At 53.9% G+C, this 123122-nt stretch overlaps 3 protein-coding genes across 5 annotated transcripts; 1 reads left to right on the top strand and 2 right to left on the bottom strand.

Moving 5' to 3' along the window:
- The first annotated feature begins 9879 nt into the window (after window positions 1–9879).
- Window positions 9880–36405, top strand: MFSD4A (major facilitator superfamily domain containing 4A). The gene is made up of 10 exons (XM_056119071.1): window positions 9880–10164; window positions 20631–20829; window positions 21231–21491; window positions 25500–25683; window positions 25987–26093; window positions 26815–26988; window positions 29240–29387; window positions 32839–32909; window positions 34748–34868; window positions 36257–36405. Exons 1-10 carry the CDS (start codon window positions 9935–9937, stop codon window positions 36310–36312), a joined length of 1551 nt encoding a protein of 516 aa, XP_055975046.1. The 5' UTR covers window positions 9880–9934; the 3' UTR covers window positions 36313–36405.
- A 15758-nt stretch (window positions 36406–52163) lies between these two features.
- ELK4 (ETS transcription factor ELK4) lies at window positions 52164–71555 on the bottom strand. 2 transcript variants are annotated; one of them, XM_056119076.1, is made up of 5 exons: window positions 71401–71555; window positions 58929–59144; window positions 57237–58106; window positions 55653–55769; window positions 52164–53014 (listed from the first exon to the last, which is right to left on the bottom strand). In XM_056119076.1, exons 2-5 carry the CDS (start codon window positions 59133–59135, stop codon window positions 52916–52918), a joined length of 1293 nt encoding a protein of 430 aa, XP_055975051.1. In that variant the 5' UTR covers window positions 59136–59144; window positions 71401–71555; the 3' UTR covers window positions 52164–52915. The 2 variants fall into 2 exon arrangements, with proteins under 2 accessions (XP_055975051.1, XP_055975050.1); XM_056119075.1 differs by lacking the exon at window positions 71401–71555 and adding an exon at window positions 71045–71148.
- Window positions 71556–87285: 15730 nt separating this feature from the next.
- SLC45A3 (solute carrier family 45 member 3) lies at window positions 87286–104438 on the bottom strand. 2 transcript variants are annotated; one of them, XM_056119063.1, is made up of 5 exons: window positions 104368–104438; window positions 92634–93017; window positions 91065–91850; window positions 90284–90549; window positions 87286–89099 (listed from the first exon to the last, which is right to left on the bottom strand). In XM_056119063.1, the coding sequence occupies exons 2-5, from the start codon at window positions 92803–92805 to the stop codon at window positions 88674–88676; spliced, it is 1650 nt and encodes a 549-aa protein (XP_055975038.1). In that variant the 5' UTR covers window positions 92806–93017; window positions 104368–104438; the 3' UTR covers window positions 87286–88673. The 2 variants fall into 2 exon arrangements, with proteins under 2 accessions (XP_055975038.1, XP_055975039.1); XM_056119064.1 differs by lacking the exon at window positions 104368–104438 and adding an exon at window positions 101277–101372.
- Between the last annotated feature and the right edge of the window lie 18684 nt (window positions 104439–123122).

Below are 123122 nucleotides of genomic sequence, written 5' to 3'. Positions count from 1 at the left end.
GTTTGGTTTTGTCTTGGGGCCACAGTTGGCGATGCTCAGGGAGTTACTCAGGAATTACTCCTGGTGGGGCTCAGGGGACCATATGGGATGCCGGAGATGGAACCTGCATTGACTGTGTCTAAGGCAAGTGCTCTACCCACTTTACTATTCTTCTGATCCCACCTTACAGTGTTTTTTTTTTCTTCATTTAATTTTTTTTGGTTTGGGAGCCACTACCTATTGATGCTCAGGGGTTACTCCAAGCTCTATGCTTGGGGCTCACTCCTGGCAGTGTTGGGTGCTTGGGGGATGCTGTGTAGGGAACCGAACCCAGAGGCCTCCTGCAAACAATGCCCCAAAGAGCTCTCTATCTCAACCCTAGTCCTGCTTTGAGAATGTGAAGTGAAGGGCTGGAGAGATAGCACAGCAGGTAATTCCTGAGTGCAGAGCCAGGACTAACCCCTGAGCACTGCCAGGTGTGGCCCTCAACCCCCCCCCCGGCAAAAGAAAAAGAATGTGACCTCTCTCTCATATCTGGGATATAAAGAATCATAGTAGGGGTTGGAGCGATAGCACAGTGGGTACGGCCTTGCACGCGGTCGACCCAGGTTCAATTACCAGCATCCCATATGGTCCCCAGAGCACTGCCAGGAAAAATTTCTGAGTGCATGAGCCAGGAGTAACCCCTGAACATAGCCGGGTGTGACCCAAAAACCAAAAAAAAAAAACCCAAAAAATAGAAGCATAGTAAAGGAATAAGAAATGGTCAAAGGCAGCAGAAGTATAGGTCTACAAGCACTGAACTTACAGTGATGGGGAGACACAGGGGCCTCGGGGGAGGCGGGGTTGAAGGGGACCCTGGGGGAGGCTGTGGTGTTAGGGTGCTTATTCATGAAATACTGTCACTAACAGTATTGCAAATCCCTGAAATTAAATAAATAAAAAAAGAGACTACGAGATGCCCTCCTAGTTCTGGACTGCTTCAGGGAAGGGAAGGTGGCTGGGAAGGGCCAGAGGGACTGTCCCCACAGAAGTCCCGTGATCCTCCCACATCGGAGGGAGAATTTGACATTTTCAAAGAAATTTCAAGAAATTTGGGCTTTTTAAGGTCATAGTGACTTCCCTGGGGCACAGCCTCCTGTGGAGCAGAACTAGCCCTGGCTACACAGCTTTGGGCAGTCTTTCCTTGAACCCAGGTACCATGCCATGGCATGGGTTGGCCAAGTGTTCAGAGAGAGTGGGAAGGGCAACCTCACGCTGCAGGAGAAGGGGCGACCGTAGAGGGCCAGTCCCCAGAGATCTGCGAGATCTTAGGCCACCTGAATTTGGGAGAGCTGTGGGTTGGGCTGAGCTGAGGCAATGCCCTTCACGGGAAGAGAAGTAAATCCGGCCACTCAGGATCCCAGTCTTTGTCTTTTGTCATGGAAAAGAATTTCAAGGGTTTGACAGATAAAACAACAGGTAGGGTACTTGCCTTGAATGTGGCCAACCTGATTTTGATCCTCAAGACTGCAGAGTGATCCCACCAGATTTGCTAGGAGTAATCCCTATACACAGAATCAAGAGTGATCCCTGAGTAATGCTGAGTGTGGCCCCCAAGCAAAACACCAAATAAAAAAGAATTTCAGGAAAAGGGGACAGAGAGGTAGTACAGCAAGTTAAGGCCTTACATGTACCCAACCCACGGTTTACCTTACATGTACCCAACTCAGGTTCTACCCATAGGACCATATATAGTCCCACAAGTACCACTCTCTTCTGGAGAGATTTTTTTCCCAGTTGCCTCAGCATGGAGTCATTGCTAGGGAATGTCACAAAGGACTTAGCTCAGAGGGTCTTTTCATTTCCAGTCTTATGAGGACAAGATCCCCACAGAGCTGGCATTCATGCTGAAATGTGCCGCAGAGGACTCCTTTTCAGAAGAGACCTCACCTCCAGGAACATTTCTTGGTGTACAGCTCCTCAAAATTCACTTTCAAGGGGCCCTGCTCCTCGACTGCCCACCTCAGGTTAGGAAGCCTTAGTTCAGTGGCAGATCCTTGGTTGAGAGGCGGATCCTCTGAGACTTGATAACAGCACTGAGCTCATGTGCCAACCCAACGCTTGTAAGCAGGAGCTGGATGTGAGAGGCAGATGGTTCAGGAGAAGGAACCAGGAGTCAGGAGCCCTGGGCTCAGAATTCCTCCAAGATCTATTAGCTATGTGGCTTTATTTTATTTTATTACTTATTGGGTCACTCCTGGCGATGCTCAGGGGTTACTCTGGCTTTGCACTCAGGAATTACCCCTGGTGGTGCTTGGGGGACCATACAGGATTCTGGGAATTGAACCGGGGTTGGCTGCGTGCAAGGCAAATGCCCTACCCGCTGTATTATCGCTCCAGCCCCAGCTATGTGACTTTAAGAAAGTGACTCTGCCTTGGAGATCACAAACGCCTTGTTCACAGGGTCAATGGGAAGATTTAAAAATAAAGTGGACTCAGACATGGAGAAAATGTTCCTACATGCAACCAACCAAAAAACTCATCTAGAATAGATCAAGAATGAAATAAATTCCCTACAGACAATCCAGTTCTGAGTGTAGGCAGAAGACTCAGAGGGGCATTTCACAAAAGCAAACATGCTACTCTCCAATAACTATAAATACTGGAAGAAAATATATTGAACGGCATTGTTGAATGAAACGCAAATAAAACCCCTGGCATACAGGGAGGGATCACATGATGGTGTGGCGGTAGCCCGAGAAAAGCAGAGCCAGCCATTCGCCACAGTGCCAGGGTCAAAGCCATCACCGCCCTGTGCCAAGGCTCATGGAGGCGAGACACCCCGTCACTGGTGCAGCTTCTCTGAGGCCGAGAGAATCCTGTGGCGTGACCGTGACTGCACCAGCCTGCTCACGGCATGAGCACTACTAACATGAGCCCTCCTGGGGGCTGGGAAGGGGACTCAGCAGAAGCACACTTGCCTCACAGCGTGAGCGAGCCTTGGGTTCAGTCCCCAGCACTGCGGGGGAGTGCGTGGGGGGCTCAACACCTCTGGAGGCTGGAGAGCAGAGTGGCAGCTCAGATGGCCTGCCTCGAAGCACCAGTCACAGCTCAAGTCTCTCATGCGCCACGTGTGATCCTGTCAGCTCTGCTGTTTGTTAGCCCCGCGCCTCAGGGATTCGCACGACACCCACGCCGTGTGCAAGCACCCACAGGCAATAAGGGGGCAGTGTGACCCCCTCCCCCAATGAGCAATGCAGCTAAAAAAAAATGTGTGAGTGTCATAGCCAGGAAGTGCTACCCCTGGAGGGAAACTGTGAGCATCAAAGCGACCCCCAGGGAGCACCGCAACCAGAACTGTGTGCCCCCACAAGAGTATGTGTGTGTAAGCACCATGGCCAAAGGGGTGCGAACCTCGGTGAATGCCACAGTCAGATGTGGGAGCACCATGTGAGCTGCAAATCCTGGAGAGCACCTCACACCACAGCCAAGCCTTCGGGCATCCCTTGGTCATCACCCCGACAATAATGACGGGAAGAGGGGATTTAAAACAAATGGACAGGGGCTGGATGATAGCACAGCAGGTAGGGCGTTTGCCTTGCACGCAGCCGACCTGGGTTCGATTCCCAGAATCCCATATGGTTCCCTGAACACTGCCAGGAGTGATTCCTGAGTGAAGAGCCAGGAGTAACCCCTGAGCATTGCCGGGTGTGACCCAAAAGGCAATAAAATAAAATAAATAAAAGAAAGCACAGGTCTGGCAATGCCAATTGTCATTAAGGCTGTGGAGCACTGGGATTTCAGCAGGCACGATGGATAAGCGATGGTTAAGCGATTGGTGGTTAAGCGATCCGAAGACTTTGCATTTTCACTCTTGGGTATGCACCCAACAGAACGGAGGTTCTGTCCACCAAAAGGCAGGGGTGAGGCAGTGGTGGGCTGGTTCTCCCTTACAGCGCTTTATTTCTCCGTCTTTAAAGCCCCAAACTGCAAACAGCCTGAATGTTCTTCAAGAGCAGGTGGGATCAATGCATCATGATGCGTCCCCATATGGGTGATGCTTAACTTCAATAAAATAATTTTTTAATAACGATAAAAGTAGTTTTTAATAACTATTTTACGGGCTTGGCACAGTGTAGGCACTTGGTAACTGTCAATGTTTTTAAGAAGAGGACACAGCAAACCCATTGTACTGTGTGCTCCTTAGACACTACACCCCTCAGGATGGCTGGGGTGGTTCTGGGAACCCCCTTTGTTAAATGGGTCATTATTAGAGCATGACCTGGGGGGAGATATGAAAAGCCAGGGGTCTGAAATACACGGGAAAGGAGGGCTGGCTGCAGTGGGGTGGATGGTTGCTGGAAGGAATGCAGTTTAGGGAGAATATAAAGGGCCAGGAAGACAGCTCATGAGGCTGGAATACATGTTTTGCTTGCAGGAGACCTGGGTTCCATCCCCAAAACTACACGGTCCCCTGGGTCCCACTGGGAACAGCCCCTAAGCACTGCTGGGTGTGACTCCAAAACAAATGAAAGTCTTCCAAAGAGAGCCTCTGGGAAGAATGGAAATTGGATTGTTTCTTTGTGCCTCCAGTGTTGTGATATTTTTTATTTGGTGGGGGGAGGGTACACCTGGTTCTGCACTCAAGAATTACTCCTGGCCGCTGGGGTGGTGGGTGGGGAAGATATGGGATGCTGGGGATCGAATCTGGATTGGCTGTGTTCGAGGCAAACACCCTATCAGCTGTTGCTATAGCCCCAGTGCTAGGACTTTTTAATCTGTAGATGCACGGACTCCCCTGAGGTGCTTATTTAACAGATCCCACAGGCCTGGGGGCAGAACCAAGTGTCTTTCTAGCGTGTGTCCAAGGCTTGTTGACTTTTCTGTGGTACAGACCCACACAGCTAGGCCTGCTCTGGGGCGCAGAGTGGGAGAGTGGCATGGGGTATGGGACAGCAATGTGAGCTGCCACTGCTGCCCTGGGGACCCGGTGGCAGCCACGATCACACTCCCCAAGGCGGCTCCCCATTGGTGGGGGACCAACCTCTAACTTAGAAGGGAACTGAACTTCCTCCCAGCACTCAAGGCCCAGACTAGAGCCCTCCAACTCCAAGTCTGGGCTTGGGGACACTCTGACGGGGGTGTCCAGCCGGGAGTGACTAGAGATGGGAATATGCGTTGAGTGGGCATCTCGGCCAGGACCCTGTCCTCCCCCCAGCCACCGCTGGACCAGCCTTGGCAGCCACCTGTGCAGCCACTCAGCAACTGTCTCTCTCGTGGCTGCGTGGGTCACATGTGGTCAACGGCCTCCCTGGAAGCCGCTGATCGGTCTCCAAGGGCTTCAGGGTCTTCTCATCTGCTCCGGGCCCTCTGGGCACCTGGAGGGCCCATACCCTCACCCTCCAGCCAGGCGGAGAACTCAACTCATCCAGATATTTGATAAAGGAGGCTTTGTACACACAGCCTCCTCCACTGTGTTTGCCCTCCGTGAGGTAGAGGTGCTGGGTGATCCGGATGCAGTGGTTGGCACCCACCCCGACCTCTGCCAACGCCCGGCAGAGCCTGTCATCTGGGGCTGAGAAGACAGAACTGGAGCAGGGGTCGGGGGGGGGGGGGGCGCCTGACCGCCAGTGGCCGGGGCAGCTACAGACTGTGGCGTGGTGTAAAGCTGCTGCCTTGGGGAGCAGGGACACCCCTATAGGTGCTTGGAGGGTCCGCTGAGCACTAACTAGGGCCAGGTCCCAGTGACTCCCCTGCAGTAGCAGGGGCCTGGCAGTACGCAGAGCTCTTCTGAAACCTTTTCTCTCTGGAAGGTTTTCAACCGTAGCAAAAGCAAAAGTACAGCATGGGCTTCTGCCCCGGGAGCCGGGAACGGGGTTGCTGGCTTTTCTGTATCACAGCCACCCTAGCGTGTGTTCCTCCTACTGGTGATTTCCAGGGTGCAGATAGTCTCTCCGTGCTGAAGATAGGAGGCTGGTTTAGACATGAAGTCCAGGGTCAGTGCAGACATCTCTCGCCTGGGCGGCAGCCCCGTAGCAAGCCTGGATGGGAAGGACAAGCAAGAGCGAAACAGGAGCAAACAGACCCTTCGTAGTGGTTTGTTTCGGTCGGGAGCCCAAGGGAGGCCCCTAGGAAGACCCGAGAAAGCTTCCTGGAGGGGGTGGCCCTTGACACCAGTGAGCAGACCCCAGCCTGTCAGAACACGAGGATCTTCCTTCCAACAGATGCCTTCTGCCACCTTACTCTGCCCACCTGTATTTGGGGGGAGGGCGTTCTAAACTGCTTTCCAGACCACATGAAGGACTAGATCAATCCTACCCCTTACAAGGAGGCAGGGGAGAAAGTGCTGAGCCTTCACCCACGGTGCTGTCTTTCCTGTTGAATGGTCGAGTGCCAGCAGGCTGCCCACACAAATACACATTGAATCCAGAGCCCAAAGGTAAAACAGGACAGTGTCTGCCCTCGGAACCTCTCAAGGGACATCAGCAGGTCATTAAGAACCCCCAAACACCTGTACAAGTGTGGACAAAGATTTCTTTGCCAGAGTGCTGTTCTCTGTGGCACCATGGGGCTGGTGGGGCAGGTGATGTGTGGGTGGCAAGGGGCAGCCCAGAGGCCACATAGCAACTGGCACCGTGAAGTCTGGGCATGGGGGAACCAGGTAACCAGTGGCTCACTAGATATGGGGGTTGACCTGGCTGAGGAAGATTCTAGAAGAAGTGGAAAATGTAAGGGTGCTAAGAAGACAGGATGTGGACCGGAACGATAGATTACAGTAGGGAGAGTGTTTGCCTTGCACACAGCCAACCTGGGTTCGATCCCAGGCATCCCATCTGGTCCCCCGAGCACTGCCAGGGGTAATTCCTGAGTGCAGAGCCAAGAGTAACCCCTGAGCATCACCCAAAAAGCAAAAAAAGAAGGAGGAGGAGGAAGAGAATGAGAAGGAGGAGGAAGAGGAAAAGTCGGAGAAGGAAAAGAAGAAGAAGAAGGAGAAGGAGGAGGAGGAGAAGATGGAAAAGAAGGAAAAGAAGGAGAAGGAGGAAGGAGAAGGAGGAGGAGAAGATGGAAAGGAAGGAAAAGAAGGAGAAGGAGGAAGAGAAGGAGGAGGAGGAGAAGATGGAGGAGAAGAAGAAGAAGAAGAAGAAGAAGAAGAAGAAGAAGAAGAAGAAGAAGAAGAAGAAGAAGAAGAAGAAGAAGAAGAAGAAGAAGAAGAAGAAGAAGAAGAGGAGGAGTAGGGGGAGGGGAGGAGGAGGAAGGAGGAAGGAGGAGGAGGAGGAGGAGGAGGAGGAGGAGGAGGAGGAGGAGGAGGAGGAGGAGGGAATGGCCTCACCCACTCTCATCTTCACATCCAGCTGGAAACCGCCATTCCCTCGAAACCTTCACAGGCAAAAAAAAGACATGTTCCCTCTCAAGGCGCCAAAGTACAGATGGCACCTCACTGCAGGACTCGTCTCCTCCCTTGCTTGTCTCGGCTCCAGGGCTCCCCATTCAAGAAAGAAAGAAACAGAGAAAGGGAGGAAGGAAGGAAAAGGAAGAAAAGAAGGAAGCTTTAACATGTAGGGGCAGCAACCGCATAGCCTCCCTTGCGTTGTTTGCTTCTCCCACCTTATTGTTTTTGTTAATTGAATCCTGTGAATTACAAAGTTACAAGGATACTCAGGATTGAGTTTTAGGAATACAATGTTCCAGCACCAATCCCTTCACCAGTGCTCCCTCCCCCCCACCGACCACCGTCCCCAGTTTCCCTCCTACAGAGCAGCCTGCTTGAAAGGAGTTTCTTTCAAAACCCCTCCTCCAGAGCCCCTTCCTCCATCATTGCTGTGTGGTCCCTTCCCTGATCTCTCTGCCTCGCCAGCCCCCAACCCTCAGTGGCAAGCTTCCTACTGAACTCCAGTTCTCATGCTCTTCCTTTCTACCGCCTTTGGGCAGTTGTTATTCCCCCTACGATCTTCCTTTATCTCCCACATAGGAGAGAGATTCTTCTGTCCCTCTCCCTCTGACTCATTTCACTCAGCAGGATACTCTGCAGATCCATCCACGGTCGCAGCAAGTTGCATGAGTTCATCTTTTCTCGTGGCTGAGCAGTGTTCCATTGTGTTTATGTACCTCGGTTTCTTTATCCAGTCATCTGTCCTTGTAAACTTGGGTTGTTTCCAGACCCTCCCTGACCGAAACCCAGCACAGCACACAGCACAGAGCACCATGCCTCGCATCCAGAGACGAATGTGTATGTTTCTGCCTGTGTGGCATCATCCAGGTGGAGCTCAGGCCACTTGTAGCCGGCAGAAACTGAGGGCCGTTAGCAGGGTCACTGACACATGGCTGCAGGCGGAACAGTGGGGTCGTTACTCTGAAGACATTATCAAAGTGTTTCACATGTTGGGGCTGGAGAAGCCAGGCTGGGCAAGGTCACTCTGTGAGTCAAGGACGAACGCTAATAGGCTTCCAGACTCATTCTCTGGGTTAGAGCTGCAACAGCCACCCCCAGAGCACATCCTCATTAGAGGCAGCGCCCCGGAAATGGGAAGTTCTCCCGGAGTAGGAGGTCTGGGTCAGGAACATGAGTGACAGGTGCCTCTCAGCCCTGACGGACGGTGGAGAGGAAGGAGAGCGGAGCTTGCTCTCTCTGACGCTGAACTGCTGCAGTCGCGGGAATCTGCCCTAGTTCTGTGTTTGTGGTGCTCTGCGCTGAACCCAGAGCCTCACATCGGCAAGGTGGGCGCTTGGCCACTGAGCCACATCCCAGCCTGGTTTCTGGAATTCTGGCAGGCGGCCCCAGTCAAAGGCTTATGACTCTGAAGAGAGTTTTTGCCTCATCCCACGCTGTGTTGGCTCCCACTGTTCCCAAGTTCGACACACCAACTGAGCCCCGGGGACCCCCAGACTTCACTTCCTAGGCTCTCCATCTTGGGGGGGCTGGAGCAGACGCACAGGTGCTGCCATGAGAGGCACCTGCAGAGGATCTGGCTGTCCCCTCCCCCCACGTCTTACAACATACAACACGTCTGGTGACAGCCGTGACTAACCTCAGCCCTTTTGTGCTGCATAATCATGGCTCCTGCCATTATTGGAGCCCCAAGGCAGAGGTGACACCACGGAGCCGTCCTGCTCAGCCTCAAGGGCCTGCAGAGCAGAGATGTCCCAGGGGAGGCCAGTAGTGCCAGGGGCAGGGATGGGCCAGGGGTGGCAGAGGCAGGGGGAGGCCCAGCAGTGTCAGGAGCCGGTTGGGCCAGATATGTCAGGGGGAGGGGGAGGGGGAGGGCCCACCGTGGCAGGGCAGCCCCTCAAAGCCTCAAAGGAGCCTAGCCTGGAGGTCCCCCAATCCCCATCTTTTTCAACAGGAAAAGACCCCTACCCCACTCCCAGCAACCCCCACCGGGAGCTGACTCTGCTTGTTTCTAGAGGATCACTCTCAATTCCTCCTGCAATTCCTCCAGGGTATGTGGGGACCATTCTCACCTCCCCTATCCTGCATCTGTTCAGGAGCACCGTAAGGGACTGGGGTGGGGGAAGTTTGAGCCGCTTCCATTCAAAGGGCGATGTGTTTAATGAAGCTGGAGGGTCCAACGTCAGCGCGCAGGACCCTGGGGATGTCTGTAGGAGACTTTGCCTACGGCTGTAGACCCCACTCCCACCCCTACTCGAACCCCCCAACCCCACCCCCTCCCAGGTCCAGCTAGGAAGCCGCCAGGCTTGAGGCGGAGGGCGGAAGGGGGGTGTCCCCGGGGCCACAGCCCAGGCCAGGTGGATGCTCCGCGGGGCGGCCGGCTCTGCGCGCGCAGAGTGGAACGGGCGCTCTGGGCCGCGGGGTGCGGGGGGGGCCCGAGGCTGCGGGGAGCCCGGCAGGCGGGCGGGCGGCGCCCCGCGCTCCGGGGCCCGGGGGCGGGACGTTCCCGCGGCCGCCCCGCCCCGCCCCGCCCTCCCGGCCTCGGCCTCGGGCCCCCGCGTCCCCGCGCGCTCACAGCGGCCGGCCATGGGCTGCGACGGGCGCGTGGCGGGGCTGCTCCGCCGCCACCTGCAGCCCACGCTCACCTACTGGAGCGTGTTCTTCAGCTTCGGCCTGTGCATCGCCTTCCTGGGGCCCACGCTGCTGGACCTGCGCTGCCAGACGCACAGCTCGCTGCCCCAGATCTCCTGGGTCTTCTTCTCGCAGCAGCTCTGCCTCCTGCTGGGCAGCGCCCTCGGGGGCGTCTTCAAGCGAACGTGAGTGCCGCGCGCCCCGCCCTGCGCCGGGGCATCCCCCCGCGACCCAGCCCCGCACAGCCCCGCAGCCCCGCGGCGCCCTCCCCGCCCCGGGCCCTCGGGAAAACTCTCCGGAGACGGCGGGCGACTTCTGCCTCGGGAGAGGGACCCCCCTCCCCCGCGGCTCGCTCCCGCTGCCGCCCGGCGGAGGGTCCCCACCCGTGCCCGCCGCGCGAGCGGGGGCGGCACGGCCAGGGGGAGGTGGAGGGAGAGTGAGTGTGGGAGTGTCGCCTCGGGGGGCCCTGCCGGTGCTAGCGCGGCGCCCCGCCACCCCGTCCACCCTAGCGGCCCGGCTCGGCTCCCGGACTCCCGGCAATGGGCTGGCACAGGCCAGCTCGCGCCCCTGTCCTTTCGGCCTGCGCGTCCTGAGTGGTCCGGTCCCCAGGGGTGCGATTCCCGTTTGGACGCACAGGTGTTTGGGCCCCCTCTCTTCGCCACTGTCCCTGGCCTCGGCCTGGCAGTGCCCCACAAACGCCCCCTGGAGCCGGGCTCTCCCGGGCAGTGGAGGATCCCTCTCCTTCCTGTAGCAAAGAGTGGGGTCCCCTCTTCAAGCCAGCCAGAGCGTTTCTGGGGGCGCAGGAGAGGACTTGGGAACGAGATCTCCTGGGCCCTGCAAGAGAAGCCCCCGGCTGTCCTGGGCAGGGAATGCTGCCCAGGGGGGTCACTCCTGTCCTCCCCCCCCACGAGGGTGGGAGTGCAGGAAGGAAGAGAGCAAGTGTCTTACTCATGGATAGTCTTGGTCCCCAACAAACAAAGAAAGTGCTGTTAATTAGGGAGTGGTTGGCCTCACGGCCCAGACTCTCATAAAACTGGTCTCCTGGCTCCTCTGGGTTTTTGTACCAGGGTTTGGGTCAGTCCTGAGAGGTCTGGAGACAGAAACCACACCTGCTCTGCGTCTCGAGGGTTTCTGGAAATTCTATCAGGTTTTCTTGATGGAGTATTTGACTTACTGCAACTCCCTTACCTGGTAGGCTTTCAGAGAAGGAGGAGCACAAAAAAACAGGAAGGGCAGTGAGGCGAATTCTAAGTGGCATCTTGGCAGGCTCACGCACCCCACTGGGCTTCCTCACCTGCTCTGCTCTGGGCCCCGGACTCAGTGGGTGCTCTGCATGGGCAGAGGGGAGACGGGCTCCCAGAAATGGAAAATGCTAAGGTAGCCATAATAACCAACTTTGTTACATGATTGAATAATCTGTCATACTAATAATATTATTTACTCTGTCAGGAAGTTGTTCCCCAGCCCGTCACGCCCTCCCCCATTGTACCAGGTTTCAAGCCCTGGGCCTCACACATACAAGGCATGTGCTCCAACCATATGGCTCTACTCTTTATTTTCTTTTTTTTTTTTTGCTGGGGGTTGGGGGCCCCCTAAGCGTGCTCAGGAGGTTCAAGAGGCCAGTTCCCTACCAGGGAAGTCATTTGCTTCAGTACAAGGTCTGGGGGATGCGAGTTTGCTTGGACACTGTGGTCTGGGAGATACCCGGGCCACCACAGGCAGTGCTGAGGACCTCCAGGACCAGGTAGTGGGAGGCCTCCAGGACTACACCCCATGATGCTCAGGAATCAAACCCAACTTGGACATATGCTAGGACATTTGCCCTAAACACTGTCCCCCAAATGCTGCTTTTAATACCTCGTATATAACAAGTCGTTTCACCTTCACAGCTACTCTGTAGAGTAGTAGTATTATGGCCATCTTATGCCCGAGGAAGTTAAGGCACAGAGAGGTTCAGAAACTTACCCGAGCTTACACAGCCTCCTGTGACAACGCTCAGTGGCCTGTGTTTGCCTCAAGTAGGAGGCACGGCTGAGATTTGAATCGAGGCTTTTTGTTCTGGAACCAGGTACCTTGGAACGCCTCTTTCTGATAAGAAGTCAGCTTCAGCTCTCCAAGGTACAAGTTGACCTTTTATTCTTCAGGCAGGACATGGCACGGCTGTCCCTGTGGGCATTCAGGAGCTGACACTCCGAGAAGGAAGTGGGGAGCTTCCTGTTGGGATCCAAGTGGGGGCTGGGTGGCGGGGGGCAGGGGGAGTAGATCTCCCCAGTGATTTAGACTTGCATTCTCAGCCCTGTTTCTCCCACCCCCAAGACAAATGGCGTAAAGAAGTCTCCTTTGATTAAGAGCTAAGCTGACTTCCAGGAGAGATGGAGCACTTCCCGCCCGCGGCCTGTCTGTAGCCAGGAGTCTCCGCTTTGCTTCGCTAGGACTAGAGTAGCTCCTCTTGACCCCCCACATCACCCCCCAGCACCGACCATCCCCACCAGGCTGAGACCAGGCTCTGGAGCTGGATTCTTCAGGACTCCCGTCTCAGCCGAGATGCCCGTTCCCCTGCAAGTGCTTTTCAGCTTAAGTGATTACTCAGAGTGCTGAGAGCTGCTCTTGTGAGTGGGAACGGGAGGCCAGCTGTTGTGGGGGAAGTGCCGCGTGGAGCGAGCGGGAGCTGGGAGATGGGACAGCGCCTCTTTCTTTCTCCAAGGCTCCCGCTCAAGCCTGCCAGCTGCTTCGCCCAGATCTCGGGCTGGTCAGGGCTGAGGGGGCACTCTGGAGGTGTCATCAGGATTCCCGAGGGGTCTGCGGCTGCAGAGACTTTGGATGCTGGTGGTGCAGGGGGTCCTCTCCCCAGACCTCTCCTGCATCTGCCTGAAGATCCTGAGACGGACGTGGGCGCGCTCAGAGGGAGAGGGTGCGATGGGGACCAGAAGAAGCTGGATGCAACCTCCCTCTTCCTAGTTTGACAGTTCTAAACATGCGTGAAAAGGTTGGAAATGACGAGTTTCCAGCATTTCTCTCGCTCAGAGGAACACGGAGCATGATGGTGTCTGCCAAAGTTGCCCCACCTCCCCCAGGAAGCAAGACTGCACATGGCTGAGAGTGGCTCTTACTGCCCAGCCATGGACGATGGTCCGTCCGCACTTTCTGGCTTCAGGCAAAGGAGCGCGCACCTCTCTCACACACTTTCTGTGTGGATATTTGTTTTCCTTTCTTTGAGGCCCACACCTGGATGGACGAAGAGTTGCCAGGCCAATGGGAAACTGTGAGAGGTGGTTTTTAATTTTTTATTTTTTAATTAAAAATATTTGTTTGGTTGGGGCTGGAGAGATAGCACGGCAGGTAGGGCGTTTGCCTTGCACACGGCTGACCCGAGTTCAATTCCCTGGCATCCCATATGGTCCCCCAACCTCCTCCAGGAGTAATTCCTGAGTGCAGAGTCATGAGTAACCCCTGAGCATCGCTGCGTGCTCAAAAAGAAAAAAAAAATGTTTAATTGAATTATAGGGCTGGAGCGATAGCACAGTGGGTAGGGCGTTTGCCTTGCACGCAGCCAACATGGCTGACCCGAGTTCGATTCCTCCGCCCCTCTTGGAGAGCCCGGCAAGCTACCGAGAGTATCTCGCCCGCACAGCAGAGCCTGGCAAGCTCCCCGTGACGTATTCGATATGCCAAACACAGTAACAACAAGGTCTCCAATGGAGACGTTACTGGGCCTGCTTGAGCAAATCGATGAACAACGGGAGGACAGTGACAGTGAATTTAATTACAAAGTTACAAAGATATTTATGATCGCATTTCAGGTGTATATTGTTCCAACATCAGTCCCTTCACCAGTGCCCACTAGCCTCCACCAATGTCCCCAGTTTCTCTCCCACCCCCCAGAGGCAGGTACTTGCCCCCCTAACTAATCCCTTCACCCCTGCCCTCCGGGGCCAAGTTTCCTACAGAGATGGGGTTTTATTTATTTTTTTTTCTTTTTGGGTCACACCCGGCGATGCACAGGGGTTACTCCTGGCTTATGCACTCAAGAATTACTCCTGGCGGTGCTCAGGGGACCATATGGGATGCTGGGAATCGAATCCGGGTCGGCCGCGTGCAAGGCAAATGCCCTACCCGCTGTGCTATCTCTCCAGCCCCCAGAGATGGGGTTTTAAAGCAAGAGGCCTGTGGAGTGCCTGGTTCCAGGCGGGCGGGTACTGTCCTCCCAGCTCAGATGCTTCCTTCTTCATTCCATGTTCTTTGAGCTGCAGGGGTGGCAGTTGGGGAGGTGGGTGTGGGAGTGGTCGGGAAGCCGCCCGAGTGCTGGGGAGGCCCCCTCCGTTGGCCGGTAGTCGGAGCCGGGTGTGACAGAGCAGGACTCGCAGATATTTGGAGGCAAAAACAGATAAATAGAAAAGGAAATTGGTGACAGGGCAAGGAGGAGGGACTCAACACACTTTTTTGTTGTTGTTGCGGGGTCACACTCAGCCATGCTCAGGGCTTCCTCCTGGCTCTGCACTCAGGCAGGAAATCATTCCTGGCAGTGCTCAGGGATGCTGGGATCAGACCTGGGTTAGCCACGTACAAGGCAGGCACCCTACCTGTACCCATTGCCCCGGCCCCTCCACACACTCTTCAGTAATGAGGCACATGCCCTTGAGAGGAAAGGATGTGGGGAAGTGTTGGGGGTCTGGACAGAGTGTCTGGGGCCAGGGGTGGGCCTGCACGTGCTGTTCTGGCCCCTCCTCTGATTCCCTGCCAAACACAGGGCAACTGGGGGCAGAGCTCGTGGCGACAACAAGACTAGTCCTGGGTGGGGGGGGGGGTCACGTGTCCCCTCTGGATAAGTCTGTGTAGCAGGGGTCACTGGGTCGACCGGTGCTCAAGGTCACATAGCAAACTGGTAGGGCAGGTCCCTCAGCGGGACAGGGAGGACGTGCTCCCGTTTGTTTCTCTTGTGTGCAGCTGGTAACCTAGTCACGTGTCTGACTTCTTAAGGATGGGGTCCTCAGACTGTGCAGCCGGTTCCGGGCCTCCCAGCTACCCCAGGGAAGCTCACTGACATGCTGGTGGCAGCCTTGGCCTCGGCTGTGATCCAGAGACAGACTCAGCTCCCTCTCAAGTCCTCCAGGGGCACGCTTCCCGGCTGTAAAGTAGTCGGGGTCACACTCTTAGGTCTTGGCAACTGCTCTGTGGGTGGGATGCTGATGTGGGGGAGAAGGGTACCTCCCTTCAGCAGTTTCAGAGTACCCAGAGCATGCAGCAGCCAAATCAGCAGGCCTGGGAGGCAACTAGAGCCAGCCTCTGTCTCAACTCCCCTGCCACTGAGTGCTGAGCATGGTTCTCCCTGCCCCCCCCCCCCCCCCCGAAGGAGCCCTGAGCAGGGGATGCTGCAGGGAGCTGGGAGACCCAGTGAGAGAGAGAGAGAGAAAAGGAGGGTCAGGCCGAAAGCCGTTGGATCCCATGGCAGCCTCAGGGGCAGGGCTCTCTGTCTCACTGAAGGTGGAGAAACTGAGGCTCAGAGGGGCTCAATGTCCAGGGCTGGCTCCAGGCGCCACGGCTGGCAAGTGGCAGAGGAGACCTCGGCAGCAGTCTCTGGAGATGCGCCCGTGACTTCTGCACCACCCGAGCTGTTCTGTCCCTGTTGTTCATTCCATCGTTTTCAACTCCACACATTCCTGGAAAGGGCAGTTGATTAAACCATTAAGTGACCGAGCCAATTAGTGTTCCACCCGGGCTCTGGGATGTGACTGGGGCTGCCCTTTTCTTGGCAACAACAGGCCGTTTTAAAGAAATTGGTTCAAGCTGCTGTTTGGTGTCCAGACACAGCTGTCCAGGCATCCTGCAGACTGTGCGAGGTTTCCTGTGGCCAGCGGTCCAAGCCCGTCTGTCGGCTGCCAGGAACCCTCCTGCAAGGTGGGCTGAGCCCTGGCCAGCCCCAGCTGGAATCGAGGCCCTGCGGGAGAGGTGGGCGAGGGCTCCCTGCCTCTCTCCTGCTTGTCACTGGGCCTGGAGATGAAAAGCTGCCCGTGCAGCTAGTGTCCTCTGCAAGCAAGGTGAGAGGCAGATGGGGTAGAGGACAGGGCAGCCCCCAGCCTCCCCATCCCCTTCCTGCCGAGCCCCTCGGCATCTTCCTGGCCCTTATCAATCTTGATCTCTTGGTCTCGCACCTTCTGTCTCCCTGTGGCTCCCATCCTGCCCCGCCAGGCCACAACACATAGACAAGTTCCCACAAACATCACAGCCTGCACCCAGCTCCCCTTCAGGACCCCCTGCCCCCCACCCCCCACAAGGTGCCTGGCGGGGGTCCGGAAACCAGCAGGCTGCGGCAGGAGCAGCTCCTTGAGGCAGAGTGGGAGGGGGGAGTTGCAGCATACAGGGAACAGGACCACTGGGGGCTCGTGTCCTAGCTAGCAGCTGTGTCAGTGCTCCCTAGGCCGCCGTCTCTGCGCTCTGCAGAGCGGCTCCTGCTTCCTGCCAGCCTGCAGCTGTGGTCCGGGGCCAGCCTATAGACACACACACACATGCACACACGCATACACGCACACCTCACACACACCACACATGCACACCTCAAATGCAGATACCTCACACACACACCTCACATGCACACGCACACCTCAAATGCATACACCTCACACACACACCTCACACACACCTCACATGCACACACACATGCACGCACACCTCAAATGCAGACACCTCACACACACACCTCACATGCACACGCGCATGCACACACGTCAAATGCACACACCTCACACACCTCACATGCACACACACCACACACACCTCACATGCACACCTCAAATGCACACACCTCACATGCACACACCATGCACGCACACCTCAAATGCAAACACCTCACACACACACACCTCATATGCACACATGCATGCACACACACCTCAAATGCAGACACCTCACACACACACCTCACATGCACACACGCATGCATGCACACCTCAGATGCAGACACCTCACACACACACACCTCACATGCACACGGGCATGCACGCACACCTCAAATTCACATACCTCACACGCCTCACATACACACACACCACACACCTCACATGCACACACCACACACACATCTCACATGCACACACGCATGCACGCACACCTTAAATGCAGACACCTCACACACGCCTCACCTCACATGCACACATGCACGCACGCACACCTCAAATGCACACACCTCACACACTTCACATGCACACACACCACACACCTCAAATGCACACACACCACACACACTCAAATGCACACCTCAAATGCACACACCGCACACACACACCTCACACACACCTCACATGCATTCACGCATGCACGCACACCTCACACACACACACCTCAAATGCACACACCCCACATGCACACACACCCCACACACACCTCACATGCACACCTCAAATTCACACACCTCACACATACTTCACATGTACACACACCTCACACACACCCCTCACATACATACCTCACATGCTCACACCCCACACACACATCTCACAAGCACACCTGACACACACACCGGACACACACACCTCACACAAACCCCTCACGTGTACACACATTCACCCACACATGCACACACTTACCTCATGCACATGAACACACATCACACACACGCACACATATCTAACACAACACACATGCACACACTTTGCACACACCTCGTGCACACGCACACACCTCACACACACCTCACATGCACATCTCACATGCACACAACTCACACACACACCCCTCACATGTACACAACTCACACACATCTCACATGCACATTCTATACACACCTCACATGCACACATCTCACACACACCCCTCACATGCACACACATTCACATACGTCACACAAATGCACACACATCTTATGCGCACACATGCAAACACCTCATGCACGTGCATATACCACACACACATACCTCGCACACAACACACATGCACACACTTCACACACACCTTATGCACATGCACACACCTCACTTGCACACCTTACATGTACATACCTTACATGCACACACTTCACATGTACACCTTATATGCACACACCTCACATACCTCACACATACATCTCACATGCACTCCTCACATGCACACACATATCTCACACAGAACACACTTCACACGCACACCTTATGCATATGCACACACCTCACACACACCTCACATAGACACACCTGCACAGATACCTCACATACACCCCTCACATGCACATACATACCCCTCACACCTCACGTATATACACGCACCTCACACACATGTACACACATACCTCATGCACAATAATATGCACACACATACTTCACACACGTATGCACGCACACCTCACACACCTCACATGCACACAGACCTCCCGTGCACTCACACATACACACATTGTACACACACTTGCAGACCTCACACACATGCACACACACTTTACACACATACATGCACATACCTCACATGCATACCTCACACATGCATGCACAAACCCATGCATACACTTCATAGACATGCACACATCACACAAATGCACATACACTTCACACCCATAGTTTATACACAAATGATTTACACACACTCACATGAACATCACACACATAGTTTACATACACAGTTCACACACACGTGCTCACATGAAAATACCCCACACATGCATATGGCATGCCACACATACATGCCAGATAGACTTCAAACACATCCTTCAACACACATACCTCAGGCTGGAGTGATAGTTCAGTGGGTAGGGTACTTGCCTTGCACGTCCCTGACCCAGCTTCAATCCCTGACACTGCATATGGTCCCCTGAGCACTGAAGGGTGTGGGCCCAAACAAGTCCCCAAATTTAACGTGTCACGCACATACATGCCTCAGTTACATACAGGCCACACACGCATACCTCACACCACACACATTCTCAGGATAAGCAGCTGTGTACGGGAGGCCAAAGAGAGAAGGTCTGGGCTTGGGTCCAGGCTCTGTCAGTGAGTTCCTCAGTCTCCCTTTTTCTAAGCTGTGAGCCAAAGAGGTACCATTGCAAAGTGTGTCACATGTGCCACAAGCCTTGACCCCTGAAGACACAGTTCGTTGCTGTCATGGGAGATGCATGCACATCGCTGCTTTTCCTTTTCCCATGCCTCCCTCAGCTCCTTCCTTGGAGTTTGCCGCTCCCAGGTCCGTACCTCAGGACTCTGCCCCAGGATTGATTTTAGCCACTGCCCTCAGGTTTTCCAGGGCAGATGATATATGCTCATTGGAGAGAGTTTCTCTGGGTTAGGACGTCACAGTGGTGAGAGGTGGCACCCTCATCAGCGAGAGGGAGCAAGGGGTCCTCATCTGACCCTGAAGTGAGGCCCAAGGAGGTCGCCTCATCTCTCTTGTGCAGGACAGGGCAGCAGCGAGGCCATCACCACCATCCTACACAGGCATGGGCAGAAACCCGTACGGTGAGTGGCCAGACTGGTTGCTGGGGTGCCAGGTGGAGTCTGGGTGTGGAAGGACCTTAATGGTATCCCCACAACTCAAACTTCCTAGTAGCAGTGAAGTCACACACACACACACACACACACACACACACACACACACACACAGCTGAGCCAAACAGGCAGGACCGTGGTCAGTAACTGTGCAGCTGACCAGCCTGGTGACTGGGACCCCGATTCCGCAGATGCAGGCTTCAGGGAGGGACCAGGTGAGGAGCAGGGACCATGCCCAAGGCCAAGGCTTGGGTCTGGGAAGAGCCAGAGGTGCATCCCCCAGCCCCACCGCCACTGGGCCTTGCTCCCTGTATCTGTGCTTACTAGCAGCTCACTGCATCTCCTTGGCCCTCATCTCCTCCTCATTGCCAGGCCAGCAGCCAGGCGAAGGCTGATGGTGCTTCCCAGTTTCCTGTAAGGGACTGGGCCAGAGAGAAGCGCAAAGGGCTGGAGTGTGTACCTGCATGGGGGAGACCCGGGTTTGCTCCCCAGCATCGCATAGTCCCTTGAGCACCACCAGAGGGATCCTCATGCACCAAGCCAGCTATGAGGGGTTCCTCCATAACCTCTCTCTTCCAGAACCTTCTTCCTGCGTGAGCTGGTCCCAGGAATGTCTTCCCTTCTGGTTGTTGTGCCCAGTGCACACAGAGACCTGGACAGGGCTTCATGTGCTGTTTATTTCTTCACTCACGAGGGGACGGACCTCAGCACCCCCGTTTCTGGCTCCTGTGGCAGGAAAGTCCCACGGGGTCTCCCATCCACTCTGGCCAGCACAGACTCTGCATATCGAGGGGGACCCAGTAACAGCCCTGGGCTTCCGTCCTGGAAGTTCCAGCCTAACGCAAACAAAGCACTGGGCGACGTTTCCATCCCTGTGTCCACGAGGAATCCTGCCACCCCCTGAAAGGGCATGTAAGGGCGGAGTCAGCCAGTCCTCCCCTGTGCCCACGGCAGCCACACCACCTCGCTTCTGGGCCCCCATGAGGACAGGGTTGGAGCTCAAGCTGACGAGCCGTGGGGACGGCTCACTCCAACCTGCAGCCGGGAGGTGACAGGGCTGCCTGTCCCACACGCCTGCCCCTTCCCAGCAAGGGTGGAACAGGTGTGTGGGCTCCCCCCGGTCCACCCAGCCAGTGGCTTGGGAGGACGGGGCCCTTTGGTGGCAGGCTCCAGCGCCCCTGACCTCCCGCCCCCCTCCACCCCTGCAGCCTGGCGCAGTCGCTGTGGGTGCTCTTCACCGCTTCGCTGGCCATCTCCGTGGTGTTCGCCGTCATCCCCTTGTGCCACAACGTGAAGGTGCTGGCCTCGGTCATGGCGCTGGCGGGCCTGGCCATGGGCTGCATCGACACCGTGGCCAACATGCAGCTGGTGAGGATCTACCAGAAGGACTCGGCCATCTTCCTGCAGGTGCGCCAGCAGGGGCAGCAGCACATGGCACATGCCCGGCCCTGGTGGGGGTGACGCAGAAGGAGTCCGCGTCCCAGCCCTGTGCCACCAGTCCTGGGACCGTGCAGACAATTGGGCCTGGGTCTCTCACGTGGGACAGGGGCTGTGTGGGTGGGAACCTGCAGAGCTCGCTCTCCCTCCTTCCTCCTGCCAGCCTCCCTCCTAACCCTGGGTTCGGGCCAGCCCCCCAGCTGAGATTAGGACTAGGGAACCAATGAGCAAGCAGGATGCTGTGAGGCCCTTCACCCTAACTCCTTGTCTCCACTTCCTGTGGTGCCCCCTCCGGGGCCAGGCAAGCCCCCATCTCCCAGCGGGGCAGTGAGGTGAGGGGGTGTGAAGCTAGAGCCATCTCTCCCGCCCAGGTTCTCCATTTCTTCGTGGGCTTTGGCGCCCTGCTGAGTCCTCTCATCGCCGACCCCTTCCTGTCGGAGGCCAGCTGCTTGCCGGCCAACGGCACTGCTAACGCCACAGCCAACGCCACAACTGGGGCCCGCATGCTTCATGTCTCCGGGACCCAGCACCACACCCCTCTGGCCAACCCGACGCTGCCCCCCAGGACGCCCCCCCAGAGCGGGGCAGGGACCCGTGTGTCCTACGCCTTCTGGATCATGGCCTTGATCAACGTGAGTGTCCACCGCGGGGCAGGGCATTGGGTGGGCAGCCCGTGCACACCAGACTGTGTTCACTCCCAGGCAGAGTCTGACGACCCCAGTCTACCTTGCCCCCCCCTTCAGTATGCCATCCCAGGAGGGCGAGTCTCAGGGGGTGCCGATGCAGCAGGCATGTGGAGCACAAAGACGGTCAGGGCCGGGGCTGGAGCCGTAGCACAGCAGGTAGGGCATTTGCCTTGCACGTGGCCTGACCGGGTTCGATTCCCCACATCCCAAATGGTCCCCCGAGCATGGCTAGGAGTAAACCCTGTGCATCGCTGGTTGTGACCCAAAAAGAAAAAAAAAACACAGCCGGGGTCACTGGTCACATATGGCACCTCGGGGACGTACCCTCCCCACCCAGAACCCCATCTGCAGGTCTCTCCTCTCCGACAATCTGATACTCCTCTCCGTCTGGGCTGTGGCTCCTCTGGGGAGCAGGGGATGGGCAAGAGGAGCTCCGGGACTCTGCCTACCCCGGCTGTGAGGGGAGCGCAGGGCTGGGGGCCCCAGTCTGCAGAGAACAGGGGCCTCTGCATCTGAGAGGGCCCCTCTCACGCTTGGAGGGGGCAGAGGGAGTGGGGGGAGGGGGGACACTGCTCCAGGCCACTCACCAGTTGGGTGCCACCAGGTCTCTTGGCACCCTGCAGATATGCCACCATCCCCAGTGGGCACAGGTGCTCCCTGGCTACAGCCCCGGATGCCCCTGGCAGCCCCTGCACAGGCTGGGAAGGGCTGGGCGGAGGCAGGTGCCCGGACCCTACTCCCACACAGCCCCCACGCCCCTTCCCGCTCAAGGTTCCTTTGCCTCTCCCCCGCCCCAGAGTCCTCCTGGGTCCCCGCAGGTCGCCACCCTCTGCATCTGCCCTTCTCAGCCCCTGTGATTGCTGTTTGAGAGAGTGGGGGCCCAGTCTTGGACTGGCAGAGCCCGGCACACTCACGTCAGGCTGAGACTAGGACGGGGAGGCCCCCTGAGCACTGAAGATTGCCGGGCTTTTTTGTTTGTTTGTTTGTTTGGCTGGTTTGTGGGTCACACCCAGCTGAGCTCACTGGTTACTCCTGGTTCTGCACTCAGGGATCACTCCTGGCAGGCTCTGGGGACCATTCAGGATGCCGGGGATTTAACAAGGGTCAGCTGCGTCCAAGGCAAGTGGCCTACCAGCTGTGCTATTGCTCTAGCTCTGGATTTCTGGACCTTTTTGTGCTGGTTTGTGTCTAAGAGAAATAGTCCATCATGGAAGAGAACAGGGCTACACAGGCATGTGGGCACTGGTACACTCTCTTTCTGTCTCTCTCTCTCTCTTTCTCTCTCTCTCTCTCACACACACACACACACACACACATACACACACACCCAGACAATCACAGACATACACACTTTGATACACTCAGAGATGCTCACACACTCATCACACACACATACCACACACACATTTACACAATACATACCCACACCACATAAACACACACAGACGCTCACTCACACACTCACACACATAAACACATTCACACACTCCAGATTCATTCACACATACACACACTGACCCCCACACATACACACTCACATACACACATTTACACACTTCATACTCACACCACACAAACACACACACACTGACAGATGTTCACTCACACACTCACACACATGCACACCTTCACCCTCCCCATACTCATACAAACACACGCACACTGACAGACGTTCGCGTGTTCAGCACAAACACACACCTTCGCACACTGCATACACAACCACACACTACCCACGTTCACACACTCGCACATTCCGTGTTCACACTCACATCTACACACATACTCCAACCCTCACACCTGCACGTGCCTTGGCACCACGTAAAGCGGCACCGCCTTAGAAAGACCCCGTGAGCCCTGTCCACGCCAGCGGACCGTCAGTGAAGCCCCTTCCCAGGAAAGCCCCACCCGACGCCCCTTTTACAGCTGTTTCCCCTTGGCCCTCGCCCAGGCATTGAGCCGCCCCCGCTGCTGTGTGGTTTCCTGTTTCTCCCGTCAGACTGACAGACAGACAGACAGACGTCGCCCCTCCCTGTCAGGCGCGGACTCCCGAGTCTTCCGGAGGCCCTGCGCTGTGTGGGCAGCTGGAGGAGGCTTCTCTGGGGCTCCCCGGGCACGTGCAGGTGGGGTCTGCAGGGACAGCTGCCCACGGAGCACCCAGCTTTCCATGGGGAGCACAGGGAGAGACCCGGCCGCTCCCCCGGGGTGGAGGCTGGGCCCGGGCACAGCGGGTGTCTGTGGGGGAGGGGGAGGCGAGGCTCTTCTCCAGGCAACCCCAGCAGCCTGAGACCAACATTGCCCTGGAGATTCAGCTCAGGCCTCAGCGGGAGCATTGCGGAGCATTGCGGCGAGCACAGCAAGCACAGTGCCGGGTCCGTGTGCATGAGGCAGGCGTTGTCAACTCGAAAGGCTTCTGCGGCTGTTTCCCAGTGTGGATACCCCGCCCAGGGCAGCCCTCGGGCACCACCCCCAGGCCCCTGGGGTGACTGTGCTCCCGGGACAGCCTGTTCTAACTCAGCCCTCGCGGCTCCGGGGTGTCTGGCTTACCACTCGGCTCTCTTCCAGCTGGAGCAGGTTACGATGCCGATGCCGTGAGCACCGAGCCTCAGGTGCCCCATCTGGAAAGTGGGAATAACAGCCACCCCCGCCTCCCCAGCACTTTTTATAGAGCTGGAAGCAGGAGAAAATGTCTTTATATGACTGCATGTGATCTGCCAGCATGAAGGGGCAAGAGACTCCAGCTGTGTTCAGAATGAGGTTGTTAGACGAGTTTTCAGGGGCTGCAGAGATAGTACAGTGGGGCGGGGGGGGGGCGCTTGTCTTGCATGTGGCAAACCCAGGTTTGATCCCTGGCACCCCATTTGGTCTCCTGAGTACCATTGTCCACCGTCCTCCCGTTGTTCATCTCTTTGCTCGAGCGGGCACCAGTAATGTCTCCATTGTGAGACTTGTTGTTACTGTTTTTGGCATATCAAATATGACACAGGTAGCTTGCTAGGCTTTGCCATGTGGGCAGAATACTCTCGGTAGCTTGCTGGGCTCTCCAAGAGGGGCGGAGGAATCAAACCTGGGTCGGCTGCATGCAAGGCACACGCCCTGTCTGCTAATGCTATTGCTCTGGTCCCCTGAGTACAGGCAGGAATGATCCCTGAGTGCAGAGACAGAAGTAAGTTGAGAAAGAAAGAAAAGAGAGGGAGGAAGGAAGGAAAGGAGAGAGGGAGAGATGGAGGGAGGGAGGGAGGAAGGGAGAGATGGAGGGAGGGAGGGAGGAAGGGAGAGAGGGAGGAAGAGGGAGGGAGGAAGGAAGGAAGGAAGGAAAAAAGGAAGGAAGGAAGGAAGGAAGGAAGGAAGGAAGGAAGGAAGGGAGAAAAAAGGAAGGAAGAGAGGGAGGGAGGGAGGGAGGGAGAGAAGAAGGGAGAGAGGGAGGAAGAGAGGGAGGAAGGAAGGAAGGAGGGAAGGAAGGAAGGAAGGAAGGAGTGAGGAAGGAAGGAAGGAGGGAAGGAAGGAAGGAAGGAGTGAGGGAGGAAGGAAGGAAGGAAGGAAGGAAGGAAGGAAGGAAGGAAGGGAGGGAAGGAGGGAGAGAGGAAGGGAAGGAAGACAGTCGGTCCAATTTCTCGGGCCAGGGCATAGCTCTGAGTGCTGGACACAGGCCTTGCCTTTGGGGGTGGGATTCCAGTCCAGCACCACACGGCCCCCCAGAATAAGGTCAGGTCCAGCTCTGCTTGTGATGAGCCTCTTTTCTGGGCGATGCATATGGTAAAGGGTGGACAGTGACCACTGTGCCCACCTGCCCCAGGTGAGGCCTGTCGCTGGCATTATGGCCAAGGGAGACCTCCCTGGGTGAGCAGCCTCGGGAAAGGACATTGCTGTGTGCTGGACACCGGTGCGGCCGGGTGTGTGTGTGTGGGGCGGGAACCAGGCCCGAGAGGGGAGCCTGACCCTGTGCCCACCCTTCAGCTCCCGGTGCCCTTGGCTGTGCTGTTCCTGCTGTCCAAAGAGAGGCTACTGACCTGCCCCCAGCGCCGGCCCCTGCTCCTGTCGGCGGACGAGCTGGCCCTGGAGACGCGGCCTCCGGAGCAGGAAGACGCCTCCTCCTCCTCCACCTCCTCCTCACTGCCCCCCAAGTTTCAGCCACACCCAGGTGGGAGCTCTGGTGGACTTTTCCTGACTGCCCCTTCCCCAGCCGCTGGACGACACCGGTCCCAGAGGACGCGGTGGAAAGCGGGCTGGACCCTGCGTCTCGTGGGTTTGGAGCCGCCCAGCACCCGGCCTGGCCTCTGCCCCGCCTGGCCTCACCCGCGGGCCCTGGGCAGCATCCTCAGATCCTGAGCTGCCAGCAGAGAGGGCCGGGGCAGGGGGCGGCCGCCCCAGCCTCCAGGGCTCTTCTGTCCCCTTGACCCGAGGGGGGAGGCCTGTGACAGGCCCGTTCTCTGTCCCCACACAGACCTGCTCGCCTGCTGCTGGCGGCGGAACTGCCGAGGGGCCCCTTGCTCCTTCTTTGCCATCCACATCTCGGCGGCCCTGGTGCTGTTCATGACGGATGGCATCACGGTGAGGCCACCTCAGGGGGCTTCGGTGGGGGTGGGGGAACTCAGCCTGGGGAGGATGAGGATGGGAGGAAGGGGATGGAGGGTCCCTGGAGACTGCCCTGTGGGTGATTGGGCCGGTCCCCTGGGGAGAGCACTCACACCCTGGCATCCTTCCTGGATGCCCGCTCAGGGTCGAAATGAGCTCGGGGCAGCTGTAACCTCCCTTTCTGCAGCCTGTTCTAGAAATCTCTGATGATTCTCCCAGGTAGTCTTTCATGGCTGGTGCCAGGACCCACTGCCCTCTCAGGGATGAGCCCAAGCAGAGGTCGTGGAAAGCTTAGTGGACCCCCTAAGTGGTGGGTACATGGCTCGCAGAGCACTTGCCCTGCATGCATGAGGCCTGGGTTCAACCCCGGCACCACAAGCAAACGCCCAGCAGTATTGCTAGGAGACACTTGGAGGCTCCCGTGGAAAGGGCGTCTGGTGGTCCTGGTGGACGCCCACCTCACCCCTGAGCAGATCCCGTCTCTGCCATTCTAGCCGTGGCACTTGGCACACATCATCCCTGAGATGAGGCCGGTGGTGGACCCCGTTCCCGTGGAAGGGCTCCCGTGTCTCATACCAGACCCCAGGGACCCCCCACCCCAGGGCCCTGTCTCTGGACCCCTGCGCCTGGGCGGGGGGCGGGGGTGGTCTGTGAGCAGAGGCCCACCTGCCCAGGCTGCTGAGGCGTCTCTCTGCAGGGGGCCTACTCGGCCTTCGTATACAGCTACGCCGTGGAGAAGCCGCTGTCTGTGGGCCACAAGTCGGCCGGCTACCTGCCCAGCCTCTTCTGGGGCTTCATCACCCTGGGCCGCCTGGTCTCCATCCCCATCTCCTCCAGGGTGAGACCCGCCAGCATGGTCTTCGTCAACGTGGTGAGTGAGAGACCGTCCGCTGCCCGGGGCTGGACAGGCCAGTCAGCAGGAATGTGGGCAAGAGTGGAAGATGCTGGCAGAGGTTGGGGGGGTTGGAGGGGCGGGCGACGTGTGATCTTGGAAAGGCCCTCCCCCCTCCTTGGCCTCCGCTTGGTCCCTTAGGAGGAAGAGGTGCAGCTCACCACCGCTGTGTGAAAGCAGACCTGAGAGCTGACAGGGGCTGCTTGGGTCCTGCCTGGCCCACATACCATTCCTCTGTTGTCCCCAAGCAGGTGGACATCCTCTCCAGCAGGGTCCTCTCTGGGCCAGGGCCTGGGGGAATTTGCATTTTGAAGCTTCCCCCGTTTTTTTTTTCCTTTTCTTTTTGGGTCACATTCAGCAATGAACAGGGATGACTCCTGGCTCTGCACTCAGGAATTATTCCTGGCAGTGCTCGGGGAACCATATGGGATGCTGGGAATCGAACCTGGGTTGGCTGCATGCAAGGCAAATGCCCTACCCACTGTGCTATCACTCTGGCCCCAGGGGTAATTTTTGGGGGGGTCACACCCGGCGATGCACAGTGGTTACTCCTAGATCTGCACTCAGGAATTACTCCTGGCTGTGCTCGGGGAACCATGTGGGATGCTGGGGATCGAACCCCGGTCTGCCTTGTGAAGGCAAACGCCCTACCTGTTGTGTTATCGCTCTGGCCCCAGAGGTATTTTTAAAAGCACTGCCCCTAGCAGTGCCTGAGGAGCTTCCGGTCTGTCCCCTGGTGCTGGGCCCACTGTGGAAGTCATCGGTTTGTTCAGTGCCCAGATCTGCACTCGGGGGCACTTGGACACGCTCAGTCCTGCTCTGAGGACTGTGTGTGCTGGGGATGGAACCCAGGGCCTGGCACATGCCTTGCCTCGTAAGGCACATCCCTTACACACACACACACACACATGCCCCTTCCAAGTGATTCTTAAGTTCCCAGACAGGCACAGAGGCCGTCAAGGAACTAGGCTGCCCAGGAGGCCAGTTTGGCATCCAGCAGCGGAATTGAGGAATTGAGTCTCGCCCTTGGTTGAGGACCTTTTTTTTTTCTTTTTTTCTGTTTTGGGTTACACCCAGCGATGCACAGGGGTTACTCCTGGCTCTGCACTCAGGAATTACCCCTGGCGGTGCTCAGGGGACCCTAGGGGATGCTGGGAATTGAACCCGGGTCGGCCGCGTGCAAGGCAAACGCCCTACCCACTGTGCTATTTCAGCCCCTGGTTGATGACCTTTAAGAAGGGGTTTTCCGGGCCAGCAGTGGCGCGCTTGTCTTGCTGAGTGAGCCCCCGGGTTCAGTGGGTTCAATCCCGGCACTGCAAAACAAGAGAAAGAAAAGAAATTTCTCCCCTATGTAGATGGGTGGCAGGAGGGAGGCGAGTGTGTGGCGGGAGGGGGTGGGGGTGGTAAAACCAAATGAATGGGGGACGGGAAGTGTGTGGGACGCACAGATAGTTCTGAGTAGCAGGGAATTTTGTTTGGCAGGAGTATAGACTGAGGGGAGGAAGTGAGGGAGACGGGGAGAGGGATGGGGGGGCGGGCGCTGCCGTGCCCACTGGGGGGGATTCCTGTCCCCTGGAGCTGGGGGGCAGTGGTCAGCCCCTGCAGGACCTGGGCCAGACTCCAGAGAATGACGCTTCCGTGCTGGTTAGGTTTGACCGCGAGGCGCCTCTGGCCGGCTGCTGTCCAGCGGGGATGCTGGCCCCATCATTCTGTGCTGGCATTCTGGTCCTGGGGTTGTGGAGAGGGCGCGGCGCCCCTTGGCTGGTTCCCAGAGCTCCTTTAGTTTCCAGAATGGCATGTCGGATGGTCTCCAAGGGACCGGGGTCCTGCTTCCTCCAGCCCACGCTCAGGGCCTGCATCTCCCCCAGCCCTCCCTCAGGGCAAGGGTCAGCCAACAGAGGTGATGGGTGGGCCATGCTGTCTGCAGTTCCCGAGGCACCCAATCCACCCAATCGTAGCAGGGTAGGCCTGAACCTCTGCCCTGAGCCACTTTTGCTGCCCTCTGAGTGGGCGGGGGCGGGAGCAGGGGCTCGGTTCCTGAGGTCTCATTTCTTAGACCTCGGTTCCTGAGGTCTCATTTCTTAGACACCAGCCTGGGATGCAGTCCCCACATTGCCCACAGGGGGGCGCCCCGGTCTTGCAGCTTTCCGAAGCTGGAGCCCAGCTGCAGGCTTTTGCCTTTCTCCCTGCTCTCCCCCACCTCTGATCCCCACCCTCTCCACTGCCCCAGGTCGGTGTGGTGGTGACGTTCCTGATGCTCCTTGTTTTCTCCTACAATGTCGCCTTCCTGTTCGTGGGGACGGCCAGCCTGGGCCTGTTCCTCAGCAGCACCTTCCCCAGCATGCTGGCCTACACCGAGGACATTCTGCAGTACCGAGGTGAGCGGAGCTCTCCCCCAGCACCGTGCTCAGGCCCCGTGGCCCTCCTCCACAGCAGTGGGGGTTCCCTCATGGGGACTGGACTGAGCCGGAGCCTGATGCCAGGCTCTTGCATCTCCTTCCGTGTATCTCCTGGCCCCCGGTAGTGATGCCCATGAGCCGTGAACTCCGTGTGCAAAGGGAGGCAGAGCTGCCGACTCTCTGCCCCGGTGCTCCTGAGCGGGGCTGAGCTGGGGTGGCGGCTCCTGTCTCTGGTGGCAGGAACCCGAGAGAGACTGAGCAGAGGTGCCCTCTCTGACGGCAGACCCACCCCTCCCTTCCCCCCATACCTCACAAGTGCGCATGGAAAAGATCTTTTTTTTTTTTTTTTTTTTTGCTTTTTGGGTCACACCCGGCGATGCACGGGGATTACTCCTGGCTCATGCACTCAGGAATTAGTCCTGGCGGTGCTCAGGGGACCATGTGGGATGCTGGGAGTTGAACCCGGGTCGGCCGCGCGCAAGGTGAACGCCCTATCTCTCCCTCCAGCCCCGGAAAAGATTTTTTAAGAAGTTCACTAAAAAATAATTGTGTCTTGAATATTTAGAGTTACCCTGGGACATAAGTAGAGATGCCCCAAAGGGTTGGAAAGCCAGCCTGGAGATGAGAGATTTCCTGACCCCGAGCACTGAGAGGCAGAGGCCTGGCCCTGAAACAGAAGAAAAACAGCCAAAGCCCATGGAAGAAATTCAGGCAGGGCCGCACCGCATAGCACTCAGGGCTCCAGGGCTGCATGAGGCAGTGTTAATGGCCGTAGGCTGGTTGATTTTTCTACTGCAAATGGTCGCTGGCTCTGCAGGCTCCTCCTTCCTCCACGCCCTGCCTCCCTCAGCCCGCTTGTCATTCCTTCTCCCGACTCTGCTCCACTCACCCCTTCCGGGGCTGGCTGTCTTCTCGCCTTTAAGTCTGCCTTTAAGCCGGGGGATCAGAGTCTGAGTCCCAGCGCTGTAATGCAGCCTGCGGCCCAGCTCCTGCCCAGCTCCTGCCTGGCGCCCTCTGCACAGTTGCTGCACCACTTGGAGTCACAGAGCCCCTTTGTACTGCAGCGAGGTGGGGGCGCCGGGGACAGTGACCCCCCACAGTGCTGTGGGTGCCGTGGATGGTGTGTTCCCACAGTGCTGTGGGTGCCGTGGATGGTGACGCCCCACAGTGCTGTGGGTGCTGTGGACAGTGTGTTCCCACAGTGCTGTGGGTGCTGTGGACAGTGTGTTCCCACAGTGCTGTGGGTGCCGTGGACAGTGACCCCCCCACAGTGCTGTGGGTGCCGTGGATGGTGATGCCCCACAGTGCTGTGGGTGCCGTGGATGGTGATGCCCCACAGTGCTGTGGGTGCCGTGGATGGTGATGCCCCACAGTGCTGTGGGTGCCGTGGATGGTGATGCCCACAGTGCTGTGGGTGCCGTGGACAGTGACCCCCCCACAATGCTGTGGGTGCCGTGGATGGTGATGCCCCACAGTGCTGTGGGTGCCGTGGATGGTGATGCCCCATAGTGCTGTGGGTGCTGTGGACAGTGACCCTCCACAGTGCTGTGAGTGCCGTGGACAGTGTGATCCCACAGTGAGCTCCTCCTTCCTTTCCCACTTTTCCTCCCTGCTTTTCTCTGGCAGTGCCCACTGGACACCCATCCTTTCCTGCCCAGTATGTCCTCTCTTCTCTCCCTCCCCTCCCACCACCCAGAAGCTTCCTTGTGCCCCTGCGCTGTGCCCGTCCGAGTGAGCCCTCACAGTGTCGCTCTGACCTGTCTGTGCTCTGAGGGCCCCGGGCAGGAGCACAGGTTGGAGCCCAGGGTGCCCCCAGCGCTGTGTGAGTCCTTTCCTCTCCGAGTTTTCTTATCGGGAAAATAGGGTGCAGATACCAACCTTTAAACAGCCGAGGACAGAGACAGGTAGAAACAGAAGCGAGTCTCGGGAGGAACAGCAGCCCAACACAGTGACGCCAAGTTCCTCAGAGCCGATGGCGGCTGCCCCTGTGGCCCTCAGTGATGAGCGTAGCAGGGTGGGTGCTGGGGATGTGCTATCCGGTGTTCTCCAACCTTGCTGCCTCCTGGGCAGAACAAGGAGCACTGTTCCCAAGAGCACGTACAGCATGACCTAGAGGCGTGCGTGGCTCACAGGGCTGGGGGCAGGGATCAAGAGCACCGTGTCAGGTGCAGTGTCTGCACGTGTTTGGGTGGAATGACCCCAAGAACCGCTGGGGTCCAGCAAAGGGAGCAGACAAGGCCTGGAGCGATAGTATAGTGGGTAGGGCGTTTGCCTTGTGTGCGGCCAACCCGGGTTCGTTTCCCAGCATCCCATAGGGTCCCCTCAGAACTGCCAGGAGTAATTCCTGAGTGCATGAGCTAGGAGTAACCTCTGAGCATCACCGGGTGTGACCCAAAAGGTAAAAAAAAGAGGGGGGGAACGGCCAGCACAGGACAGTCGCACAGGCTCAGGATTTGGAAGGGGAGATGAAAAATGAGAAATATTCCTGTGTTGGGAGCATTCGAGGACAGAGACAGGTAGAAACAGAAGCGAGTCTCGGGAGGAACGGCAGCCCGACACAGACAGTGACGCCAAGTTCCTCAGAGCCGATGGCGGCCCACCCCCCCCCCCCCCCCCCGTGGCCCTCAGTGCTGAGCGTAGCAGGGTGGGTGCTGGGGATGTGCGATCCGGTGTTCTCCAACCTTGCTGCCTCCTGGGCAGAACAAGGAGCACTGAGGGGCCCTCACGCGGCGTGCAGGGGCCCCTGCTGAAGGGATCTCGGCTGGGCAGAGGGACGGAGAGAAGTTGGGGAGAGGCACGTTTGTGTCCAGAAATCGAGGTTGGGGGGCGGTAGAGCCTCCTGTGTGCCACCCTCTGCTAAGTACTGACATGCCTAGGTCAGCATGCCCCTGCAATGCCCACCTTAAAGAAGGGAACCTGGGGCTGGATAGCACAGCAGGAAGGGCGTTTGCCTTGCACACAGCTGATCCGGGTTCAATCCCTGGCATCCCACATGGTCCCCCCCAAGCACTGCCAGGAGCAATTCTTGAGTGCAGAGCCAGGAGGAACCCCTGAGCATCACTGAGTGTGACCCAAAAAGCAAAAGAATAAAAAGAAGGGTACCTGCACAAGCAGGGAACTCGCCTGAGCTCGTGGGTCCCTAAGCTGGGCCTGAACCCGACAGCCGACCTTCGTGCCTGGTGCTGGGGCATCAGTCAGCTGCCGCTGGCCACAGCTCAGGGCAGCAGATGGGTGGGAGCGCTCCCGACGCCAGGTGCAGCAGCCTGCAGTTGCAGTTGGCTGCCGCACCCCTAGAGCGAGGGCCCAGGCCTAAGCAGTGCTGGGGAGCCCAGGGGCTGTACCATCTCAGAGTTTCCCAGAAATGCCTGGGATGGTGCTGGCCACATGTCCCCTGTCTCGCCCTCGCCAACCCGCCTTCTCTCCCGGGCAGGCTGTGCTACCACCGTGCTGGTGACGGGGGCAGGAATCGGCGAGATGACCCTGCAGATGCTGGTTGGTTCGGTAGGTGGGGAACTGGGGGGAGCTCCGAGCCCACCTCTGAACCCACGCTTCCTCCCTCCCACACGGATGGGGTCTGTGTCACCTGCTCCCAGCCCAGCCCCGAAAGCTGAGTCTGCGTGCTTGGGCGTGGAGAGGCGACGTCCCGAGCAGACACAGGCCTGGCTGGCAGCAGGGTGGGACGGGCGGCCCACGGGGGTGCCACGGGACCTGTGATGTGCTTTATCCCTGTGCCCATCCCCCGCCACTCCCCACCCTGCCCCAGCAGAGCCCAGCTCTCCCGTGGGTCAGCACAGCCATCTTCCCTGCAAACACCGGCTTGCTCTCAGTCACAGGAACACAGAGTACTAGCAGCTACGATGCTTATTACTCAAGGTTTTTTTTTTTTTGGTTTTTGGTTTTTGGTTTGCTTTTTTGGGTCACACCTGGCGATGCACAGGGGTTACTCCTGGCTCTGCACTCAGGAATTACTCCTGGCGGTGCTCAGGGGACCATATGGGATGCTGGGAATCAAACCCTGGTCAACCGCATGCAAGGCAAACGCCCTACCCGCTGTACTATCGCACCAGCCCCACTCAAGGCTCTTTTTCGTTTGGGGTCACACCCAGGAGGGCCGAGGGGCAGTTCCTGGCTCTGTGCTCAGGAGTGACCCCTGGCCATACTGGAGGACCAGATGTGCTACTGGCCGAGGATTCTAACAGGGCTGGCAGCATGCAAGGCGAGTGCCTGAAGACCCCTGCACTGTCTCTCTGGTCCTTGTTTGAAGACTTCTACCAAGGAGAATCTTTCAGTTCAGAAATATGATGAAACTTGGGGTCGGAGGAGAGTTTTCTGCTTTGGCATTTTTTAAAAAAAATTTTTATTAGTGAAACACCACGAGGTACAGTTATAGACTTACAAATTTTCGTGCTTGGGTTTCAGTTATACAATGATCAAGTACCCATCCCTCCACCAGTGCCCATCCTCCACCACCACGGGTCCCAGCACCCCTCCCACCCCCCATCCCCCCATCCCACCCTGCCTCTGTGGCAGGGCATTCCCCCTTGTTCTCTCTCTCTTCTTTTGGGTACTGTGTTTTGCCAGAGAGGCACTGAGTGGCAATCATGTTTGGTCTATAGACTAGTTTTAGCATGTCTCTCCCACCCTGGGAGGATCCTCACAACACCCTTTATTTGGTGCTCTCTTCTCTATCTGAGATTCCTTTTCCCCTATCACGTGTGGCTGGCCTCCAAGTCATGGAGCAAAATTCCTGGTACTAATCTCAGCCACTCCTGGGTGTTAGTCTCCCATTTTCCCAAGAATTGCTAGTCTCCCTTTTTCTCAAGAATTGCTTTAGCTATTCGTGGGGGCTTATTGTTCCATATAAATTTCAGGAGTGTTTGCTCCATTTCTTTGAAGAATGTCATGGGTATCCTTATAGGGATAGCATTGAATTTGTACAGTGCTTTGGGAAGTTTTGCCATATATTTTACATTTTGTGTAATGAAACTTTTTTTTTTAATCCTCTGCAAAATTCTGGTTAGGCCAATGGGTACGACAATACCTAGAATGATTCTATGTTAAATGAACATTTTAGTGTAGATAACAGAGATTTTCCTGGAGGTTCCAGAGAGAACAAGTGGAAGGGACCACAGGGCCTCGTTGGTGTGGCTGCTGAGAGCAGGCATCTGCCCCCCCCCCCCTTGAGAAGGAGGCAGCCCTGAGAGGAGGCTCTGTCTGTGGGTGTACTGCGCCCCCCCTCCCCACAGACGACCAGCCTGCCGGGCTGTGGGGCCACGGGGGCCACCCCCGCCCGTGTCTTCTATGCCGTCTGACGGCTGCTGTCTGTTTCCCGTTGGCAGGTCTTCCAGGCCCGGGGCAGCTATAGTTTCCTGGTCTGCGGCGTGATCTTTGCTAGCCTGGCCTTTACCTTCTATGTCTTGCTCCTGTTTTTCCACAGGATGTACTCTGGGCTCTCATCAGGTAAGGAAAAAAAAGCCTGTCTCTGCACAAGCGGAGGAAAACAGCGTGTGGGGAGGGAGATGCCGTGTGGCTGACACACCACGAATGCGCTGCTGTCCAAGGAAAATACAAGGAAATGTTTATTTTCTCTACAGCTTCCTTTTTCCCTCTTCCAGCCGGGCTGTGCGATTGTGTGTGTGTGTGGGATGGGCTGACTCATGGTTTCTCCACGAGGAGAGAGGCAGGGGCTCTGAGCTTGGCTTCCTCTGTCCCTCCATGCATGGACCCACAGCCAAGAATCTCCTTCCAGCCTTCACTGGGCCCAGAGCGGCAGAGCTGCCTCCCCGGCAGGAGCCCGGCCTGCGGCCTCTCTGGCCGTGTCTTGACAGTGGAGGGTTTTGTCCCCAGTCCTGGTTTCCTTATCAGGCAGCAAACAGCCGAGAGAAGCTGCTGTGGGCAGAGACTTGGGAATGGTTTGCTCCTCTGGACCCCTGGCAGGGGCAGCCCCGAGCTCTGGATAAGCCCCTGCCTTCTGTCCAGCTCTCAGAGTGCCCTGTCAGGGGGCCAGTGGTAGGAGGCGCTCTCCAGAGATAGCGCAGTCCCTGCAGTGGGCCACTGGACCCCACAGCCCTCTCGCAAAGGTGGACTTCAAATCGAAGGGCTGGGGCGGGGGACACTTTTTCCTGCCGAGGACCAGCTGAATAGTTATAAAATCATTTGCAGGCCACACGATACAGGCAGGAGCATCTGTGGGCAACACGTGTCCTGCATGGGGCCAGACCCCAGGCTTCTGTGGGCTTCTTGCAGCCTGCAGGCCTGATGTCCCTCACCTGGTGAAGCCCTGCACTGGCGGGGGTGGGGGGGTTCCCAAACAGCCCCACCGACTGCAACTTGGCTTCCCAGTGCAGGCACCAGCTTCCTGACCCCTCTTAGGCCCTTGGTAACCCGTTCCACTCGGGACCCCTTTCACCTGCGGATTACCACACGGCGCGTGCTGTGTGAGATGCCTCCAATCCCTCCAACCTAATAATGCGTTGTCTGGAATTGATCTCGAATGTTCTGAGATTCCCCCAGCTTCCCATTCAGAGTCAGATTCTAGGGTAGAACTCAGCTCAGCCCAGAGCCTTCATTTTGGCCCCACGTCAAGCAAGTTGCTGGCTGAACCATAAACCAGTGACTGACCACGGCTCCCCATCACGCTGGGGCAGACGGGAGGCCCCATTCCCATGCCCCCGGCACCCGCCCGGTACACAGGTGCACCAGCTGTTTGCGGGACAGGAAGAGGTGCCTCCCTGAGCTCCGGGTGGGGAGCTGCGGGTGGGGGCGCCCCCAGGAGCCCCGGGGTGCTCTCAAAGGCAGCCCACGGCTACGGGCACTGCTGCAACATGCTCCTGGCTTTCTCTTTGTAGCTCCTACTCCAGACAAGCCTCTTGGAATGGAAAACTTGGAGTTCTACCAGAGGTAAAACCAGGCCAAGGAGGCCCACGAAGACTCCAGGCTCTCGCACACCAGCACAGACCAAAGGGTTCAAGCCTGCCGCGCGTGGGAGCAGATGGAGGTGCTCGCTACACTCCACGAGGATCTTCCCAGAGCCTGGGTGTCAGGCAAGGGGGCGCCGTGTCCCGCTACCCCGGCCCATCCCAGCAAATCATTAGTTAACCTGTGATTCCAGTTCCCGTTTCTTCTCTCCGGCCGTGAGCCGGCCAGGGGGCCACGGGAAGGTGGATGAGAAACCAGCGAGCGAGTGTGCCAGCCTGCACGAAACTGTGCTTCCTGGAAAGTGGAAAATAGGGATGAAGTCGGAAAGCTCGACAACCAGCTGCTCTATGTAGATATATTTTAAATGACTCCCCACGAACCCCAAGTTATTCCCGGGCATGCTTGAAGGATTTGATGTGCTTTTTACTTACTAATCGTCCAAAGTCCCTCAAACTCCTGCTGCTGAAATGTTCACCGTGAAGACGGCAAAGTGGAATCATGATCTCTTTGCGACACTAAATCAGGGACAGGAATTCAAGCCGCTGTCAGGGCTGGCTCACGCCAGCTTACCAAGGCCAAGGGTTGAATGTTCACCGTGAGAGCTGGTTGGTAAACAGAGCCAGTATTAACCATCATTGAGAGGCCGGAGAGATAGACCAGGGATTACGGCACTTTGCCTGGCATCCTGCCACCCTGTTTGATCCCTGGCACTGTATAACTCTCTCCTGAGCACCGCCAGGGGTCACTTCTGAGCACAGAGCCAGGAATGACCCCTGAGTACTGCCAGGTGTGACTCATGAAAAAACAAAAATTATAGAAATTTATTGAATTTATACAAAGGTCATACTACTGAGGTAATAAATATTTAAACATAACGCTTCTGGATCTTTTTCTGTTTGCTTTGATAGCTATTTTGGTCTGTTCCCTCTGGATGAAGGACATCCTCCACAAAGGTGCACTCTACGTGTCTTACCCATCCCCACTGCCAGCAGTAACTTGTTGGCACCCAGAGACAAGTCACAGTGGGAGTCTTTAAGCCACAGAGATTGGCAAAAGCCACAGACGGTGGCTTCCCCTTGCCCCAAGAGCAGGTTGACAACATTTACCAGCTCCCCGCTGCTAATAACCTGGGTTGATTGCATCAGAAGTTGCTGGGGAGAAGAACAAGATAGATGTTGTTTTTCCTTTTATTTTCTTTTTCGGTCACACCCAGCGATGCACAGGGGTTACTCCTGGCTCTGCTCTCAGGAGAGTTGATCCCAGCACTGCAGGATGCTTTCGAACCAGGGTTGGCCATGTGCAAGGCAAACGCCCTACTCACTGTGCTATCGCTCCAGCCCCAGATGTTGTTTTTCTTTACTGATAAAAGGCACTGTAGCACTGTCCTCCCGTTGTTCATTGATTTGTTCGAGCGGGCCCAGTAACATCTCCATTGTGAGACTTGTTACTGTGTTTGGAATATTGAATACATCACGGGTAGCTTGCCAGGCTTTCCCATGCCGGTGAGATACTCTTGGCAGCTTGCCGGCTCTTCGAGAGGAGCGGAAGAATTGAACCCAGGGCCGGCCGGACCAGCTGCGTGCAAGGCAAATGCCCTACCACTGTGCTATCGCTCCAGCCCCTGTGCTATCGCTCCAGCCCTGATAAAAGGCACTGAATCTAAAGATTTCTAATATGTGTGTGAGTGTGTGTGTGTGTGTGTGTGTTCAAATTTTCTATCTCCTGTAGAGTAAAAAATAAAAGTTTAGGTCTATTTACAAAAAGCTATATCTAGTGCACTATTCCAGCCACACGTGTGTGTATATGAGTGATATGTGCTCTGAGAACCAGCTCTGACCTGGACAGGCCTGTGGGGACAGGAGGAGAGAGACCAGGCACCCTCACCCTCAGTCTCAGCCTGCAGGTGACATATTTAAAGGTCACTCAGGCTGGAGAGATGGTACAGGAGTTGAGGTACTTGCCTTGCACACAGCTGACAGATTCGATTTCCAGTACCACATACAGTCAGCGAACCCTGCCTGGAGTGATCCCTGAGCACTGCTGGGTGTTTTTTGTTTGTTTGGAGGCCACACTCAGAGCTAACTCCTAGCTCTGTGCTCAGGTGCCCTACGTGCTGTCCCGTCTCCAGCCTCAACCACTGGGTGTGGCCCCAAAACCCAATAAGCAAGCAAAGGAATTTCACCTTACCTCAAGGAAATTCTGGAAGTCATGTGACTTTGTGTAAGCTTTTAAGTACAATACGTCCTGTTACAATTTTTTTTAAAAAAAACGTGCTAGAAAATTTAAAAACCTCCTTTTAAGCAACTTAGAAATGGTTCAGATGTTTGGCATGTACTAATGTTCAGAGTCTCCTGCCCCCGCACCTGGCTTGCACGCAAGGTCTCATGCAAGGCATGCACGATGCCACTGCCTAATGGCTAGTATTTTACAAGAAACAAAACTTATGCACAACTAAGGACGATTCCCTTTGTATGTAATTAGGTGCATACGCTTTGCATGCAGGAGAGAGGTCAGAGAGATTTATTTTGTTATTTTAGTCACACTGGAGGTGCTCAGGGCTTATTCCTGGCTCTGCATTTGGGGATCACCCCTGCTGGGGCTCGAGGGACTGTATGGGGAACCTGGACTCGAACCAGGGTTTGCTGTATGCAAGGTCAGTGCCTTCTCTGCTGGACTATCTTGGTCCCCAGATAGAGACTGATACCATTTTTCTGTTCCGGAGCAAGGGTCTTCTTTTAAGAGCTGCTCCCAGCTTCCCCTCTGCTCTTTGGATGTGGGAATCTAATCATCAGAGCCCTCCGTGCATTCACCTGTGAGTTCTTTCACACAGGATCCGTTTATTTCTTCAAAAAAGGCTGAGCACCTGTTACATTCAAGGCGCTGCTCTAGGAACACAGGTGCAATAGAAAACGTGTTGGAAGCCCTGTGGTTGAAGCAATTGAGCATGTCCCTGAATGAGGGATAATTGAGTGCCATCAAAAACCAAAACGCAGCAGCAAAAGCCTTTCTCAGGAGGAACCAGTTGTGTGGAACCTAAGAGGTACACAGGAGCCATTGTCCAAAGAGCTGTCAGGCAGAAGCTCGACAAGTGCAAGGGCCTTGGAGTTAATGTGCTGTGATAGCTGTGCACCGTGTGCTGTGGGACATTGCGGGCCGTCTGCTGTGGTACCTGTACACTAAGTGTGCTGTAGTAGTATCTGTGGACTAAGTATGCTGTGGGATCTGAGGACCGAGTGTGCTTGTAGTAATTGAAGACTGAGCCTGTTTGAGAACTGGGAGCTCTCGTTAGGGTTAAGGGCTTCAAGGAAGGAGCAGAGTGGCAGGAGGGAGAGTGGTATCAGGGACTTGGTTACCACAGGTCATGTAAGCTATGGTAAGTGTCCTACTGTTAGCTTGTTTTTAAATAACCCTGGGAGAGCTGTGAGCAGGCAAGTGACAGCATATGTTCGGTATATCATATATTCAGAAGTATTACTATCACTTTGGTGTGGAGAAAAAGATGGGTACTCCAGCAAGGGTGCAGCTGTAGTAAACCACGTGGAAACATGGACACTTCGGTAGCAGCAGTAAAGTGACTTGTTTGAGGTGCGTTTTGAGGGTTGGGGAAATAGCTCAAAGGGCTGGAGCACATGCTGTGCATGCAGCAGCCCTGGGTTGATCCCAGCACTGCAGGATGCTTCAAGCACTAGCCAGGAGTAGCCTCAAGCACTGCCAGTAAGTCAGAGAATAAAGATGCATTTTATTCATATTTGTTTATGGGCTCCACCGGTAGTGCTCAAAACTTACTCCTGGATTTGTGCTCAGGGATCACACCTAGCAGGGCTGGGGGACCATATGGGTTCCAGGGATCAAACCCAGATCGACCGCATACAATTACCATACCCATTGTTCTCTTTGGCCCTAAATAAAAGTTTTATTTTGAAAGATAATTTGCTGATGGATTGTGTGGGGGATATCACTGTCACTGTCACTGTCCTCCTGTTGTTCATCAATTTGCTCGAGCGGGCCCAGTAACATCTCCATTGGAGACTTTGTTGTTACTGTGTTTGGGATATCGAATACGTCACGGGTAGCCTGCCAGGTTCTGCCGTGCAGGCGAGATACTCTCGGTAGCTTGCCGGGCTCTCCGAGAGGGGTGGAGGAATCGAACTCAGGTCAGCCATGTTGGCTGCGAGCAAGGCAAACGCCCTCCCGCTGTGCTATCGCTCCAGCCCATGGGGGATATGGAAAGATGAATCAAAGATGACCCAAAGGCATTTGACTTGAGTTACTGGGTGTATGATGAAGCCATTTAACACCTTCTGTTTGTTTTGGGACCACACCTAGTGATGCTCAGGGGTTACTGCTGGCAGGCTCAGAGGACCATACAGGATGTCAGGAATCGAACCCAGGTCGACCACATGCAAGGCAAGAGCCCTACCCACTGGACTATTTCTCTGGCCCCCCAAGTTAACAGCTTCTGGAAGGCAGTGCAGATACTCATTCTGCTTTATGCATAGATTCTGTGATGCTGTATTCTGATGCTATCTTGGCAGTCAAGAAACTTGGTACAGGGTTTGGGGAGGTGGTTCCAAGTTAGAGCATATACTGATTGTGGCTGTGTGGCCCCCACAACTTAAGAATGAAAGAAGGCTGGTAAAGTGAACCTTAAAACAGTGAAGTCTGAAGATCAGAGCCGGAGAGAGCTCAGCGGACTGTGCATAGGCTGAACACGTGCAGGAGTTCCAGGTTCACTCCCCAGCACCACCAGGAGCAATGCCCATGCCCAGAGCTAGGAGTAGCCTCTGCCAACCACTGGTTGTAGTCACGCAGACAAAAAGAAGTCTGAAGGTCTACAACCTGATGCAGACAGTGGAACTCAACAGATGACTCGGAAGTGAGTGTAGACAGGTGGAAAGCTTGAACCTGGAGGCTCTGAAACAGCAGCAGGGCAGATACTGTGAGCCGGAGGACTCAGTTGCAGAGCAGTGGTTCTGGGGAGGCCCGTGGAGAGCAGCACAAGGAGGAAGTACCCAGGGCCTGCAAGGTGGAAGCCACCCTTAACCAGAGAGGGGATTCGTCATATCACAGTCCACTCCAAACACATGCGAATCATACAATCAGCACCCAACCCCCTGGCTCTGGCGACTGTGCTCCCCATTCTTTTTTTTTGGGGGGGGTCACACCTGGTGATGCACAGGGGCTCATGCATTCAGGAATCACTCCTGGCAGTGCTCGGGAGACCATATGGGATGCTGGGAATTGAACCCGGGTAGGCTGCATGCAAGGCAAGCGCTCTACCCACTGTGCTATCACTCCAGCCCCTATGCTTCCCATTCTTGTCCTTCATTCTGAAGGAAGACATGTCCCAGCCCCGTCATTTTGCTGGGAGTGCTGCAGCACTCGGCAGTGGCAATCGGCATGAAATCTTGGACTGCTAATGACTCTCCAGCTTACGGAGTCATCGTGGAAAACTGCCAAACGTTAGGGCATGAGTTTGCCATCAAGTGCTTCTATGAAACTGTGATTGCAAAACAGGTATTAATTATGCCTCCCGAGAGAGAGGACGTTATCAGCAGTCAGGACAGTTAGAAAATGCACAGAAACGGGTCTGTGCTTGGGGGGGCCATACCCAGCTATGTTCAGGGCTTCCTCTGGGGTCTGTGGTCAGGAGGGCTGGGGAGCAGATGAGGTGACAGGGATTGAACATGGATACGCAAGGCAGCGGCCCTACCTGCTGTACTATCTCTCCAGGCCCAGGCTTTTAAAAACAAAACAAAACAAAACAAACAACAACAGCAACAACAAAAAAAGCAAAGACAATGCTTAAAGAACTTTAGAGTCCTAAACATTACAAAATGAAATCTCCAGGAGTTGATGAGTTCCCGGACTTCATGGACTCTTGTTCTAGTAACATCTGAGCAAAATGGTGAGACTCCAGAGTCCTCACCAGGTGACCAGTCCTTGTGCTGAACTGCTTGCGGTCAACCGAAGTAGAGAAAGACCTCTAGGGCAGGATGGTTTGTTCCTGTCAATTACAGAATCCCAAACTACTTGGGACTACTACCACCTTTTCAGAAAAAAAAAAAAAAAACTCACACAGCAAGTCCTCCGAAATCGACTCTTTATGCAAACAAAACCAAAACAGGTTGTGGGGGGCCACTTTCTCCTAGGGCTACTATCATGCTCTGGACTGTCCCAGGGGCTCCAGGGGTGGCTAATTTTTACTCCGGGCCATTTTACAGACCTCCAGGTAGGGCAGTGTCACCTATTTTCACTTGCTCCCCACTCCCCCACCACACCCACTACCATGTATATTTCATCAGCCCAATTCTGAAAAGGTTTGACTTCACTTGCTATATAAACTGAATCTCTTTATCTCTAATCTCAAAATTTATATGAAAAAATAATGCCCAGAGAAGTAAGGTGAATCATGTTTTATAAAGGCTAAAAGAACCTAATTCAAATTAAAAACATTTTAAGGATTATGGATACATTTTACTAGTATTTTTAAAATTTATTTTAGGCATGGGCTGGAGTGATAGCACAGCAGGTAGGGTGTTTGCCTTGCATGCAGCCGGCCCGGCAAGCCAGGTTCGATTCCTCCATCCCTCTCAGAGAGCCCGGCAAGCTACTGAGAGTATCTTACCCACATGGCAAAGCCTGGCAAGCTCCCTGTGACGTATTCAATATGCCAAACACAGTAACAAGAAGTCTCACAATGGAGATGTTACTGGTCCCGCTCGAGCAAATCGATGAACAACAGGAGGACAGTGCTACAGTGCTACATTTTGGGCAGGGGGAGATAAAACAACAGGCAGGGCACTTGCCTTGCGTGCAGCCAACCTGGGTTTGATTCCTAGCACTGCAAATGGTCCCCCTGAGGGATTCATTCCTAAATGCAGAGCCAGGAGTAAGCCCTGAGCCAGGAGTAGCACTGCAGCACTGTCCTCCTATTGTTCATCGATTTGCTCAAGCAGGCCCAGTAACGTCTCCATTGTGAGAGTTGTTACTGTGTTTGGCATATCGAATAAGTCTCAGGTAGCTTGCCAGGCTTTGCCATGCAGGCGAGATACTCTTGGTAGCTTGCCAGGCTGAGAGGGGTGGAGGAATCGAACCCGGGCCGGCTGCATGCAAGGCAAACGTGCTATCCGCTGTGCTATCGCTCCAGTCCGAGAGCCAGGAGTAAGCCCAAAAAACAAACTGAAGGGGGCTGGAGAGATAGCACAGCGGATAGGGTGTTTGCCTTGCATGCGGCCACCCTGGTTCGATTCCCAGCATTCCATATGGTCCCCTGAGCACCGCCAGGAGTAATTCCTGAGTGCAGAGCCAGGAGGAACCCCTGTGCATCGCCAGGTGTGGCCCAAAAGGCAAAAACAAAACAAAACAAAAACTGGAAAAACAAACCACTTTTTTTCCCCAGCACCATGGTTTACAAGACTGTTACTGGTGTGGTTTCATACATACTTCCCAGTATCAAAGCTTCCACTTACTCCTCAACCTTCAAAACTTCCTGTTCTCAGCTTCGGCATTTGTTATTCCCATTTTTTAAAAATATTCCATATATGAAAGAACATTCCATGTCTGTCCCTCTCCTTCTGACTAACTTCAGCACGACTCCCTCCAGGTCCATCTGCCCAATGTAGCAGCAAATTGCATGATTTCATGTTTTCTTTTCTTTTTTTGGGCCACACTTGGTGTTACTTAGGATTTACTTCTTACTCTGTGCTCAGGGATCACTCCTGGCAGGGCTTGGGGACCACATGTGGTGCCAGAACCAAACCCAGGTTGGCCTCTTGTGAGGCAAACAGTCTCCCCACTGTTCCATCTCTTTGGCCCCAATTTCACCTTTTCTTAAAGCTGAGTAGTATCCACTGTGTACATGTACTAGTTCATAACCCAGTCATCTGTTTTTGGATACTTGGCAGGGGAGGGCAGTCTCCAGATTTTGGCAATTGTGAATGGTGCTGCAATAAACACATGAACATAAGAAGTGCATTTCTGAATAGAGCGTATGGGGTAGATGCCAAGTAGTAGAACTGTTGGATCACAAAAAGCTCAAATTCTAGTTTTTTTTGAGAATTGTTCAAACTGTTTTCTGAGAAGGCTGGACCAGTCAACATTCCCACCAGCAGTGAATGAGGGTCCTTTTTTCCCTACATCCACACCAGCACTGTTGTTTTTGTTCTCTGTGATGTGTGCCAGTCTTACTGGTGTGAGATATCCCATTGTTGTCTTGATTTCCATTTCCCTGATGGTAAGTGATGCAGAGCGTTTTTTCATAAACCTTTTGACTTTGTTTGTCTTCTCAGAGGAAGTTTCTGTTTATCTCTTCTCCACACCCCATTTTTGATGGATTGTGGATACACATTAGAAGCAGAAGAATTTCACATAACAAATAACTTTTCTAGCTAGTTACCTTTTGATTCCTTTTTATAACAAGCACTTTACAATATCCCCCTTTATCCCACTTTTCCTCCCTTTCCCTACACTTCTATCTACAGTAGAGATAGAAATGAAGCTAAAAGCAGGTTCTGATGGTTATCACGGGAAAAAATGGACTCTTCCCTTACTTCTATTCCATAGAATAGATACAGAGACTATATATTTAGAGACTATATAATTACCTCAATGGATGCAGGAGAAAAATAATCAAGTCAGAAATCTCTTTGTTAAAAATATTTATTTAAAAAAATACAATTGTTCATGTCTAGTTGCACATATATCTATTAACATATCTATATAGTTTTGAACTTTAGTAAACTGCTATAGTGCTTTTGAAAGCCAGCTTGCCATTGTACAAAGCAAATTCCTGTCAGTTCTTACATAAGTTTTTCTTAACGTATCATCTTTCTTAAAAGGTGCATATAACCACTGCAGAATTTAAATGAATTTCTGCATAAAACTTGAAGCAACAGAAAAACGATCAGACTGATTGCAAACTCTGAGCAGCCCTCCACTCTGTCTGGGAAATCACTAAGCAGGTATTTCTTTAAAAGCAGTTTATTAGAAAGCTCTCCAAGTGCCAGCGAGGCCTCCTCTTCCCCACCTATCTAAACCCGTAGTTTCTTTACCACATACAAATAAATTCAAGACACTAATTCTCCTAATCAACCGTTCCCAACGCCTTTTGCTTCCCAATGGTAAGTTGCACAGCTCAGCTGGAAGATACGGCAGTTTCTCACGAGTTGCATCAACAATTAACGTTATCTTAATGACAGCAATTACACACAATTATAATTGCTTTTTTTAGGAAAAGAAAATAAGGGGAAAGTGATTTTAATACTCTAAAGTATTTGGAATTCTTCCTAATATAAGTTATACTGAAATTAAGCTAAGTGAGGAACGACGCTGTAACAGTCACTCCTTTCTTTGGGGGGCTGTGCACGTGCACTGCATGTAAGTATTCCACGCACACAAAAGTGAAGGATGTGGAGTACTAGGAAGAGATTTCATGAAATCAGGAAAATAAGCCAGGAAGTCTCTGTTTTGCCAGCAAGATGCTGGGGCATTGAGGAAAGCCCCCTGTGGTCTCACTTCTCCCAAACTAAGACCCGGGTAGGAGCGGAACACCCTGTCATACACCTAGGAGGAAACCGCTGTTCTTCCGAGTTAGACTTGGCAGGTGAAAATCCTCCATTGTTTATTAGTGCCCGATTTTCAACAGTGCCACGTGTGAAAACTCATGTGAGATCACAGTTCATTTTTCAAAACACAAAGTCATACTTTCTTTTAGCTAAATTTGATTTTCTGTTGTATAAATGGCATAATTCTAGAAACCTACTTTTAGTCAAAAATTTGATTAACCAAACCAAGGCTAACCCCGAAGCACAATGATGGGACTAGATTTTACATTTAATCTTCTTGACCCACGAAGATAAATGAAACAGCTAGAAGGCAAAGGTAAAGAAATGGAGAGGCGTGTGGTTGGAGAAGGTGGAAAGGCCAGACCTGAGTAGGCCTTGACAAACCAAAATTAACTATATTCACTTCTTCCCTATCTGATAAATATGCACCTCAGTTCACTAATACCTATAGCGTCATTCAAAAGACACACTGCTCTACACTACAAGCAATGAATGTAATGTACACACAAAGGCCACTGATAATACTGCCCTCAAAAGCAAAATATATGAAATGTCTTAGAAGGGGCGATGAACCCCCACATCACAGACATACGTAACGATGATTAAACAGAAACTTAAACTGGGACCGTTTACAAGCCGAGTGTAATTCGTCAACTACAAATCATTTAGAAACTCATATAGTTTTAAAAAGCACAATACTGAAAGCTTGCAAATGACTTAAAAACATCCTAGCCAAAGGAGCATGCCTTTCCAGAGCCTAGGAGAACGGCTTATTCAGTAATCCATTTTATCCCTTTGCCGAAGGCTTCAGTTCCAGAAAATAGAAACAAGAAAGAAGAACCTACTTCCCTCACCCTCCCTATGCTTAAGCTGAAATTAAACAAACAAAATTATCATGAAGTGCTTCCAGTTATTAAAAACAAAACAGTGCTGCTGGGGCTGTCAGAGCACTTGCCTGGCATGTGTGAGCCCCTGGGTTCAGTTCCAAGCACACGCACGCACGCACACACATGCATGCGCACACGCACATACACACACGCACATACACACACACCACACACACGCACGCACACATGCACACGCACACTGGGGAGATGGCTCAAAAGGCTGGAGTGCATGCTTTACCTACGAGAGCCCTGGCTTTGATCCCCAGCACCACATGGTCCCCTGAGCACTGCTGGCTGTGCTCCCCCCCTAAACAGTGCTAAAATAATGGTGCCCTCAAAGTGCCAAGTGATTTCCTGCCAGCATATGGCCTTCCCACTCCTGAACTCTAGAACCCTGACCCCACACAGGGCATGTTCCCCCCCCCCACCCCCCAGAAGATCCCAGGGTCAACATCCTGGGAAGAGACAAGACCCAGAATTAATCTCTTATGAGATGTTCCCATCTCAAGACAAAGTTGAGAAAATTCAGCCCAACATACTCTCACGCTTCTGCTTCTTATGTGTGTTACCAGAGAACAAATAGCTACAGTGTCAGAGTTTCTTGATTGTTTCATCCATTCTTGGTGAAATCTGTATTTTAGAATGCTATTTCTAGTACAGACCTCCTCTCTGGAAATCTTAGCACCCACATAAGCATTTTCACAAAAGCAAAAATAGAAATTTTGTGAACAGACAGCTTCACTTGCTGAAAGACTAGAACAAAAAGAATAGTTTAAGAGGACTGTTTAGAATATATCACATTGTATTTCTGAAACATTGGCAAGCAATTTGTCTTTAAGGCCTATGAGTCTACATTTTTATAAAAGCTGAAATGTGCAAGGTACTGATTCTTAAAAAGTGAGAACTGCAAAGTGCAGCCTATTTTTCAGTTTTAGTATATAAAATAGCCTATAAGCCACCCTGAAGGATGAGTACTGTGCGCTCCCTTGGAAAAACATGTTTACTGGTACAAGAACAGAAAAACATACTCAGTTTGTTAGTACATATGTGCTCAGCCAATAAATCAGAATGACTTGGAAAGAAATACTCTAGTCTACCAAAACTTAAAAAATAAAATTCTAAACCTCATACAACTACACCGAAAAGAGTCGAGTTCAAGAGACTTACTATGTTTGATTATTTCATTTAAAATACTGTTAACAACGGCATCAAAGTCCTGGCTGCTATATAAAAAAAAATAAAAGCTTGGAGCCAACCTTTCCCCTCTTATATACACAAAGCATGCACACTTCTAGCTCTTAGAGTGGCTAAGTGTGATGGCAGTACCCTAGACATGGCTGTTTTCTGGATCATTTACCCTAATTTTTGGTCAATCTACCCCAGTATTTTCTCCCCAGAAAAGTAGCTTGCAGAAGGCAGCTTCAGAAGGATCATCTGTACTGGCAACAACAGCCCTCCAGATTGGCTGCGCACAGGCCTGAACTTGACTCTCATGCTAGCAGGTTCCACCAAGTATGAGAAATGAAGTCAAACCGCCTTGTCTCTTGCCTAACACAGTCCCACCCACACAAATTTTAGAACTAACCCTTCAGCTGGAGGGAGCAGGTCTCGAACACAGGAGGGACTGATGGGGCGGCTTGCTTCAGGCAACGCCAGCAGCACAGTAGCAAAGCATTTCTCTGCTAACTCCAAACCAGACAGGTAAGCAAGAAAATACTTTCCCCATCTCTGCTCCGAGTAACTGCTAAAGACAGTTACGGCGGGGCTCTGTAACGGCACCACGAGCAAGCGCCTCCAGCCCATCTCAGAAATAACACATTCGGTCATCCCCTCACAAAACAGACTGTGTCAGGAGCAATCTCTTCACTGTTTAGCTTCCAGTGGTTTGGCAATTCATCCAGAGCTCCAGCAGAGAGACGCCTGCTTCCCCAAGCCTGCACCCACCCACACCACACGACACAATGACCCCTCGGGGCAACTCTGGGCTTCCGGTTGTGCCAAGGGAAGTGAGGAGCAGAACAAAACCATGAGCAAAAAGACTCTCAGATGTCAAAATGTTACAAATGGAAAAAAATTTTTTTTAAATACGGCAAAAAAAATGGAGATTAGTATTATCACATATTTAAGGTAAAGCCTAAAATGAGTTCGAATTCATTGGTATAACATAACATAAATGTGCTTTAAGAAGTATGTAAGCATATTAACAATTACAGTAAACTTAATCACACCTAATATGAAGAGGACAGAGACCACAGTCAATAATAAGTGTGTGAAGTTCTAGGTAAAAAATGATGATGGGGGCTGGAGCAATAGCACAGTGGGTAGGGCGTCTGCCTTGTATGCGGCTGACCTGGGTTCGATTCCCAGCATCCCAGATGGTCTCCTAGCACCGCCAGGAGTAATTCCTGAGTGCAGAACCAGGAGTAACCCCTGAGCATAGCTAGGTGTGACGTTAAAAAAAAAAAAAGATGATGGGTTACTGAGCAATTTATGAAAAACTATTTCACATGGAATTTCAGAAAGCCGCTAACAAGTTTTCCCGAAAAAATTCAAAATCTCCTAAGAGATTTTACATGGAAACTGAATCAAATATGTAGGGGATTTCTCCATGTATCACAACCAAAGCCACCTGCCCACATTTTGACCTCCAAATTAGGCCATGAATATCCCGAGTCAGTGCTGGTTAGCTAGAGCGAGTGCCCTAACTAGGTGAGGAAAAGAAAAGAACACAGGAAGTTCTACTATCAAGGTTTGCTTTACACGCCATGCTCCATCACTACTGTGAAGGCCTCACCACGTACAGAACAGCACACCGAGGGAGAAGTTAAAACAAGAGACTTGATGTTCAAAAAAAACAGATGTGTTCAAAATAGGTTTGCGGCTGCTTTCTGAAATGCCCGTGAGCGCCTCGAAGAGGGGCGAATGGTTAGAACCGTACAAAACTGCCTTCTCCAAGTGAGGCTGGCACACAGATGGAGAGCGGGACGACAGATGTGAAGGACCGAAGAGAGAGACCATAGCCTGCCGCATCAGCGTCCCAACTGCAGCCTCTGAGTCATCGGCCCCAGACCGAGGAGGCAAGCTACTACGGAGAGAAACAGGAGCAGTGCCAGGTAAACAGACTCCACAGCCGGCCCTGCCTCCATTCATCTTCTCCAACAGCATATAAACCTTCAAAGGGGTTTTCCAGTTTTAAAAAAATATCCAGTACTTCTTAAGTCTACAGGCTCATGACTTACTTTCCTCATCAAAAGAAACAGAAAATGCATATAGCTGAATTCTAAGAAGCTTAACCTGACCCTTTTAAAAATGGTTTTATGATTCTTCCATTATGTACAAGCTTTTGTTTTTCTTTATAAAAAAAATCAATGCTTCCACCTGAGTGGAAACTCTGCCATGAGGAAAATGCCATACAAAAGGACTGGGGGGAAAAAAAAACAAACAAGAAAAGGTGAAGTCAGATATGTAATTAGACAATGGCAGGTGAACGAGAACAACGGTTTCAGCAGAGCTGTGCAAAGCCAGCGGGGACAGACACCAGGGCCAGATCCCTTCTCAGTTCACGGTGGGGGATCTCAAGTCCCACGGGACGTAAAGGAACTCATATCATGGAAAGCAGAAGATGCTCTGGATTCAGAGAACCTAGGTAATAAGCACTTTCCGGCCAGGGGCCAGAGCAGAGGAGAGCGGTGGCGATCAGAGCAGGCCCTTCAGGGCTCACTCTGCACACTCCGCTGGAACTCCGCTCACTTCCGCTCAACACCTTTTCACCTCGGGCAAGTGGTAAGTGAAGAATGAATTCCAGCCACAGAGCCCCAAGGCAAAGTCTTTGCAGTGAATCTGGATCTGAAGTGGTGTGCATCACCTTTTCCTGCTAAGAACTCTGTAGATTTTTCTTTTCTTTAAAAAAAAAAAGATGAAATGGAGACTTTTCTGGGAGGTAGTTTACAAACAGAATGGTCTGCCTCATACACTGGAGCTAAGGTTGTAAACTTTCATTTAAAACGGGAAACAAGTACTTCCCCAGATTGGCTGATCTCAAAGAGAACAAAATCATCATCACCTCTCAGAGGCTTCAAGGGGAGGTACAGAGCCAGTGGACAGCCAGTGGGCAATAAGACAAGCTCCTAGGAAGTCACTCTGCCCCCTGTTCCTAGGCACCCCTGTGTCGAGATGATTATCAAAGGTATCATTTACAAAAACAAACCAATGGCTTTTTCTCCTTCAATTAAAAAAGATAAATACTTTTTTTGTGCTTTCAAAATGTCAAGAATCTAGTTAAATCGAGCCACCAAAACATTTCCTTAATGTACAAAATGTTAATTAACCTAATTAACTAAGAACAATTCCAAAGTGCTGCTGAGAGATTTAATTTCAAAGAGGCATGCAAACAAACAACTCCAATAGGGGGGAAAAATTCATAAGGTTTGCTCCCCCTCACTATTGAATACTACCTCTCAACACTAGTATTGCACATCTCAGAAACAGAACTTTAGGCTGATGACCACACACACACAAAAAAAACTAGTAACAGGTCACTATATTCTACGAGTATAAAAGCAGTTCCCTGAATATTGTCCCTCTGCTACCAAAACCCTAGAGAGATGTCTTGATCATGTACAAGCTTCTCTTATAAACAAATTAAAGCAAATATTAAACAGCTGGAAGATGCTGGTTTCTATCAGTGTCATTTTCAGCCCTCAAGTCCTTACTCTCTCATTCCATTTAGTTCCGGTGACTGAACTGTATAAACTGTTTCCAGGGTTAAAAGACGAGTTAAATGGGCAGGGCTGGTGGTGCCACTATGGCAGGATACAATCCAATCTCAGACCTTAAAGTCAAGTTTCCCAAAGATTCCAAAGTGGTACTGGTACAATACATCAATTCAGATTGGGGAAACGAACACATCTCTGCCGCAGGCACCAATGACCTGATGGAAAGATTCTATGTGGTCGGTCATGCCGCCGTGAAGCCTCCGCTCGTCACCACCGACGGACGGGCACACTCCAACCCCAACAGGAGCGTTTCAAGGGAACTCTTCTCCCTCGTTAGAACAATTTGCTTTACTTTGCTTTTCCTCTTCCTAATTAAATCTCTGAAAGTATCACAACCTCTAATAACCTTCAGTTTCAAAGACGATAAATATATAGTAGTAGAAAACAGGGTAAAAAGGACAGAAGGAAGGGGTCATTCACAATGGGTACCTTCTGGCTGGGAATAGCCCACGTGCTGTTTTGGATCTAGCTCCATCTTCTCCTCTGAGATGCCTCGAGGTTTCAAACCCCAGCCCCATCCTCCCCCGAAACCATGCTGTAACATACGCCTCGGAGAGCAGACATTTCTGTGCTGATATGTCCTCTACACCCATGGGTTGTTGTCAAGACTGTCTCAAACCCCACGTTAAATCATCTTCCTGTGGCGGAATGGATCCATGCTCTAGTGACAGGCTTGAGGCGAGATTACGAAAAGGGCTAAGCACCCCACCCTGAATCAGCGAGAAAAGGTGTCGCTTTGCAGAATTACTTACATATGTTACAGCTGACAACAGTAGACTCTTCCCCCCCATTCTGCTTTCGGAGAAAGTAGAAATGGCACCATTCCACTCTTACTCCGTATAAATGGAATGATTCTTTTCGCCCTATTGCTTACATACAGCTCACTTCTAATTATTCAACAGAATATGCTTAGTCTTGAAGATAGGACCAATTTCGCTGAATGGCAATAGTGCCATTTCACTGAACTAGTCTATCCTTAAATAATATACTTGAGGCATAGTTTTTTTTTTCCAGGCAAAGTGTTCTGATAAGGCAGGAATAACTTTGCTCTTGATTCCTCTTGCAAAGCATAGCTGCTAATCCTGCCAAACATTTATTAAAATAAAACTAAAAATATTTTTTAAAAAAAAGTTGATAAAGAGGGCAATGGAGTTTGGACTCCAATAAGGCATCTTTACACACAGTTCCAACTCGAGTTCTTCTCAAAGGGAACCCTATCAAGGCATTTCAGTGGAGGAACAGCCCAAATCTCCATGGTTTGTCACCAGCACTATAGGATGATCAATCGCTCACTTCACTGCAACCACGCTGATGTCTCTGTCTCCTCAGTCCTTGGTTCTCTCATTCTGCAAGTGCAGAGGTTATGTTTTCTGAAGATCTGGGGAAAATGGGCCGGGGGTGGAAGGTCCATCCAGGCCAGACAGAGTGAATGGCCCATGACTGTTCAGCACAGAAGGAAACTGAGGAAGAAGAGAAAACACACAATCACCTCATTACTCCGCTCCAAGTTTCACTGTCTGTCCCCACCCCAGTTCCTAGGCGGAACCGGACAGTCACCTGCAGTGGCTGTGAATCACCGAAGAGTACGCTGGCGTAACAAAATCTTTAAAGAAAAAAGTCTTACAGGGGTCAGAGTGATAGTACAGCAGGTAAGGCGCTTGCCTTGCATGCAGCCGAATAGGGTTTGATTCCCTGGCACACCAGATGCGCCCCCAGACCACACAGGGAGTAAATCCTGAGCGCAGAGCCAGGAGTAAGCCCTGAGCACAGCTGGGTGTGCCCCTCCAAGCTCCCAAAATAGTTGTCTTACATATTAAGCATTAACACTCTCCTCCCTCATTAATAGAACAAAGAACAAGCCTACATAGTTCCCTTATCTAAGGTACAACCGGTTTTCTTTAATTTCAGGCGAAAGCTTTAGAAAGTTTAGTAATGTTAACATACACTATCGACTATGATTCAATTATAAAGCCAGACAATCAGTCTGACAAAAGGAAGTCAAGAAACACCCAACTGAACTCTGTAGCTGGTATGAATGAGTTTCCTGGTCACCCAAGGAAAAAGCTCCCTCCTGCCCGCCCCCATCCCCCCCACCCTTCCCACCCCCATAATACACCCCTGGAGGGAGACTCCAGACTGAGGGGACATGAGCACAGGTCGCTGCTGACCTCTGACTGCTCAAGGGTCTGTTGGTGAGAGGCAAAGACAAATGTGAAAAGAAAAAAGGAACATTATCAGCACTCTTCAGTAATCCAGAACGTTTTATGAGCAAAACTAAAATATACTACCTTTCTTATTTACCCTTATCATTCTTTTTCCTAGAGGAAAAATAGTTATAAATTACAAAATTTAAGAAAATCTTCCAGGGAAAATTTCACCCCTGGGAAAAAAAGAAGAAGAAATCAGCTACAAGAAAGCATACAAGTGGCAGAAATGCCTCCAGTCTCTGCAGTAGTTAACAAGCACCAGGCAACCCCAGGTGGGAATAGGTTTCGTTCCTTGGCCTGTTCCCCCTGGCGGCTCGGTGGCCGACATCCTCCACAGGTTACTGGACAATCAGGTATGGGCCCGCAGTGAGAAGACACGTGGGTCCTCACCGGGGATAGGGGTAGAGCCAGCCCTTCCCTCTCTGCCCCTATGAGACCCCGAGTCGCTGCCTACAAACGGCCTCTCTGGCTCCCAATCAAGCTGCTTAATGGCCATGATCCCAGAGACTCAGGAACAAATCTCAGCACCCAGCAGGTTTTGGCAGAAATTCCTCCACATTTAATTGCTAAAATTTTGGAATTTTACTGTGGCCACGCAACATCATATGTTATTCATAACCAGCAATAGAAAACAAACTGTCTACGGTTGCCTTTTCAGCAGATCTGAGTGTTGGGGTAAAACCCCAAATAATAATGGTGGGTCTGGTGTTGAAATATTGAATATAATCAAAATAGACAGACAGTAGTGTGGAAATCATCTGCCCCACAGATAGGGGGAGGGCGTAGAAGGGGGGGTATCCTGGGGTTTTTGGTGGTGGAAAATGGGCACTGGCGAAGGAACGGGTGAAACATCATTGTATGACCGAGACTTAAACCCAAAAGCTTTGTAACTGCTCATATGGTGATTCAATAAATTTATAAAAAGGGGGGAAAAAAAGTAAGGTGGAGTTCATGCCCAATTCAATCAGCCTAATCAATGGCTGAATAAATAGTAATAGTCCTACATTAAAAAAAAAAAAAAGGCTGGGGCTGGAGTGATAGCACAGCGGGTAGGGCATTTGCCTTGCACGTGGCTGACCCGGGTTCGATTCCCAGCATCCCATATGGTCCCCTGAGCACCACCAGGGGTGATTCCTGAGTACAGAGCCAGGAGTAACCCCTGTGCATCACCAGGTGTGACCCAAAAAGTCAAAAAAAAAAAAAAAGGCAAAAAGCATACAAGTTAGAAAGTCTAGATATTTTGGTGGCAAATCATTGCTTAAAAACTGAGTTTTCCTGAGATCTTGGCTAAGTTATGATAGTCATTAAAAATATATATATATTCTAGGGGCTGGACAATGGGTAAGGCATTGACACAGTCAAACCGATTTTGATGCCCAGCACCTCATAGTGGTTCCCCAAGCCCCAGCAGGAGTGATCCGTGAGTGCAGAGCCTGGAGAAAGCTGTGAGCACAGCTGGGGATGGCACCCATGGAAAAGAAAATTTTTTTTTCAATTTAAATGCTATCAATTCTGAGTGATGGACAAATGGGAATATTTTATATACTATTCTTAAGAATGTGTTCTATTGAAAAAAAAAAATCAGTTTAGGCCAGGGAGAGAGCTCAAGTGACGGAGCATGAGCCCCGTGTGGACAACATCCTGAGCACAACCCCCGCCCCTGCGTGGCCCCATGACCACCATCTGGTGCAGCCCAGGCACCACAGGGAGGAGCCTGAACAGCAGAGCAGTCTGCGCTCAGGAAACCCGCACTCAGGAACAGAAGAGCACATCGGAGGCTGAGGAACTCAACAGTATGTTTACCGCAGGCGAGGAGCCGTCAGACCCTGCCTTCCTACCTCTCTCCACTCGACACACCCAGGGACGAGCGAGGGGCTTCCATGCTACTTACCTGGAAAAGCGTGTTAGCACCTTGCAGCCTGGCGGGACTCAGGGGGGCCACAGGGCTGAGCGTGCTCCAGAAGTGGATGCTGGAGAGCAGGGGACTCGGGGTCAGCAGGATGGGCGTCTGCAACAAGCGAGAGAGAATGCTCAGTGGGGACACAGCCTGGCCCGAGTCCTGTACCAAGTCCCGTACGCTAGTCTGGTCACCACCCCATACCCTCCCAAGTCTGAAACTTCATCGTAAGGAAAAACTCACAGGAAATCATGCCTAGACCGAAACAAAATAAAGATCAACTCTTTCAGCTATTTTCTAACGGGGTCGAATTCAGAGACAGAGAAAAATAATGGGGAGAGGAGTCAGAAACGTGTCTTTTCATTACTAATCGGTCTGGGTGTTATTTACTCAAATGTTACACGAGATACGCAAGCTAAGTTTCTAATGTGACTGTACAAACTTGGTATCCAGCATCACTCAAGTAACTTCTGTTTGCTGGTTTTGGGGCCACAGCCGGCGATGCTCAGGGCTTACTCCTGGCTCTGCATCCAGGAGTGATCTCTGGGGGTGCTGGGGACCTACATGTGGTGCCAGGAATCAAACCCGCAGGATGGGGCAAGTGCCTTACCCCACAGGTTAAATCTCTCTGGCCCCAAAAGTAACTCTTCTTAATGTTCTCAGATATTTTGTTTTCTAACTTGAGTTTAAAAAAAAATAAGATGACCAGCTTTTAAAAAATTTAAAAAAATATATATTTATTATATAATTAAAAATATATATTTATTTTAGCTTTTGGGCCACACCCAGCAATGCTCAGTGCTTAGTCAAGCTCTGTGCTCAAGGATCACTCCTGGTGGGGCTTAGGGGATCTTATGTAGTGACTGGGATCGAAACTGGGTTGGTCACATGCAAGGCAAGTGTCCTACCTGCTGTACTATTGCTCCAGTCCGCCAAGCATTTTACTTTTGCAAAGAAAAAGTAGCACTGTAGCACTGTCCTCCCATTGTTCATCGATTTGCTCAAGTGGGCACCAGCAACATCTCCATTGTGAGACTTGTTACCATTTTTGGCATATCGAATACGTCACGGGGAGCATGCCAGGCTCTGCTGTGCGGGGCGGGATACTCTCGGTAGCTTGCCGAACTCTCCGAGAGGGACGGAGGCCTGGGTCAACTGCGTGCAAGGCAAATGCCCTAACCCCTGTGCTATCGCTCCAGCCCAAGAAAAAGTAGAAATATGAAAATATCTGTCTCTTTATAGAACAATGAATGCTGGGATTTTTTTTTTTTTTGCTCTACTTCATTTTGTTTTGTTTTATAGGGGGTGGGAGTGTTGGCTAAGGATTAAAATCACACATACCAGGCGAGTGCTCTACCACAGAGTCACATCCCACATTCATTAATAATGAATTTTTAATACAACACTCCTGCGTTTCTATTCTGGCAATACTACACTAAGGTGAGAAATTGGCTCCCCCCACCCCCCACCCAGTGTCCTAACGGCCCTCTAAGGCAAACCTACTGCTGCCAGCTCTGGATTTCTCTCCCAAGGTGAGGAAACCCAAACGTTGGTGGCACTAAGAAAAGAAAGCGTTACCTGTGAAAAGAGAGCCGGAGTAAGAGACGCAGTCGGGAGAGAGGGGCTCAAGATCCCCAGGGGGCTCGGGTCACTGCCTGTGATCACCAGAGTGGGCGCCAGCTCAAGGCCTTTGGGTTTCTTGGATCTCGAGGAGCTGCTGGTCTTGTCCTTTTCTGGCAAAGCCGAATCCTGCTCTGCAGGCTCCAGGGACAAGTCCTCGGGAAGCTCCACGGGCTGAGAGGCCACGGAATCCATGTCCGTGTCAAGGTCCGGATTGGAACTCAGCGGTGGGGAGGGGGTTCTAGCTGGCTCCTGCAACGGGGAGATGGAGGACACGGGCAGCGGCGGGGGGAAGGCAGGGGGGGCCCGGGGGGCCGGGGCAGGGCCCTCCAGAGAAGGCAGTTTGGAGGAAGCCAACGTCTCCAGGGCTTGGATGGTCTCTGTGGAAGGCGGAGAGATACTTGGGCCCGTGGCAAGGGCGGCAGCCACAGGTTCGGGAGGCGGCTTCTTGGGAGGGGTGGTGACAAATCTGATGACGGAAGGGGCTGGCTCCTGAGACTTTTTCTCTGCCAGCCGCTCGGCTGCATTTTCATTCTTTACAGGTTTGAAAAGCTTCACATTGGAGGAGTTCAAAGAGTTGAGCGTAAACGAAGAATATAAGCCCGAGTGGATGTAGTCATTGCGGCTCGAGGTCTTGCCACCCGGCTGCGGGGGCTTCTCGCGGCCCCCGCTCTCCGTCTCTCTGGAGCTGCCGCTGACCTCGCCGAGGCTCAGGGCTTCGCAGTCTCCCTCGATCCGACCCACCGTCATGGGGTCCATGCTCAGAATCTCCGGGTAAGAGACGAACTTGTACACGAACTTCTGACCGTTCACCTTCTTGATGATATTCTGCAGATAAATAAAGCAAGTATTCTTATGCATCCTGATAAACTCACCTCCTGCGCACAGTTCAGGAGAGAGAGAGAGAGCTGGCTGGAGTGTCTCTGTTCTTGATTTATCTAACCACAAACAGCAAGGCAAGCGCTTCAGCACTGGGTCACACCCCATGCTCTTTTTTGTTCTCTGCTTCTTATTATTTATTTATTTACTTATGGGTTTGGGAATACACGCAGTAGTGCTCAGGGTTTACTCCTGGCCTAAGGTTCAGGGATCATTCCGAGGGGACCACATGGGTGCTGGGGATCAAACCTGGGTTGGCTATGTCCAAGGCAGGCACTCCACCCACTGTACTACTGTTCTGATTCCCCTTTTCTTTTTTCTGCTTTTTGGGTCACACCCGGCGATGCACAGGGGTTACTCCTGGCTCATGCACTCAGGAATTACTCCTGGTGGTACTTGGGGGACCGTATGGGATGGTAGGAATTGAACCTGAATCGGCCACATGCAAGGCAAATACGCTACCCACTGCGCTATCACTCCAGTCCCCTTTCTTTTCTTTTTAAAACATTTTATATTCACTTTTTTTTTAACCTGAGGGAAAATGCAATTAGGAATAATATCCTTATTAAAGTGGGACAGTAAATAAGGGCTTGCAGAAATAAACCTGGACCATGCATATCTTCCACCCCATTCCCCAAACTGAAACCATCACCTAGATCATGTTAAAATAAACCAGGACAGTAGAGCCTGTAACCTCGCACGAAGAGTGGGCAGGATTTTTGTTTTTGAAGCTCTCTCTATAGATATCAGTCACCTAAGGACGCGTGTTACCTTTACATAGTAGTATCGGAGGGCTCGGCTGAGCTTATCGTAATTCATGTTAGGCTTGTTCTTCCGAATGCCCCAGAGACGAGCGACCTCTTCGGCCTGCAGAAGCTTGAACTCCCCGTCGTTGGAGGTCCAGCAGATGGTGTTCTTGTGCTGAGGGTCCTGCAGGAGCTGCAGGAGGAACTGCCACAGGGTGATGGCGCTGTCCATAGCAACAAGCTGAAAGAGAGGCACAGAGGAGAAGCTAGGCAACGACAGCAGCAGCAGCAGCACTTCCCGTCAGTCTGGGGGGCCACACCGGGAAGCGGTCTGGGGCCATCCTGGCTCTGCACTCAGCACCTGTACTCAGGTGTACTATCTCCTCAGGCCCCTGCCAAGACTTCCAAGGCATGCACGCCATGCATGTTCTAAGTGCTCTAAATGCAGTGCTTCATTTTTTTCTTTTGCTCTTTGGGTTGGCCATGTTGGCTGCGTGCAAGGCAAACGCCCTACCGCTGTGCTATCACACCCAGCGATGCTCAGGGGTTCCATCTGGCTCTGCACTCAGGAATTTCTCCTGGTGGTGCCGGGGGAAAACCATATAGGATGCCGGGGATGGAACCTGGGTTGGATGCGTGCAAGGCAAACACCTTACCCACTGTACTATTGCTCTAGCCCTGCAGTGCGTCTCTTCATCTCCACAGTAAGCCCGCAAGTCTGATAAAACAAATAAAACAATCCAAACTTCTCTTATCTAGGAACAAGATTGAATGGGTCAGAATCAAACTTGAAACAGGGGCCGGAGAGATAGTACAAAGGGCCCTTTGCCTTGCAACCTGGGTTCAATCCCTGGCATCCCGTATGGTCCCCTGAGCACTGCCAAGAATGATTCCTGAGTACAGAGCCAGAAGTAACCCCTGAGCATTACCGGGTATGACCCAAAATAAAACAAAAACAAAACAATCGAGCTTGAAACAAATGAAATGAAAAAGATGATTCGTAAAAGATTTAAATAATCTAAGGTCCCGGACGAGACCAGTGCAGCCTCCTGCCCCTGCGCCTCGCTGTTCCTCGCCGGGGTCCCTTGGAGGGGAGTGGGTTGAACTTTCCTCCCCGCCCCGATCAGGGCTCCGGCAGCCGAAGACCTCCAGGACCAGCCACCACCATGCTGAGACCACTCTCTCCGCACACATGAAGGTACTGGCTGAGGGACAAAGCCACGCGGGTTTCGGGGCTGAGATCTCCAAGCCTACTCGAATTGGAGTTGAGCATCCTCCACCCAGATCCTCCAAATTCCAGTAGTCGGGGGTCACACCCAACACCTGGCCCCCTGGCGCCGTGTAATCCCATCAAGACTCAGAGACTATAAAATCCAGCTCCCGGAACCGTGCGGCCGCGCGACATCTTATCAGGACATCTTTTTATGACATCTTATTATCTCATTCCTACTTTGGACAAACTTGCAGGCTATCAAATGTAGCCTGCCCACAGGGCAGAGTCTGGCAAACTCCCAGTGGCGTACCAAATATGCCAAATACCAGTAACAATGATGGGTCTCATTCTCCTAAAGAGCCTTGAATATAATCTCAGGGCTAGGATGAAAGAGACGTTACTGGGGCCTGCTCGAGGCAATCGACGAATAACAGGATGATGAATGAATGAATGAATGAAAAGGTCACAAAAAGAGGGACCGGAGAGACAGTATAACGGGTATGGTGCCTGCCTTGCTATACGGCTGACCCAGAATTGATCCTGAGACAATGGTATGGTTCCCCAAGCACCACTCCTGAGCAGAGTCAGCTATGAGCCCTGAGCACTGTCTGGTGAAGCCCCAAAACCCAAAAGGAAAAAAAAAAAAAAACAGAGTCACAAAAAGAGGGAGGGGGAAGGGCTAAGTTCCTATCTGGATCTAGAGGCTCCTTTTGTGGCTGAGTAAGGGGTTCGGGGTCACACCTGACAGCAGTCAGGGTTCATTCCCAGCTCTGCACTGAGGAATCAGTGCTTAGAAGACCATATGTGGTAGGATCGAACCTTATCCGGTGTCCTATGCCTCCTGCCTCCGTTTTTTTCCTGTGTGTGTGTGTGTGTGTGTGTGTGTGTGTGTGTGTGTGTGTGTGAGAGAGAGAGAGAGAGAGAGAGAGAGAGAGAGAGAGAGAGAGAGAGAGAGAAGGGGGATCAAAGAAGTCAGGGCCATACAGTGCTCTACATCCCAGTTCTAGAGTCTGGGCTTTTAACCCTATCATGATGCTTAAGAAAAGTCTTGGGACCAACGGGACAGATATTACTGTGGGGAAGGCACCTCGAATCTGATGGACCCAGGTTAATTCCCACTACCACATACGGTTGCTGAGCATAGCCACGTGTGACCCAAACCTCACCCCTCAAAAAGGCAAGTCTTGCAGAGGGTTTGAGGAGACAGCGCAGGGGCTGAGCACAGTGTGCTTCGCATCCAGGAGCCCTAGATTCAATTCCTGGCACCACACAGACCTGAGAAGCACCAAGTGCTCCTGGGGGTGGCCCACAAACAAACAAGCCCAAATTCAGCCCCTAAATCTACCTAGTTGGGTGTACGTGTGGGTGTGTCGTGTCTCTGAGTGGCCTGGCACGCAGGAAATAATCTACTTCTGCTCCACTGGCATTTCTCCTGCAAATAGTTTCCATTATCATAAATGTAATTTACATATAAATTGGCAGCACTGAAAATTCATCAGAATGTTCTCTGATTTAATTTACAAGTTCTGTCACCATCCTGTCCACGGGGATTCCATGTACATAGATCTTCCTTTTACTTAATTAGCAACCTTTATTGGATTATCAAGACATGAACTAAAATGTACTTGCAATTTCAGGACCCCCAGTTTATCAGGCCAGTTTCTTTAACTCTATACTCTTGGCCTCTCAGATAACTCTGTTCCTGAAGGTTCTCCTGTGCAAGGGAGTCATTTAATAGCATCCTTAGCCTTCTGCTTCTGAATACCAGTAGTACCACCAATTTAGGATAATCAAAACTGTCTCCAGACATTGCCAAACGAACTCTCAGGAGACAAAACGATCCTGCTTCTAACCACTGGTTCAGACAAGGGAACAGCAAGAGAATATCCTCACAAAGCTGTTTTCTTTACAGAATGCCTTGTTTATCCCCAGCACCACGTGGTCTCCCTAGAATAGACCATGGATGATCCCGCAAGCACCCCCAAGTATGATCCACAAACAAAAAAAAACCACCTGATTTATTAGAATTCTTACTCAATTTTGGGGGGACAGAGTGATAGTAGAGCTTCTATGCAGCCAACCCAGGTTTGATCCCCACATCCCAAAAGGTCCCCTGAGCAGTGCTAGGAGTGATTCCTGAGTGCAGAGCCAGGAGTCAACCCTGAGCACTGTTGGGTGTGAACATCAGTTCTCTAGTCTAATACATATAAATACATCCTAAGGAGTCTACAGTTGAATTTTACACATAAAAATTTAAAAAGTCTCTGGGGGGAGCAACACAAAGTGACAGTACAGTGGGGTAGGGTACTTGCCTTGATGCAGCCAACTGGGGTTCAATCCCTGGCACCCCATATGGTCCCCCAGCCCCCCCCCAAAGAGTGATACATGAGCACAGAGTCAGAAGTAAGGCCCTCAGTATCACCAGGTGCGGCCGCAAAAACAAAAACATTAAAAAATTAATTTTAAAAGATCTCTATATGTAGGGATGAGATACTGTGGATTAAAAAACAGGATTGAGGGGTTGGGGAGATAGTATAGTGGGTCGGGCACTTGTCTTGCACACAGCTGACCTGGGTTTGATGCCGGCACCCTGTGTGTCCCCTGAGCAGAGGCAGGAGTGATCCCTGGCCAGAGAACCAGGAGAAAGCCCTGAGAACAGTCAGGTATGGCCCCCAAACAGAACAAAACAAAAACGAAGATCTGAAAACAAACAAAATCAATTACATGAAAATACCACAAGAAGAGCTAAATTGAACTAACACCGAAGTTAGCAAATAATACAATCAAGTGAGAAAATACTTAGAATACAAGAAAATATTTTCAGTGAGAGACTTGCATCTGTAAAGAATTCTTGCAATTTATAGCACAGCTGGTAGGGCATTTGCCTTGCACACCATCGACCTGGGTTTGATCCCTTGGCATTCCATATGGTCTCCTGAGCATTGCCAGGGGTAATTCCTGAATGCGGAGTCAGGAGTTACCCCAGAGCATCGCCGGGTATGGCCCAAAAACAACAACAACAAAAAATATTTGAAAATAAAAATAATGCAAAAAAGGAACAATGAAATAATCCAAGGGCTGGGAGCATGCCTTGCCTGTGGAAGCCCTAGGCTTGCTGGTGGCTTGACTAGTCCCTGACCTGCCCTCTCCCCACATACTGCCAGATATGACCCCAAAACAAAAGGCAAAAATTTTAAATCTATTTTTAAATGTATTGAAGTAATAATGTACCGCATCACACCCACCCGCAAGGTGCCAACATTCTCCTACTACTGTTCCTTTCCCCCATTATGCCCCGCCCGCTAGGTGACCTCCGTTCTGTGGTCAGAGTCTATGTGTGTTTTTATTGTCCGATGGAGTCTTTGTTTTATAGACCACCAATCAGTGAGATCACCAGGAATTTGTCTTTTTCCTTCTGACTTACTCAGCATGACACTCTAGCTCTATCCAAGATGTAGCAAAAAAAAAAAAAAAAGCAAGACTTCCCATTTCCTCATGGATGAGTTCACTCCACTGCGTGTGTGTATTCCACACCTTCCCAACCCACTCATGTGCCTCTGGGTGCTTGAGGGCGTTTCCAGATCTCGGCTGTTATAAACAGAACTGCAATCAACATAGGTACAACCTTTATCTTTTTGACTAAGTTGATTTTGAGCTCGCTGGATAGATACCTAGAAATGAAATTGCTGGACCATATGGCAGTTCTACTTTCAACTTTTAATTTTCCAAACTGTTCTCCATCGAGGTTGAACCAATTTACCTTCCCAACACAAAAACGAAGGTTCCGTCTTACACTTGATCTGGGCCAAAAGGATGAGAAGCGAAGAGGGTTCCATTTTTCTCTACAGCACTCCTGCCTTTCTTTCTTTTATGCTGTGCCAACAATCAAACCAAGAGCTTCACATGATTTCTGGGATTTCTGTTGTTTGTTTTTGTTTTTCTTTTCTCCAGCCATACGCAGAGAGCCAGCTAGGCCCAGCGGAACAGGCAGTGCTGGCGATCAACCTGGACCTCCTCCCCGTGTGCTCTACCCTCTGCGTGATCTCCTGGGCACAGCCACCCTCACTGATGTGAGGTGATATCTCATTATTGTTCTGGTTGGTATTTTCCTGATAATCTGTGACAGTGGTCATTTTTTTATGGAGGGGAGAAGAATTTGACAGAGTCTTCTCTGAAGACTATCTTCTTTCATAAATAGCCAGCAAAGCACATGAAAATATGCTAACACTGTTAGCTCTTAGGCAAAAGCAAATCAAAACCACATGGAGATAGTGCTTCAGAGGGCTGAAGAGATGGGGTTTAGTTAAGGCGCCTGCCTTCACACGGTCAACCCCGGTTCAATCCCTGGTGTGACATATCCCTGGTCCCTGAGTGGGCAGAGGGTCAGGAGTAAGCTGAGCACAGCTGAGTGAGGCAACCCCACACCCCCACAAAGGAATACCATTCAGACATAGCAGTATGGCTGTAATGGAAAAAAAGGACCAAAACATGGGGCCAGAGAAAGAGATCAATGGGGGGACCGGAGTGATAGCACAGCAGGTAGGACATTTGCCTTGCATGCAGCTGACCTGAGTTCAATCTCCAGCACCCCATACAGTCTCCCACGCACTGCCAGGAGTAATTCCTGAGTGCAGAGCCAGGAGTAACCCCTGAGCACTGCTGTATGTGACCCAAAAAAGAAAAAAAAAAGAAGAAGAAAGAGATCAACGGGCACAAGCGTTGCATATAAGAGGGTCCCCCAGTTCAATACCTGGCACTGCCAGGAGGAAACCCTGAGCACTGAGACAGGAGTAGACCCCTGCACACTAGCAGGTGTGACCCCCAAACCAAATACAAGACTAAATAAGAGAAAGAATGACAAAAACAAGTGTTGGTGAGGTTGCAGAGTTGAAAATCCACTACTGGAGGAATGCATGACACAGCCACATTGAGAAAGAGTTTGACAGTTTCTGAAATGCTAAGTAATTTCAATCGAAGGTATGTAACACCCGACAAAGTCAAGATTACTCCCACAAAAACACTTGTGTAGTAATGTTCTCGGCAGCATGATTCATATCCCCCAAATATAAACAAGCCAATGTCCATTAGCCGATGAAGAAAAAAACCAACACGGTCCAAGCATGCAGTAGTCTAGTACTCAACCAGGAAAGCCCTGGCACATGCCAGCCAAGGGTGGAAACAAGCCAAGTGAAGAAGCCATAAAAGATCACAGGTCATAGTATTCCACTTACAGAACGTGGACACCCAGAGGATGCAAATCTACCTGAGAAGTAGAAGACAAATGCCCAGGGTTGGCTGGGCAGTGGGGAGAGAGACAGGCCAAGATTTTATTCTTTTTTGGGTCACACCCAGCGATGCACTCAGGAATCACTCCTGGCGGTGCTCGGGGGACCATATGGGATGCTGGGAATGGAACCCTGGGTCGGCCGTGTGCAAGGCAAACACCCTACCTGCTGTGCTATTTCTCCAGCCCCGGCAGAGCACTTTTTAAATGATGTTGAAAACAAAACTAACTCTGTGGACACTGCCAGTCGGGCCAGGGTAGCCTCATTCTACCAACTCTCAGAGGATGGTATCCTTCGTGGAGCAACTCCCTCTCCTCCCAAACTAGGAACTGCACCAAAAACTTGGGCTTCTCAAACTTATTCTGACACTCACGTTGTTCTAATCCTCACAATGCTGGCCTGGACCCCGATTATGCTGTCAGTCCCAGAGTGAACTGAGAAGCCAAGGCCGGACTCCGAGTGCCTTTCATGCGGTGAGCACCCAGTCTGACAGGAGAACCACTCCCTGAGGAGTATGCAGTCCCGTCACCAGGAGCTGCAACCAAGTGTAACCAGTCACAGCGACACGAGGCACTCTCTTAATTAAATACCAGTGCCTGGGGGCTGGAGAGAGTCCAGCTAGGTGGCAAGGTAAGGTAAGCCTTGCACGTGCATCACCCAGCACCTCATATGGTCATCTGAGCCTGCTAGGAGTGACCCCTGAGCACAGAACCAGCAGTAAGCCCTTAGCACCACTCGGTGTGACCCAAAAAGCAAAAAAAAAAAAAAAAAAAAGGAAATACAGAGGATCGGGTGCTTGACTTCACATGGCCAACGTGGACTCAGTCCCTGGCACCACATTTGGTTCCCTGAGCCCAGTCATGAATGATCACTAAGCACAGAGCATGGACTAGGCCCTGAGCCCAGATGGGTGTGGCCCCCAAGTCAAAGAAAGACCTACCAGGGCCCTCTAGAAACGAGTGTTTCCCAATGGAATAATATGCAGCTCTAAGAAAGAAAAAAAGTCAAGCAATTTGATTAAACTAGAGGAGGGAAGGAAAAGGATAATTCTATGTCATACGACTTCTTGCCTATGTGGCCTTAATGATGCGGAGCAAGGTAGCAACAAAGGGTGAAAGGCAGCAGAAGGGGAGAACCGAACCACAGAGGTGCTGTCGGGGGGAGTCGGAAGCGGGTGGCATCAGGGCTGGAGCGGTAGCACAGCGGGGAGGGCGTTTGCCTTGCACACAGCTGACCCAGCTTCGATTCCCAGCATCCCATTTGGTCCCCCGAGCACTGTCAGGAGTGATTCCTGAGTGCAGAGCCAGGAGTCAGCCTTGAGCATCGATGGGTGTGACCCAAAAAGCCAAAAGAAAAAAAAAGGGAGGGGTGGCATCATTAACACTATTACAATCACAGTATCTATCAATAAAAAAAGGTTTGAGTGTGTGGGGGGGGGCGGTGAATTCGATGTTTTCATGGCCTCACTGAGGTGGATTAAAATAGTGGTTTTATGTTATGGATATCACATACATATTGGCCAGAGGGACTACCTGTCACTTCTCTCACTTTTTCAGAGCCTTTCTTCTGATAATGCCTGTTTATAGCAAGAAAACCGGAGGGGGTATAAGGGCAACTGGGGGGCACCAGGCCACATCCAGCAGCGCTCAGCCGCCACTACTCCTGGCTCAATCAAAGCTAGGGGATTAGTCCTGGCAGTCAAGGAACCGAACCAACCACAGCCTCCGGCGAGTCAAGCAAGTAAAGCCTAAAGTACAGCCTCCAGCCCTTTGTGCCATCTCCTAGGCCAGGGCAAGTTATTCTTTAATCATCTGATTTGGCCTGAGGACAGAGCTGAGTGGAAAGGAGCAAGTTTCACTTGAGCCCTGGTATCACGATGAGAAAAAAAAAAAAGGGGGGGGGGGTGGAGACTACTTGATAGTCTAGACCTGTAAACAGAGTAAGTTTAACAAAAATCACCCAATTTCCAGACATCCTCTCCTATCCAGAAAATCTATACAGGTGTATGTGGGTGACCTGGGGGTGGGTTATTCGCACTGCACATATGAGGGGTGGGTGGAGAACGACAAGGGAGAGGAGGGCAGGGAGAGAAGGACAAAGGTGGGCTAGGTAGGACAAGAGACAGGGAAGAAAGTCAAGTCAGAATTGGAACCTGATGTTATAAAGTGCAAACTTGGCACTTTATAACACCAAAGGGAAAAAAATCTCCTAACCAAATCCTAGCCTTTTTTTTTTTTTGGCTTTTTGGGTCACACCCAGCAATGCTCAGGGATTACTCCTGGCTCTGTGCTCAGGAATTCCTTGGAGGACCATGCTGGGGATTGAACCTGGGTCGGCTGCGTGCAAGGTGAATGCTTTACCCACTGAACTATGGCTCCGACCCCACAAATCCTCGTCTTAATACCTGTCTTGAGAGAATGCTTGAGACCTGGAGGCTTCTAACAGGTAAGTGACACATCCAAGAAGACAAGAGCTAACCCTCACAGGTATGAGCCGGGGGTGTGGGGGCGACTAAAACCTCATGGGAAGGGGGGTGTTCCAGTCCATCCTTCATGCCCTACCGAGGTCACCAGTTGCCCCCCACGAGCAGCTTTCCAGCACGGCCACAGCCCCAGAAGCACAAGGACTTAATGCAGAACCCAGCAGCTTGGAGCAGAAAAGTGAAAGGACTATGCATTAATCCAGGCCATCATGTCTGCCCAGAGGGGAAAGGGTGTTGGTCCCTTCCGCCCTCCTCCCTCTGGAAAGAAAGATGGCGGCCACATGGGAGCCTTGTGGACAGCAGGTATGAGCTGGGGGTGTGGGGGCGACTAAAACCTCATGGGAAGGGGGGCATTCTGGTCCGTCCTTCACGCCCTACCGAGGTCACCAGTTGCCCCCCTCGAGCGGCTCTCCAGCACGGCCACAGCCCCAGAAGCACAAGGACTTAATGCAGAACCCAGCAGCTTGGAGCAGAAAAGTGAAAGGACTATGCATTAATCCAGGCCATCATGTCTGTCCGGAGGGGAAAGGGTGTTGCCCCAGTCGCCTTCTCCTCTCTGGAAAGAAAGATGGCGGCCGCATGGGAGCCTTGTGGACAGCAGGTATGAGCCGAGGGAGTGGGGGAGACTAAAACCTCATGGGAAGGGGGGCGTTTCGGTCCACCCTTCACGCCCTACCGAGGCCACCAGTTGCCCCCCACGAGCGGCTCTCCAGCACGGCCACGACTCCAGAGCACAGAAACCAATTTCTTAACTATCTGACTTTCGGTAGAAATATGAACTATGGCTCCGACCCCACAAATCCTCGTCTTAATACCTGTCTTGAGAGAATGCTTGAGACCTGGAGGCTTCTAACAGGTAAGTGACACATCCAAGAAGACAAGAGCTAACCCTCACAGGTATCAATAAGTAAAATAGCAGAAATTTTACTTCCTTCCAGGGTCAATAAGTAAAATAGCAGAAATCCAAAACCAACATTTAATTCTTGAACCCAGCTGTAGAAAGCAAATCACTTCACAATGCTTTTTCAGCATGTCTGATTGGGGGGGGGGGGTAAACTCTAAATAATAGTGGTGAATCTTTTATTGAAACAATGAATCTAATCAAAGCAGATAGAGTGTTAACTAGAATTCATCTGCCTCACAGGGACTGGGAGGGGTGGGGGGTGGGATTTTATTGGGGTTCTTCATGGTAAAAAAAAAAAAGTATTGGTAAAGGGAAATGTGTTTGATATTTGCATGACTGAGACCTAAACCTGAAAGCTTTGTAACCTTTCCCACGGTGATTCAATAAATAAATAAATAAAAAAGAAAAAAAAAAGAGCTAACCCTCAACATCTCCACCACATGTATACAGCACCATGAGGACACACAGCAGTGGAGGTGGGCCCTGAGGTGGGCCTGGCAGAGTTTAAAGCCATGGTTATGAGGGGAGGGCGGGAAGCCCTGCTAGCCACAGCCCAAGCCAGGCTCAGGCATGAAAGAAGACGTGGTGGCTTGGGACTGAAGGAACAGAAAAGAATCTTGGAGGGGGGTGGGGGTGGGTGGGTAGAGAACAAAGTCATAAAACATCCATCTTCATTAAATACTTACAGGAATACTTTATTCAGTTTTTCTATCAAGTTATTCTTGGAAAAGGTTGGTAATTTTTGTTTTTAATGGTAAAGTCAAATTAAACTTCACCCTAAACTTCCATGATTTCTTCAATCATAAGAAAAACGAAAGGGAAGAACTCAAAAGCTATTAAAAACTACAGAGGCAAGGGCTGGAGAGGGAGTTCAGCAGGTAGGATGTTTGCATGTGCCCAGTCGGGGTTGGGTCACCGGCATCCCCTGAACACCTCTAGGAGTCATTCCTAAGTGGAATGCAGAACCAGGAGTGAAGCCCGGGGCACTGCTGGGTGTGGCTCCCCCAAAACAAACAAACAAAAATCACAAAGGTGAAATGAAGTAATCAAGTACACTTTGGGGCCGCCCAGGGAGCTGAAAGGGCCAGGTAGGAGGTAGGATTCCAGCTGCTGCACACGTGGGGCCCTGAGCTCTGCCAGGAACGACCCCAGCAAGGAACAGGGAGGTGTCCCACAGGATACAGCCCACCCAGCTCCCCCACAGGAAAAAACAACTTTATTTTCCTTCTCATGAAAAATCTCATTTTCCACTGAGAGGTTTTAGGAGTAGAACAATGGTAGGTAAATGCTTCACTTATCCAAAAGAAGAAAGCGAAATGTTTTGGCAAGCACAAAAACGGATATAAAAATTGAAAAACACGGTTTTCAGGGGGCACTGGGGCCAGCCCCCCCCACGGACTCAGCCAACCTTCCGGATGCCCCGCCAGGGAATCCCAGCAGTGCTGGGGGTGGGGGTGGAGGTATGGAGGGGGGATCTGATTTTCAAACCATGAGAAAATAGCAAACAACTTCAAAAATAGTGGGTTGATCCCCGTAGCTACATTGAAAGAGGGAGCATTCTGAACTTAAATTATTAGAGAAAGGAAGTCTTCATTAAGGGAAATCTTTTCCATCCTAAACATGTTTATAATAAACAGAGTCCAGTTGCTGTGGTGACCCACGGCTCAAGTATCTTACGGAAACAGTAGCTATCAGACCCCCAAAGAATCCAAATTTCAGGGCGTTGCTTCGATTAAAAAAAAAAAGAGACGCTCTTGAAGAAAGGGGACCAAGGCTGGCTTTGAACATAAGCGCGAGTGGGCGCGCGCGAAGCCCCGGTCCCGGGCAATGCGCGGGTCCACGCTGGGCTGCACTGACCCCCCGAGGGGCGAGGAGGAGCCGGGAGGGGCGCTCAGGTGGGTGCGAGGGAGGCGGGCTGCCCCGGGGGCACGGGTCCAGGTGCTTCCAACAGCCTCGGCGGCGATGGGGAAGGTTCAAGTCAACCACAGGACCCCCTCCAGCGACCCCCAAAGCCACTGCCCCTGGGCGGCTCCCCCCCGCGCGCGCGGCAGCTGGACCCTAACCGGAAAGTAAAGGCTGGGTGCTGGCGAGAAGGCGAAACAAACACACAGACACACACACACACACACACACACACACTCGGAAAAAAAAAAAAAGAAACTTGACACCGGATGAGCAGAAGCGCGGGGAGAGGGGGAACCGCGCGGGGCCGTGCGCCCCCGGAGGAGATCAAAGTTCGGGGCGTGGGCAAACTCACGCGGCCTCGGGAGGCACTCAAGTCCTCCACTTTCATTTTCCAGCCTGCGGGCTCCGGAGTCGGGCCGATTCCCTCCGGTGCCCCGCGCCCGGGCCCCGCCAACACCGCCGCCTCCTGCCCCCGCGCGCGCGCGCGGGACCCCCCAGCCGGGGCGCAGAGGGCACGCGGGGCGCGCTCGCGTCCACCTGCGCGCCGCGGGCCGGGCGGGGGCGCGCGGCAGGGGGAGGCGCGTGCCCGCGGGCCGGGCGGGGGCGCGCGCGCGCTTCCTGCGGGGCCGCCGGCCGCTCCCCGCCCGCTTCCCTCCGCCCCCGCCCTCGGGACCCCGCCGGGGCGCGCGCGCGAGGCCGGCCGCTCACCGAGGCCGCGCGCGCGGGGCTCCCTCCGAGTGTGCGCCTCGACCACCGACGCTCGTCTCGGCCCGCCGCCGCTTCACGCCGGCAGCTGGAGGGCGGCGCGGCGGCCGCGGCGACCCCCGCGCCGGAGCCCGACAAGGCGGCGGCGGAGGCCGAGCCGAGCCCGCCGGGTGCCCGCCGCCGCCGCCCGCATCGCCCGCCGCGCCTCGCGCCCCGCCCGCCGCCCCCGCACGCGCCCGCGCGCGGGGCTCGGGCCGCTTCCCGCCGGGCGCGCGCTCGGGCGTTCCCCGCCGGCCGGGCCTGCCCGTCGCCCCGCGGCCGCCGCCACTCTCGAACCCCCCACGGCGGCGCCGGGGCCCCTCCCAGACGCCCCGCCACGGGCGTCACTTCCGGGGGCGGGCGGGGAGGAGCCGCCGGCGAGCCCCCCCCCCACTCCCCCGGCTGGCAGTGGGGCGCGGGGGGCGGGCGAGGGCGCCCCCTGCAGGCCCCCGGCGCCCTCCCCGTTCGCTTCCGGCTCCCCGTGGACCACCGCAGCCGCGCGGGAGCTGCCCCACCCGGCCGGCTCAGCCGCTCCTGCACCCCGCCGCGGCGAGCGGCTCCCCGCACCTCCCCGGGCTCCCTGATGGGGTGCAGCTTAGTCACCCCGATCTGGGGTGCATCTCATCACCCCGTGTCTGGCCGGTGGAGGCTCGTCACGCAGAATTCATAGGGAACCAGCTCAGCCTCCCACGAGAGGCTGCTTGAACTCAGCAGAAGGGGCAAAGAGTCATGAACGAACCAGGGTCTGCTGAACAGAACCTTCAAGAAATACTGTTTTGAGAGAGTCAAGTGGAAATCTGCCACACAGGCAGGGGTGGTTGGGAGGGGGGTATACTGGGGTTCTTGGTGGTGGAAAATGCGCACTGGTGAAGGAACGGTGTTTGATCATTGTATGACCCACGGAGACTTGAACTGAAAGGCTTTGTGAATGTTCTCATGGTGATTCAATAAATAAATTTTAAAAAGTACTGTTTTCTGGGTGGATTTTTTTTGGCGGGGTGTGGAGGGGTGTCTGGGGTGGCTCGGGGATCACTACTGGGGGGCTTGGGGGATCCTTTGGGATGCCAGGGGTCGAAGGCAAGCACCCTACCTGTTGTGCTATCGCTCCAGTCCCAAATGCTCTTCTAAATGCATATACTTCCAGGGCTGTTCCTGTGGGTTCTTGGAGGCCCCAGGAGCCAAACCCAGGTTGGGCACTGGCACTTGCATGCACCCTAAGCCCTGTCCTCTCTCCCTGGTCCTCTAAGGGCAGGTTTAACAAGTGCCATAGACAGGCCGGTGTCTGAGTGACTGTTTGTTATGGTTGACACTTATTAGCTGTGTGACCTGCAGTGACTTGCTTAACCTCTCTGAACTGCAGCATAGTATCCTCACATAACATAAAGATAATGGGCAAGGATTGCATAAGATACAGGCTATAAAAGTGATTTAGTGAGTTATCAGGCACAGTAGACACCCAGTAAATGGTGACATCATTTATTTTTGTTTCGCCCTCACCTCCACAACTGAGAATTCATGGTAAGATTAAACTTATTATTGGAAACCTTGTTCTATCATCCTTTTGCAGGTTTTCGGAAAAGAATCATCACTTTCTTTGATTTCCAACCTCATCCACCGTAATAAATATAAAGCACAGAGGTATTCTTCTAAAAGCAACAGTACCCAAAATTATCTTTTCTAAAATCATTTCCCCAAAGGCAGAGACATATTTTTATTAAGAAAGATGTTACTGGTGCCCGTTCGAGCAAATCAATGAACAACGGGAGGACAGTGCTACAGTACTTTAACAGATATATGCAATTTCCAAAAAGCACTAGCACTCTTGACCTATAATAGCATTTTATTTTTCCCTTGTAACAACTTAACATTTTAGACAACAAGAAGGAAAAAAAGGTTAAGAATCTCTAATCTTAAGATCTACCCATTGGCAGCATTTGTTCATAGGCAGGTTCCCTTTAGAGGCGCTCTATGAGGATAGGTAAGGATTGCAGAAGTCTTGTGGGATTTACCTGACGGTATTGTCAGGTGTGATGTATTTTTGGAAAGAAGCCTACTTTGGGAGTTCTAAAATTAGTCACAGCAAGTCTATCTGCTTTTAAATGAACTGCTGTTGTTAAAAGAAAAATTACACATTGACAGTAGTGAAACTAGAAAGTTGACTTCAGATTAGTGCACAAGAGAGGGACGAGTTTCTTGGTGGGCCTGGTTTTCCCACTCAGGACTCTATAAATACAGTATCCCTCTCCATGGCTCCTCACACAACAGATGGTTCTGTTTTTGCAAACTCCATGGTGATTATGTTGGTCAAGAAAAGAAAACAGCTGTTTTGTTATCTTGCTTGGTCATTTTCCCATCAGATATGAATTCTCAATCATAGCCTCAACTACTCAACATTATCTGCAATTAAATGTGCCTGTTCCGTGTTTAAATGTTTTCTACCTGTGCTGCCCTGGAAAAACTTTTTAAACCGGTACAGTTATTCCCACCTGCCACCTCTTGGCTCCTAATTTCACTACATTTTCTATCTCCAAACATCTAGTTATGATCATTCTCCTCTAAAAAGGCAACTTCCCTTCCCCTCTCTTCTATTCTGTTTCATTCTTTTCATTTATATTTTTGGGGGGGGTGCATATCTGACAGAGTTCATGGTGCTCCCACTTGCTCCTGGCAGTGCTCAGGGGACCTTGTGCTGTCAGGGACGGAACTCAAGCTCTGTGCAGAACAGGTGCTTGTCCCCATTCAGCCAACTAGCTCTGCCCCGGCTCCAGGCCCACCACTTGGTTCTTACCCTGAGTTTGCATCTCTTTTTCTCTACAGAAATGTTTCACGGACTGTGATGCCTTGAGCAAGACTGGAGCCATCTGATGCCCATTATGTCTTTCAGGCAGTGTTTGGCAGCTCATGAAATAAAGAGCTGTTTCAAGTCAGGAAGCTCCGACAAACCCAAGCAGGGACAGTTGTGAAGAAAATCGCCACATGGTAAGAGAATAAAAATCGCAGATTCTAGCATTTGATTCTCCCTAAACGTAAAGCAAGGTCCTCCTTAGAAAATCCTTATACTGCATTCTTTCTGCATCTCACTGTCAGTCTCTTTAAAATAAAAAGAAGGTCGGAGAGAGAGAGCTCAGCGGGCCGAGCACATGTTGCATTTGGGAGGCCTGAGCCCCCCCACCCCCATACAGCAGGGTGCCCTGAATTCAGCCACCCCTGAGCACCCATATGTGGCTCAAAACCAAACCAAATTTAAAGAAGACTCATCATACTTTTCATACCAGATAGAGTTTAAAACAAACAAAACAGCACATAAAACTCCAACACAGTTGGACTGTTGGGCTTTTGTCAAAGGACCGTTACAGTTATTATGCTTACGGGGATTGAAGTCTTAGAGGAAAAGTTACCTTTGAAAGTAAAATGCAGCTAGTTGCTTACTGAGTTTAGCAGCATTTGAAACCCTCATTACCTGTCAAGGCCCTGAAATTTACCACCAACCACTAGCAATTTCGTTAGAAATCTCTTTACATCTAAATGATCCTTCTGAGCGGTAATTTGATTTCTAATCAGAGAGTATTCAAGGGCCAGACAAAACGCTGTGAAAAGATCCTGAAGGAGATGCTCATGGCTTATCTCCCGAGGGCACGAGGGCAGGCAGCTATGGCAACATCTTTCAGACCTAGCTGTGACCTTCACAGTACACATGGATTCCCGGAGAAGACATGACGGGACATGAGTTACTGCAGTCACGAGCCAGGGCATAACGACTAACGCAGCTACTGATCTGGCACAAACACACCTCACTAACCACCTCATGGGGTTTCCATCTTCAGAATCAACACCCCATCTACTACTTTCCTCCTCCACTAATATTTTTAACCTAAAATAATTCTTTTGGTCTTTGAAATGAGTCCTTTTTGGGGGTGTATTAATACTTACGTGAAGGATGTGCTAGAGAAAAAGGAGGAACTGATTAGTTTTCCTTAAGAAAATATGTGATTTAATTCACAAAAGTGGGTGAAATTCACCATGTGGAATGATGTAATATTCTGGATGATTTGACACCTCCTTGTAAGGTACATATTGCACTGAATTTTAAGCCATCACGCTATTTGATTTCTCTAGAATATTTTATGATAATTGGCTAGAAACATTTCTCAATTAAAATTAGTTCAGAAACCATCAATCAATGCATAAGAACTTGCTGTTCAAAAAGGAATTTTTAAGAATTTCAGTGGGACTGGTGACACTGACCGTGACCCAGATGGTCATCGGGTGTGGCCCCCTCATGTTTTCAGGTTCTTTCCTGTGACCTATTTTGATCCTATTGACAATGAGTTCAGCCGAGGACTCAGAAATGAAGGGCCGGGAAAGCGAGGGGTAACATACGGAGGTTGTGTATGTTCTGTGCTGTGGGAGGGTCTTGCTGTGGGGGGGTCTGTGCTGTTGGGGGGGCCTTGCTGTGGAAGGAGGGTCTGTGCTGTGGGGAAAATCTGCTGTGGGGGGGGTCTGTGCTGTGGGAATCTGTGCTCTGAGGGTAAGGTCTGTGCCCCGTGGGAGGGTTGTGCTCTGGGGGGAGTCTGTGCTATAGGAGGGTCTGTGCTCTCAGGGGAGGGTCTGTCCTGTGGGGTCTGTGTGGATGGAGGGTCTGTGCTATGAGGGGGTCTGTGCTGTGGGGGGGCTCTGTGCTGTGGGAGGGTCTTGCTGTGGGGAAAATCTGCTGGGGGCGGTCTGTGCTGGGGGCGGTCTGTGCTGGGGGAGGGTCTGTGCTGTGGGGGTCTGTGTGGATGGAGGGTCTGTGCTGTTGGGGGGGTCTGGTCTGTGAGGGGATCTGTGCTATTGGAGGAAGGTCTGTGCTGTGGGGGTCTGTGCTGGGGGGGGCTGTGCTGTGGGGGTGGGTCGTAGAGAATGAATTAGGAGCTCCTCCCATGATAACGAAGGACCGTTTCCGGATCGAGGTGGAGCTTGGAAAACTTGGTGATAATTCAAAAATATGTAAGGCCAACTTTTCCCTCCTAACTTTATTTGTCCAGCTGCTAAACTGATTTGGGTTCGCTCTGCTGGAAAACTTAGCTCTGAGCTGTGCGCCCAGGTCGGGGGTGGGGGGGGCTCTGCCTCCCCTCTCAGACCTGGGCAGTGTATGGGCGAACCCTGGGTCACACCCTTGTACAGAGGGCTTTGCGGGTTTATTTCTCTCTTCTCTCAGTCTCTCTCCCTGCTTCTCAGAAATGACAGCTGCGATGTCTTTAAGCAGCAGAAAGTGCCGGAACGTGATCCCGAGGGACAGACAGAACGACCGGACACACCAGGGTTCTGGCTGGATGGCCTTTAGCAGAGCTTCTTCCCGCCATGGTGAGTTTATGGTGATCTTGGCTCTTCATGCCAACCACCTCCCTGTCCCATTCCTCTCCCAGCCTTAGTTTCTGGTCCCTGAGCCCCCACCCCCCCCCCCCGCAACACACACACACACACACACACACACACACACAGCCTGGGATGGGAGCCAGGGCCTCTCTGTGGGAGGGGACAGTCTCCGCCCGGCCGCAGCACCGACTTTCCTTCCCTTCCTGTGCTGGTCCTTGAGCCTCTAACTGTCTCAGTCTCCAGCCTCTACAGAGCCACAAGTGAGCTATCTGAGGTGCCATTTTGAGGGTGGCGGTGTTTAGAGTGCCAGGCTTTCTTTTCCTGCTGCTCCTGGGATGGCCCACTGAGGCCTCACAGGCCTGTGAAGAGCAGGTGGGAAGCTGCCTCTCCCTTCCGCTCAGCCTTCTCTCCGGCCTCACCATCTCTCGGCCTCAAATACCTACGCAGGGCCAGAGTGGTATAACAGTAGGTAACGTGCTTGCCTTGTGCGCCGCTGATCTTGGTTCGATCCCCGGCATCCCATATGGTCCCCTGAGTACCACGAGCAGTAATTCCTGAGTGCAGAGACCCCTGAGCATCGCCGGGTGTGGTTCAAAAACCAAACAAACAAAATCCCCAAGTCAAATCCCCGAGTTGCCTAGAATCCAGCCTCCAGGGCCGGCAGGGTCTCCTCCATCCCGTGTGCTCCTCAGGAGCAAGCGTGTCCGTCATCTCTGCACGCCCCACGTGTCTTAGCCCAGTGCCCTAGAAGATGTTTAGTTCATACTGAATGAAGAGCTACCGTGTTCTGTTTTGGGGTTTTCTTGGGGGTGGGGGTGGGGCACTGAAGTGTTAAATCAGCCAGAGAAATACGCGGTGTTGAGGTCTGAAGCTGGGGTCAGCCACGTGCAAGGCAAGCCCCTCACCCTCTGCACTCTCTCCAGCCTGACTCTCCGAACTGACTCCTGTTTCAAGAAGAATCAGGGGACCAGGGACGCAGCGTAGTGGTTGAGCCTGTGCTTTGAGAGTATGAAGTCCGGGATTTGGTCTCCAGCACCTGGGGGAGAAGCCCTGGCTCTCAAATCTGCTTCTTCTCTGCTTCCCCTGGCTACCACCACGCCCACCCCAGTGAGATGGAATGGCTCACGTTCCAGTGCTCACCCTGTGCGAGGAGAGGGAAGGGAGCGTGCCGAGACTTCTCTGTGGTGCCGAGATGGGTGCGAGGTGAGGGCTCTTCCTGCGCGAAGTCAGCTCGGAGCCAGAGCGTGGATTGAGGCAGCACGGTGCTGTGCGTGACTCAAACGCTCTGTGGTGTCTGTTCAGGAAGCCAGAGCGGAACAGCACAGACTCGGCAGCTCATAAAGAACAAAATTTCTTGGGGGCTGGAACGATAGCACAGCGGGTAGGGTGTTTGCCTTGCACACGGCTGACCCGGGTTTGATTCCCAGCATCCCGTATGGTCCCCTGAGCACTGCCAGGAGTAACTCCTGAGTGTAAAGCTGGGAGTAACCCCTGAGCATCACTGGGTGTGACCCAAAAAGAAAAAAAAATTCTTGAGTCAGAAAGAGAGAGACAGACATAAAAGGACTACACTCATGTGTGGAATATAAAACAACATGATAGGAGACTAACACCTAAGGACATAAGTTAAAATAAGGGTCGGGAGGACTACCCCACGGCTTGATAGCTAATCTCATGCACTAGGGGAAAAGGTAGCAGAATGGAGAGAGGAGCATTAAATAAATGATGGTTGGAGGGATCACTCGGGATAGTAGATGCATGTTGAAAGTAGACTATGGACCAACATGATGGCTGCCTGTTACCTGTACTGCAAAAAGGAGTACGAGGGACTGTGCCTGCCACAGAGGCAGGAAGTGGGAAGGGGTTGGGGTGAGGGGAGGGATACTGGGAACATTGTGGGTAGAGAATGGGCACTGGTGGAGGGATGGGTACTTGAACATTGTTTGACTGAAACGCAATCATGAAAGTCTGTAAGTCTGTAAATGTATCTCACGATGATTCATTAAAATAAAAAAAAATTTTTTTAAAAAGAATGAAATTTCTGTCAGGCCCTACTGGAGGCTTCCAGGGCCTGGGGAGAGCTTCTTCCTGTGAAGGCCTCTGGCCGCATCCTCACAGAGGAAGGGGTGGAGCTGCCAGGGCTGCCTTTATTCCCACAGACCCATTCAGGAAGCTTCCACAGGCTCTGCCAGCAGGTCCCTTTATCTCTGGGTGTAAGATTTCAGCTGAAGTTTAGAGAGCGTCAGCATTCAGATTATTCTCGTGAAAACTGTGTCCCAGCAGGACTGTGGCCAAGCTGTCGTTGCTCCCCACGCCGAGGGCAGCCTTTCGCAGGCCCCCTTTCGGTTTCCTGCAGACAATCTCCCCAGTCGCCTTAACACAGTGTCCCTGGTTCTTGCCAAATGCTGCCCCCATCCTCGCTTTGTGTCTAACAGGAAGGAGAGCACACACCTCTTTCCAGACGCTATAGCATTTTGTTTAGATTCTCGTCACTTGTGTCCTCAGGCTGGATTTCTCCCACTGACTGAAGAGCTTTCTACACGAGAGCACATTTGGTGGGATGAGTGGTAACTCCGACCTCAGACAGCCGAGCAGTGTCTGCCCGAAGCGCCATTGCAGAGAATCCTGGGGTTAGACGATGCTTAAAAATGACGCAGACCAGCATTCTTCAACCTCTTCTCACTACCCACAGGCTGACGGTGATAACCGAGGCCCAAACTAGTGGGTTTTTCACTGTACATCTGTGGATCGTCATAGTCTGTGGAGCGTTGGTTGAAGCACACGGATGTCTGCCCACCATCCTACACTGCACGCTTGTCCAGCACAGAACTTGCTCCTTGGCTGTCCCGTGATCTTCCCTGGCCCGGCTCTCTGGAGGACACAGCTCTCAGGAGCTGACCGGGATCTCAGTCCCCTGAGACATCCCTCTGCCAAGCTGAATCCTCCCTCTGCTCTCACGTCTCCTCACAGGAAGGACGTTCAAGTGTTTCCACCATTTTCCTTGTTGCTCTTGCTCTAAACAGGAAGCACAATCCCAACAATGACCAGATGGACCCTCTTGTCCAACCTTCTGACCCAAACAGAAAACTCAATCATAAGCTCCGTGAAGTGAAACGCTGAAACGTTACCCATCGGGCTGGAAAATTGAACGTTGGTTGCCTTGCTGCTCCAAACATACCGCCGCCCACTCCACCACAGCCCGTCCCTCCGGAACCCCAAGGCGGGTGGCAGACACTCAAACTGCTATTTTGAAAAGCAGCAGCCACTACTGCTCGGAGTCTGTATTTACAGAAACGCTCTACAGTCTCAGGAAATTTAGGGACTGAAAACGGAGGACCTGTAAATTAAGGAGTGGGCCTCCTGTCTCCGTTCCCAGCTCTCAGAGAGCTAATAAGGAGGTGAGGCCTGGTGCCTGCACTTTCCATGCCCCGTCTCCCATCGTCCCAAATGCCTCCTTCTTCACTGTCAAGAACCAAACAGCGTCACCTGGGTGTAGTTAGCCTCTGATGCACTTTGAAATTCTCACTAATCAGGACCTCCAAGAGAAGAATTGTGTCTCTCCTACTTCTTGCATGTTTTTGTCATTGTTTGAGGCAACATCCAGCTATCCTCAGGGGCTTCTCCTGGCTCTGTGCTCAGGGATCACTCCTGGTGGGACTTGGAGGACCATCTGGGGTGTCAAGGATAAAGCAGATTGGCTGCGTGGAAGGCAGCTGCCCTGCCCCCCCTCCCTAGCTCTCCACTTCCACTTCTGCCTGTTTGCATCAAAAATGCTCTCTGGGGGGAGAGAGATAGTACAGCGATCAAGGAGCTTGCTTTGGGTTCTATTCCCAGCACCCCATAGGGTTCCTCAAACCCCACTAGGAGTGATCTCTGAGTATAGAGCCAGAATAAGCCCTAAGGGCACCACCAAGTGTTGCCCCAAAGCAATCATCATCATCATCATAGCTCTTCAGCAAACATTCCGTTGGGTCCTGAGGGGCCCGGTGATGCCGCCATCCATTATTGCTGCAGGTCAAGTGCACGTCTGGTCCCCAGTTCAGGAGAGACCGAACATCAACCCCATAGGAAGCATGGTTGGTTCAACGTGCAGCAGAACTTCCTCTTGGGCTTCACCTTCCTTCCCTGTAATCATGGTGGCTACTTGACCCTTAGTACTCGCCGCGGTGAATCAAGGACTTATTTGGTGTAAATAAAGCCACATCGTATTAGTCAAGGTGCTCCACAAACAGAACCAATGGGACAGACAAAGAGAACGATTCCTTAGCAAAGCTGGCCTCACAATCATGGCTCCACGTGGGCAGGCTGAGCTTGCAAGCAGGGACCGGGGAGAGGGTGTGAGGGCTTCCAGCTGAGTCTCAGGGCCAGAGAACCAAGAGAACCCTGGCTGTGGGCCCCGTTTGAAGGCACAGGGCCTCCTCTTAGAAGATTTTTGTGGCTCTGGAGGGTCAGCACTTTTGTTCTCTTCCCACCTTCCAGTGATGGGGTTATCTACGCGCCCACTCCACCGTTGTGGAGGGTGTTCCACTGCAGTCTATGACACAAACATAAATCTCATCCAAATCACACACTAAGACACAACAGGGGCTAGAGGGAGACTGACCACAGAGTGGGCACCCAGTGGCCCAGCCACACTGACACAGGGTACTGCCCATCACACTCACAGTGAAGGATGTTTCCAGAGACTGGCCTGGTCACCACAAGAGGCAACAGATGGGAGAGGCCCTGACCCACCGGACACTCAAAGGACACTCTGTATCCGACCCACATATTTCTCCTGTCCCTAAACTCACCCACACAGGGTCTTCCAATCCTGCGTCACAAATTCACTGGCATACTTTTTCTTTCTCTCTTGTTTTTTGGGTCACACCCAGTGGTGTTCAGAGCTCACTCCTGGTTCTGTGCTCAAGATCTCTCTTGGCAGGGCTCAGGGGCCATAAAGCAGCTTATTTTTTCCCTCCCTCCCTCCCTCCCTCCCTCCCTCCCTCCCTCCCTCTTTCTTTCTTTCTTTCTTTCTTTCTTTCTTTCTTTCTCTCTCTCTCTTTTTTTAGTAGAAGAAAAAGTTAAGGGATTGAAGAGAGAGCACAGCAGGTAAGGCATTTGGCCTTGCACGCAGCCTGCCTGGCTTGGATCTCTGATAACTCATATGGTCCCCTGAGAACCACCAGGAGTGATATGTGAGGACAGAAGTAAGACCCTAGCACTGCTGGATGTGACACTCCCCAAAACACAGAACAAAACAAGAAGTTAAAAGCATGTTAGAGGCCGAGAACAGGGCTCAAGAGGTGAAGCACCTGTTGTGTGTGTGTGAGGTCGTGGTCCTTCAGCATTGCCAGGTGTGGAACCCACAATATAGAAATCTCCAGAAGTATCTTAAGGAAATAGTACCCATAAAATTTATGGGCACTAATAAATGAGATAGCCACAAAAAATCGCCTATCTTCGAAAACTCTTGAGCTAATTCGCCAGCAAGGTTTGGCGCATGCCTCAGGCAACCGCAAACTAACGTCCGAGCTCGCAAAGCAGTGCAGAGATGCGATCAAGGAAGACCTCAAAGAGAGAAGAGCAGAAGTACTGGTAGATGCGGCAGAAGCCAGGAAAAGTATTCGTAACGCCTGCCTGTCCTTCGCCAACTATAAGACCAAGATGACTGCCCTCCGACGTCCTGATGGATCCATCACATCCTCCAGAACGGCAATGGAGAAGATTATCCATGACTTCTACTCAAATCTCTTCGATAGCCATGTCCACTTGCCGACATACCAAATTCCACAGGATGGATATGTCGTTCCCAATGTTCTCCCTTCCGAAATCCGACACGCCATTTCGTCGGTAAAGAAACAAACAGCACCCGGCCCAGACAAGGTCAGACCTGAACACCTGAAGAACCTGCCGTCAGTACTCATCAATACACTGGCTCGGCTCTTCACTCACTACCTGTCTGAATGCAAGGTTCCATCCCAATGGAAAACCAGCAGGACCGTACTACTGTTCAAGAAGGGAGACATCCATGACATTGGCAACTATCGCCCGATCTGCCTATTGTCTGTCATCTACAAGTTGTTCACTCGAGTCATCCTAAATAGAATTGGCAGAACACTAGATGAAGGACAACCATGCGAGCAAGCCGGGTTCCGCAAAGGATTCAGCACCATCGACCATATCCACACAATAACCAAGCTCATTGAGGTTTCTCGGGAGTTCAAGATGCCGCTCTGTTTAACATTCATTGATTTATTGATTTTGATTCTGTTGAGACGGAAGTGGTCATTGAAGCCCTAGCCAATCAGGGCATTCAAGCCCAATACATCAGGATCCTCCGTGAGCTGTATTGCGGATTCACTACCAGGATCTCACCATTCTACAAAGAAGTGATCGTTGATGTCAAGAGAGGGGTGCGGCAGGGTGATACCATTTCACCGAAACTCTTCAGTGCCACCCTCGAGAACATCATGCGACGACTGGAATGGGAAGGAATGGGAGTGAAGATAGATGGTCGGCAGCTACACCACCTCCGCTTTGCTGATGACATTGTTTTAATAACACCAAACATCAGCCAAGCGGCACAAATGCTGGCCGACTTTGACCGTGAGTGTGGAAAGGTAGGACTACAGCTGAATCTTACGAAGACAATGTTTATGAGAAACAGCCTTGTTCCTGACGCCCCATTCGCTCTCAATGGAACGACTATCTCCGAATGCAACAGCTATGTGTACCTAGGTCGAGAGGTCAACATGAAAAATGACCTGGCACCCGAGCTGCGCAGGAGGAAGAGAGCGGCTTGGAACGCCTTCAAGAACGTCGAAGAAATAGCTAAGAGGACGAAGAACCTCCGGCTCCGAGCACATCTCTTTGATTCCACTGTTCTTCCTGCATTAACATATGCCTCAGAGACCTGGGCCCTACGCAAACAAGATGAGAACGCTATTCAGGTCTCCCAAAGAAGAATAGAAAGAGCTATGCTTGGAATATCACGTTTCTCTCAAATGAGAGAAAGAATCCGGAGTTCTGACATCCGTCGACGATCAAGGATCAGGGACGCTGTCTCATTTGCCAAGGTGTCGAAAATCAGATGGGCTGGTCACGTAATGAGATTTAAAGACGACCGTTGGACCAGAGCTGTTACTGACTGGATTCCACGGGATGTCAAAAGATCACGTGGCCGCCCACCTACCAGATGGTCAGATTTCTTCGTCAAGATCATGAACGATCGGTCTGAGGCCCTTCATGTTCCCGGAGCGAACAGATGCCATTGGGCTACACTAGCACACGACAGGGACAAATGGAGACGTTACTGGCGCCCGCTCGAGCAAATCGACGACTAACGGGAAGTTAAGTGATAAGTGATTAATAAATGAAAGAATTCTGTAGCATACCGAAGCAAAACCCATAAACCTACATATATACATATATACACACATATGCATATATATATACACACACACATCTATCTATCTATCTATCTACCTACCTACCTACCTACCTACCTATATTTTTTTAAAGGAAACCACTCGAGCAGTGGGTCTAAACCAAATCCAAAGGTTAAAAACAGAGATGTGCTGGGGCTGGAGCTCAAAGGTGGTGCTCACGCACGTGGTGTGGGTGTGGACCCTGGTCCCTGAGCACTGACAGGGAGATGCCCCCCCCACCCCCAAGGACTGTAGTGAACTTGGCCAGCCTTGTCTCTAGGCCAGCTGGGCACAAGAAGCTGAGGTATCCACCGCTCAGAAGCAAGATACTTGGCATCAGTCCTTGCATTTTGTTTGTTCGATGTGAGCAAACAGTGACTGACCAGAAGGCAGCTGGCAGCTCCACAGATCTGCTAAGGCCCACAGGGGGTCAGGGCCTCTCCCATCTGATGCCTCTGTGGTGACCGGGCCAGCCCCTGGAGGGACCGTCCTTCACTCTGGGCGTGATGGGCCCAGAGTGAATTAACATCATCGAACCCAAATTCACAAGCCTTGGCTATGCCCAGACACAGATGTGGACTGATTTTCCCCATGAGAACTGGGTGGGGAACAGAATGGACACCCCTCCTTGGCCTCCAGATCTCACTGCAGCATGACCTTGCCTGGGGTTCTCCCTGAGTCCCCATCCACCACCCACTTTCTCCCAGGTCGTGGCCCACCCTGGGATGGCGCATGCTGCCCCCACTCTGTTTCCCTCAGAATGCCTCACTGACCTGCGCCCCCCAAGAAGACAGGCTGCTCCTCTCCTCCCACCTCAACCCCGCATGGCTCAGAGAGAAATTTCTCACTATCTGGGGGAAGCATCAGAGGTGAGCAAGTCAAATCTTGTGCCAGATGCCTGAGCCATCACAGCAATGTGGCACAGTTCCACAAAGAAGAGAAAAGACAGTTTCAGGGCCAGAAAATTGGCTTTCCAAGCAGATGGGGCAGCTGGTACCAAGACACCATGGTTCCACAGAACAAAGTGGGCCGCAGAGAGGGAAGCCGCTCTCTGTGGTTGAAGCTGGGTCTAGGCTGCTGGGGCAGGGGACAGGGGTGGACAGAGCTGCCGGCTGCCTTCTGGTCAGTGCTGAGGTTCGGGGGCTGCAGGGCTGGGTCATCAGCTTAGAGAAGCACTGACTACACAGAGTCCAGGTGGGTCAGCACTTGAGAAATGGGGACCAAGAGGCTAAGATCAAGTATTGAATCCCCCAAGTGTTGCTCCTTCATGGCCCATGTCATCCTCAGTCACTGCCACTCTCAGACTTTCTACCACTTGATCTTGGCCTCTGGATCCCCATTCAGGTACGCTAGCCTTCACACCATCTCCCTGGCCCAGATGGGTGTGACTCCACATCTCTCAGACAGGTGTGAGGCCCTGACTACGACTTAAGAGGAGGCCCCACAGTGGCAGTGAGTGAGGATGACATGGACAATGGATTTGGTGTGTGAGGCAGTGCAGGGCAGGTGCTCTAGCTCTGAGTCACATCCCGGGACCAATACGGGACAATCAATCTAATCAGGCCTCTAATGACCAGCTTAAGGAGGCCAAAGAGGAGGTGTTAACCTGCGGATACAGTCCAGATATAGAACCTGGCAGGCCTGGAGGCAGAATGACTGCTTCTTCACAAACAAGCATCACTTAAAACACAGGGAATGAGTATTGGAGATTAAGAGATGCCTATGACATAGCTACTAGAGACAGTTCATCTTGTTTAATTGTTCGGACCATTCCCCCTTCCCTCTGCGGCCTTTTTGTCTGTTACTGCATGACAGGGGCTGAGCACACACTTGTCTCTGGTATTCACCTGGGGTCACAGCCCTTTGGAGAGGTCTTGCACATGTGCTCACTGAGGGTCTCACTCCTTTAGAGGTGGTGCTTCCTGGGGCGGAGGTCCCAGAACTGCCAGAGTTCACACACAATATTTAGTTGTTGTTCCCACCAACAGGCTGTGGGGGGCGGGGGTCCCTACAGCAGAGCCAGTGAGAACTGCACCCAGATCCTGTGAGGGGCACAGGGACCAAACTCCCTCCCTCATACCTGCAAGGCAGGAGAACTGCCAGCGAGCCATCCCTGGGGAACCCCACTAAGCAGGATTTAACAAGCCAACCGTGGGAGGGAAAAGACAATTTGAGAACTTACACATGGACTAGGTAAGCCTAGCTGTTGGATGTGTTTGTGGCACTGTGATCAAGTTGTTTAAAACTCCTATTTCTAATATATATATATATATATATATATATATATTCTGAGTTATTTACAGGTGAAATGGCATGGTCTCTGCCACACAAAAAAACAGAAGCAGGGTCAGGGAGATCATGCAGGGGTTAAGGGCTGGAGAGACAGTACAGAAATTAAGGTACTCGCCTTGCATGTGGCTAAGCCTGGTTTGATCCCTGACACCAATCGGTCTTCTGAGCATAGGCAGGAGTAAACCCTGAGCTCAGAACCAGGAATAGCCCCAGAACAAGGTCAGATGCGATTCTCCCCGCCCCCCCAAGAAAACAGACATTTTCCTGGGGGTGGAGGTAGAGAAGAGGTGAAATACGAGTGGCAGAATATTCTAAATAAAACCTGCAATTTAACAAGCAGGTTAACAAATACAGAACCTTCATGAGAATAAAATTTGTATTTGCAGAGGGCTGGTTGATGGTCCTGACCTCTTGCGAGGTAGAGGAAGCTATGAAGACTGGGCAGTCAGGGAAGCGAGGTGGGAAAGGCCATGCTTGTCCTCAGCCTGGACCAAGGACAGAGGTCCCTCGGCCAGGCCTACTCCTACAGCTGTGGCTGGTGTCCATGCTACTTCCTGTAAGAAGATGCCTCACTTCCCTACACCCTGCGTTCTCCTACCTCCCTGCAAGTCCCCAGACTTGCCCCCCCCAAGAGGGAAGAGGAGGGGGAGGGGCACGCAGCCACACCCCAGCCACATCCCATCAGCAAGGGACCCGCGTGCGCTGTCCTATGGCTCCACCTGCTGATGGCACTGGGAAGTGCGGCTGAGTGCTCTGGCCTCGTGCTGTCTCAGAAAAGATGGACACAGTCCAATTAAACATATAAGCCTTTAATTTCATCACCATAAACATATTCTGATTGCTCACATACAGTATAAAATATTTACTCCACTAAATAAATAAGACATTACATTATTGCAAACGGCACTTAAACCCCCCAGAGAGAAAAACCTCTTTGCCCAGTCAGGGGGTGCTCCTGAGTTTCTGTGCAAGCCTCCCCGAGCACAGACGTGTCTGGAGGAAGGTCAGAGGACCCACATCTGTGCTTCTGGTCCTCAACAGACCCAAGGCAGGGGAGCTTGTGGGGGAAGGCGGGAAGCAGCTCATCAGCTGTCCCAGAGAGAGAGAGAGAGAGAGGGGTGGGGAGCCCCATAGCCTGGAGCAATGAGATTCGGGGATCATTTGGGGGTGGGGGGCGCAGAGCTTCTAAGCTCCTGGTTCGGCAGCTTGAGGCTGGGAAGGATTCTGGCAATGCTCTACCCACTAACCAGATCTTTCAGGGACACGGGCAACGGGGAAATCTAACCTCACCCAACTGGTAGGCACCCACATGGCAGAGCTGGGAGTCAGTTCCCCGTGACTTAAATAAGTTAAATTATTAAAGGCCTGGGGCTGGAGCAATGGTACAGTGGGTAGGGCGCTTGCTTTGCACTTGGCCGACCCGGATTTGATCCCCCGGCATCCCACATGGTCCCTGGAGCATCACCAGGAGTAATTCCTGAGTGCAGGGCCAGGAGTTACCCCTGAGCATTGCCGGTGTGACACCCCCCCCCAAATAATAATAATAATAATAATAATAATAATAATAATAAAAGATTAAAGGCCACCCATTGGTTGGCAACACAGGGCCCAGCAAAGAGGAGGCAGGGTTGGGATGGAGAGGGTAGTACTGCAGGGCTGGGGGGGGGGGGAGGAGGGTGGGGGCAGCAGCTCTGCAGGACCAGGGACTCTTCCCACGAACCTCCATAATCTCAAATCCTATTGAGGAAAGTTTCACAGCAGAAACTCCCAAGCAAGAGCAACATTGGGGAAACTGCGGAAGACGGGGACTCTGGGGGATGTGGTGGCTGAGTTCACTCAGCTCCCAAGTTCCTTCCCTGGTCTGTCCTATCAAGACACTAAGCTGGTACCCCTGAGCCTGGGTAAGACCCCGACCGAGTCTTGCATTCCAGTGCACGGCGCTAGTCAACTGTCCTGCCCTCTGGCCTCCCTGTCGAGAAGTGCTGACTGAAGCTCGCGGGAGAGGCCCCAGGGGCCTCGCCCTTCACCCTGGCCTGTGCAGCTGTGCCCCTCTCCGCCACACGGTGGCAGCAGAGGGCCACACCACTTTGGCAGCAACAGACCCTGACGGGCTCTCAGAGGCTAGAATTGGGGGGGCCGGGACCCGGGGAGGCAGGCCCTTCTCTGGGCAGAGAGAGCACTCTACACCGAGTATTTGGCCAAGTCGGTCTTGTCAAATACCACCTGTGTCGCAAAGTAAATGGCGACCAGCCCCAGGCCTGCGGCCGATACCATGTAAGCCGTGACGGACTGGCTGAGCTGGACGATGGAGCCCATGAAGAGGGACGGGGCCACCTGCGACAGTAGGAAGGCGCTGTCCAGGATGGCCAGGTCCAGGCAGATGCCCCGGCCTGGAACGACCCTGGCCTCGGGCTGCTCGCCCACCACCCCCCGCGTGGAGACGTCACAGGCAGAGGCTCCGCAGAGTGCCGGGGCGGGTGGAAGGCTGGCCCCCGAGTGTCCGTTGGGGAAGGGAGACCCGGCCTTGGGGCCCGGGGAGAAGCTGGTCAGCAGGCTGTCCTCACTGGCGCCACCTCCAGCATCGCCTCGGTACTTGGGCAGGAACACCTGGGAGAGGGAGAAAGGGGGCAACAAGGACAGGTGTAGCCCGGGTTTGGGGTCCTCCAGCCAAGAGGCCAGAGGCTGCCTCCATCCAGGAGCTGGAAGAAACCAGGCAACAAGCCCAAGGTGAGAAAAAAACTGTATCTGTGGCCTGCTGGGGTCCCTGCTCAGGAGGGGGACAGATGGAGAAACAGAGGTCGCGGTCTCCAGCCTCGCCTAGAGCAGCGAGAAGAGAAATGCTTAAGAGGAAGCACAAAACCCAATGGTGGAAGCTCTGGTGCACCCTTTCCTGACCAGTGCAGAAATAGCTCCACTGGCCCAGGCTGGTGCCGGTGCTGAGTGACAGTGAGTGCTGTGGTCCCATGGCCAGGAGAAAGAGCTCCGCTCCCCACTGTTCAAGGTCCCCACATCATGCCGCAATGGCCTGGCCAGGCCTACCCCAGCAGACAGGCCACCGTCCCTGACCACTGAGATGTGGGAGCAGTGGGCCTGGCAGTGGGGAGCTGGGAGCCTCCACCCTGTGAAAGAGGCGACAAGGATCTCAGTGGGTGTCTGCAAGCAAGGCTGTGGCCCACCCCAGGTGTCAAGGACCACCAGCCACTTCTGGAGAGCAGCAGGGTGACCCTGGGGTGCAGGGGGCATGGGCATAGTCCCTGAGCCCCTCGGACTCCTGACCAGGGGACTAGCTCAGCGAGAAAGGACCCCCCAGCACTTGGCACTGGTCAGTGATGGGCTGAATGGAAGGAGGCCTCCCCCCACCCCAAATACCCAGTACTCAAGCCTGCAGTATTGGGGGCATGGGGTTCGCTGTGCCGCTGGGTTGGGGTGGGGGCAGAGGGCAAGAAGTAAGGCATGAAGGGGAGCTGAAGTCAAAAGCCAGGCCTGCCTGTGCGACCAGGTGCGCTGGAGCATCCTGAGAGACACTGTTCCTCCGTCCCGCAGTGAGGGGACACCTGCAAAGCCCCTGGCGGTGGAGTGGAGCTGCGCATGTGCCCTGCCCCGCGCTGCCAGAGAGGGCGCCCTCCTCACTTCCTGCAGCATCTGCTCCGTGTCCTCACCACGCCCCCCCCCCCCAAGTGGAGCCCAGAATCTCATGTGCACCCCACCTCTGCACCCTGGGGCTAAGCTGGGCTTCCTCTCCCACCAGACTGGCCTCCAATCCCCCCATCCACTCAGCAGCCCCGGGGTACCTGCTTCTCCCGGTGGTACAGGGAAGCCAGGGTGTAGGGTAGGATCTGCAGGGCGGAGAAGGTGAAGCCAGTGAGGGCGGCTGAGGCGGTCACCACCGCCATGCTGCGGGACAGGCAGGTGGCGCCGGCGGCCACGGGGAACGCCACCACGCTGGCCAGGTAGATGGCGCGGGTGCCGAACCGCTGCACCAGCCGATCCATGACCAGAGAGAAGAGCAAGGAGATGGTGCACTGCAGGAAGAGTCCCAGGCTGCCCATCCGGACCCCTGGAGAGAGGGACACAAGGGATGGGGGGAGTCAGAACTAGGGGCCACAGAGAGCTGCTCGCAGCACCGCCCCCAACACACACACACACACACACACACACACACCCCTAGCTTCCTAGCAAGGGGAGGTGAGCTACTGACCTTGGGAATGTGGTCAAGGGCAGAGGAAGAGGCGCCAGGGGCTGGCAGGGGATAAGGGAGAGCAGGTGCAAAGACAGCTCTTCCCGAGACCCCCTAGCCATGGCAGGGTGGCAAAGGTACTGGGTCTCGCGGCTGCCGCCTTTGCTGAAGGGCCACTCTGGGCTCTAGTCAGCTCAGTCTTCTGCCAAATTGGGGCAAAGACTGACATGAGGCTGCCCTGCCCGTCAGAGACGGACCCCTTTGCCTGATGAGAAGCCGGGGCCCAAAAATTCTGTGGCCAGCTCATGCGCCGCTGGGGGTCACCTCCTCCGAGGGGCCGTCACACCCACTGCCCACCCTCTCCCGGGCCCAGCTCCCTGCCGCCCAGCTCTCACCTTCATCGTAGTGCCTCCGGGCCTCGGTGCCTGGCTCGGCCCTGGGCACGCCCTGGTACAGCCCCTCGCCCACAAAGTCTGTGTAGAAGAGTGTGAAGGTCATGAAGGCCGTCCAGCTGCACAGCTCGGCCACGAAGAGCCGGCGCAGGGTGCGGGGCACGCGGCAGCAGAGCTGGTGCAGCCGGGGGAACAGGGCGCCCAGGTTCCGCACGGCCAGGCGGGCACGGCACGGGCAGCAGTGGAGCAGCCAGGAGGGCCCCGCCAGCCCCTCTGCGGGCTCCGCCGGGCCCAGGACGGCCTCCTCGGTCACAAACAGCGTAGCTGCCATACAGGTGAGGAAGATGAGAGCGAGCAGGCCGAAGAGGCAGTCCTCCTGCGTGCCCAGGTAGGGGGCCAGCACGCTGCTGTCCCAGTCAATGGCCGGCAGCAGGTAGCCCAGGCAGCCCCCCAGGCTGATCATGAAGGCGTAGACGGAGAAGGCCTGGCGACAGTGGTCTGGGTCCCGGAAGAGGTCGGAGAGCAGGGCCTCCAGGGGGGTGAAGCACACCTGGCCGCAGAAGTCCAGCAGCCCCACGCCCAAGATGAGCAGCGCCAGCTCCAGGGGTCTGGGGTCCGCGCACAGCAGCCCTGCCAGCCGGCCAGCCCGCGGGATGAGGAAGAGGCTCAGCAGCACCCCCAGCGACAGGGCCCAGATGAAGGGCCTCCGGCGGCCGTAGCGCCCACACCAGCGGTCACTGGCCGAGCCCAGGAGCGGGACTGAGACCAGGCCCAGCACTGGACCAATACCTGTAAGAAGGACGAGCCGTCTGAGCCAGGAGCCGGGGTGCAGGGCGGGGCAGGGGCAGGTGCCTTCTCCCGGAAGAGGAGCAGAGACCAGCGTGCTCAGGGGCTCGGCTCATACTGATGCCTGCGGAACTCCAGGCCGCCCTGAGATCGCTCAGCCCCCTCTCAGAGGGGCTCAACTGGCTGAGCACAATCTTTGCATGCAGGAGGCCTGGGTTCAAATCTCTGGTACCTCACGGTCCCTTGAGCACTGCCGAGACTAACTGCTGAGCACCAATGGGTGCGGCCCCAAAGCCAAAAAAGAAAGTGAGGAAGAAGCATGAAGCGGCTGCTTTGTGGTATTGGACACAAGCACAGAGCTCAGGCAGGTATGGCTCGGGCTCCAATGGGCTGTCTGGCCCCGGGGCCAGTCCTCCTGTCTCAACGGGGACCTGGTGGAATGACCTCTGTCCTCTGCGGCAGGTCGATTCACCTGCAGCTAGGGCCCAGGTGTTACCCGCCACCCCAGACCCCTCTGTGACCCTCTCTGTGACGTCGGGCACCTTGAAGGCGGTGGCCAGGAGAGGAGGAATGTCAATGACAAGGGCTGGACAAAGGGGACGAGAAGGTGGCCCAGTGTTGCCTGGGGACCCAGCCCTGAGCAGGTCAGGACAGAGTGAGCAGGTTTTGTCCCTGCCTTCTCCCCTCCCTCCCAGGGTCTCTGCCCTCGCCCCGCCCCGGGCACTGCACACAGGCCGGATCTGTGGGGAGCAGAGAGAGGGACGGGGAGGCAGCCCGGCTACTTACCCAGCACCATGGTCATGAACTTCTCCTCGACCCCGACTTCCAGCAGCAGCGGGGGCACGTAGGTGATGCCGGCGGCCAGGCACACCTCCAGGCCAAAGGTCAGCAGGTTGACCAGCAGGAGCTGGGCCTTCCGATGCCGCAGCACGCGGCTCCCCCACAGCCTCTGGGCCATGGCGGGCAGGGCTCCCCGCTTCACGCACGCCAGCAGGGCCTTGTCCCGGCCCTGCTCCAAATGCCCAGGCCTCTCCGGGCTGCGCCTGACTGCCTGAGCCCCCGCCAGGAGCCCATTTCTGCCCTCCTGCGTGCGGGTCCAGCGCTCAGCCCATGCTAAGCCTCTGCCGCCACGGGGTGTCTTGGTCGGGACATGTCTTGTGGCTTCAGCTCCTAAAAGGGGCAGAAAACCCAGACTGGTAAGTCCTGGGCACCAGGTCTCCAGGATTTGCTTCAAGTTCTCCAAATCCTGCTCCCTTGGGCTGGGCAGACTGATGGTGTGGCGCCGCCCACCCGCCCAGTCAGGAAATGCGTGTCAATGTTAGCCTAAGGCTGGCATAATTAATTGGGTAAATATGATTTTTAAGCCTCAGCACACTGTAGACTCAAACAACTGTGGGTTCTTCTGTGTCCTGGAACCCCTTTGTGATCGCTCTCGCCTGCTAGCGGTGGAAAAAGAACCAAACCCACACGGCCCGTGGCCACCCAGAGCCTCTTATCGCGGTGCCCCTGGACCCGCTACCCTGCTGGCCTGTTTGCCTTGCTCTCTGCACTTCCCGAAACCAGGCTGCTCAATTCCCCTTTGTCAAGCAAGAGAAACGCTTCCTAGTCAGCACCCCCACCCCCAGGGAAGGCTGGGCCGTCAGGGCACCTCTGGCAGGGCCTGGGCCCTAAACCCTCCCGCTGGGTCGCTGCCAGCGCTCACGCTGTCCTGTCACGGAACAGTGCAGCCCTTCCCAGGTCCTGGCTGCTCCAAGGCATGAAACCACCCAGTCTGGCACGAACAGTGACCCCTGGCTGGCAGGAAGTCCCGCTGCTTCCTGGGCAGCCTTTCTCTGCTCCCCAGAACCTCCCCTCCATGAAGAAGTGCCTGCAGCCGGTACATGGATGCTCCCCTGAACCCTCTCGGCAGGCCGGGTCTGTGGGGCTTCTGGCAAGGGCCCCAGCAGTCAGTCACTCCACTTAGAAGTGACTCCTGGGGGCCGGAGCCATAGTACAGTGGGTAGGGCATTCGCCTTGCACACAGCTGATCTGGGTTTGATCCCTGGGATCCTATATGGTCCCCTGAGCATTGCCAGGTGTGATCCAAAAAACCCAATATGTATAACCAAATATATACATATATATACAACGGCAGAGCCTGGCAAACTCCTCGTGGCGTATTCGATATGCCAAACACAGTAACAAGTCGCACAATGGAGACGTTACTGGGCCCACTCGAGCAAATCGATGAACAACGGGAGGACAGTGACAGTGTGTGTATATATATATGTGTGTGTATATATGTGTGTGTGTGTGTATATATATATATATATATATATATATATATATATATATATAGCACTGCACTGTAGCACTGTCCTCCCGTTGTTCATCAATTTGCTCGAGCGGGCCCAGTAACGTCTCCATTGGAGACTTTGTTGTTACTGTGTTTAGCATATCGAATACGTCGCGGGGAGCTTGCCAGGCTCTGCCGTGCGGGCGAGATACTCTCGGTAGCTGCCGGGCTCTCCGAGAGGGGCGGAGGAATTGAACTCGGGTCAGCCATGTTGGCTGCGTGCAAGGCAAACATCCTACCCGCTGTGCTATGGCTCCAGCCCATATATACACACATGTATATACATAAATATATATATATATATATATGGAGAGCCCGGCAAGCTACTGAGAGTATCTCGCCTGCATGGCAAAGCCTGATAAGCTTCCCATGATGTGACGTATTCAATATGCCAAAACAGTAACAACAAGTCTCACAATTTGTTGTGAGATGTTACTGGTGCCCGCTCAAGCAAATCAATGAACAACGGGAGGATATATGCGTGCGTGCGTGCATGCGTGTGTAGAACTGACCCCTGGTTAGCCATGGAGAACAGCAGAAGGGGCAAAACAAGGTGAGGGCCTGAAGAGGTGGAAGGCAGCACCCACCCCAAAGCAGACAGGGGCATGACTGCCCATCACTTCGAAGTCACTGTCAGGGGCAGAGAACAGGAGCTGAGGGACTTGGCTCCCCTCAGCTCTGCCCCCCTGCCCCCGGCTCTCCAACCTTGGTACCTATTTGAAGCACACCAACCCCCCAGGGGCCACGAGGGCCCTGTGGCAGATGGAGAACACCCATGCCCACAGCCACCATTGGGTAAGTCTGTCCTGGCCCCAATAGCTGCCAGGCCTTGCAGCTGGCAGTCCAGGAAAGGATTTCAGAGCCCCAGTAGCGGGCAGCCTGCACCCCAGATCCCTGCTCAGACCCAGAGAGAAGTGTGTACTGACCGCCCCCTTAGCTGACAGTTATGGGGCCTGTAATGGCCCTTCCCTGTGGCCGCACTGCCACTGTACCCCTGCAGGAACCCACGCAGAGGCCGGAGTGGTGCTATCCAGGGGGAGCGGGTCTGGCTCCAAGAGCGCCCAGCCCCTCCACCCCCACCTCCCATCTCAGAGGACCTTCCACTCTCACCCACTCTGGGTTCTGAAGGAGACGTGGTCAGCCCCAGCCTTTCTCGGCCATTGGGACCCTGTGATTCCAACCAGAGCACCTCAGAAATCACCCATCCCACCCCCGGCCTTCCTACCTCCCTCCTTGAGCTCATTCCCAGGACTCAATTCCTTAGCCCACAAGGAAAAAATATGGGAAAGGGTCAAGAGGTGTGTCCCCCCCCCCACACACACACACTCCAAGGCAGCCGGGGCCTCCCAGAGTCTCTGTGCTCCCCGCTCTCCTACCTGGGCCAGGAGGATTTCCTTGAAAGGAGGTGGGAGGAAGTGGGCAGGCCCCAGCCCACCTCTGCTCCCCTCTGCTCTTAGGTTGCTGGGCCCCGCCTGCCTCTTTGAGTTCCCCGATGCCCAGGGCTCCAAGGCTCTCCTGCCAAGTCCAACTTCACTCTTCCTAGCCCCAAACATCCTCAGGAATTCTGAGCCTTTGGGAATTCTCTTCTCACCAAAGTTGCCTTTCTCCTTGCTCTGCCCCAGTTCCCCGTACTTTACCCTTCCTGTGGGAGCCTGGGGTGGCAGAAACTACAGAGAAACTGCCAGAGTATTACTGGCTCCAGCACCCCCACCCAGAGCTGTGCACCCCACACACCCCCCCCACCCCACAGAAGCCCGGTCCCCAACCAGTTCTCAGACCCTCTCCTCTCTGAGCCGCAGGGCACATTCTTCGCCAAAGCCGCCAAGTGACAGATCCCTGGTGCACCCCCCACCCCCGTCTGGGACACAGGCGGAGAGAGGGTCTTAATTCTTTCTCTGTAGTCTCAAACCACTTCTGCCCTGCTGCTCCTGCAGTTCCGGGCCTGTCTAGCAAACAGAAGATCAACACAGCAGCCAGTGGCTTCCTGCTCACCTGGAAGGGAGGGGTGGGCGGCGGGGGAGTGGAGGCACAGAAAGGGAGCTCAGCCTCTGAGCAGACCCTCAAGTCTCAGGGCCCCTCAGTAAGGGTCCCGAGGAGGCGGAGGGAGGAAACCACAGATCTCCAGGCTCCTTCCCAGAGCTTGCCCCAGGCCCTCCTTCCTTCCTCCTGGAGGCGGCCCACCCCAAGTTCAGAGAAATCCAGTTCCAAGTAACCTGGACTCTGCCCAGCTCCAGAAACCTGCACCCTGGGAAATGGCAGACTCCGACGCAAGCCTTCGTGGCCGGGCTTGAGAAGGGGCCCAGAGATGGGGCTGGGGTAGAAGGCTGAGAGGCCTTGGGGCACCCCCTTCCCACACTGCCAGGGATTTCCAGCTGAGCCCAAGGCAGTCGCTCCAAAGGGAGAAAGTGGCAGGGGTGTTAACCCCCTACACGTCAACCTCCCATCTCCTCCCTCCCCTGGTTAAGGCTCAAACAAGGAGGAAGTACAGGGAAATGAAACTGAGCAACAGGAACACATTTGGCCTGAACTTTCTCCCAAACTCAAAAGACAGAGGCGGCGGCGGAAAGGCCACCAGACCCTCTCCCGGTTAGCTCCTGCAGGAAGGGAGGGTCAGCAGGACAGATAAAGGGGCCTTTGAGGGCTTTCAAAGGGGCGCCCTGCCACCCCCTCGGCTGAGGTGGAGCTGTGGGGGGGGCATGCCCTCCGCTGACAGAGGCCGCGAGGCGCTTGGGCCAGGGAGCGGCAATTCTATGGCCTCTTTATGCACGGCTCTGCCTGCGCCTCAAAGGCTGACCCTGCGCTGGGACCCTGCGGTCCCTCCTCACTCACAAAGCCCGAGGGGCTTTCTCTCTCCCGGGATAGCGCTCCCCAGAAGGAGCTGGGCTGGGGAGGTGCCCCGAGAATGATGATTCAGCTGCATGGAGTGGGGGTCACCCACCCAGTGGAGGCTGAGCACTGTGGGGAGCAACCCCCCCCCCAGAGAGGCTGCAGTGAGGGTAACAGGGACCCCCTCCCTTTTCCTCTAACTGGAATCTTTTCTTTTTCTTTTTTGCTTTTTGGGTCACACTCGGCAATGCACAGGGGTTACTACTGGCTTTGTACTCAGGAATTACTCCTGGCAGTGCTCAGAGGACCATATGGGATGCCGGGAATTGAACCCGGGTTGAACGCGTGCAAGGCAAGTGCCCTGTCCGCTGTACTATGGCTCCAGCCCCCCAGAACGCAGAATCTGGTTGGAAGACGAGCTCTTCAGGGCCTTCAAGGGAGGGAGGCAGGGCAGGGAAAGGTCTGGGGGATCCTGCTCAGTCCTGGGACCCAAGTCCAGGGCCTTGTAGATACACCCAAGTGGGCTCAGCCTTGTGTTACTTCCACGAGGTGCCTGGGGACAGCCCAGAAGAGCCTGGCTGGCTGGCAGGGGCTAGACACGGAAGCTGCTGTGTCCTGGGCATCCCACCTGGGCCAGCCCCGGCTCTTGCCCTCCAACCCTCCTCAGGCCCCGACCCCCAGGGCAGGCCGGGCTGTTCCCCAATGCCAGTGAAAAGGCCACAGTGCCTGGCACAAATGGCTGAGGTCCTCACAGGGCGCCCCCAGCACCTCCAGGGTGGGACCTCTCCACCTGCAGGCCCCCTCCCAGCACCCCCAGCCCCCCAGCCCCGGGATTTACTGGGCCCTGCTGTGCTGGCCTTTCTTCCTGGGGCCTGGAAGCCTTCTGCTTAGCAGCTTGTCAGAGGGAGTCAGGGGGCTGCGTGCGAAACACAAAGGGGGATTAGGGAGAAGCTCTGGGCCTGCCGAGTAATCCATCAAACCCTGCCTGCTGCTGCTCCTTCCCGCTCGGCTCCCCTTCCAGCTGCTGTGGCCCCTGAGCCCTGTCACACGGGCGGCAAAGAGAATCCCAGGACCGGGGTGGGGAGGGGCTCGGCAGAGGGGGCACAGCTCAGACACTGGGAAAAGGACAGCGCTCCCTCCCTCTCCCCCTGCAATGTGTGAAAACCCAACAGGTGGCAGTGGCTGCAGCAAAGTTGCTTTTGTTGCGCTGTGGGAGCCTTCGGAGAGCCCAGGGTGGGTCCAACTCCTGAATGGAAACAAATGCCCTGGGGGCGGGGGAGGGGGGCCCAGCGGGGGCACCTGGAACTGGAGCTCCTGTCCCTGTCCCAGCCAATCCAGAGGCAGGGACCGGGGCTGGCCTGACCCTCACCTCCGCCAGCCAGTCACCAAGCGCCTGCCTCAGGCAGGCCCGGCCTCCCCTTTCCCACAGGGCCACACACTGGCAGCCACATTCGCTCGGGCTCCATGCCCCAGGCCCGAGCCACTGAGTGCCCCGAGAGCACACAGCATGCCGCAGGGACCCAGAGCCAGCTGCCAACCACAACTGGACTTGCACATCCATCTGCCACCGCCTGGAACTGGGCAACCTGCTCCCTGACCTCGCCTCAGTTTCCTCATAGGTGACACCAGCCGCTGAGGCTGATGTCACTGCACAGCCGGCTCCCTTTCACCCACGCGGTGAGCAGGATGGGGTCAGCACAGCGGCTGGGCAGGCGAGGGGCCAGAGAGGAGCACCCCCAATTTCCTGGTCAAGTAACCGTGCCCCCGGGTGGGGGCCTTCTCATTACCAAACAGGAACCGCTGCCTCTCTGCTCCCTGCCATCACCCCCCAATACTGGCACCAGCGCTGGTCACCCCCAGAGGCAGGAGGAATGCCAGGAATGCCAGTGCCACCCAGGTGCTGGCCCCACAGGTAGGGCAGGTCACCAGGGCAGACCTCAGTGAAGGCAGCTGCAGGGGACAGGCAGGCCACAGGAGACAGGAAACTCTCCCGTGGCCACCACCTATTCAGTGTCCTGGCTGGCAGTAGCCCCCCTTCGTGCTACTGGCACCCCCCCCCCGCAAAGTCGGGACTCACACCCTCCACATGTCCAAGGTGACTCACACGGAAAGGACTAAACCAAAAATTCAAACTATTCAAGAATTCTGCAGGGGCAGAGCTGTAATACCATGGGCAGGGCGCTTGCCTTGCACGGTTGAAAGGGTTCGGTTCCCGGCATCCCATATGGATGGTTCCCTGAGTACCACCCTGACTGCGTTCAGTACCATTCCTGACTGCAGAACCAGGAGTAAGTCCTGAGCATCGCTGGGTGTGACCCCAAACACTAAAATAATAGAAAGAAAGAATGAATGAAAGAAAGAAAGGAAGGAAGGAAGGGAGGGAGGGAGAAAGAGAGAAAGAAAAGAGAGAGGAAGGAAGGAAGGAAAGAAGAAAGAAAGACAGAAGAGAGAACGAAACAAAGAAAGAAAGAGATAGGGAGAGAGGGAAAGAAAGAACGAAAGAAAGAACGAAAGAAAGAAAGAAAGAGAGAAAGAAAGAAAGAAAGAAAGAAAGAAAGAAAGAACGAACTCTGGAAGTTCTGAAATTCTGAAACGCAAAGTGGGCATGAGTTCCAGCCGAGACCCCCGCTCACCTCTCTCTGGGGCTCAGCTGGTGCACCCGAAACTCAGCTCCTCTCTGCCCCACGTGGGGCCTCACCTGTCACCTCAGTGCTCCCTGGGATGGGGTGTGGTTCCTGGCCCTCCACCAGTGAGTCAGGGGAACCAGGTGGAGACCGGCTGCCCAGGTGCCTTTGGCCCAACCTTCACCTGCCCATGATGTTCGAGTATAAGGGGGTGCCTGAGGTCAGCAGCCACCTGAAACGAAGCCAAGGAAGCCAGGCACCTTTAGGCAGAGGTGCCCTCTCTCCTGCTCTGCCAGTGCTGGACTCTGCTCCTGGCAGGCCGAGAAACGCAATCATTTCTCCCTCTTGGCCACAATGCCTGCGCCGTAGGAAGGGGACCAGCAGGACCGAGACAGTGCTGGGTGTGGAGAGGATGGCGGGAAGAGGCGCAATCTCAGTCCACTGAGCTCTCCTCAGTCTGGGGGTGAAATCTGAACCCCTGCCCCCCCATTGCCCGCTCTCATCCCCCCACCCCACCCCGTGGCCTGAAGAGGTATGGGGGGGGGGGGGCAGAGGAGCACAGCCCTCTCCAGTGTCCGCTTCTGGGGCACCTGGTCCCTTAAATGCCAAGGTCGCTAAGGTCTGCTGTCCTGGGGTCTATTGCCAACCCCATCTGTAGCAGGGCACCAGGCACCCTAAGAGACACATTCCCCCAAACAGAGAGCAGTCACTCAGCGAGCAAAGGAGTCCAGGGAGCAGAGTAAAGGGCTAGGCAGGTGCTCGGGTTCAAATCCAGGCACTGTAAGGCCCCCCCAAGGGACCCTGCTGAAAAAGCAACAGATTCCTGATTAAAGAGCCTTGGTCAGCCTGTCCTGGGAGGAAGCACGCCTCACTGCATGCAACCTGACCTCCCCCAAAGGAATGCTGAGAGCTGGACACCCACCACCCATCCCCCAGCTGCTGGCCAGCACAGAAGAGCCCCAGCCTCAGCCTCAGCCTCAGCCTGCCGTGCAGGTGCTAAGGACGCACATAAGGTGCTGGCCCTCATGGAAGCAGCAAGGGCAGCGGGAGTGTGAGGACGCTCACACAGTTCCCTGAGGGCTTCTTGGAGGTGGTGGCCATGTTGTTGAGCCTTGAAAGAGAACTATGCAGAAAAGGGTAAACGTCTACAAGACACCGTGAGTCAAACCTGGGGTTCCCATGAACACCTGGCTGCTCCCCAGGAAGAGATATAGAAAGATGACCCCCAAGTCATGGGACTGTGGTTTAATCTCAGCTCTGGGGCCCAAGTACTCATCTGTTCCATTTTGCTTCCTAGAGAGTCAGCGTGGGCTGAGGAGAGTGCAGCAGGCTGGAGCACGGGCTCTGCACGCAGGGAACCCAGGTCTGCTCCCTGACTCCACTCGGTCCCCCCAGCACCTCCAGGAATGACCCCTGAGCACTAAGGTGGGAGTATCCCCTAAGGACTGCCAGGTGGGGCTCCCCCCAAAAGTGCACTCCAGTCGCCTCTCTGCTCCTCTCCTCAGGGCTCAGGAGACAAGCTGTCCTCGCCCCGCGCTCAGCCGGTGCTGCTCGGGGTTGGCCAGCGCTCCTGGTCAGGATTTGGCAGCCCTTCAGCTGCTGGAAGGCAGCCCCGGAGCAGGGGGACTCCCCAGAAAGCCTTACCCAAGAGGCTGAGTCAAGAGTCCCGCCGCTGTGGTCTCGGCCCCGTGCGCGGACTCGGGCAGCACCATCGGAGGAAATGTGGGTGCTCAGCTCACCCGGCGGCAGGAGCCAGGAGTGGAGCTGGATTGCCACATCCGCAGGGATGGGCAGGGCACTCCCAGCCTGGACACTATTTGCCAGCTCAAAGTACGCTGCAGATTAGGGGCGGGGGCATGACCACAAGCACGGGGACAGAGGGACCCAAGGGCAGCAGGCCGCTCAGGAGGGCCTCTCTCAGGCGGGGAGTGACGGCGACGCTGTGGGCGATGGGCCTGTGGGCTGCTCTCCCATCGCCCTCTTTGCCGGCTCACCCCAACCTCCAGAAAGCACGATCGCTAGAAGCCACAAAGAAGGGAAGAGGAACGGACCAGCAGCTCTGCTCTGCACCCCGGGCATGGCGGCTCCCAGGGCTTCCCCACAGACCCACACGGACACAGAAACCAGAGCCCCAGTGAGGGGTCCCCACGTGAGAAGCAAGAAGCCCATTCACTGTGGGGGCACAGCTGTGCGTCCTTTGCAAGGAGAAGGAAAGTTCAGGGTAGGAAAAAAGGACCGAATAGAAAGTGGTGGCCGGATACCAGCACCATCCCAGACGGCTCTGTCGCCAGGCCCTGTCCCCAAGCAGGGACACTTACACCCCCTAGACAAAGCCTCACACTCCAGCTCTCTTGCCAGGAGTCAAGTGGCATCAGCTCTGTGCCACTGGTCCTGGCACCAGCTGGTCCAGCCTCCACCCTCACTGTCCAGCAAACAGGGCCACTGACTGTTCGCAGAAAGCCGGCTGACGGGGGCCCAGGGCCTCCAGGGGAAGTGTATGTGTGGGGAAGGGCAGAGCCCCACCTTCAGCGCTCCCCTTTCCTCTCATACACAACCCCAACTGTGAGCCCAAGTAACTTCACTGTGTGGAAGGCCCCTCGTCTCTGGCACACACGTCCCCAGAGTCACCCAGCCTCTACAATCTGACAGGGACACCAGTCCTGGGTGTTCTTTGCACAGGACACAGCTCAACTGCCAATGTGTCACAATGTAGTCATAGATGGTCTAATCCCCTCATGAAAACCCAGCTTCCAAGTGTGAACCACAATGATCATGTCCTTTGTCGCGGAGCTGCAGCAGCTGACACTCCTCAAACTTCCCGGCCATGCAGCTGCTGTGCGCTGAGCTCGGCCGACACAGGCTCGTCTAATCCTCGCAGTACTGTGACAGATACTGTCACCCGGGCTCATGGAAGCCAGGGCGCAGAGAAGTGGCCTGTGCAAGAGGATGTGATGCCCCACAAGTGGCCACTAGCCCCGTCTCTGGTGCCAACCCCCCCTCCCCCCCCCCCCAATCGCAGAAGACCTTGCTCCCAAAGAAACAGGATCGACAGCCGAGTTTTGGATTTTTTTTGCAAGAGTCACCAAGAACAGAGTGTCAGGCTGGGCATCACAGGTGACAGGCCCGGTACAGTGAAGTCCAGTATTAGTGAGGATACATAAGGCCTGGCAGACCATCGCGTATACATTTAAGTATATGGTTCTAAGAATAGGATTAAGTAACCAAGCCACAGGATCGTCATTACTCTTGGGTCCATTTCACAGCCAGCAATGCTGAGGCAGAGGCTGAGTGACCAGCCCAGCTAGTGGGGCAGAGCAGGACATGAACCTGTCTTCCCGACACCGGGGTTATCCCTAGAACTGCAGTGTCAGAGATACATCACTGCATCCCAGGCCCACCTTGGGGGACACTCGCCACCCCCCCACCCCCACCTCCGAACTGGGGCAGCTGTGAGCACCGCTGTCCTGTTCTCTCCAGCCTATGCGGCTGACTCAAGTTCCCCAACGGAGCACTTTCAGGACAGCTGAGTCCTGGCTCCGGGACAGGCCTGAGGGGAGGAGATAAGGGAGGAATGAGGGGATGGGACTCGTCCAACACAAGGGCTGGTGACCTCAAACTGCGTCCCACTCCCTCGGGGAGCAGCGGCTCTCTGGGTCTCCTCAACTTCCCTCCTTCCAGCCTGGGCCTCCCATGCCCAAGCCCCGGCCAGCCTGACGGCCCTGGCTGGGCAGGTGAGTGCCCCCAGGTCGCCCAGCGCTCAGGAAGCCGCCAGTCCCCAGTTGCCCCCAGCCCTGCCTCGGCCCGCTCCCGGCCAGGGTTCCCCGCAAGCCCCCCAGGTACCCGCCACGGAGAAACCTCCCCATCCCCAACTCTGTCCCGGGGGAAAGAGGAAGCCCCGGGGTGGGGGAGCGAAGCAGTTCCTCCGTGCGCGGGAGGTGGACGCTGATCCGCGGCGCAGGGCAGGGCAGGGCAGGACAGGGGTCCACCCGCAGGGCAGCGCTGCAGGGCAGGCCCCGAGGGGCCCGCGGCAGTCCAGGTGCCCCTCATCACACCTGTTTGCTCGGCTCAGCATTCCTTCCCGAGCTCCGGGGTGGGGAGGGGGTAGGGACCAGGGGCTGGTCGGGGCCCCACGCTGGCTCCCGCGCGCGCACGGCCAGGGCTGAGTCCCGGGGGCTCGGCGGCTCGTCCCCCCGACCCCCACGCGGGAAGCCCTCGAGCCTCCCCGCACGGGCCGAGCCCGACCCCGGCGTCCCGGGCCAGCCAGCCCCGCTCGCGGCGGCTCCCGAGCGCGCCGGGTGACTCATCCAGCCCCTTTCCGGTGAAGCCGAGACAAGGGAAGAAAATAAAACGCAACTTTCCAAAGAAAACTCGGCGGCGGGAGGCTGCGCCGGGGCGAGCGGCGGCGGCGGCGGCGGCGGCGGCGGCTCGGCGCGCCCGGGGGGCCCCGGGGAGGCGTCCCCGCCCCGCCCCGCCGCCCGCCCGCCCGCCCGGCCCGGGACTGCCAAGAGGGGGGACCCCGGCCCGCCGGCGGCGGAAGACAAGCCCCGCGCGGCGGGCGGCGAACGGGCGCCCCGCAGCCGCCGGGCGGGCGGCCCGCGGCGGGGCAGAGGCAGGGTGGGGCGGTCCCGGGGCGGAGCGGGGGGCTCGGCGCGGCCCCATCCCGCGGGCGCCCCGCGCGCGACGCCGCCAGCCCGCCAGCCAGCCCGCCCACCCGCGCCGCGCCCCGCGCCCCTACCTGGCCCGGGCGAGCGGCTGTCAGCGGGGCCCGCGTGCGGCGCGCCGTGCTCCCCCCACCCCCGCGCCCCCACGCGCGCCGGCGGCGGCGGCGGCGGCGGCTTTTAAATCTCCAGGTTGCTCGGCGGGGGGAGAGAGCATGCGCGCTGGGGCCGCCAGGAGGGGGCGGGGCGAGGCGGCGGAGGTGGGGTGCGGGGAGGGGGTCGGAGGGTGGGGCCGGGACCCCGGGGGCGCGCGAGCCCGAGCCGCGGCCGGCGCGCCGGGCGGGCGGCCCCCGCGTGGCCCCCGCGGACGCCCTGTCATTACCGCGGGCCGCGCCGCCCCCTCGCGCTGGCCACCCGGGCGCCCCCCTTGCGGGTGGGGGGCGGGCTGCGGGCGGGGGGCGGGGGTGGGAGCGGCCCGGCGTGGACGGGCGGGCGGGCGGGCACCTCCCCTCACCGAGCCAGCCGGCGACCGTGACCCCCGGCGCGCCGCTCGGGCCCGAGCTTGCACCCCACCCAGCCCGGCCGGCCGCCGGGAGGAGATGCCACATGCCACAGCCCAACCCCCTCACACACACTCACTCACTCACTCACACGCGCGCGCGCGCACACACACACACACACACACACACACCCGTGCGCCTCGAGGAGATGCCACATGCCACAGCCCGCCCCCCTCACACACACACATACACACCCACACACACACATCCCGCGGCTCGGCCGAGAGGAGATGCCACATGCCACAGCCCGCCCCCCTCACACGCACACTCATTCACTCACTCAGTCACACACACACGCTCGCGCGCGCGCACACACACACAAACACACACCCCGCGGCTCGCCCGAGGCCCAGAGAGCGCCCCGCCCCCCTCTCACACACACTCACTCACACGCGCGCGCGCGCACACACACACACACACACACCCCTCGGCCCAGAGAGCGCCCCGGTGGGTGCCTCCTCCTCCTGAAGTTGCAGCCACATCCCGAGCGCTCGCCCTCCTGGAGGGGCGCGTTGGCGGGGCCCCGGGGCAGGGGGCGACGCGGGGCGGGTTTAGTCAGACGCGCCCTTTGTCAGCGGCTGAGCGAGCCTCTCCCGGGGTGCCTTTGACTGGAGGAGACAATGCAGGGGGGAGGCGGCCTCGGTGAGGGAGAGCAAATGCCCCCCCACTCCCCGTCATCCCCACGCCCCCCGTTCCCCCCTCGCCTCTCGAGGTGCCCTGCGCGCCTGAGGAACGCGGAGTCCCCGGGAAGGGAGACGAGGCAGGGCACTGGGGCGCGCCCGGTTCTGGGGCTTGGCTACACCCCGCCGCCAGTCAGTCAGGTGTGAGGTGTGAGCAAGCCCCGCCGCGGTGCTCCCTAGAGCTGGAGGCCAGGGGGAGGAAGGAAGCGTGGCTCTGGCGCGCGCTCCTCGGCGGCTGAGGAGCCCGACTGGACCACGGTCCACCGGAAACTCTCCCTCTCCTGAGGGGACCCTCAGGTCGTCGCTGCGCTCCGGAGTCTTCAGCTCCTTACTCAGGCCAGCCAGAGAGGGGCTCGGTGGAGTCCCCGGGCCCGAGCCTCTAGTGACCCCTCCGCCCCAGAAAAGAGGGCAAGAGTCACAGAGGGAATTCCAGGTCAGCTGGAAAATTACAGAGCAGGGGAGAGTGGCCCCGTGGTATTTTCCAAACTGGGGAACCAGCCCAGAGCTGGGGTGTGTTGTCCCACCTCAGAGACGCAGGCGCTCTCCTTTACACCCCCCACCCCAGTTTTCTGGCCAGCAACCTCCCTGCCTCCTGCCTCCTGAGGTGACATGGGTGGGACAAGATGCCCTCAGAGGAGTGAGGAGACAGTGTGGTGTGTGATCCTGGACACTCCCTGTAGCCTGGCCCAGAGGAAGTGTGGGCGCACAGGCCCCCCACACAGTGATCTTGCTGCCTGACTGGGTGCATGCTCCTGCCGGAGCCAACACAGGCTGCAACACTGCCCCCCTGCACCCTCCGCCCCCCTACCCCGTTCTGCAGCGGAGGGCTCACAGAATAATAGTTACTGTTATCTTTATATTCGTTATCTTTACATAACACTCATCTAAAGATTTATAATACTTCTCTTTATGTTAGTCTAGTGGATGGTATTGGTTTCAAGTAAAGAAACTGAGGTTCAGCAGAATCGTTACTTCCCAACTAGACATACTCATACGTGTCTAGGCCCTCGAGACAGGCCAAGGCAGGAGTGTCACCAGACTGGCCAGTGATTTCAGAGCCTTACAAGAAACCTCACACCCATCTCACTGTGGGGTGAGTAACCTCTGGGCCTCAGTTCCCACTAAGTAATAGGAAAGCCACCATGTCCCTTTTTCTTCCGCCTTTCTCCCTCCCCCACCCTACTCCCCAGCTACTTCCCATTTATAGGAAATGGGGGTGATGTGAGGAGCAAGGCCATCCTTAGGGAACCGTTAATAGTCTGGCTGGATATTGGAGAAACCAAAGATGCTGGCAGAAATGCATTAGCAGCTACTGCTCCACCCCCCACCCACAGCCCCTTCCCATTATCCTTGGGCTCTGAGCAAGCAACATCCTCATTTTTACAGAGATAACACAGCTGCATGAGCTGACTGGGCAGAAGGCTGGAAAGCCATAAAGATCAGGGAGTTCCCTTGATAGTCCTCTCTCCTCTTGCTTTCTCCATCATCCAGAGGCCATACTCCCTTCTTCCTGCCTGAGGGGTAAGCCAACTCCTGCAAGCATTAAGGCCACCCATAGGCTTGCCAGTGAAATAAAAATGACATACAGCAATTTTATTTCTGAGAATTCTCGTGTGGCAAAATAACCTTTCCTTTATCATAATGAAAATTAGAAGAATTTTAAGATGTGGAATATAAGTTATTGGCTAGGAAAATTGGGGCAAATTATATAATGGAATATTATGCGCCCATTAAAAAATGATAGTGATACATAATTGGAAGGGAAAGTGTTTGTAATGTTATCAATGAAAATTGATAACAAGCCCAAAGAACAAGTACTATGGCTTAGAGAAATATTCTTCAACCTTTGACACCCGTGGGCTGGCACCTGCCCTACATACTATACCAAGGATCAACAGTGATAACCAAAGTGGTAGACCAGTGGCTTGCAACCTTTATACTCCTGCAGGTCAATACCCATCCACAGACCTGGTTGAGGAACACTGGCTTAGAGGACCTGCCCTAAAAACTCATTGTCACAAATTAAAATCCCTGTTGCCCTATATGTGATTGTACATCATTTCAGCATGGTAGGCAGCTCTGCTCTCTGCATTCCCAAGAACCACTAATGATCTCCAGCTCTGCCACACAGGTGTATGTAAGCATCACAAAAAAAGGTGCATGACCCCTGATAAGCACTGCAAAGAAAATAAAAACTTAAAGGGCCAGAGTGATGGTACAGCGGGTAGGGCACTTGCCTTGCATTCAGTGACCGAGGTTTGATTCCTGGCTTCCTGGCACCACATGTGGCCCGTAGAGCCTTCCAGGAGTAACCCCTGAGTGCAGAATAAACCCTAAGCACCACCAGGTATAGCTCAAAAACAACAACAACAACAACAACAACAAAACAGGTCTGAGTGCCACACAGTCAGGAAGTATGGTCCCTGGCAAGCATGTGTGTCATCACTGCAGTAACTCCTGTTAAACACCACAAACATAACTTAAGTGTCTTAACTAAGACTGCAATCCCAGAGCCTGAGAGAGCATACACTTCGCATGTAGAAGGAGTTGCATATAGTTTTCTGAGCACCATTAAAATAAACTCTTGAGCACAGAGCTTGGAGTAGCCCATGATCAGCACCAGGTATAGCCCAGGAAACAACAACAATAACAAAAATGAGTGTTCAACACATTTGAAGAGGATGTGTGTGTGCAATTACCACAACTAAAGGAGTGCAAACCTCAGGAAGCTCGTGGCACCATACTAGCTAGCATCACAATTAAACCTGTGTGGACAAGATTTGTGTGCAACCCCGGTCATCACAACAGCAACATCAGTAACAAAGAAAAGAAGAGGAGGGAACAAAAGCAATAAGATATCAGACTCTAAATAGTATGCACAGGTCAGGGAGATGCTCTCAGGGCTGCTTCATCCTAGCATCCCCACTCCTCATAGTCCTGCCCCCCTACACACACACACACACACACACACACACACACACACACACCACCAGGAGCCACACCAAATAGCCCCTGAGATCCACTGGGTGTGGTTTCCAAACCAAAATTACAGGATGCACCTTGGGATGTATATATCTTTATCTATATCCATATATATGTGTGTGTATATATATATATATATATATCCCATAGTAATTTATTAAGTCTTTGAGACACACAGCACAGACTCCTCTCCCAGAGAAGGACCTTTAGATCTTGGAGCCACAAGTCATTTTCATTTTTTTTTCTTTTTTAATTTTGGGCCACACATGGAGATGCTCAGGAGTGACTCCTGGCTCTGCACTCAGGAATTACTCCTGGCAGTATTCAGGGGGCCATATGAGATGCTGGTGATCAAACCCCAGTGGACCATGTGCAAGTTAAACACCTTACCCATTGTCCCATTGTCCTATTGCTCCAGCCTCCCATCATTTTCATAGTCAGCTGGATTCTTCTTGGGTTTCTCAAGCTCCTGGGTCCCTCACGTGTAGATAAGGTAAAAACCTATCAATGGAGGTACCACATGAAGAATGAGCACCTGTAAGTGGGGGTCACATGTTAGGAATGGCCTTGCCAAAGGAGTGGGGGGAGCTGGAAGGATTAGGAAACCAGAAAATACAAGCCACATCAATCCAGGAACCCCAATTCTAGCCCATCATAGTGGCAGCCATTGGATGAGTCCCTGGAATGATGTACTGGGGCTGGAGCAATAGGACAGCAGATAGGGTCCTAATCTTGCGCATGGCCAACCCTGGTTTGAGCCCTGGTACCCCATATGGTCCCCTAAACACCAGCAGGAGAAATTCCTGAGTGCAGAGCCAGGAGTAACTCTTGAGAACAGTTGGGTGGGTGACCAAAAACAACAACTACAAAAATCTGAGTATACACTCATGCAACTTGTTATCTTGAGTTAGGTCTTAAAACATGAAAAGGACTTTAGCATAAAAACTAGAGAAATCTGAACCTTAACTAAAATTACACTCTGGTGAAAATAATAATAACTAGAGAAACCTGGATAAAGTCTGTAGTTTGATTTTAGCATGCTATGGGCCTGGTTTCTTGGTTTTGATGGTTGTGTGTTAGGTTGTTATGTGCTACAAAGGGAAAATGGGTGCAGAGTACAGGTTAATACTTCACCTCAGGTCCAGCAGTCCATGAGTGGTTTTGATTTTGTTTTTGCGGGGAAGATGGAGTTTGGATCAAACCTGGTGGTGTTCAGTTCTAATCCCGGTTCAGTGCTCAGGGGTTGCTCTTGGCAGACTTGGGGTAAATCAGGTGGTGCAGGAGATCAAAGGGAATCTCCAGCAGGTGAAGTTTAGACTCTGATCCTTTGACACATCTCCTGGAACCAATGGGAATTTTTTTTTTTTTTTTTTTTTTTGCTTTTTGGGTCACACCCGGAGATGCACAGGCGTTACTCCTGGCTCTGCACTCAGGAATTACTTCTGGTGGAGCTCAGGGGACAATATGGGATGCTGGGAATTGAACCTGGGTTGGCCGCATGCAAGGCAAACGCCCTACCTGCTGCACTATCACTCCAACCCCCAATGGTAATTTTAAAGGTTGAAAAATTCTGTATAGTTATCTTTGTAACTTTTCTATAAATCTGAACTACTTCCAAAGTAAAGTTTCAAAACATCGTATTTGTCTATATGATGGAATTTATGCATTTAAAGAAAGACATAACCAAAGAGTGAAGGCTGGTTTCCTACGAATGGAAAGATGCTTTTGATTTGGGGAGGGAGTGAGCGAATGAGGTGCGGATAAAATACTTTTCTGCATCTCTAAATTGTATTTCTTGTTTTTTTTTTTCCACCCATCTCCACCCCTGCTTCCCTTTCCATCACCACCATGTTGTGGTGATGAGCAGGGGTTGCACTCATGCCTAGCTTTGGTGCTCACGGGGTCCAGCACTGCAGTGCTCTAATACTTGACTATCAAGTCCTCATCGAGGGTTGCACTTGTTTGGTTGTAGGTGCTCACGCTCATGGGGGGGATGCCTTGTGAGGGTCACATATTGGCGCATTGGGTTTGAATCCCTTTGTTGTGCTATTTTCCTAACCTGGTTATAGTGTGACCAGAAATTGATCTCTGTAACCAGAGATCACAGACAGCAGAAATGTCAGGCTCCATTGTCAGAGTAGCACATGTGGTCACTCTGGGGACCGAACTCTTGACCTTACAAGGTGGAATGCAGGTGACCACTTTATCTTGGATCTCCAACCTGAGTGGCAGTCTAAGCCACTGAGCCCTTCCTCCAGCCATACCTTCAGTTTCTCTAAACTTCCTCTGTGGATCATTGCTTTTGCAAATAGAAAGAAAGCAACATCCTTCTCTTTTCTTTTCTTTTTTTGGGGGGCTGATATAACATGTTTATTTCAAATTAATGTATAGTAACTTTTTTTAAATTTTTATTAGTGAGACATCATGAGGTACAGTTATAGACTTACAAATTTTTGTGCTTGGGTTTCAATTATACAATGATCAAATAACCATCCCTTCACCAGTGCCCATTTCCCACCACCACGGATCCCAGTATCCCTCCCACCCCCCATCCCCCCTATCCCACCCTGCCTCTGTGGCAGGGCATTCCCTTTTGTTCTCTCTCTCTTATTGGGTATTGTGGTTTGCAAAAGAGGCAATGGGTGACAATCATGTTTGGTCTAGTCTACTTTCAGCATGCTTCTCCCATCCTGGGAGGATTCTCCCAACACCTTTATTTGGTGTTCCCTTTTCTATCTGAGCTGCCTTTTCCCCTAACGTGTGGGGCTGGCCTCCAAGCCATGGAGTTCTTATCTCGGCTATTCTTGGGTGTTAGTCTCCTATTTTGTTACTTAATGTTCCCCAGATGAATGCAATTTAAGAAAGCAACATCCTTGTCATTGTTTTTCATTGCTGAAAGAGCTCAGGTTGGTGGTGTGGTGCAGAGGTCAAGGGCCAGAGGGACCATACTTGGTGGTGCTCAAACCCACTGGAGCCAGGAATTGAATTTAAGGCCTCACACATGCAAGGCACATGCTCTACTATCTGAGTCACATTCCCAGCCATGATAAAGAGAAAGAATAAAAGGAGGAACAGAGGACAAATGGAAGGATGATTCGCTGCTGGGCTGCATTGAAGCCATGCTCCCTATTTCTGTTCAAAGAATTTGGGGTTATCAGGGACCTGAGCAGGTGAGCCCCTAAAGGCCTCCCGACGAAGGGGTTCAGAATGACTTGCATGAAGAAATAAGATGGGAAGAGTTTCAGAAGGCTGAAAAGAGAGCTTGTAGGGCCACTAAATACAGACACAGAAGAGAGGGATCTCAAATAGACCCCAAATGAACACCCCAAATGGACAGCCACATCTTCCCTCAGAAGCTGTGATGGCCTCTGGTTACTGCAGCCACAGACCTGACTGTCACTTGGGGGGAGGCAGTGCCAATGCAATCCCTGGACACATGGGACCATCCCCAGATGGAGCAAGTGCCCCTTGTGAGAAAGGGTCTAAGCAAACTTCCTTCCTTCTACCATGAGAACTCTGCTCTGGATTCGAACCTTCTGAGTCCTCCTCTCATGCCCTGTGGGCAAGTAGGGCTGAAACCCAAGCCCCAAACTGCAGTGTCACCCAGCAGAACCAACTGACCAGAAGTGGACCAGATCGAAGCCGCCATGCCCTGGAGAGATGTCGCTTCCCTGCAGGGAACAATCAGGTCCCAGTCAGAAGAGAATGGCTTCAGAGGCCTGACCAGAAAACTTGGGGTCCCAAACAGGGCAACCTGAGGGACACCACAGGCTTTCTGTCTGACCACTGTATCCTGCACTCAAGAGCAATGGTGACTCCGTCTCAAAGGTCAGAACTGAGTCCCCAAGTCTCTTGAATCCAAGGGCACCCCGAATGCTCAAGTCAAAGCCACCTTTGCTTTGGGGATGGGGTATTAGGCCACACCCAGTGCCACTGGGAGTCATTGCCTCATGCTCAGGGACCATGTGGGACCAGGGATGGAACAAGTTGGCCATGCAGTCGGTCCTATCTCATTGGCCCCAGATGCTCCTTCTTAGGGTGGTTGGGGTGGCTGCTTGGTGGAAAGTCACCTACTTCTTGTCCAGTTCTAGGGGACCTATCATTCCCCCAATGGGATGCTCCAACCTGACTGGTCTGGCTCAGCATAGGTCACAGCAAGGAGACTCTGTCCTATCCATTAACAGGAACTCCACTAAGAGAGTTCTACCAGCGTGGGGCTGGGGAATGAAGGGACAGCAGGAGACAGGGGACAGCAGCTCTCAGCCCTCCCTGCACCCCCACAGAGCTCTTTCACCAGCTTGAGTGGACAAAGTAGGGGCCCTGCCATCAGACCCAACGACTTCACTGTACACGCAGTCATTCATCCCATTAACAAATGGTTATCAAATAGCACTTGGACGCCAGCTAGGTGCGAGGATAGAGTCACTTACACCGCAAGCAAACAGCCCAACCTTGCTCAACCCTCCTTGGATGCAGAAAGCACACTGGGAAGAAGGCAGGCAAGCGGAGAAACGTTGGAGGAGAAAGTGGTCGCAGGTTTGCATGCGGTAAGGCTGGGCCAAGGTGGAGGACAGCTAAGGGACGTCTTCTGCCCGCATGCCCATGCAGTCTCTGGGAAGCAGGAAGTGGTGTGGAGCGGTGACTGGCCGATGCCAGCGTGGCATAGCTGAGTCTCCTGATGCCTAAGGGTTAATCAGGGACGGGAGGCGCTGGCGTCAAGGGCGTCAAGGGTGCTGGGGCTGACGAGGATTGCTTTGTTGCTGAGCCCCACCAGGCTTCACGCAGCACTATTGGACGCGTTGGGATTCTTCCAAGCGGGTGCCACTTCCGTTGACAGCTGCAGAAGCAAGGACCAGTCACTTGCCCAAAGTGGCAGAAATAAGAGAGTGGAGTCCTTGACCCGGGGGTTGTGAGCTCCAAGCCCTGCAGCCCTCACTCAGTGTCCCGCACCCCGCACCCTGCGTATTTCTGCAGCAGCAGTAGCAGGTCTTGACAGAGCCCAGATCAGGAGGCTCCAGAGCTCAAAGGGATTTAGTTGGCAGCTGTGACGCGGGTGTCTTGGGAATGGGAAAATAAAAGGGTCAGGCCAGGGGCATCCCTGAGGTCCCACCTCCCACCCGAGACAGGATGAAAATGTGCTTCATCACCATCAGCAGCAGGGGACACTCAGGGTGAGCATGAAAACCCAGGCCAAAGAGGGGTCTTCCTGGGTCTCTGACCGGGGCCATATGGACATAATGATTCCCCTTTCTCTCAGGGACCCACATCCAGAGTCCAACGCAGCCCGGGAGTGGGTGAGATGCCTATGGCAGGCACGTCTCAGGATGCTGATCACCATCAGCTTGTTGAGGTCCTGACGGCTGGAATGCTTTCTCAATTCTGAATGTGGAAGGGGGCTGGTATTGCATGACTTTGGGCAGGAAAGTTCACTGTACCCGTGTGTGAGTCGGGGTGGGGGGAGCTGGGGGAGCTGATACTGATTTAAGTGGCTATAAAGTTATTCTCACGGTCTGATGCAATGCTGCGATAATAAGCAAGTGAGTAATTAATAATTAGTTTGTGAATCAGCCTCTCACCTCAGGACATGGTACCACTTTTCACAATCTGCCTTCAGGAAGGAGAGATGGGTTGGGCCCCCAAACTGTAGCACCTCAGGAACTGGTGGGAGTTTTCCTCTGCAGGGCTGCCTGGCAAGTGAGGACACAGATGCAGATGGGGCCGCATGCTGTCCTGAGTGCTGCCAAAGTCTGTCACGGGATACGGTGAGGAGGAAGATGCTGAAACTCCATCCCCGCCTGTCCAGCAGGGGAACAGCAGCAAATCAGCCTGCCCAGGTGCCTTCCAGGGAAAATAGAAGGTACGTGGTCCAGTGCAGCGAGCTCTCAACCTTGCTCTCTGCACCCCTCCTTGCCTGGAACTCCCTTTAACATTTGTTCCATTAATATGTTCATTCCACATTTCTTCTTCTTTTTGGGGGGTGAGGGGACACCCAGTGATGCTCAGGGGTTACTGGTTCTGGACTGGGAATAACTCCTGGTGATGCTCAGGGGAGCATACGGGATGCTGGAGGTCGAACCTGGGTCAGTCGTGTGCAAATGCCCTTTCTGCTTACAATTGTTCCAGCCTCAACTCCTTCTCCTTATGCTTTACCCTTTTTCTGGGCTTCCTGAAACTCATTTCACAGCCCAACAGAGCTGTAGATACAGCATTCACAGAAGGCCCTTGGCGCATTACTGTGCTTCTAACCCACTGTGTGGGCTGCAGGAGCCCTGGCCGGGCATCCTGACAGATGCCCAGAGCAGGGATCAGGTGCCAGGCCTGGCTCTCCGCGATGCCCTGGCCCTCCCCTACTCCTCTCACACAACCTGCAGTCCCACACTCAGAGGAGACTCTTGAATGCTCTCTGAGGTGATAGATCGGGGTGTCTGGAGTTGGATTTGGCCTTGCTGGCCAGCTCCACCCCTGCTAGTAGTGAGGTGGGCACGTGCGGCTTACCTTACGGAGACTCTTGGAAAGTGGAGACTGTTGCTTCTGTCTTGCAGGCTAGGTGGAACCAGAGTTCTGGGTCACTTCTGGCTACGTCCTGCTCCCTTTAGCCCTCACGGTGGCCCTTCCACCCGCCAGATGCTCCCTGCGCCAGGCCCTTGCAGGCCAGGCTCTGCTTTCCTCTGCTCGGTGCACCTCCATCCGTCTCTCCATACCCCTGCCCCAGTACCTCTCTGTACTGGTGGAGAGCAGGTCAGTGACTATAGAGTGGCCCAGCTGGACTGGAGCCCCACCCTCTCCCTGGGGGCACGCAGAGGCTTCCAGAAGGTCACCAGCACCTTCAAGGAAAGGAGGAAGAGGCAGATGCCGCTGAAGTCCCGGCCTCTGGCCTCCGGCCCTGATAGGAGACTGAGGCCCCCCGAAGTGAGGTTGGAGGATGCAGGCTGCTCTGTCTCACCTGCCAGGCTGACCTATGAGTCCTGGCCTGCCGTGACAGATGCTCAGAGCAGGGACCAGGCAGGGCGGGGCGTGCAGTGCCCTGTGTCCTCCCTCATGTCTCAACACTGTGGGTCCCAGCGCAGAGAAGGGGCCTTTCTGCCCTCACCTTGCTTGCCATGCCAAGGTGGGACCTTCCTCGGGACCCACTCAGCACTGGAGTGGCCCCCTGTGAGGAGAACGCGGCCCTTCTCTGTCTGCCGGCCGGCGGGGTGCAGAGATCATAGCTGGTTCCCAAGAACCTTCTCGTGTCAGTGGCGGGAGTGGACATTGGGGAGTTGCACTCTCACTATACATAGAGATGCCCTATCCTGACCCATAGCTACACCCACGAACAGTGACCTCAAAGTGCAGATGCTGTGAGCAGGGCAGGAGACCATTCTAACCTGAGAACCCTTTGGTACATGGTCCTGTTTCCTCCTCAGAGGGTTCGGGGCTGAGGCGGAATCCCACCTCCAGCCAACTTAGAGCAGTGGCAGAGGGCCTGGAGAAACCCGGGGACAGCAATGGTCCCTGCTGTGCCTCAGGACAGTGGGCAGTCGCCCCTCCGACCCTCAGCCCCTGCAATGTATGAACACAGCCTTTGAGTGGCACTTCAGTCTGTTTGCGGTCATAGTGTCGCTCTTGGAGGCGCCTGATGGGGGAGGCGCTGCTGGGGGCAGGGACGACGCTAGGCACGTGCTACCCCTCACACATTCTCCCAGGCGGCACTGCCATCCCTGCCCCTTCCTCCCACTGCAAAGCTCAGTTGTGTGGACCTCACTGCCTGTGTTGCTGTCACGCAAATGGGGAGCCTGGGAGTGAGGGGGGCAATGTTCCCTCCCTTAACCCCACCATCTCACTGAGGCTGCTGCTCTCCTGCTGGTTCTCAGAAAAGCCACCTCCCTCTGACTGAGCCCCAACTGTGGCAACCCTGGAAATGTGTGTGTGTGTGTGTGTGTGTGTGTGTGTGTGTGTGTGTCTCCCCCTGGCACACTTCACAGGCCGCTGGGCCTTGGAGAACTGATGTCCCAGAGGCTAAGCCACTTTCAAGGCCTAGAAAAAAGCTAAATCCAAGGGACAAGAGACACCAGGCTCCCCCGCGAGAAGCTTCTCTCTGGACCTTCTTCTTCCTGTGGCTGGGGGTGAAGCAGGGAGCGCTGAGGCCTATTCCCTCAGCCAGGTTCCTACAGCACCTGGCAGGCCAGATTTTTCTCTTGTGTGACCAGCCCATGGCCACTGACTCTTCACCTGAGCAGGGCCACAGAGCCAAGATGCTAGGGCTCAGTATTGGGGTCTGCTCTGCGGCAGGCACTGTGTGGAGCAATGGGTCTGGCTGTGCCAGGTCAAACTTAATTGGTGGACACTTGGATGTCATACAGTCTCCACATGGCACCAGTCTTTTTAAATTTTTTAAAATTTTTATTAGTGAAACACCATGAGGTACAGATGTAGACTTACATATTTCTGGGCTTGGGTTTCAGTTATACAATGATTGAGTACCCATCCCTCTACCAGTGCCCATTCTCCACCACCAATGATCCCAGTATCCCTCCCACCACCCCCGTCCCACCCCAATCCCACCCCGCCTCTGTGGCAGGGCATTCCCTTTTGTTCTCTCTCTCCTTTTGGGTGCTGTGGTTTGCAAAAAGAGGAATTGAGTGGAAATCATGTTCAGTCTATAGTCTACTTTCAGCATGCATCTCCCATCCTGGGCGGATCTTCCCAACACCCTTTATTTGGTGCTCCCTTCTCTATCTGAGCTGCCTTTTTCCCTTAGCATGTGTGGCTGGCCTCCAAGCTATGGAGTGAACCTCCTGGTACTTATCTCGGCTATTCTTGGGTGTTGGTCTCCTATTTTGTTACTTTATGTTCCCCAGGTGAATGCAATCTTTCTGTGTCTGTCCCTTTCTTTCTGACTCATTTCGCTTAGCATGATACTTTCCATGTAGCACCACTTGTATGTAAATTTCATGACTTCATCCTTTCTAACAGCTACATAGTACTCCACTGTGTAGATGTACCAAAGTTTCTTTAACCAGTCATCTGTTCTCGGGCACTCAGGTATTTTCCAGATTCTAGCTATTGTAAACAGTGCTGCAATGAACAAACAAGCATGGTGCTAGTCTTTGATTTTTCCCAGCTCTTACAAATGTGAAAGCCATTTATTGGGCCAGAGAGATGGTACAGCAGGGATGGCACTTGCCTTACACACAGCTGACCAGGCTCAATCCTCAGCATCCCATATGGTCCCCTGAGCCCCCCTAGGAGTGGTCCTTGAGCACAGAGTGAAAAGTATAACCCCCAAACAACACAAAAATTAAATCATTCACCATTCCTGTGCCATGAAGCCTCAGTGCGTGGTGGTGGTTTTCTGCTGATCCGTCCCTTGGAGGTGTCTCAAGTGTCAGCCTCGTGAGGAGAAAAGGTTGAGGAACAGGGAGGACAGAGTTGGTGCAGGGCTCAGGGCACCTGTCTTGCTCGTATCCAACCGGGATCCAGTCAGTGGTACCACAAAACCATCGGAGCATCTCTGGGTGGAGTCCAGAGATCCTGAGCACTGCTTGGGAGCATTCTCCAAGACAAGATCCTTTGAGGAGGTGACATTTGAGTTGAATTCTGGAAACTAGGGATGAAGCTGTCCCAGGAGGTGTGAGAGGAAAGCACCGGGACATGGGAATAACTGATGCAACGGTCACGGCAGGGCCAGCGGCCAGGGGGCCAGTAACAGACCGAGCCAGCAGAGACCAGATTGTGTGGATTTCCTTTCAGAGTCACAGAGAGGCGTCAGGGGTCAGGCAGAGGCGTGACATGACCCATTCATGCTCTCCTCGCTTCTCCCTTCCCTTTGTTGTTGTAGCAGTGACGGGCGGGGGTGTGGGGCCGCATGCCTTACTGCTCGCTCACACTGATGCAAGCACCGAGCATGCGCTTCCTGTGGCATAAGCCTGGGATCCCAAGGCAGAACCACTGGGATTACATGGGTCATGTGGGGCAGTGTTGGGGACGGAACTCGTGGTCTCATGTGTCGAAGGCACACAGGTGCTCTACCACTGAGAACGTACCCGGGCCCCATCAATTATGGTTCTGAAATCCGTTTGCGGGGGTAGAGTGAGGAAGTGCCCACACTGACCCCAGTTCTGATACATCCCTGGCACCACCTGTGGTCCCCCAGCACCACCGAGAGTGACCCCTGGGCACAAAGCCAGGAGTCAGCCCTGAGCACTGCCGGGTGTGGCCCCAAAACAACAGCAGCAATAGAATCAGTTCAGTGATGAATGAAAAGATGCTGGGGGCTAGAACCTGGTGGCGTGCTGGCCCTCGATCTCCATTCTCTTCCTCCTTCCCCGCGCTCACCCACTGGGAGGGAGAAGTGGCAGAGGCCCTTCCCAAGGATGACTTTGTCACTAAGGAACATGGCTGTGGGTTTGGAGTTGGTTTGCATGGGGGACCACGGCTGGCCTGACCCCACAGAAGGACACTTAATGCCCCCTCGGGCCTTGAATGAAGCCAGGAGTTCACCTAGAAAATAAAGAAGTAGCCTGGTGACTCCAGCCAAGCATCAGGGGACCGACTGGCCGCTCCCATGGCTAAAGTCCTTGTCCCTTTTCTGTGGGCCTCTGGGGGCAGCCTGGCTCCCTTAGCTGCTCCCTGCTTGGCGGCGGGAGATCTTCTCAGTTTTTCCTTCTCATTCTGTGGGGACGCCACAGAGCTCCCGGTTCCAGCCCAGGGGTGGCATTGTGGGGCACTCGCCCACCTTTCCCCTGAGCACACAGAGGCAGGGGTGCGACCCGGGGGCTTGCAAGGCCCCTTTCTTCCCACTCTGCTCCCCACAGCTCCTGAGTGGCTTCTCCCGGCCCTCTGTCACCACAGCCACATCCTCCTCACCCCCACCTGGACAGTGTGCTGAGCAGGCAACCTGCCGCCCCTTTGGCTGCGGGCTCACCCACAGCCCTGACACCCCAGAGCATCCTGTGCCAGACACAGCCCAGCTCCCTGCGTGGGCACCGACTCCAGGTTGGCACCTCCCCCCAGGAAACAGGCCCTGATGCTTGAGATGGGGCGGGGGCGGGGGCGGGCTGGGGACCGTGCTGAGACCATCCCCCTGTTACAGGTCAGACAGAGCTTTCTAGAGACGTTTTGAAATAAAGCTTGAGACATGAAGCACAGAAAAGTGATTGATAGGAACTAGGATGGGTGCCGGGGTGGCCTTGTGGCCCTGACTGCCAGGCCAGGGCGTGCTGGGGACGTTGGGGGAGGCTATGCCAGGTCTGTCACTATCTCCTCTGTGAGGGAGGGATGGAGACAGAGAGATAGAGACAGAGAGACAGACAGAGATAGACAGAGACAGAGACAGAGAGACAGAGACAGAGTGACAGAGAGACAGAAACAGAGACACAGACAGAAAGACAGAAACAGAAAGAGACAGAGACAGAGAGACAGAGACAGAGAGAGTTAGACAGAGACAGAGAGACAGACAGAAACAGAGTTAGACAGAGACAGAGAGAGAGACAGAGACAAAAAGAGAGAAACAGAGACAGAGAGAGACAGAGAGACAGAGACAGAGAGACAGAGACAGAAAGACAGAGAAAGACAGAGACAGAGACAGACACAGAGAGACAGAGAGAGACAGGGAGATAGAGACAGAGAGAGACAGAGAGACAGAGATAGAGACAGAGACAGAGACAGAGAGACAGAGAGAGACAGAGACGAGAAAGACCAAGAGACAGAGAGAGAGTGAGAGAGCGGTCTCCCCTGCCTGGACTACAGCCAGGCCTACCAGTGCAGTTCATTGTTGACGTTGGACACCTCTCTCATCTCTTCTTCTCCTCCTCCTTCTCTCTCTTTCTTTCTCTCTCTCTCTCTCTGGAGAGGAAGGGATGGAATTTGCCTCATGAGCAAAAGCCACAGCCCAGCTGTTTCCTGCCCCCAGACAGCTGCCACAGGTCCCTCACCTCCATGATTCCATCCTCGAACCCCCTTCCCGGTCTGTGCTGACTGAGGCAGGCCCTGGGGACCGGGAAGCCTTTGCCATGCTCCCCCACCCCCGCCTGGCATCCCCCTCTTTCACCATCCCATCCTCCCCCCCCTACATCGCTGGAAGCAGCCACTGGTCCCCAGCAGCTGTGCACAGCAGGGGTGGGGATGCCACACTCCCTCAGACGCAGCTGAGGGGCTGGGGATAAACAACTGGGTTCCCTCAGGGACCCTCCCTCCCCCTTTCCCTCCTGCACTGCTGCTGCGTCCTTGGGTGGGTCCGCCCCTGGAGGGGACTCCTGGTGGATGAGGATGAGGGCACATTCCCATGCCCAGGTGGGGCGGTCACCTCTGCGGAGGGAGGCGAGGCCAGCGGACATGCACAGCTGCTTCCTCTCGGGCCCTTCCCATGAGCCCTTGGCGAGGGGCACGGGGGACGGGCTTTCCCAGCTCGGCTGAGGGGCGATTTCCTTTCATTACAGAAGCGTGTAATTAGCGGGGAGAATGGGCGGGCTGGAGGGCGAACGCATCCTCTTCCCTCCTGCCTCCACCCACCCTCCTCCCCAGACCACACATCTGGACGCACAGGGCCCTCGCGTCTTGGGGACCTGAGTCAGGGCCATGTTCTGGGAGGAGGCGGTGGTGGGTACAGACCGGAGCCAGGGCCACCCCTTCCTGGACTCAGAAGATACTGTTGTGGGGGTGTTTCTTCCGGGCTCCCATTTTTTCGCCTTCAGTTGGCCAGTCCCGCGAGACCAAGCCCCACAGGTCCGAGTGAGGCTGAGGCCGGCAGTTGTCATCTGGCTCTAGGTGAGGCGTCAGCTCCAGGCCTGCCCAGCACCCCACCCTCCTCCGAGGGAGCCCCAGCCGCATTAGGGAGGGAGGAGTTGGGCCGGCAGGCGGCACCCCACCCCCGCCCCCAGCCTTCGTGATTATAGCTTTATCTCCCATGCAGACTCCCAGATTAGATGTTTCAGGCGGTGCTAGTTACCCTCATTTCCACCCCCGCCCCCAGCTAGCGGGATCTGGGCAGCCCGGGGGACTGGGCTCCCGGCAGGCCCCTCCTGTGCCTGTCTTGGACCTTGGGTACCCTCCCCCTGGTCGGATTCTATCTGCAGGGTACCCAAAGGTGCACAAGAAGCGGGCTGTTCACGAAGGACTTTGCAGGACAAATATAAATAAACAGATAGTGATGGAAGCAAGCTGGCGGGGGGGGGGGGGGGGGGGGGGGGGGGCGGGGAAGGGGGCAGCTCGGGGCTGGGGAGCTGGGAGACGGGCGGTTGTGTGCCTCCAGCCTTCCTCCCAGCCCCTTATTTACCTCGATTGCACCATCGCCCCACCCTCCAGAGAAAACAGAGAAGGCGTTCCGGCTGCCACAAGAATGGAGGGCACTGTGATCCCCTAGCCCACAGCTCACCTCGTGCCAGGGGTTGGGGCAAGAGATCCCCAAGGGCCTGTGTCAGCCTTTCCCTGACCATCCTCCAACAGCTCTGAGAAGTAGATGCTATGTGCAGAGTTGACAGGCTGAGCAGTGGAGACTCCCCGAGGGGAATCTTGCCAACGACCCAGCTGGACAGCGTAGAATTAGGATACAAACCTGATCCATGACTTGCTGTCTGCCTAGGGGTGTCCCCCCCACCCCAATATCTCCATTTGTCATTTTTCTATTTTGGAAATTCACCGTGACTTGATGCATCCACCAGGGAAGCAGGTAAAGGGAGCCAGAATGCAGTTGGGTGGCTACCGGTGAAATGCTGAGTTTGGATTCAGGCTTTGGGACCCTGTTGAATGACTCCCCACCCCTCCGTTTCCTATATATGTATCTCACGGGGCTTTATGAGGACTCAATGACAGGTGCCTGGTGAAGCTCCAAGACCTTTCTTTTGAGTTGAACATTAGCACTCAACAGGGGCTGCTGTTATTATTACAACTTACTGTTGGAAGAAGCAGGAGCAAACAGACCACGGGAGTTTTCCAGGGCAAAGTGTTGATTGCTAAAGGATGTTACCAGGCACATTCTCTGTGCACAACTCTTGAACACGAACATCTGTGCTTCCTCAAGGACAGCTTCCAGATCTTTTTGTTTTTCAAGAAAGAAAACGAGGGCAGGAGAGATGGCCTGAGTGTAGAGTACATGCTAGCATATGGGAAGGCCAAAATCGAGTTCTGAGCACTGCGGCTATAGCTGTGTTAATCCTGGATCACTGCTGCCTATGGGCTGAGCTCTGGGTCACTGATCCTGCCCTGCTGATGACTGGATCCTGCCAAAGAGTCCTGGGAGGGGCCCTAGATCTCCAAGTTCTTCTGGGTGTCACAAGGGGAAGGGAAAGGGAGGAGAGGGGAGGGGAGGGGAGGGGAGGGGAAAGGAGAGGTGAGAAGGAGAGCGGAGGGAAGGGGAGAGAAGAGAAGGTGAGAGGAGGGGAGGGGAGGGGGAGAGGAGGGAAGGGGAGAAGAGGGGAGGGAAGAGGAGAGGAGGGGAGGGAAGGGAAAACTCTTCAAAACTAAGGTCCAATAGTAGGCAGGAGTGTTAGTTCCCAGAATCAAAAGCAGAGCTGCCCAAAGAGAGGACAGCAGGTAGGACAGTGGGTTTCATCAGGAAGAAAGGGGTCGAGGTGCCTCTTCAGCGTCCATGAGTAAAGAACAGCTAGAGATCCGAGATGAAGAAAAGCCTTT

The sequence above is a fragment of the Sorex fumeus genome, unplaced genomic scaffold (genome assembly GCF_029834395.1).
Source record: "Sorex fumeus unplaced genomic scaffold, SorFum_2.1 ptg000039l, whole genome shotgun sequence".
Lineage (NCBI taxonomy): Eukaryota > Metazoa > Chordata > Mammalia > Eulipotyphla > Soricidae > Sorex > Sorex fumeus.
This window is presented reverse-complemented; position numbering and strand designations above follow the sequence as displayed.

What these genes read in the sequence shown, in the direction of transcription:
- MFSD4A (XM_056119071.1), top strand. Translation starts at nt 9,935, where the DNA reads ATGGGCTGCGACGGGCGCGTGGCGGGGCTGCTCCGCCGCCACCTGCAG. An exon ending in ACTCGGCCATCTTCCTGCAG is followed by an intron (nt 20,830 to 21,230) that starts GTGCGCCAGCAG and finishes TCTCCCGCCCAG; the next exon opens with GTTCTCCATTTCTTCGTGGG. An exon ending in GCATGGTCTTCGTCAACGTG is followed by an intron (nt 26,989 to 29,239) that starts GTGAGTGAGAGA and finishes CCACTGCCCCAG; the next exon opens with GTCGGTGTGGTGGTGACGTT.
- ELK4 (XM_056119075.1), bottom strand. Translation starts at nt 71,080, where the DNA reads ATGAAAGTGGAGGACTTGAGTGCCTCCCGAGGCCGC. An exon ending in TGAGTGCCTCCCGAGGCCGC is followed by an intron (nt 59,145 to 71,044) that starts GTGAGTTTGCCC and finishes CCTCTCTTTCAG; the next exon opens with CTTGTTGCTATGGACAGCGC. An exon ending in TCCGATACTACTATGTAAAG is followed by an intron (nt 58,107 to 58,928) that starts GTAACACGCGTC and finishes ATTTATCTGCAG; the next exon opens with AATATCATCAAGAAGGTGAA.
- SLC45A3 (XM_056119063.1), bottom strand. Translation starts at nt 92,805, where the DNA reads ATGGCCCAGAGGCTGTGGGGGAGCCGCGTGCTGCGGCATCGGAAGGCC. An exon ending in CCGGAGGCACTACGATGAAG is followed by an intron (nt 90,550 to 91,064) that starts GTGAGAGCTGGG and finishes CCCTCTCTCCAG; the next exon opens with GGGTCCGGATGGGCAGCCTG. An exon ending in TGTACCACCGGGAGAAGCAG is followed by an intron (nt 89,100 to 90,283) that starts GTACCCCGGGGC and finishes TCCCTCTCCCAG; the next exon opens with GTGTTCCTGCCCAAGTACCG.